At 52.7% G+C, this 142,920-nt stretch overlaps 1 protein-coding gene across 2 annotated transcripts; it reads right to left on the bottom strand.

The window, feature by feature from the left end:
- Positions 1-52,462: 52,462 nt before the first annotated feature.
- On the bottom strand, positions 52,463-141,080 carry BMP7 (bone morphogenetic protein 7). 2 transcript variants are annotated; one of them, XM_059039176.2, is made up of 7 exons: positions 140,464-141,080; positions 108,635-108,827; positions 80,817-80,965; positions 62,687-62,884; positions 57,832-57,908; positions 56,302-56,412; positions 52,463-52,827 (listed from the first exon to the last, which is right to left on the bottom strand). In XM_059039176.2, the coding sequence occupies exons 1-7, from the start codon at positions 140,879-140,881 to the stop codon at positions 52,678-52,680; spliced, it is 1,296 nt and encodes a 431-aa protein (XP_058895159.1). In that variant the 5' UTR covers positions 140,882-141,080; the 3' UTR covers positions 52,463-52,677. The 2 variants fall into 2 exon arrangements, with proteins under 2 accessions (XP_058895159.1, XP_066868639.1); XM_067012538.1 differs by lacking the exon at positions 56,302-56,412.
- Between the last annotated feature and the right edge of the window lie 1,840 nt (positions 141,081-142,920).

Genomic DNA, 142,920 nt, shown 5'->3' with positions numbered 1-142,920 from the left:
GAGCCCGGGTGGCTGTCACTTGTTTGACCCTCACAGTGACCCCGGGCGGCGCGGACTCTCATAATCCTCCTCCCACAGGAGGGACCCCAAGGTGCGGGGAGCCCACGGGCGTGGCCCGGGCTGCTGGGCGGCAGAGCTCCGCCCAAGCGGTGACTCCGGAGTCTGAGTCTGTCTGCACACACGTCCCCCCGCCCCCGCCCCCCTGACACCAACAGCAGAGCCGCACGAAAGGGCTGTGGTCCCCGGCGTCCGTGTCCCCACCAGCCTGTGAGCTCCCTGCGGTAACTCGGCGCAGACTCGGCGCCTTAGCAGCGTCCAGACGGATCATCCGCGGTCCCGCCGCGCCGCTTCTTCCTTTCTCGTGTTCTCGTGTTCTCCTTGAAGCTTGGCCTCACCGTGCAGCTCTGTGTCTGGCCCTCTGCCTCCGTCTCCCTCTCCATCTCTTTGTCTCCCTCTGTGTGTCTGGGCGTCTCCGTCTCTCCGTGCGTATTTCTCCGTGTCCCTCTGTCTCTTTCTATTCCTCCATGCCCGGCACCGTGTCCACCTGTCTGTGTGTCTCTCCAGCACTGTGTCTGTCTGTCCTGGGTCATCTGCCCACTCAGCCTCCATCTCTGGTCTCCACGCACGTTTCCGCGTGTCTCTCTCCACCCCGGCCCCGGCCTGCCTCGTCCCGCGGAGGGAACAGGCGGCCAGGGCCCTGCACCGAGTCCGCGGACGTCTTTTGAAGCTCCCTGTGCAAGTGCAGTGGCCGCGGTCCTCTCGGGTCCCCTTCAATATGCACCAAGTCCAGGGCCTTGGTGGAGAACCAGGGGGTCCAGGGAGGCCCCGAGGACACTGGCTGGAGTCTCCCGACCCGAGACTCTGCTGAAGGGCCCAGCCCACCCGCTTCCAGCTTCCCTGCTCCCTGCCCGGCTTCTCAGGCGGCCACCTCCACCATCGCCTCTGTGACCCCCCCCGCCCCCCCGTGGAAGCCCCGTCCTTCCTTTCAGACCATGGGGAGTAAGGGGCAGAAGGAGACTTCGCATCAAAGATCATAAAATCCTGCCCTGGAATTTGCTGGAAGCAGAAAAGCCCCCCATAAAAGTCTTCCAATCCCTCCTATTGGGTTTCACGAGCCAGTCGTCTGGGTAATTGCCGTGAGCGGCCCGGCATCAAAGCAGCAGCCCCCAGGGCCCCGCCCCAGCCTGGAGGGTGGTCAGCAGGGGGACCGCCAGGGCGGAGGGCGAGTTTCCTCTGCCTGTGGACGCCAGGCACTGAGCGACAACGTGCCGTCCACCACTTCTATGGGCGGGACGGTGGCCCTCCCTGCCGGGTGCCCGTGAGTGACCTGGGACACAGGGGGGCAGAGACTGAGGACCTCTGCTAACTGTGACCCTCCACCACAGACCCCCAAGGCCCTCGTCAAGCTCGGTCAGCAGCCTGCTCTGGGCTGCACCCCTCACTCCCCCCGCAACGCATCCCTCCCATTCTAGGTCCTCTCACCAGAATAAAAGTCCGTTCTGCTCAAACGAAGTGGCAGCTCCTGACGGGTGAGGGCGCGATGGGCCGGCAGACCCAATTTTGCCCCCAAGACCCAACTTTCACCGTCATGCCCTGCGAGAGGCGGCCCCTTGCTGCTCCCCGTGCGGTCCGGGACGGGCAGCGTCAGCTGACTTGTGAGAATCGTGCCACGCGTGGCGTCAGACTCCGCAGTGCGACAGGATCCGTGGTGCGCGTGCGCATCGCAGCTTGGGAGACACGCCGGCTGCACCATTTCGCTTGCTCATCTTTGGACCCCGGTCCCCCGACTCAGAGCCTGCCACGGGGACGCTCAATAGACGTGTGTTTTCTCTCTCACTTATCTCCCCCCACCTCCTCTGCCTCCCTCAACCCCGGCTTCTCTAACAAAGGAACGGCTGGAGAGGGCGAGGCCAGAGGCCCAGAGGTACGCGGCATCTTCAGCCTGCAGAGGCTGCCCTCAGGCTGGGATCACAAACACGTCCGCACGAGAAACGGGCACCCGGTCCTTTCCGCGTGCAAATTATGGGCACCTATTTTTTCCTTAGAACCAGTTTTACAGAAAAGGCAAACCTTGGTCTCTCTCCTTTTCTTCGCTCTTCATCCTACAGCATGGATGAACCTTGAAAACATTATGTTAAGTGAAAGAAGCCAGATCCGACCCCAGCTGCTATGCTCCTTCCTGTCCCGTGCAGGGGATGGACACAGGGCTGGCCAATAAGATGCAGGGTGCACAGTCACATTTGAATTTCAAATAAGTGACAGATACTTCTTTAGGATAAGGATGTCCCACATATTGCACGGGATATACTAAAAAGTATTCATCGTTTAGCTGGAAATCAAATGTAACTGGGAGTCCTGTATTATTATCTGTTATATCTGGCAAGCCTATGTGGACAGGATTGAGTACGTAATTAATTAATAAGAATTTCAAGGTGGCGGCAGGAAGTTTTAAACCGAGCGTGGAGACCCTGTGAGCAGGGGGCCCTGCGTGACTGACCGAGTTGCCCGCCCACAAATAGGCTACACTGAGCTGTGACCATTTCCTTCCTGTCATGTGGAGGTAATGTCCTGACCGCTCCCACTCTCTGCCACGCAGGACAGGGGATACGGTGCCTCGATGGGTGACAGAATTTAGGTGACCTCTTAAGAATCCAGGAAAAGAAAGGTGAGCTCAGCAAGTTTATCACCTGCTCCGAACCCCCCTGAAGTCGAAGAGATTCAAGTCAGCATTTAATCGTACCTGTGTTTTCTCTTACGAGCAGTCTCAAATCCCTCAGGAAAGCAGCTTTAAATAACAATAATTCCTAAAGGAGCCGTGGTCATGGGATTAAGGAGGGGAAATGGAGCTTCCACCGCTTCTGTAAAGATTGAGTACTTTTTAAAACAAAGCTGGATGTCCGGAACACAGGTAACATGTGTTTAGATAACATTAGTATCTAAAGTTTTACCAAAAAAAGACAAAGAGGTGTGAGCCACATTCTGGCTCTAATAAGTGTCCTGCCATGCAGCCTGGAGTGACTTGAACCTACGTCTTTACATCCCACCTGGATGACCTTCCAACCGCAGGAGCAGGCATTCGTGTTTTCCCTAATCAGTTCTAAACGTTAACATTGGTTAACCAACTTTAAAAGCTAACCAATGAATACAGAACTCACATCCAGAATATGCAAAGAACTTGCACAACTCGACAACCAAAAGACCAACAACCCCGTTTAAAAATGAGCAAAGGACTTGACATTTCTCCAGAGAAGATGTACAAATGGTCAACGGGCACGTGAAAACGTGCTCAATGTCACTAGTCGTTAGGGAAATGCAAATCTGAACCACAAATTCACACCCGCTAGCAGAGCTATGATTTTTAAATATGGAAAATAACAAGTATTGGTGAGGATGTGGAGAAATTAGACCCTCTGTACATTGCTGGTAGGAATATGAAATGGTGCACCCGCCGTGGAAAAAGTCTTGTGGTTCCTCAAAAAGTTAAACAAAGAATTACCAGGTGACCTAGCAATTCCACTGCAGAGTCTATACCCCAAAGAATTGAAAACACGTATTCAAACAAATAAATGTACATGCATGTTCATAGCAGCACCATTCACAATAACTGAAAGGTAGAAACAGCCAAACGTCCACCAGCTGATGAATGGATAAAAAAGTGTGGTATATAAACACATATGTGGAATATTACTCAGTCATAAAAAGGAATGAAACACTGACGTAGGCTACAACATAGACGAACCTTGAAAGCATTATGTTAAAGAAAAGATGCCAGACACAAAAGGCCACATATTGTATGATCCCATTTGTATGAGATATCCAGAATAAGTAAATCCATAGAGACAGAAAGCAGATTGGGGGTTTCCAGGGGCTGGAGGGAGGGGAGAACAGGGAGAAACTGTTTAATGGGGACGGTGTTTCCTTCTGAGGTGATGAAAAAGGTTTTGGAACTAGATAGAGGTGGTTGTTTGCACACCATGAATACACAAATACCACTGGATTGTTCCTTTGAAAATGGTTAATTTTATGTTACGTGAATTTCACCTCAATAAAATTATAGTAACGTTGCTTAGTGAAAATCATGGAAATGTATTTAAAATTGAACTGAACTGCCACACCCCAGATTCTGTTGAGCTCCATGTGTCTGCTCAGCAGGGAATTATGCATGTGGCGTATAATTCTTTGGTGACATTTGCCAGCCAGGGACCAGAGCTAAGGAGTAATGGGGTTTTAAAGCTTTCAAATGGTGCTGCTACTACACCCCAAAGCAGAGAAATGAAACAAGTGTTTGCTTCAGCTACCTAGAGTTTACCTGGGTTTCCTTCAATCTTCTTACCATGTGAAAAACATCTGTTCAGAGAAGAGTAGAACAAAACACATTTTCCTATTTAAGAATTCCTTTGGCTCTCTCTTTGGGTCCCCTAGGACTACTCATTGGTTTTGTTTATTGAATTTGTTGACAGGGTATTTTTTGAGCAGTTTGCTTTGTTCCTACCATTCTATCTTTGAGTTGATACCTTGGATTTTGGACAATTCTTTGGACTCTGAAAGTTAGTTTCTGAGCGATGATAAAATTATGACGAAATGAGTCCTAAATAAATTGAAGTGGTAAAAACAGTCACGTGGCCTCCCCCGAGCCCGTGCCTGTATGAAGAGAAACAAGAAGCAAGGCCAGGTGAGGCCTGGGACACCTGCCCACACCTGACCTGGGGAGGAGGGTGTTAAGGGGTTTGGGGACAAGCTCACCGGGGCAATTTCTCAGAGGAAAAATGGGGCACTTTCACAAGAAAAAAACAGGGAAATGAACACTGGCACATAAAAAGAGTAGACGTCTGACTCCACCAACTGTAAAGTAGGCAAAAGCGGGCTGTAACACCAAGCAAGATGACATTTCTTAATTGAGACATAATTCACACACCATAACGTGCATCATTTTAAAGTATACAATTCCGTGGTTTTTAGCACGTTGACAAGGCTGTGCAACTCTCACCACTATCCAGTTCCAGAACTTTCATCACCCCCAGAATAATCCCTACACCTACTAGCAGTCCCTCCCCATTTTCCCTCCACCCCCCCAAGTTCCCGGTGCAGCTTAATGTTCTAAATCGTGGTAAATGTCACTGCGGATTGTGTGAGATTCCCACTGTGCTTTTGAAGGACTGTCCATCGTTTAAGGGACCTGCCATCAACACCGGATAGACACACTGTCCCTTCCTGATGGAAACAGCCCCGACCCAGGTGATTTCTGGGTCAGTGCCAGCCATATGAACCTGGCAGTGTGGGTGTTATAAAGCCAGTCCCTTAGGAGCCCGCGGTTTAGAACAAAAAGCCAAGCCGATCACAGTTCTGTTCAGGTCAGACGTCGTGGTTGACCAGATGTCTGCACAGACAGGCCAGAAAGAAACCATGCCTTGAGCGCTGTTCCGATCTAAGAAGCCAGGAGCCCGGGGCTGAAAGCCAAACAAGAGGCTCCCGGGGGAGTAGAGAGAGAGTGCTAGGTGACGGGGGGGCTCTGAGGTCAGGTCGACGTGGATTCAAATCCCACCGCTTGCCTGTGTACAACCTTCATTTCTCTGGGCCTTAGTTTCCTCCTCTGTAAAGTGGAAATGATCGTATCACCATCCCAAGGGATCAGTGTTGTAGGAGCAGATGAGCTCATGCACGGGCCTCGCTCTGTCAAGCCCTCACTTCCTGTTTATCCCCACCTCTGTAGACTGCACTCTTTTGTGTCCATTTTACAGATGGGAAAACTGAGGCTCAGCCAGGGGAGGAAGTCATCAAAGAGCACCCGCCTATACCATGAGGGCTGTTCAAAGACACCCCAGCTCTCTCTTTCTGAGGGCACTTCCCTGCCTTCTTGGAGTTGGGTGTGGCCATGCGATTTGCTTTGACCGCCTTTTTTTTTTTTGCCTCTGGTCTGGCTGCTGGTCACATCTGACAGGGTGGCTGCTCTGTCTGCCTGGGTCCCTGGGTGACCAGGTGAGCACCGTCCCTCCTCCATCCTGCAATGGGCACGTGCTATGGATGAGAAGTACAGTACATCTTTGTCGTTTTAAGCTATTGAGAAGCTGGGACTGTTCGTTACCACAGCATAACCCAACCCACCTTGACTGACACAGTCACATGAGCGAGAGCTAAGATTCATACCCTAGTCCATCTGACTCCCAGGCCTCAGCCCCCAGCTCCCTGCCTTGTTGGAGAGTCTGGGGCTTCCTCAGGCCCACAGCCGGCACTTCCGAGGCCTGGTATCGGCAAGTGGCTCTGAAAGCCCACTAAGGGCCACGAAGAAAGATTCAGCAGGTGGAATTCTATGATGACCCCTCAGCATAATCCTCTGCATCCGGAGCGGGGCCTGTAGACAGTTATGTTACGGGGCACAGCTGACCTTAAGAAAGGAGCCAGCCCTCAGTGTGCCTGACCCAACCAGGTGAGCCCTGGAAAGAGGTGAGGCCTTTCCTGGACAACGCATACAAGAGATTTAATGTGCGGGAGAGTCTCTGTTGCTGCCTTTGAAAGCGGAAGGGGCCACAGGATGTGTGTCCTTCCGCCGCGAGGGACAGAGCTTGCTACAACCTCGTGTGCTGGGAACAGACATTAGAGCTTCTGAGGAGAGGACCAGCCAGCCGACACCTCGATTTCAGCCTGGGGGGGGTCCTTGAGAGGGGAACCTGGTCACACTGTGAGCTCCTGTCCCACGGAAAAGAGAGCAAATAGAGGGTGCTGTCTCAAGCCGCTGTTTGTGGCCATTTGTTATGCAGCACTGAAAGCTGATACAAAAGCGGATCCACGGGGCTGGGAGGAAGCTCAGTGAAGCCCCAGCTTCTCCCACTGTCCTCGGGGTCCCTTCGCCCAGCACATCCCAAGACCCCTCCACCCTCCCCTGCTTTTCTTCCTGCCACTGTTTTAATTCCCCTGTTACCCCCTTCAGTACCTGCTGGACAAATGTGTCATGTGACTTGGGGCTCTCCTCGCAAGGGGTGAAAAAAAAAAACCTTAAGCTCTCAAATGCAGGCTCCCGGTCAGAGCTGGACATACCAGGCCGACTTGGCACAAGGAATGCCAGCTCCTTGCCAACGTAGTTGAAAGAGGTTTTTTAGTCTCGAACAAAGCTCTCCCTTTGAGGATTAACTGCCAACAGGGAGTTCTTTGTTTTGAGTAGAATTTAAGATGATTGCTGAGATAGGAAAGGAGAGAAAGGTGACACTGCCAAGATTGCACCGTGTAAATCCTGGATTATACAAAACATCATTTTTTTTTAACTTGTTGGCAAATATGGACGCATATCACGCCGACACTCTGAAACATCCATTTGATTTGGGGCCCTGTCCCTGGTCTCACGTTTCATGGCAGGTGATCCCTTCAAAGATATGCACGGACATATGTGGGTCCTCGCAGAGAGGAAAGGCCTCTTCTCACTTGTCAGCTTTTTATGTTGTTAGAAAAAAAGGAAAGCCATCCTCAAGATACAGCTCCGGTGTTGTTTCCCAAGGTGGAAAACTTTGCAGATGGGAAGGAGGGATGGGTAACTCTGACACGGGGCTAAAAGCCTTTGTTTAGAAACAATCCCTGGCCTGGTGTTCACGGCCGTTTATAACACGCTGCCCTGCGCCTCCTGCTCTCTGAATGGAGCCTGCTGGGGTGAAGGGCCCTGCCTCGGCACGGCGCTCTCACACCTCAAGGCTTGACCCCCATCTTGCTCTGAATAAACTTCAACGTGCTACTCTGGGGCCAATGTCCTCATGACCTGGCTTTCCTGCTGCATCTCTGACCCATCTTCCCGGCTCTCTGCTCCACCCAGCCAGCCGTCGCTGTGCCTGGAACACTGCCAGCACATTCCTGCCCCAGGGCCTTTGCACAGCTGCTCACTCCACCTGGGCTTTTGTTTTCCAAAATATCTACCTGCCTGACTCCATTTCTTCTAGTTTGTGCTCAAGAATGTCATCTCCCTGGAGAGGCCTCCCTGGTGCCCCCATCCCTCTTCTCTACTCACTGGCTTCAGATCACAGGTTTCATTTTTGATTCTCTCTCCACCCCCTCCAGAGCGTGAGCTCCACGCTTTGATTCACACACGCCTGGCCTCATCGTAGGATTGGGGCCAGCAGAGGGACAATTACAATACACGGTGGACACAGCCGGCGTCCCTGTCCTCCTGGGGCTCCTGCTCTGGGACACGTCCTGGACACTGGGTTTTGGGAGAGGGTGTGAGTGTCACAGGCGAGGATGGGGAGCTGGCCGTTTTCCCCACCTCCAGCCTGCATTTGCCAAGAGCCCCAGACCCTGCTGACACACCCCTCTGTTAATGATTTGGGGCCCGCTCCATTTGTCAGCTGTGCGCTTCGAAGCTTGCGGGCATGGGCTCCAAGCTGTGGTCGCTCCTCCGTGATCTCAGCTCAGGGAAGAGAGTCAGGACACAGATAATCCGAAACAGCTGAAAACCCCAGCGGTGACGCTGGTAACACTGGCTCGCGCAGGCGACTGTGCCGGGTCCCACCACGGGGCTCTGTCCCAGCCTGGGCGGCTGCGGGCAGAGCATTGGACACCTGCTCTATCCTCATTTCTAAACGAATTTTTTGTTTTAATGAATCCGTCTTCCATTGTATGTAAAGCTTTTCTCCTCTGCTTGCAAAATAAGCCTAACTACTAGAGTGGGAAGAAAAGATGTTCTCAATTTTTTTTCTTTATGAAATTGCATATCGTTTATTTACTAAGCTAGAATTTACATTTAGTAAATGTGGTTCTGTGAGTTCTGACAAACACCTACAGCCGTGTAACCACTCCCACAATTAAGATGCAGAGTTCCACCCCCACGAAAACGCCTCTGTTGTGTGTCGTCTTCGTTTAATCCTACATCAACCCTGAGAGGCCGCCGGGCTGTAAGGACAGGGCAGGGGTTCTGCCCTCTTGCACACCCTGAATTCCACTGCTCGGCACAGTGCCTGGCATATAGTAGCTGCTCGATGCACGTTAGTCGAATGACTCAGTGAACGACTTTGGTGTTCCTGTTATGAACAAAAGAGGAAAGGAGGTTTAGAGAGCAAAAGTACCATGACAAATAAGAGACAGATCCGGGATGTAACCACAGGTCGATTGTTATTTACATCTCCAGCCCCAATCAGTGGCTCTCAGAACCAGAATCCCCTCGGGTGGGACTCCAAGGCCCACCTGGGCCAGACCTCTCGGCACAGCCTCATGCGAATCCAGCCTATTACTTTGAAACACTGACTTCTGTCTCCTTTTGCTTCTCAGGTTCATGGGCATTCATGTAAAGAGTGCTTGGGAGTGGGAAGGAGGCCAAGTGACCCTCCTCACCACAGGGAAGAGAAAGGAGTCCTAGACTGGCATTCTGCATCCTCAGGTCCAGCCCTGACTCTGGCACAACTTGCTATGTGACCTTATGCAAGTATCTTGGCCTCTCTGGGCCAGTGACAAAAAACCCTGCTCACGCTGGGTTAGGGAAGGAAAAGGGAAATGTTTCCCTGGCTAATCGAGGTGCCGGGGAGTATACTGATTTAGATGTAGCTTGACCCAGGGGCTCTGACCGTGTCATCCAGACTCAAGACCCCCACCCTTTCCCTGGATGGGTGGCTCGGGTAAGGGGGGTGCCGGGGGCCCCACGTCTCTCATCCTGCAGCTTGGGCTTGTTTACCAGCAGAGGCAGGGGCCCAAGAGCCGAAGTGGAAGTGTGCAAGGCCTCTCATGGCCGAGGGCTGGAACCGCATGCGGACTGCTCCAAAGCAAGTCACAGGCCAGCCCAGATTCCAGGAGGTGGGACAGACCTCACCTGTTAGTGGGAGGTACCACACAGACACAGTGCAAGCAGTGAGGCTACAGGGAGTGACGGGGAATGTGGCCACTTAAAAAATCTACTGCAGGGCTTCCCTGGTGGCGCAGCGGTTGAGGGTCGGCCTGCCGATGCAGGGGACGCGGGTTCGTGCCGCGGTCCGGGAGGATCCCACGTGCCGCGGAGCGGCTGGGCCCGTGAGCCACGGCCGCTGAGCCTGCGCGTCCGGAGCCTGTGCTCCGCAACGGGAGAGGCCACAGCAGTGAGAGGCCCGCGTACCGCAAAAAAAAAAAAAAAATCTACTGCAAGAAGGAGGAATGCGAGAACCCGCGCAGGGATTTCTATTTCTCTCAGCGCCCCCTGAATGCAGGAGAACCTCCAACGCTCACGTGCCAGGTCCAGCTGCAGTGGGAAATTCTCCCTCCGGCGAGCTCGCCGTGCCCCTGCCTCGGCTGCATCCCCTCATCTCTTTGCTGGGCCAACCTGCCTCCGTGCAGCTGAGGGAAGACCCACAGGGGCCCTGGCGGGCTCGTGCAATCCCGGCGCCTGAGGCTTCTGGCCGCGCGCTGACTCACCGGTGGCCAGAGCATCCCTCGGCTTGGCTCTTACTTTCTCAGCCACCAAGCTGAAAAAGCTTCCGTGGCAACGGCCAGGAGAGCCCTCTTGCCCTTTCACAGAGCTGCTGCCTGGGTTGGCCTGGCCAGCGAGGATCCTTCTGGATGTGCAGTAGATTCTGACCTTTGGTTCAACCCAGCTGAACGAGTGTGTGAGGCTGACAAAGGCCTGGCCGGGTCCCCGGAGCTGCCTCGGGGCGAGGCCTCTGGTCGCGCGGCCAGCCCTTCCCCGCGCTCTCAGCGCCCCGCCCACTCCCCACAGAGCGCGGGGCGGGGCGCAGCTGCGGGGCCGCAGTTCGGCGAGGAGACTGCAGCTCTTCTGGAAGTGGGAGTGGAAATGCCGAGAGCTGGGGAGCCCGTGTGAGGTCAGCCAGCGTCTGGGGGTCCTGCGGAGGCCTCGGCGGGGCCGGGCGTCTTGGAGCCGCTCCCGCGGGTGCATGTACACTGCGGCTGTTCAGGGCGCGGCTCGAGGTCACGTGGCTTCCCCACCTGCCCCTCGCCCGTTCTGTGCGCACAGGGGTCATCGGCAGGAAGGGGTTAAGAGCACTCTGTGCCCCGGTCAGTGTGAGGGGGAAGAGAGGCGCGTAGACGCACTCAATAAATATTACATCTCATTGTTCTTGGGGCTTCCACCTTGGGAAGCTGGAGGAAGCACACGCCCAGCCCAGCGATGAGGGAGCTGTGTTCTCGCTCCATTCTGAGGCTGAGAGGCTCCGAAGAGAAGCCTGGAAAAGAGGACTTAGCCCCTCTATCAACAAGGAGAGTGGCCAAATGAAGGCAGGGCCGTGCCCAGGGCCACCCAGCTGGAGGGTGGGGCTCGATCTCACGACACAAACAGCACCCACCGACCGACTGCCCACCCGCCCACCGTTCCAGGACATGGGCTGGAACTTCAGCCGCGTCCTCTCAGCTCATTGTCACCACCCCGTGCCCCTCTCGTAGATGAGGAGATGTGGTCCAGCAAGGCACAGCCCCGACCCGGGTTCTAAAAACCTGTAAGTACGTGACTAGGTGTGGAGCTCTTGCTTAGACGAGGCTGCAGATGGGGGCAGGGCTTTGGGGGTCAAGGCTGCTCTGCTCCTGCAAACGGGCTCTGTCCTCCCTCCACCCACCCCGATCTAGAAAAAGTCTTCAGAAAAGGGCAGCTCCCACTTGGGGGACCCAAGGCGGCTCCTGAAAACAGCTTTCAGCTGACCCCCATTTCATCTTCCATGCCCGTGTAATGATAGTGATAATAATAACAACAGAAACAACAAAAGCAGCTACGATTTGCTGAGACTTGACAGTGTGTGGCAGGCATTAAGTATTCTAGCTGCACCAGCCCAGTTTCTCCCCACCTCAGCCATAGGAATGAGGTACTACCTTTAACTCCCATTTCACAGAAGGGAACACTGAGGCCGAGAGGATAGGTCGCTGGCTCCAGGTCCTCAGCCAGGAAGTAGCAGAGCCGGACTCAGACCCAAACCGCACCCCCGCCACCCCGGCCAAGGCCCTCCCACCCCTCCCACTGCGAGGAGGTGCTGATGAGAACGCTTTCCAAGGTGCAGTGCTGCAGTTCCCTTGGCTCCTGTCTCGGAGCTGGAGATGTAGCTGTAGAGAATCCCGGTGGGCTCTAAGGTGGGGTGCTGCCGTGGCTGGGAGCACAGGTTCTGGAGCCAGGCTGCCTGGGTTCCCATCAGCTGCACTCAGGAGCCACTCTGGTCCTCCGTTTTCCGAAACAGGCAACAGAGATGATGGAGACGTTCCGGGGATTTGACGAGATGGTAAATGTAAAGTGCTTAGAACTGTGCTTGGCACCAGGTAAATGCTCAACAGACGATTATTACCCGATCTGGTCTGGACTCCTCGCACAGGGAGAGTGTGTGGAAAATCCTGGAGGCAAAACAGAACACAACCTCCTCGGGGAAGGACAAGCATCTGGAGATGGGGCAGCCAGATTGCGGACATCCTCAGGCTCTGCCCTGGACACTATCTCGGGGCAAAGATGAGCCCTCGGGGGGGTTGTGCAGGGCCTTGATGGGGGCACCTGGGCATCTTTACAAGTCCATCTGGCAAGGCTGGGGGCAGGGAGAGGAGGGGAGGGAGGGGAGACCGCTGGGTCATCCAGGAGAGAAAGGGTGGTGCAGGACCAGCCTGATACTGAGGACTTGGAGATGGGTGGCCAAGATGTATGTTAGACGGGGAGTCAAGAGCCCTCGTTGATCCTACTTTGCTCATTGTTTAATAACCTGCATTTTCGCTATATTAGGGTTGACATCTATATAAACACAGATCTACATTTGAACTGCATGATGTCACCAGTATTCAGCTGTTCTGATCTACAAAAACAGGAATGCCATATTGTTTGACCAAACACATCACTGGTTTCCAAGGTCTGGCTAGTGTTCCATTTCATGACTGTGTTTCTTTTTTAATGTCCCCTCTTGCTGGACATCTCTGGTATTTTCAGTTTGGATCTATTCTGAGCCCCACTACACTGAATGATATTTTTTATACTATCTTTGTGTGCCGATCCTGTTATTTCCAGAGCTTTCTTTACCATGTGTGCTTCGCTGGGCCTGCTGAAAGCCAAGGAACAGCGGAGGGGCACAAGTTGATTCTAGCATTTACCGAGCTGCTTGCTCCTGGCAAGGAGAGTTTGGCGTTTCTGACCCCTTCACTCCCAGCCGGGAACCCCACCCTGCCTGACCCGGGGGCTCCAGGAAGCTGAATGCTCATCCCTGCCTGGGAAGGGACCGTCCCACATGGGAAGGGGAAAGGCAGGCGCCGGCAGCCCTGAAGGTTAAATTCCAAGTCTCCCGGGTTGATGGCTCCCTCCCAGGCCTCCTCCCTTTGCTGAGTGTAAATTCGGGCTCTCTTCAGGCAGAACCTCCTCGACCTCTGCCCTTAGGCTGCCCGCTCCCTGCTTTGCTTCCCTGAACCCCCAGCACCTGCAGTCACGGTGTAGATGTGATCTGGCCTGGAGGAGGGGCCCGAGGGTGCAGCGAGGCACAGCTGTCAGGCGGGAGGATGCTGGGGGAAAGGTGGCCCAGCAGCCCTCGGTCCCTGCCTCGGGTCCAGCTGGGCTCCATCACCGCCTGGGGGCGAGAGGTTCCCACACACATACACGTCTTTCACCCTGAGTTATGGGGAACTGGGAGGGCAATTTGGTTGGGAACTAAACAAAAGGGGGCGGACGCAGGGCAGCCAGCGGAGCAGCGGGTGGTCGCTAAGCACCTGCTCTGTGGGAGGCTCCGCTTGCTGCCTCCTGCCTCGGGGGAAGTCTTTATAATTCCAGCGGCTGCTGAGAGGGGACTCCTGTTAAATGGAGGGCTTTCGGTTCTGAGTGCCTTTGGGGCTTCGGGTGAGAGATTATAGGGACCCGAGCTGGGGAGAGCCCTGCAGAATTTAGGGAGAAGAATTTGGAGCTGTGAGTTGGGGGGGGGTGGTGACAGGGCAGGAATGGGGAGGCTGAGAAGGGAGGGGACGGGGGAGAGGAGGAGCTGACAGTCAAACTGCAGTACCTGACATCCTCTGCAGCTGAAGCCCAAAGGTGGGCCAGACCCTGCAATTGCTGGGCAGTACCTGGAGTGGGGCATCCTGGGAATCCCAAATGGGCTTTTATTAGAGACATGTGTATATATTCAAAGTGAATGAAATTGACATTCTCATAGAAACTCATGCACACCTCTTAACCGTCCTGGACAAGCCCCACCCTGAGTCAGGCACAAACGTCATAGCCCAGAAGGAAGTGCCGTGCTCCTTTTCCAAGGAAGGAAGCAATTTACTCTCCGTCGGTCCAGGGGCTCCCCGTCCACCCTGGGTGCTCCCGTCGAGGTCAAGCCTGCAATTCTGGAGGCCCCGCACGCTGCAGTGTTGGAGACGGGGGCAAGTGGGTTGCTGGTCATCGTCTCTGCAGGTCGGTATCTGCTTACCTCACAGGACCCTACCTGCCTCAAAATAAGAAACAAGAGGCTACATCATCGCTAGAGGCCCTCTCAGTGCAGAACTGGAAACACTCCTAAGAAAAGAACTGCTTTTTCCGAGATTCAGAGACGATTCGGGTGCCTATCACCTGCCAGGGAATACTGCTTTCCAGCAAAGGTGCCTGTAATTTCAGCCTTTAAAGAATGTCTCCTGATAAGCAGGAGACAAAAACAGTGACCATGACAAAGAGCTAAAATATTTATGCCCAAACCATCCCATACGTCTACCCAATAGGGAAACGATCCTCTCGGAACCTGCTTCTGAAATGATTGTCTCCCGTGTATCACAGCTATACTAAAAACTACCTGAAAAGAGCAACAGCTTCCCCTTTCAAAGGGATGCCGGAGGAGTTCCCTGGTGGCGCAGTGGTTTAGAATCCACCTGCCAATGCAGGGGACACGGGTTCGAGCCGCGGTCCGGGAAGATCCCACGTGCCGCGGAGCCACGAAGCCCGTGCGACACAACTACGGAGCCTGAGAAAGCCACCGCAATGAGAAGCTCGCGCACCGCTACGAAGAGTAGCCCCCACTGGCCGCCACTAGAGAAAGCCCGTGAGCAGCAACAAAGACCCAACGCAGCCATAAATAAATAAATACTTTGAAAAACAAAGGGATGCCAGAATATGGTCAGGATTTGGGGGAGGGTTTTTTGTTGTTGTTGTGTTGCTTGCTTGTTTGGGGTTCCATGGTGCGGTGTCGCCAAGGAGAGAAAGAAAGATGGGGTACTTAAAGGCTTAACAGGCAGGGCAGAAGAATCACCTGCAAATTCATAATCCCAGGGGTTTTGTTTGTTTCTAAGAGACGCGTAGAGTGGGGTGGACTTTAGGGTTTGGCACACCTGGGTACAATGCAGTTGTTCTCTGCAAATCAGGGATTTGGCAAGAGGACTAAATGGAAAATACTTAGGTCAGTGCCTGACACATAGTATTTGCTCAAGAAATGATTTTTTTTTTTTAATCATCACTGTGATGAGAGTAAGATTTATTGCTTTGGAAATGTTTCTGCCCCAGCTGCACCCTGACCTCCCCAAATTAATTCAAAGTGATATATTTGCCAGATGTTTTAGAATGAAAAATTGAAGAATGGAGCAAAAGACAGGATCAAAAGGTGGGACAAAAGTGGCTATAATCTACCTAGAAAAGCCATCAATTTATATAATGAAGAGCCACCAAAGAGGAAGGTGGGGGAGATGCTTGAGCCTGGCGTGTTTGGAAGCGGGGAGGTGAGAGGCCCCGGAGCAGCTGACCGGGGGGCCGGCAGGGTGGGAGGGGCGAAACAGGAGTTTGAGAAATGAGGCTGAGGGCGCTGTGAGCCAGAGCCTCATGGATGTACTTTTTGAGATGCCGACAAATGTCAGTTCCTTTTTAATAACTTCTGGTCCCTGGACTGTGCTTCTTTGTAAGAGACTCTGTTCTGAGACTGGGCCATGGCGGGGGCCCAGCTGTTATGAGGGCTACATGGCTGATTCCTTTTAGGGTACAGAGGTCACCCCAGATGATAGGGGTCTGTTTTCTGGGTACTCACGGAAGTGAGAAGGGAAGAGAACAGTCTTAAGAGCCCAGTATCACAGAGTAAGAAGCTTATTCAGGATTCCAGATAACTCCAGGGTCCTAGTTCTACTGGTTCCTACATAGAAATGGGCTTGTTGTGTCCTTACCCTAAGGCGTCACCATTGTGAGTCAGACACAGACTCCTCTTTTGAAGGCTGCTTGTTTGAACTTCCTGAAATGACCTGGTTTTCTGGCCATCACCAACAGCACTGCGTGTCCCTGGAGGGCGTAGCTGTCCTGCCACCTACAGCTTCTGTTGAGATCATTGTCTAGGCCTGTAGTGGATGCCAGGATGTGCCACTGACAGCCTCCCTTTAGGGCTGTTGGGGGTATCGGTGGCTGATTATTCTCAGCTGAGTCCCAATCCAGGAACTGCCTTCAGCCTCTGACAGCCACAGACCCCCAAGGTCAGGCCCCTTCTTGGGTCGCCTGCATCCAATGACTGGCCAAAGAGGAAGGATGAAAGTCCAGACACATTGCCCATGTCCGTGACCATCTTATAGGGCACATCCCAACGCCAGAGCTCCCCGGGGGGTCAGTGGGGCCTTTGTTGTGACCGCACCACAACCGAACTTCTCCCACACAAGTGTCCATCCCCAAAGCTCCCCCGGCGAACTGCCTGCACGTGAATGCTGTTTCAGGGTCTGCTTCTTAGGACCCCGATCTGTAACAATCCCTACTCTGGCTACTGAGAGAGGAGTGGGCTCTAGGGTTGCCAGATTTAGTAAATAAAAATTCAGGATTCCATTTAAATGTGAATTTCAGATCAACAGCGAATCATGTTTTAGTATAAATATGTCCCATGTGACATTTGGGATGTTATTTGTTGTTGATCTGAAGTTCAAATCTAACTGGGAGTTCTGCATTTTATCTGGCAACAACCCTAGCTGGATCATGGAGTATAGGATATGGTCAAGGTCCAAATGGGTTGGGGGCCACGGCACATTCAGAGCATCACGCACTCACATCCTACATGCAGATCAGCTTGGGTTTCTCTTGTAAGAAATGTAACAGCTCATATGTGACCCTGTTTTTGCTTAAAAGAATAATAAGAGTAGTAACTACCATATATTGAGGGCTAACTTTGTCCTGGACCATGTAATATGCATTTTTAAAGCTGTTAACCCATCTCTTAACCTATTTAATTTCCCAAACAACCTTTTGAGGTAAATGTATTTGTTAAGATCAAGTCCAATATAAGTGACAGAAGATCCAAACTATCAGTGGTTTGAAGAAAATTCAAAAATTCAGAAGTACGCAAGGCAAGGCTGGGATTGGTGGACCCCTCACCCCTTCCCTCTTGTTCTACCTTGTGTGACCTCCATTCCTCAGGTCACCCCCCACCATGGTCCAAGATGGCTGCTGGAGATCCAGCCATTACATAAAATTCCAGCCAGCAAAGAGGAAGAAGCAACAAAGAAGGGCACATTCCCTCCGTAAGGACACTTTCTAGAAGTTGTACAAACATATCAGTTTATGCCCCTTTTAGCCTAACTCAGTCACGTGACTTTGGTGTAAGAAAAGATGCAATAGATAGTTTTTATTCCAGCTGTTTACAGGACCAGGTAATCATCAGGGTTTTTCTTGCTAAGGGAGAAGGGGAGAAGCATAGTGAGAAATAATTAGAAGATTTTGCCACGAATAAGTACTATTAATATCCTCAGTTTGGGATGAAATTGAGGCTCAGGAAGATTAAGTAACTTACCCAAGGTCACTCAACTTACAGCCTGCCCCTGAGCCTGTGTCTGTGATAACCACTATCATGTAATTCAACTTAATTAGACTTCATAAATGCCAAATTATGTAAGTAGGATCTGATGATTGTCAAACCCTGCTTTTTAAAAATATAACATTCAGACAAATCACGGACATTCAAATATCAGCACTTCATAAAACACTCTAATGATTATAGCAAATACAGAAAAACTTAGGCAAAACAAAAAAAATGTTTAAATGACACACACAGAGATATGAAAGAGAAAAGACCAGTTTTCACACAGATCAGCAGTCCTGCCAGGGAAGAGAAGCCCATCCCATGTCCCAGAAGTCAGCTTAACTGGTATCATCCAAAAGAAGAAACAAATGTATAAAGCCGTAAAGTGTCTGTGGGGGAGGGGAGGGAATGCTTGAAATCAGCGAGAATACAAGTTTGAGCACGTGGGTGTGAATGAATATGCAGTGGGCTCTGTGGGTTTAAGAAATGCAGCTGAACAACACCCTGCAATGTCTTTGAACTCCTGGAGCCCAGCAAAATGGCCATGGGAATGAGAAAATTCTCCAAGAGAAATATTATTTGTATTCCATGGTTGAAAAGTGAATAGCCCTCCCCCACCCGAAACCAGAGGAAGGGAAATTTGAAACATGAAATTGAGAAGCTGGGCTGCGAGCTTGGGGCCTGTCTCCCAGGTAAAGTTGCCTGGGGCCTTCTTCAGGCGGGTCTAGAGGCTGAGCCGCTCTAACTGTTGGGAGAAACTTTCTGCTATTTCACAGCTTGGTTGACCTCCTTCTTGCTAAGATCAGTTCCTCTCAAAATCATGGTTTCATAGAAAGCAAAAAATAAAAAAGAGCTTCAAGGCCATGTAGGCCTCTGAATTCAGCTGGGTCTCACCTTGGGGTCCTATATGGCTGCCTGGAGTGCTGTTCTGAGCAAGTGTGTGAGCTGAACTGAATTCAATGAGATGGAGTGCTTTGCTGTGATTGATTGGTTATGTCTGCTGTAGGCACAGAAGGGTACAGGGGAAGTCCGTGTGCCATGTTTTCTGACTCTGAACTTGGGGAAGCCCTTCATCTTACAGAGGAGGTAAATGAGGCTCTGAGGGAAAGTAAATTGCTCTGAGCCTTTTGGTAGCTGAGTGGGAATAGGAGGTCAGTTCCCCTGAATTTTAGTCCTGTGTTCCTTTTACCATTAACATCTGAGGTTGGCAACTGGAATTTTCTCCAGAGCAATTCCTAATGGGCATTCTCATTCCACTCAAAGAGGAATCTCTGTCCTTCCAAGGAAATCCATTTCACTTTTCCTTGATTTGCATTCAGGTCTAAGCATGGCACAATTGGAAGATGGAGATGTTTGATGTTGGTAGTCAGCCTTCCCTCCTGGGCAATAGTGAGAGGAACCCTGTGTGCTGCTGTAACAAACAATCCCTAAACCACGGTGGTTTAACAAAGGGTGGCAGGCTGAATGAGGGGCCCTCAAAGACCACCATATGCCCTAATTTCCAGAACCTGTGAGTAAAGATACTCTACATGGCAAAAGGGATCTTATAGATGTGATTAAATTAAAGATCTGGAGATGGGGAGATTACCCTAGATTATCTGGGTGGGTCCAAGGGTCCTCATAAGAGGGAGGCAGCAGGGTCAGAGTCAATAAAGAGATGTGACGATGAAAGACATGAGAGAGATTTGAAGATGCTACGTTCCTGGCTTTGCAAACGGAGGAAGGAGCCAAGCAATCCAGGCACCTCTAGAAGCTGGCAAGAGAAGGAAAAAGATTCTCCTCTCGAACCTCTAGGAGGCATGCAGACCAAAAAAAACAGCGTGCTATTCAGACTTCTGACCTCCAGAACTGTAGCATAGTCAATTTGTGTTAACTGGGGCCCTTGAGTTTTGGGTAGTTTGTTGCTGCAGCCATCGGAATCTAATACACACAGGGAAAGTTTACTTCTTATTCTTATCTCAGTCTATGAGGGGAGGCTTTCCTCCAAGTCGTGATCAGGACTTTCCTATCGTGAGGCTCCGTGGCCCCTGGGTCTCCAGCCGGCCATGCACCGGCCAAGAGAGAGGGTGAGGGCAGGCGTCCTACAGGAGGTCAAGGCTTCCCATCACCTGGCTTTTGCCCACCGTTTGGCCTCATTTCTTGTCATGCTTCTCCTTGCCCACAATCTTACAGCCTCACTGGTCTTCTCAGCCCTCAGGTAGATGCTGCGCGCACCCAGCGCCTGAAGAGCATTGAGCGCGTGATCCCCTAGCTTCTGGCAGGAAGGCTCCCTCCCCAACGAACCACCCCCCTAAGATTAAACCTGTCCCCCTCCCGGTTACTCCTGCCGCCAACGCTCTATTTACTTGCCGCAAGGCCCTTCCGACCCTGCAAAAGTCCCTTCTGTGCTTGTTCGCTTATTCTGTTCATTCTCTGTCTCGTCACCCGGAGCGTCACCACCACGACGCAGAGTTTGTCTCTGCTTCACTCGGAGCCCCCAGCTTGCCAGAGGTCAGCACACAGGAGGTACTCAGTCAATAACAGTCTGCGGAGCCAGCAGGACAACTTCTGCACTGGACCTGGGAGGCCCAAGACTACCGGTGAACTTGACATCACAGAAGTTCAAGACTAACGAAAGGAAGGAAGGATCTGCCGGCTGGACGCCATTGGTAACAAGAGCTCATGTAGATAATCTTCTGGGGGGCTCATCCTCTGCAGCTGTAAGCGGAGCCGGCTCCTCTGAGCTGTGCAGAGGGCTGGGTAGAGGGAAGGCGGGGAGACAGAGGGAGGACCAGGATTTTGCACAGGGAGGTTCAAGCTGGAGAACATGCAGGATGTGTTTTCGCAGCGAGATGTCAGCTCCACCTCCACACCCCCCGCCCCTGTCAAAGGCCTCTTGATTCCATGGCCAAAAACAAGGCTCCTGCTAGCCTGTGACCCCAGAGGCGTTTATACTTCCCTCAAACACTCTCTTTTGATCATCCCCCTAGGGTCACAGGTCTTCCAAGGCCTGAAGATAAACTGTTAGTTTTATGGGGTCAATTTTACTCCCACCAGAAAACAAAACAAATGCATGACATTGTGCTTTGGGAAATCTGCTAGCGTTTCTCATGGATGTGCCTCCCTTCTGCCTGGAGCTGAGGCACCCCGTGAGGATCTGCCCGCGCCACTTGCTCGCGGAGCAGAGGCTTCCACTCCCGCCCGCGTGAGCTGCCTGAGCCTGAGCCGCCTTGTTCGCCGCCGCTGCACCGCTTCTCCTCCAGGATGCACTCGGCAGCCCGAAGCAGCAGGGCGGGATGTGTGCGCGCGCACCCTCACCCGCGCGCGCAGGGCAGAGAACGCTGCTTTTTGAGCTGACGAGCAACTTTCAGAAATCTGTAAGACGCGGCTCTCGAAAAAGCTATTATTGGGAGTCTCCTCATCACAGAGAGAAAACGGAGTCAGTCAGATGTTGAACGGCGTGGGACTGCAGCCTTCCTGAGGCCGCTCTCTGCAGCCCTGAAACGGATGTTAACTATATTCACTGACCTGGAAAGACATTTGTTTCGTGTCCATAGGGAGGTGGTAGAGGGATTAATGACGACCCTCGCAAATGCTGCCGGGGCCCCGCCCATATGCCCCTGGCTTTCACGCTTGCTGGGCAGGTGACCCCTACAGCTTCTGACTCCAGCACCTGCAGCACTCCCCAGATGTGCCAGGGTGACACCCCGGGGGCGACCCCTCGGGCGACGATCGAGGGGAGCAGCTGGGTGAGGGGTTGGGCTCCCTCTCTGGAGAACCCCAAGGCATGTCTGACGTTGTCTCCTGGGGGCGCCCAGCGGGAAGGACCCCCCATGTGCTCACCGCAAGAACCTGCCCACTGCCGTCTACCCAGCTACTCTGGCCTGGGGTCGACCCCCAAGTCAGTCCCGTGCCCGGCCGGGCCCACAGCGGTGGGAGGAAGCAGGGTTTGCAGCTGAAAGCTCTCCCCCACTGGCACGGGGGGAGAGCCCACAGGGGCAGCGGAACACGTGCCTGTCTGCTGTGGGCACATGTCGGAAGGCAGGACCCTGTGCCCGTGAATCTGAATTTCAGAGCTGCATCCCTGCCTCCGGGGGATTCAGAGCTCAGCTGGGGTGGAGCCCCCGCCTGCCAAGGCCGCAGGGCTCGGCTGCAGTCGGCCCCAGAGTCTGGGGAGACACAGCCCCACCCGGAGAGTCGGACCGGCAGGTGTGCGGTGGGCCCAGAAGCGAGCCCATCGCACGATCATCCCAAGCGGTTCCGAGTTAAGGGTGCAGAGACCACATCCTGAAAAATGCTGGGCTGCAGAGCCGACAGAGCCACTGGACAGAGGCCACCTTCTAAAGAGAACGTGAGCTGGGTCCCTCCTCGCAGCGGCCACGGGTCACACCTGTACTCCCCCCTTGGCCGCCCTGCACGTGGGAGGGAGAAATGCCATCAGTATTCTTTTGCTACGGCTCCCCAAACAAATTCACACGAACTGAACGGCTACAGCAACAAGCTGCCTCTCCTCCAGCAAGTCTCAAAAGGCTGAAATCCAGGTGTCAGATGGGCCGGGCTGAGCTCCGTCCTAGAGGCTCTGGGGAAGCACCTGCGTCCAGCCCATCAGGCTGTGGCCCGGATTCAGCTTCTGGTGGCCGTCAGGCTGAGGTCCCCCGTTTCCTCGTGGCTGACGGTGGGGGGCAGGTGTCTGCTCCTCGAGGCTGCCCACGTTCCTTCTCTTGCTTTCCCGGCGGCCCCTCCAGCAACGGTGGGTCAAGTTCCTCTCCTGCTTCAAATCTCTGTCTTCCCACCTGCCCCGCCTCTGACTCCAGCCAGAGAAAGTTCTCTGTTTTTAAGGGCTCATATGAGATTAGAGTGAGCCTGCCAGAGAAGCCAGTATAATCCCTCTGTCTTAATGTCTGTAACCTTAATCAGGCCTGCAAAGTGCCGTTTGCCATGGAGCATACCGACTCACAGGTTCTGGGGACTGGGTGTTGGCATCAACAATGCTATGTGACAAACAAAAGCTGATGCAATTCCTGGTCTCCTTTCTCATCTCAAATGATTCTCTACTCAGAGTCTCTGTAATTGCAGACCTGAGACAAAGGCATCAGGAGGCAGGGGAGTCGGGACTGCATGGAATTGAGAGCAAAGGTTTTCCTCCCTGACAAGAGCAAGGTGTGAGGGAGAAGAGCTTGCCGTGTTCTCCTGCTTGGAGTGCCATCCTGTAAGGATACTTGACTCAGGAGCTTGGCAGCCATCTTGCCACCACGAGACAGCACCGGTCACAGGGATGGCAGGCCCAGGCGGAGGCTACTGCTAATGTTAAGGCGTCAAACCGATCCTGGAAACTTCTATCTCCAGACGATTGGTGGGATTATTAAACCTATTATTTAAGCCACGTTGAGATGGGTTCTGTTCTTTGCTGGTGAAAACATTTCTAACGGATACGTATGATGGTTGTGATCATTTGGTTTATTGTTCAGCGTCAATCACTCCCCTCTCCTTCACACTATGGGCAGAGCATCCCTCCCCCCCACCCAGCTGACTGTGGACTTCACCAGTGAACATTAGTGGATACGTCACAAGCAACAGCCTTCAAAGCGCGTGCATGCTTTGGCTTGGCTCTTATGCCCCCGTGACCCACCAGAAGACTATCCCCAGGATCGGCTGCCGCCCCTTCAGTCTGGGCCCCAGAGCAAACACACGTGGAGCTGAGTGAGCCCGGCCTGAGTCCTGTAACCCAGCCCAGCAGACGCCAGCCGAGGTCAGCTGAGCCGCATTCAACCAGCTATGAGCCACTGAGTTTAGGGATGGTGTGTTATGTGGTGTCATTGTGTCAACAGCTGACTGACACGAAGACGAGTGTGTCACACACAGGTCTGCACTCTCCCCTTCCCCAGGACTCCCAAAGTTAGGTCGAGGTGAGCGATAGAACCTTCTGTTACTTTGAGGATCCAAGAGCGCAGGAAACCTCTGCCACCCATCTGTAGAAGAGGATCCAGGGAACGGGCCAGCTTCTGGCGTTCTCCTGAGACACACAAAGGGGCAGCTGCACGGGCAACCTCTGTTGGTGCGCTTGGCAGCCTCACAGAGTTTCCTCAGCTCCGAAGCTCACAGCACCCGAAGAAAGCTTGCTGTGGGCCCTCGGGCCGCTCTGCTAGATGTGGCCCAGGGACCCAGGACCCCTGGAGAGGCTTCACTCTCAAGATGCAGAGGGCACAGGTGCAGCTGTTGAGAACTGAGGAAGGGGGCTGGCTCAGCAGGTGCCCAGGGCACTTGGGACAGCCCGGGCCAGATACCACTCACTCACCTGGGGCTAGACGGGCCCCGTAAGCTATGCTGCAGGGAAAGGAGGGCCCCATATCCCTCGAATTAAGTTTCTGGCCCCCGGCACAAGGGACTTGAAAGAGAAGTTAAGTTAGAGCTACAGTCCTTGCACATCATAGACAGTAGACTCAAATTCACGTTCGTTATAGACAGAGAATTTATTTAGTCTCTGGGTGAAGCCGTCAGCTTGCTTCAATTTTATGCATCTCAGTTCCCATTGGGCTAAATCACGGTTGACAGACTGGGGCTTGTGGGCCAAATCCAACCCACCACCTGCTTTTGTAAATAAAGTTTTATTGGAACAGCCTTACCCATTTGTTTACATATTTTCCAGGGCTGCAAACGCAGGTTGAGTAGATGCAAGAGGGTCTGGCCTGCAAAGCTGAAAATGTTTATTATCTGGCCTTTTGCAGAAAAAGCTTGTCAACCCCTGCACCAAACTGTCACTGACTTTCTTACCAGCTCCAAATTCTAAATCCCCACCTACTGAACTCTGCTTCCATTAAAGTAATTCAACAAACACTTGAGAACAGTGCATTAACAGGAATAAAATTGGCTTTATAAAAGGAAACCAAACCCTTGAGTGGGCCAGGGAGCTATTTCCCACATACCACAAAATTCTTCAGACTTCCCCCTCCAATTAGCCAACGGGATGTGTCAGGGACCCGCCTGGACCACACGACTTTGGTACCCACTCCTGTCCAAGAAAAATGACTTTTGCTCTTAGAGTTCGCATCCCCTGCTGCCCAGCACTTCTTACGATCCTTCCTCAGCCCTGGGGTTTGCAGGAGAGGCAGCAATGAGAAGGGAAATCTGCTCCGGCCAGACTCCACCCAGCACCGCGGATGCCAGCAGAAATCCGATGTTTGTGTCTATTAATCACAGGCGGAATCTGCAACTCGAGCCCATGTACCAGAAATGAATGGAAAAAGTGCAACCTGACCACAAAAGTATTATTTTATAAATAAGACCCTTCAATAGTGGTTAATTGGATACACATTTTGCAAGATTTGGGGAACATTAAAACTATCATACTCAAATTGACAGGCTAGGTTCGTGTTACAGCAGTGGCCATTTTCTAGACCTTGTCAGGCCCCAGGTTGCAAATCCTAGCTCCGAGACTTTATTTTTCCCTGAAAGATGTCACTTCTCCACCTCTACCCTTCAGCAAAAGATCAAGATTAATTTAGTGTAGGTTTAACAGCTCCATAAATCACTCAACATACTCGAATCTCATCAAAATTCTGCCAGAAATGATTTTCACTAAAGCAGATGGCCTGATCGGGAAACCAATTTGGCATATGCTTTATTTGCCACCACATCTCAGTGAGTTCCTACTGTGTGTCGGCCCTCACCGAGCGTTGCAAGCAACCAAGGCAAGTTGTGTCTAATACCTGACTCTACAGCCAAGAGAAAGAGAAAGTTGCAGGAGCCGGAAGTAGGAGAGGCTGTTCAGGACTACGGGAAACCTGTTACGAAGAGCGTGAGATGCAGTCGTGCCCCTGTCTGTTCTGAGGCGGTTTAAAGTTCACAAACTTCTCATGGAGACAGAAGATCAAATCCAAGATAAGCTTCGAGTACCGTCTCCTGCTCCGCTTGTCCTCTGTGGCTGCTGTGAGGACAGTGAAGGGACTCAGCCCCGCCTAGAGGGACAGCCAGGAGGTAGGTGACAGCTTGGGAGGCCAGAAACTTCATATGCTTTACTGCTGATTCCTCAAAGTGACCCCAAAAGGCAGGTCCAGTTATTAGACCCAGTCCTCAGGTGAGCAAACCGAGCTTCTTGAGTTTCTCTATGTTTCCATCAAAATGCCCCTGACAGTAGAAGAAAATAGCATGTCAGGTGGGCACTTGAGGGGCTTCCCAAATCTACCTGCCGCAAAAGCAAAATTTCTTTGACTTTCTGGTTTTTAATGTTGAGTTGTTTTTTATATTCTACTCTATAACATGTCTCAGTCTGTTTTCATTGAAAAATAATGTTCCTAATTGTCTCTCAGTAATTCCACAAATCGTCCCCCCAACCCCCCAAAAAAACTTCTAATAAAATTCAGTTTCCCAGAGGATGTACCTCATTGCTCTGGGGGCTTTTCCAAATCCTTCACCACTGACCTGTACCTGGAGAGCAAACACGCTCACGCCTGAGAAGTTCGGCCAGAGAGTGAGCAAGGCTTGTAAACTGGTGGCCTTTGGCCCTCTGGTTTTGTTTGGCCCGTGTAGTATTTTTAAGTTTTCACACACACACACGCAACTCCAGATTTCCAGGTTCTCTTAAAAAACGGTCTCAAGATAGCCCTTGTGTGTCTCTGAGTAGTAGCAGCCCCTTCAGGCTGGGCGTGGGCTCTGCACTCTTCCCCAGTCCCTACCACTCCCTAGTGTCTTACACCTAGACAATGTCACTGACTTATATACTCATTTGGACTCTGGGGGCATTGGGTATGGGTTCTTGTCTTGAAACTGTTGGTATTTGGAGTTCAAAGTGCTGAAAAGCCACGGGTCCTCCTTGGGAACACAGAGGGCCACAAGAGAAAGAAAGAAAAGTCCGTTCACAAAAGAGCCCTGCAGGGCCTTGTCAACATGGAGGGGGGAAAAAAAAGCCTCAATGATGCTCAAAGAAGCTGTTTTATTTTCCACTCTACCTCTGATGCTACTCAGGGTGATGGATTAAAGAAGCTCATTTCCTTTGGTTGGAAAAGCCAAAAAAAACCCCAACAAAACAAATAAACAGAATGCAAAAGAAAAAGCCAGTGTTCAATAAAATGTGAAGGAATGGCGCAGTGGTGCTTGGAAGCCGCGGAATGGAGCTGTTAATTGCTTCCTTCCCCGGGGCCAGGACGCTGGTTCGCGCTCTCTTGTGGACTGGGATGTGTTTGTCAAAGAAAGTATCGACCTCCCATAACTCTCTGAAATGATACAATACATCACTTGAAAGTAAGCTAGGATCAACACGTTGTTAACCGTTTGATCTCACAAGTCAGAATTAATGATAGGTATTTTGCACAAAGAGAAAAAAATGAATGTTAAAAGCCTATTTACGTTAACGAAAGACATCCCTGCAGCATCAGGGTTGAGTTGGAGGCGATTTCCTGCGGCACAGCTGTTCCACGTTTGTTAGTCTGCGGGTGGGTGGCAGCAACCGGTAATCAGAGCCAGACAGAGGGTGCGGGAGCTGGAATGATGGGGGGACACGAATCTTCGAATGGAAAATCCCAGGGACTCCCTGGAAAAAGGGGGTCCTGGGTTAGAGCTCAGAGCAAACTCCTTCAGAGCTTTGGGGAGAGTCAGGAAGCAGTTTCTTCATCCGAACAATGGACTCCATTCGTTCCTTCTGAAACCACTCAGAGAGGCTGGGCTGGGCACAGGGGATACAGTGGGGAACAGACCAGGTCCCTGCCTTTGTGGATCTTACATTCTGGACAAATCTACTTTAACCAATAAGGAAACAAGTAGATTTAGAAATAATAATAATAAAACCTCTAGGGGCGGGAAGGATACATTGGGTGATTGGGATTGACATATACACACTATTATATATAAAATACATAACTAGTGATGCAAGAGGGAAGAGATATGGGAACATATGTATATGTATAACTGATTCAGTTTGTTGTAAAGGAAAAACTAACACACTATTGTAAAACAATTATACTCCAATAAAGATGTTAAAAAAATAAATAAATAAAATAAAATACATAACTAATAAGAACCTACAGTAGAGCACAGGGAACTCTACTCGATACTCTGTAATGGCCTATATGGGAATAGAATCTAAAAAGAGTGGATGTATGTACATGTATAACTGATACACTTTGCTGTTCAGACGAAACGAACACAACACTGTAAATCAACTCTACGCCAATAAAAATTAATTATTTAAAACAACCCTCTGAGTCATGATGATGCTAAGGAGAGAACAAGCAGGCTGAGGTGAGCCCTAAGGGGATCAAGATTGATGGGCAGGGAAGGCCGCTCTGAGGAGCTGATACTGGAGCTGAGCCCTGAACCATGTGAGGATGGAATGAGCCAGGCAAACACTCAGGGGCAGAATGGTCCAGCAGAGGCCGAAGCCCGTGCAAAGGCCCTGAGGCAGGACTAGGCTTGGGGGGTGTTCAAGCTACAGCAAGACGCTGGAAGGTGCTGGAAGCGAGCGAGGGAGCAGAGTGGTGGAAGAAGAGGCTGGAGAAACAAGGACAGCAATGTGGAAGGCTCTGGAGGCCAAGAGCCCGGCTGCTGTTCTGAGTGTGGAGGCTCCATTAGAGGAGTCTAAATGGAGAGTAGTGAGATTTGATTTTCGTTTCGGAAAGCTCTCCGGCTCTGGTTGGAGACGAGACTGTGGGCCCCGGGGGCGAGGGGGCAGTGGAATCGGGGAGACCAGGTCCAGGCCATTGGAGGGGCACTCCCCATGTCTGCTTTGTACAACAGCATTCCCTGCTTCTGGGGAGTTGGAGGTTAGGATTTAGGGAAGGCTGGGGAAGTTTAGAAAAAGCCATAGCTGCAGGGTGGAGGGGGATGCAGAAGAGGCTCTGAGCACGCACGGAGCTGCTTTCTTGGACAAGCAAGCCCGCTTCTTGTGCTCCTTCCTCCCGCCGACCACGAGGGAGCTTGCTTGGAGCCCCTTTAATTTCTCGGATGCATCAATTTGCTGTCCTCGTCCAGACAAATGAGAGGTTTTCTGGAAAGGATCAGGGACCGTCAGACAGGGTTTCAGAGCTGGCTCAGCTCCCCTGTGTGGGGTGAGTCTCTTGTCCACCGGATAGCTTCTGGGGTGTGAAGCCTGGGAAAGGTGGGTCACAGACACCCTATCAGAGCTCCACGTGCTGGTGGGAGCTAGGAATGGCCGCAACGCAGAACAGGAAGCAACCGGTCTCATTTCAAATGTTCCAAGTCAATTCTGTTAGCAAATATTGGTTTGAATTAAGTCACATCTTCCACTTAAAATAGTATTTTTATTATTTTTATTTATTTTTAAAAGTCTTTATTGAATTTGTAACAATGTCGCTTCTGTTTTATGTTTTGGTTTTTGGGCCAGGAGGCAGGTGGGATCTTAGCTCCCTGACCAGGGATCGAACCCGTACCCCCCTGCACTGGAAGGCGAAGTCTTAACCACTGGACGGCCAGGGAAGTCCCATAAAATAATATTTTTATATTGCAAAGAATTTTCACCTGTACAAGTTTATGTCCAGGTTTCACAAAGGCTGTTCTGAACACCCCTGGTGATGAGACGGTTTTAGGTAGGACACAGACTTTTAACATTTTACATATTTGCTTTTAACTGTATTGGCAAAAATATAACAAGTACATCAAATACATGAATTGCTTAAGTCAAGACTAAAGTGGGTACTTAAATGATAAAAATAAAAGAGAGGGTGCAGTTGATTTATATAAAATGCTGAATAATAATTTGGTTATTTTATGGGTACAGGTAAAAATCGTGAAGTGACTGAGTTTGGAGAACACTTGCTCACGGATGGCTACAAATCCAGAGAAAGCACTTGACATGTGCTCTTGTCTCCAGGTGACAGGTGACGAAACAGAGGGAGGGCGGTGAGACACACACATCTCAAGTCACACATCTGGGGATGAGGAGCCAGGACCCAGATGCTGGATTTTTTAACTCTCGGTTCAACAGTCTGTCACCCGCGCTGGGCTAAGAAGTCTCTATCGCTAAAATGTGATTTTTGCAAACTTGCCCCAATGGAGCACTTCTCAAGACTTCTCTAGAAGCAGAGAAAACATGATAAGATGTGATAATCATCACTTTGTTCTTATTTTTCCTTCTATAGCAGCGGTTCTCAACCAGGGTGACATGGCCCCCAGGGGACGTGTGACAACGTCTGGAGACATTTTGGGAGTCACGGATGGGGGTGGGGGGGGTGGGCGTGCAGGGGGTGGAGGCCAGGGGTGCTGCTTAGCATCCTCCCAGGCACGGTCAGCCCCACAGCAAAGAAGGATTCAGCCCCAAATGTCAATAGTGCCCGGGCTGAGAACCTGCTCCATCCTAGTGTTGCCCCACTTCACGCCACGAAATCAAATCTCAGACCGAAGGATTGGAAAACTATCTCTCTCTTGTATTCCTGGAGATTCCCCAGAAATGAACACTTTGTCGGCTAAAGCATGGGGACTGTTTTCTCATGAATAGCCATCCTATCATAATATCGTTCATAAGAACAAACGTTTGCAGAGCCGTCCTGTTGTGCCAGACAGGGGCCCGACGGCTCCGCATGTACTCCTCACCGCCGTCTGATCAGGTAGGCACAGAAGAGGACTCTGAGGCACAGAGACGTTAAGCCACTCGCCTGAGGCTTCACAGCCTCCGCCTTGGAGGCGGGATCTGACCGCAGGCACTCTGGTTCTGGAGCCTGTGCTCTTGACTACAGTGTTAATCAAAGCAGTCAATAGCCCCAGTTGCCGGAGTTTATATCTTCTATGGGACACGGTTTAACGGTGTTTATTATTAGATGGGGGAAGATGCCACGCACAAGACTTTTACTTTCCCTGAGCCGGCCTTCTTGAAGAAGGAGGACGCACCACTGTTCCAGGTTGTCCGCCTTTACTGCAGTGACTTCCCCTGCCGTTGCCCTGTTTGGCCTTAGCTTCCTTTTAGTCCTCGGGTGCCATGTGAACTGGATTGGAGGGGTTCATGGAGTGGGCTTTTGTTCGGCTTCCCAGGACAGATCGTTGGCTTGTCTGAGCAGGATCTTCAGGCTGGGTGGTGAGAATGGAAGGTTCTAGAACTGTATGAATCTTAGCATTTACTTCCAGCGAGCTAAGTTCAGCTAGCTCTGGTTATATGGCAGGCACTGTGCTATTTCATGCCGGTTTCAGCCCTTTGGGGGTAGATATTGTTTGTTTTTGTTTTTTACTGAGGCAAAGTTCATTTAACCAAATTCAGCACTTCAACCATTTTAAAATGTGCAATTCAGTGGCTTTTCAGGCATTCACGATCTTGTGCAACCCTCACCACTATCTAATGCCAGACATCTTCACCTCTCCAAAAAGAGACCTCATACACATTAAAAAGTTACTCCTCATTTCCGCCCCCCAGCCCCTGACAATCACTAATCTACTTGCTGCCTCTACGCATTCGCCGGGTTTGGACGCAGTTCCTATAAATGGGATCCTACAATATGTGGCCTTTTGTGTCTGGCTTCTTTCACTTAGCATCTTAGCTTCAAGGCTCATCCACGGTGTAGCAGGTGTCAATACTTCCCTCATTTTTTTTTTTTTTTTTTTTTTCGGGTGCTATGCGGGCCTCTCCCGTTGCGGAGCACAGGCTCTGGACGCACAGGCTCAGCGGCCATGGCTCACGGGCCCAGCCGCTCCGCGGCATGTGGTATCTTCCCAGACCGGGGCACGAACCCATGTCCCCTGCATCGGCAGGCGGATTCTCAACCACTGCGCCACCAGGGAAGCCCCCTTCCCTCATTTTTACAACTGAATAATATTCCATTGTACGGATAGACCACATTTAGTTTATCCATTCTTCAGTTGATGGGTGCTTGGTTTTTTTCCCTTTTGGGCTCTTGTGAATAATGCTGCTATGAACACTCATGTACATGCTCTTGTTTGCACATCTGCTTTCAATTCCCTTGGTTATATTATCTAGGAGTGGAATTTCTGGGTCGTATGGTAACACTATGTTAGATACAGTTGTTGTTTTTTTTTAAAAAAATAAATTTACTTATTTTATTTATTTATTTTTGGCTGCATTGGGTCTTTGTTGCTGCGCACGGGCTTTCTCTAGTTGCGGCGAGTGGGGGCTACTCCTTGTTGGGGCACGCGGGCTTCTCATTGTGGTGGCTTCTCTCGTTGTGGAGCACGGGCTCTAGGCACGCGGGCTTCAGTAGTTGCAGCTCGTGGGCTCAGTAGTTGTGGCTCGCGGGCTCTAGAGCGCAGGCTCAGTAGTTGTGGCGCACGGGCTTAGCTGCTCCGCGGCATGTGGGATCTTCCCGGACCAGGGCTCAAACCTGCGTCCCCTGCATTGACAGGCGGATTCTTAATCACTGCGCCACCAGGGAAGTCCTGTTAGATACCGTTTTAAGCTTACTTGACAAATGAGAAATCTGAGTCACGGTGTAAGCTTGCCCAAGATCACTCAGTAGTAAGCGTTAGGGCTGGGATTTGAATCCAGGCCACGAGGCCATAACCACTGGTGTCCCCTGCCGGTCATAAAGGAGGCTTGGGAGAAATTGCAGACAGATCATATGACACTAACCCTCATTAATTTATGTTAACTTATATATTCTCTTCGTTTAATTTTATTTCATTATAAAAAGTAATGTGTGTTCTTTGTGACATGTCAAATGACTTTTAAAAGCAAGTATATTTTTAAAAACCCTCACGATGAATGGTTCACATGCTTTAAGCAGCTCTTACTTTCCAGGTTATTTTTAACATCAGTGAACACAGTGATGGCATGACACCCCAACAGAGCAGCGCTGAGCTTTAATCCGTTTAACCTTGGGGGCAGGGGCGGAGCCTCGGCAGCCGGGGGCTGTGCTGTCCCAGGGACCGGAGTGGCGGGGACTCCGAGGGCCTCGGCTGAGCCATGCTGGGAAGCTTCCATGCCCTCCGCAGCCCCTGAGGTGTGGCCGACAGTGACCATGACCGTCAGCCGACAGCATCAGATACCCGGTTAGCACAGCGTCACCTGACCTGCGTGTGATTCTCAGGAAAATCGTTGTTTTCCCTCGCGATTTTTAGGTAAGGGAACTGAGGCTTGGACAGGTGGGCTGACTTGGTAAGTAGCAAGGAAGAGGCTGGTCTGGGAGCCAATCCAGCTCTTGGGGACCTGAAAGCCAGAGAGGTTTATTTACTCTCTGTCTTTATATCCATTACTGCATTTGATTCACAGGTTCATAGGTTTATGAGTAGATACTTTCATGATTTCCATTTCGTAGAGAGGGAGGCTGAGGCTCAGAGAAAGGGCATGATTTTTTTTTTTTTTAGTTTTATTGAAGGGCATGATTCAACTGAGATCATTTGGCTAAAGGCAGAGCCAGGCTTGAACTCAGATGCCAAGTCTGACCTTCTTTCTAGAACAAGAAACCATTTTCTTGCAATTCAGGTGTCTGTGCAGTGCGTTTGGCTCTTCTTCCCAATGTTAAAAGCTTCTAGGGCTTCCCTGGTGGTGCAGTGGTTGAGAGTCCGCCTGCCGATGCAGGGGACACGGGTTCGTGCCCCGGTCTGGGAAGATCCCACATGCTGCGGAGCGGCTGGGCCCGTGAGCCATGGCCGCTGAGCCTGAGCGTCTGGAGCCTGTGCTCCACAACGGGAGAGGCCACAACAGTGAGGCCCGCATACCACACACACACACACAAAAAAAGCTTCTAGGCTTCCACCTTGATTAGCTAGATGGGCTTTGGTGTCATACAGACAGGTCTTGGTTTCAATCCCAGCTCTGGGCAAGTTGCTTAATGAGAAGTCGAACTAAATACATGAAAGGCATATCTATTCCATGGAGACATAATTTTAAAAAATCCAACTGGTCCAAAGAGCTGATTTCATGCCAGACACTGGACAAAGCGTTTCCTAAGTATTAATTTAATTCTCACAACAATCCTTTGATCTGGGTAGTGTTTTTATTCCCTCCCATTTCAATAAAATGCATAGATGTGGAAACTGAGGCACAGAGAGGTTAAGTGACTTGTCCAAGGTCACCCAGCTCCCATCTGCCAAGGCTGGAATTTGCAATCACACAGCTTGGTCGCAAAGCCTGTGCTCTCAGCCACCACGGCTTAAAATCGTGCTGTGGAACTACACCCACTAGCATGGAAAACTCCATGAGTTCAGTTTACAAAGTAGGTTACAAATCAGCACAGATGCCCCTATTTATTTGAAGTTCATATGTAACGCTACAGTTTTTGAGTGCTGACTATATGCTGGGCGCTACTAGAGTATACCGTTTAACTTAATCTTTCAAGAGGCCCTGCTAGGAGAGCGCTACCATGAACCGATTTAGATGCATAACTGAAGACTCAGAGGGGTTCTGTCACTGGCTATGGTCACAGAGTCCTGAGAGTAGGAACTGGATTCAAACCCAGACGCTCAGCCCCAGAATGCATCCACATGGAGGCCACCACTGACTGATGGCCACAGAGCTCCGAGCTCCTTCACCATGGCCCGTGGCTTGTGGCTGTGGCCTGTGGGTGCACGGTGTGGCTCTGTATTGTCCCTAGAGACTCACGCCCTCCCCCAACCCTGCTCCCACTTTTGCAAAGTGCTATTCAAAATATTTACCAACACACACGATAGGAAGATGTTGCTGGCCGCCCCCCTGGGCTGATGCTGCCACTTTAGATGCCGGGCTGGGGGCAGTGAGGGAGGATCTGGGGAAACGGAAGGTATGTTCGGAGGGTTCAAAGCAATGCTCTTTGCCCACCTGCAGCTTTTCACTGCAGCCGTAGTTCTTCTCCCCCGAAAGCAAGCAGGTGCCAGGGTTTCCTGTATCTCCTCAGGAGCTGCCTGCAAGCTCTGATTCCCAAGCCCCTCCAGATGCAAAGCCCCAGGTGGGAAGACAGAATCTGGAAGATGCTGGGATCACGAACAGCTTCGGAGAAGCAGCAAGAGGGGACATGGGCTGGGGGGCGTGGGCCGGCTCAGATGCCTGGCCCTCCATGTGCAGGCCAGATGCAGGACGGGAAATAGGAACCACATCAAAGTGGCAGGAGCCCCAGCCAGAGTGGGAGGGGGCCAAGGAAGTGTACAGCACGGCGATAAAAACCCAGGCCCTACAGAGCCACCACCGTCTGTGGGCACGGAGCCCAGGCCAGCAACACGGACAGCAGTGATGTTGGCAGGTCTAGGACGGCACTGAGAACCCGGGCTCGTTGGTCAGCGGGTTCACCACTGCAGCAGAGGGGCCTGAGGGGCCATGCCCTGCAGAGGTTAGGAGCACCGGCTCTGGACCCGGAGGGCCTGGATGCAAATCACAGGTTGACCAGTCTCCAGGATTGTGGTGATGGTTGCACAACTCTGTGACTATATCAATACTAAAAATATTAATTAAATTGTGTACTTTAAGTGGGTGACTTGTACGGATGTTATATTTAAAAGCTGCTTCGTAAATTCCAAAGGGCTGGACCGTGGCTATTATGATGGCTCTCACAGCACAGAGCTCACATGCACACACACTCACACCCACACGGACACAGGGGTCCTGGCTGCCTGCGTGCCAGACCGGCGCTACTGCCCTGCTGGATTCTCCCTGTTTATTCTTCACCTTTGGGAAAACACATCTGCTGCCGGGTCCTCCAGGGAGAGGTCCCGAAAAAACACACCAGCCAGGAGGAACCCCTCCTTCCCACTGAGGCTCCGGTGGGCCACGTGATGTGGACTCTCTGGACCCTCCCCAGGGCAGGGACGGCTTTCTGACCTCATCGGGAGGTGAACAGCTTTCTCGCCTTGGTTCAGGCTGCAGATGACAGAGGGCTGAGGACAGTGGTGCCCAGATGGGGGGCTCCCCAGAGCAGTCAACATTCAAATAACGTTGTGGTGACTTAGGGGGGGGCATCTCCTCCTCCTCTCTCTCCTTCTCCCTCTCTCTTCCCCAGTTTGTGTGTATGTCCATCTCTGACCCTTTGATTCTCTCCCTATCTCTCCCCGGTTCTCCCTTCATTAGCATGTTGATCACCTCATAGCTGTAAGATGGCAGCTGTGCATCCAGACATCACATCCACGTTCCAGGAAGGAAGGAAAGGCGGAAGGAATGTTAAGCAATGCCTCAAAAGGTTTTCCAGGTATTTGCGACAGAGACAAATCAATAAATATCTGAGTGCTCCTTCTTTTACCAAAGAATCCCAGAACCACCACAACTAAAGAGGATTATATATTTCGCTTGCTCAATTTTCTCCTTTTTTCCCCTGCTCTAAATGGAGCCCATCCTGTTCCTGGGCTTCTGTGAGATAGAAGTGGGAGAATAGATAGAGGTAGAGGGGCTGGCGAGGCAGGAGGCACAGGAAGGGGAGACGGAGGGACTAAATCAGCTTGGGAAGTCTTGGCGGTTGTGACAGTCCCGGTCCTTCAGTCCTGTGTTTCCACCAAACCTGCACTTATGCCACCCACAACTGGCGTTCTAGTTCATTCATTCATTCATTCTCTCACTCCCCCATTGATTCCCTCCCTCATTTCAGCAAGAACTAAGGGGCTTCTCCGATGGTGATGTGACTACCTTGGACTTGTCAGCCTCCCTGTGAGACTGTGGGCTCTTTGAGTTTCTTTAAGACTGGGGTGTCCAGGGGACTTCCCTGGCGGTCCGGTGGTTAAGAATCCGTGCTTCCAATGCAGGGGGCACGGGTTCGATCCCCGGTCAGGAAACTAGGATCCCACGTGCCGCACGGTGTGGCCTAAAAAAAAAACAAAATTGGGAGTCTAGCGTGCTGCCTGTTCGTTAGACAAATGAAAGAATGCAGGGATGTGCCATGATGCTTTCCAGAGAAGCATCCTGGGTGACAAAAGCTCAAATAATCAGAAATCTCTGGGCCAGAGGTGATGGAGATAATGAACATTGCTTTCTCCGTGACCCCTTGATGTTGGAATCTTGCTGTGATACCCTGGTCTGGTTCTCCTCCACGGTCAGGACCCATGAAGCCTGACTGGACCTCCCCATAGCACCTGTGCTGTTACAGAGCCTGGAGCATCACCTTGAGTGATGGAGGCTGGTGGACATGCTTCCACATTGGCTGGGCTCCACCCTCCCCCAGCATCTGCTGAGCAAGCCCTTGCTTGCTCCCCTTTTGTTAATTCCCACCTTCAGAGTCAGGTGGGTCCCTCGAGAATGGCAAATTAAGCCTGATAATTACAATAACAGCAATAATAACACCAGTCATCGTGCACTTATCATGTTCCATACTATCATAACATGCTAAGCACATGGTATTTATTTTTCTTCTTAATCTTCACACCAGTGCTATGCAGTACATGCTATAATTATACCCATTTTGCAGATAAGGAAACCGAGGCTCAAGGAGGCCAGATAGTACAGTCAATAAGTGGATAGCACTGGGACTTAGCCACAGTGGTATCCACCATCAAGACACACACCTTGGTCCGCACTCTCCACCAGCCACCCTCCTGCCTGCCCTCTAGCGTCTGCCTTGTGCGGGACTTCCCTCCCTCTTCGTGTAAATTAACTTACTCTAACGTGTGGATGACTGCTAAGCTCAACTCATCATAAAACTATTTGCCTTTTCATTTTAAATGCTAGTTCATCCAAATGCATGCTTAGTTGGTGGAGTATAGCGTAGCACCGACCAAACAAAAAGGCACCTCCCGTCTGCCTGTTCCCAAGGGACAGTCTGGGGGTGCTGAGGAAGCTCTGCGACTCCTCTTCCATCTACAACCCCTGTTGCTGTAGAGACGGTGAGAACATCACCTCCAGCCCTGCCCTGTGTTGTGAGTAAGCCCTTCCAGGCTGTTCCATGGAGACTGTTCCTCTCCAGCCCTAACGACCAGCCTGCTCTCTGCATTTCCAGGTCTTGTTTGGACTGGAACAATTTAAAATGCTCTCTCATAATTACAGAGGTTGCGCAGGCGGGGGCTGCACCTCCGGGCGGCCACCAGACCTGCACGTCTCCGCTGCAGCCGGCAATTTCAGTAATGATAGTCATGCCTGCCGTTTATCTTTGGGGTTTCCAGAAATACAGGGACTTTTCCAGACGCTCGTGAGTGTCTGTAACATGAGTGATTCGGTCCGCGTCATTCTCTGAGGCGGTGAGGGCCACCCCCTGGAGGAGCCAGGGCACTTTCAGTGGCTGTTCACGGAGCACCAAACTCAGATGGGTTCAGACAATCGATGGAGTAAAGGAGACTCGGGAGCTTCAGCTGGAGAAATTAGTTTTCCCAGGACTCAGGAATTTCCTGAGATGCAGGACTTTCCGTTTTATTTATTGATTGATTTTTAAATTTTATTTATTTTAAAAATTTTATTATTGAAGTATAGTTGATTTACAATTTTGATTTACAATCTCTGCTGTACAGCAAGGTGACTCAGTAGGACTTTCAGTTTAAAAACCAAGAAATTCCTGGACAAACCAGGATAAGTTGGTTACCCTATACCTGGTGAACCCAGGGAATTGAAGATGTGTGTTTGTCTTTGCTCCATCCAGAGACCATGCTAAAAAGGTTAACAAATGAAGTTTTTTGGTGTTTTTTCTTTTAGAAAAATATTTCTTTATTTTTGGCTGCATTGGGTCTCCGTTAATGCACGTGGGCTTTCTCTAGTTGTAGTGAACGGGGGCTACTCTTCATTGCGGTGCGCAGGCTTCTCTTGTTCCGGAGCAAGGGCTCTAGGCACGCGGGCTTCAGTAGCTGTGGCTCGCGGGCTCTAGAGCGCAGGCTCAGTAGTTGTGGCACGTGGGATCTCCCTGGACCAGGGCTTGAACCCCTGTCCCCTGCATTGGCAGGCGGTTTCTTAACCACTGCGCCACCAGGGAAGCCCACAGGTGAGGTTTGAAATAAAGGTATACACCTAAAGAACAATATGAATAGACGAGAGGACAAGAGCGGTTGAAGGACACCCACAAAATATTTGAAAATGGAAGTCAAATGGATGGGGACGACCCACGTAGGCCAGCAGAAAAGCTGAACTCCAAGAAGCACGGCCCAGGAAATTAGGCTCCCTAATTCTAGCCCCTCTCTGGAAGGAGATGGGAGGTCAACCCTGCAGAGATTAAACCTGAGACTCCAAAGCCAGGGATGCCAGCACAGAGAATGACGGGCAACCATGTTGTGGAAACGGTACACTTACGTGCAAGTCAGCGTGGGAAATGGTGAGCCTCAGCTCCTCCCATCACGGGACCACCTCCCCACCAAAACCAGAATCTGAAACACACGAGCAGAAAACAACAGAACATAAGGAAACAAAGACAATGCAGAGAGGAGAAACATGCCTAAGCAAAAACAAAAAACATGGCTAATAGTATCACCGAGATAAAAGATTGAATGGGTGAAACAAGAAGAAAGTGCTATCTAAAATTTTTTTTTCAGAGAAGCAAGAATGCACTCTTGTAAAGCTGTAAAAAGAGCGTCAATAGAATAATTGAGAAATAAAGGTGAAGAAATACCCCCAAACCTTGGCATAAATATATGGAGATGGAAAACTAGAAGTAAGAGATAAGAAAATTAGAAGTGCCATCCTGGGACCCAAATTCCAACTATACTTCAATAAAAAGAAATGATCATAGCATTAAAATTTTTCAGAAAATTGGAGATTCAAAAAGACACTTCAAGTTTTCAAAGAGAAAGAAGGGGGAAAATGTCATATACAAATGAACAGGAATCAGAACGTCCGGGAAGATGTTCCCGGACGGGAAGATCCCACGTGCCGCGGAGCGGCTGGGCCCGTGAGCCACGGCCGCTGAGCCTGCGCGTCCGGAGCCTGTGCTCCGCAACGGGAGAGGCCGCAGCAGTGAGAGGCCCGCGCACCGCGATGAGGAGTGGCCCCCGCTCGCCGCAACTAGAGAAAGCCCTCGCTCAGAAACGAAGACCCAACGCAGCCAAAATTAAATAAATAAATAAATAAAATTTAAAAAAAAACAAAAAACAACCCTCTTACTCCAATTTTATTTTAAATCTTCCTATTTTTTCACGTGTTTAAGTTTTTTGTTAAGCATCCCACAAAACCTTTTTGGGAAGCAGTGCATCTATAAACCCTAAACAGACAAATACATCACTCTCCTTCCCACAGCTGTCCTGGCGAGAGCAGCTTTCCCGTTAGAGCTGCCAAGTCTTCCCGAAGGGTCAGGACCGATGGAGCAAGTGAGTTCTTTAGCCTGAATGATCGGGTTTGTCCCTTCTAGACTGGTCGGTGAGCAGGACATTGCCAAGTCCCTTCTTCCTGCTGTGCCTGGTAAATGACCAAGGAGGTCACTTGTTTTGGTTTTAATTCACCCACATACAGGTTTGGGCAATAAGCTGTCTCCCCGGATTCTGGTTCAAGTTCTCACACGGTGGCCCCCACATCTGTGATGTTCAAGGCTTGGGGCAGAGGCCAAAAGGGACAAGAAACAATCTTTGGTCTGCGGGAGTAGCATCACCGTGGTCTCCCCTTACTTGGGCAGGGAGAGCGCCTTCACGGGGGGAATGCTGCCGGCAATGGGAGCAGGGCTCGGAGCAGGACGAGCCTGAGTTCAAATCTCCGCCCTTAGCTGTGTGACAGTGGCAAGTCGCTTAGTGTCTCTGGGCCAAAATCCTTTCCTCTGGTCCCCAAAGTGCAGGGGCCGTCACAGCACCTCCCTTACGGCATGAACTGGAACAGTGGGTGCAGTCGCCCGGACCAGCTCCTGGCTCACAGGAGGTTTGCAATGCACGAAGCAGCAGCTAGCAGAGACCTTTTCTCTTTTCCATCCCTGGTCCCGCCCCTGCCCTTAAATACTTTTGAGTGACTGTGAATCCCCCTCAAAAAATTAATTCAAACTAGCAAATTCAAAATTCAATTGAATAGCTCACCAGCATCTGTAAAGTGAAAACAAACAAACAAACAAACAAAAACCCCAGATATATCAAATGTAGGCAAGGATGGGGACTTCCCTGGTGGCGCAGGGGTTAAGAATTCACCTGCCAATGCAGGGGACACGGGCTCGAGTCCTGGTCCAGGAAGATCCCACATGCCACAGAGCAACTAAGCCCACGAGCCACAACTACTGAGCCCTCGTGCCACAACTCCTGAAGCCCACGCACCTAGAGCCCATGCTCCGCAACAAGAGAAGCCACCGCAATGAGAAGCCTGAACACCGCAATGAAGAGTAGCCCCCGCTCGCCGCAGCTAGAGAAAGCCTGTGCGCAGCAACAAAGACCCCACGCGGCCAAAAAAAGAAAAAAAAAATGTTGGCGAGGATGTATAGCAAATGGGACTCTCACCTGCTGGTGGTGAGGCTGTAGCTTCAATCACCCTGGAAAGCAGTCTGGCAGAATCAGCTAGAACAGACATTTCACAGATCCTGTGACCCAGCTCCGCTAGTCCATTCCTAGGAGGAGACCCAGCAGAGACTTGCATGGACATATGCAAGAGTGTTCACAGCAGCATTTTCTTATTAGACAGAAACCACCAAACACCCATTTGCTGGGTTCACATCATGGAATATTATACAGCAACAAAAAGGAAACAAACTACAATTAAACACAGCAAGATGGGTAAGTCATGACACTGAGGAAAAGAGGCCAGATGCAGTGGAACAAGTATTATACTGTTTTGTTTGTATAACTTGCTAAAATGGGCAAAACCAACCTACAGAGTGAGAGTTGCACGCCGTGGTTACTCTGGGGGTGATGGCTAGAAGGGCAACTCTGGGGACCACGAGGCTATTTTTTGATTTATTCCAGGTGCAGAAACTCTCACTCTGTGTTCACGTTTTGCACATCCTGCATGGATATCATACTTCAGTAGAAAACTGAAAGTAACTACAATCACATAATCTTGATCGTGTTCCCCTCATCCAAGGGCTGTGGGGACCAGGCTGACAGTGGTTCCCCAGCATCCTGTCTCAGCTGAAATGTCGCCTTCTCAGAGGGGCCTCCTCTGAAAACCTGTCCCAAAGCGGCCACTGGCACCACCACAGCCCCGTGAATTCTCTACTGACCCCGTCACTGTCTCTCTCAGGGCTGCTTTCTCCGGCTGGTGGATTGTCACTTGCCAGTCTGGTGCCGACGGTTGATTGTGTCGTGCCTGCCTCGCCTCCCAGCCTGTGAGCGCAGGATCCTGTCCATCTTCCTCCTGCTCTATGTCGTTTCCGTGACAGCGGCTGGCACAGAGGCAGAGCCGAGGAGCCTTTGTGAGTGCCAGGTGTTGAACGGACTAGTCAGATATCCGTCCACAGAACAGAGGAGTTGAAACGTGCGTCATGTTTACATCCAGTGAGGGGGAGAACATTGGATTGACGGGTCATTTGTTACCTTTTCCCGTGTGCTGTCCTTTATTTCCAAATCTCTGATCGGGAATGAACAATGCTAGCCAAAGGGGCATTCTGAGGATGAGCCGTAGGCGGCCAGAGAAAGGCTGAAGGAAGGATACTGAAGGCAAGCACCCCGAAGCCGATGGCGGGGACGGGAGGTCACGGCTGGGCAAAGACTGGGAAGAACTGCCGCCCAGATGGGTCTGGCCCGCACCCCCGCTGCTCGCAGGCCCCGCCCGGCTGAGGACACACGGGCGGGAGCAGTGCAGGTCTGTGTACCTGTGACTCCCGGCGGGTGTCACGAACCAGGCGTGCCAGGCTCTGCTGCCGCCGTCACGCCCGCACACACAGGCCTCCAGCCTGCCGGACTATTTATACCCGAGGAATGTCACCAGGCCGCCAGGAAGCAAAGACCCTTGTAATGCATCAAGGCCACGGCCGCCGCCCGGTCTCAGCCCAGGGCATCCGAGCAGCCCCACTTGGTGTTATCAGCAGACCCCTCTGAAGATAAGGAGCCTCCGCTTGGCTCACTAATGGTGTTATTTTAGGGACCGCTCAGAAGGACAGGATGAGATGGAGGCCCAGGTCATCTGTCATCCTTCCTTTCATCAACACTCGAAACGAGAATGGAACAAAGACCAGTGCTTGTTTGGAGGGCTGGAGAGGCCACCGAGCCAGAAAATCATCCTCCCCCGAGACACCCGGGAAGGAATTTGCTCAGAGAGACTCTCCGTCCCCCTCATGGCACTTCTGGGCGACCCACCCACCCCCAGGCCAAGTGGGTTGCCAGGTGGAGGCGCAAAGCCGGTGCTCCCCAACTCTGGGCTGGGCAAAAAGGGTGTGATGATTTCTGCTAAGACGTCCTGAAATGGAGAGATCTGGATCTGGATTTGGTTAGGAAGGGTCAGAGCTCAGATATGCAGTTTCTCTGTTGGCTTTAGCAACTGAAACCATTTTTATTCAGCATTTCTAGGACATGATTAAGTTCTGTGTGCACCTTCAAGGGTCAAGGGTGAGGATATGGGCCTCTGAGCAAATGGTGGCCACGTCTCCACGCCCTGCCCTGCCCTCCAGACCTCCACCTTCACGGCCGCCGCCCCAGACCCCCAGCCCAGCGCACGCGCACAAACTTTTCTCGGGAATTACTTAGTCTGTTGCTCAGCGGCTTGTTTGTGCCGTTAAATAATGACATGAGTTTGGGAGAACGTGGATCTCAGGCCAGAGTCGTCCTTCCTAAACTCCCCCAGCCCCTTCCTTTCCTAGAGCAGGAAAAGCGGAAAAGACCACAGGGTTTGGGATGAAACTCAGAGGGTCACTTCGCCGCTCCATTAAAGCACACTCCTGGGTACACCTGAGAAAACGTCTCACAGATGATCCCGAAATGCAGCCCAGATGCCAGAGGGGCCGATGAGGTGGAGCCGGCAGACACCCCCTATCTAACCTTGATCTGCAAGGGCGAGGCCCAGGGGGCCAGGGTTAAAGCCCTCTCCAAGGCCCTTCAGCTACCAGGAGCAGAGCCCAGGTCTCCTGATTCCGGGCTTGTTAATAGCAATACAGGCATTTATTCATCAAACCGTGTCAAGGAAGCCCTGCTGTGCCCCAAGACTTGGGTTGGGCATGGGGACACCACAGCAATCAAAACAGACAAAATCCCTCGTCCTCTGGAGATCAAGATGGACAACAGCCACATAAATAAGTAAAAACATTCAGTTTGTCAGGTGGCAATGAGCTTTACGGAGGGAAAGCAAGCAAGGAAGAGGACAGGGAGGGTGGGGGTGTGGAGTCACCAGCAGGCAGCTGAGAAAGGATGAGGCGATTTGGGGAAAAGATCTGAAGGAGCTTAGGGAACAGCCTGCAGCTGTCTGGAGGAACTGCATTCCTGGCTTTGGGGGCGGGGCGCGCAGCAAGTGCAAAGGCCCTGAGGCAGGAGCGCGCACCTGGGATGTGGAGACCAGCAAGGGGGAGCTGCAGCCAGAGCAGAGTGTGTGAGGGGAGGGGCGGTAGAGTGGGGGTGGCGGAGGCTGATGATGGCCCCCCAAAGGTGGCCACGTCCTAATCCCTGGAACCTGCAATTGTTACCTTACTGAAGGTGACGTACATCGGTCTGTATCAACCATTTTCACTCACAACACTTCTAACACCAAATGTTGGTTGGTGGGGGGGTTTCTTCCCACACCAACCAGTTCTCCAAATCTCTGGATACCAACTGGGTATCCTACAATTCAATTCAATTCTGACACTATCTCCCTGCAGTTAGCACAGACCCTGAGTTTAAGGGCTCAGGCACCAATTGCAAATCCCAGGTTGTCACCTGCACTTTTGACCCACTGGCTATAAATCAGGGGTTTCCACACACCCCTCCTTAGGTTTGATAATTTGCTACAACAGCTTACAGAACTCAAGAAGGCGCTTTACTTACTATTACCCATTTATTATAAAGGATACAACTCAGGATCGGCCACGTGAGAGAGATGCTCAGGGAGAAGTGCAGTGGGAGACGGAGCACGCAGGCCCCCAGGCCTTCCCCCTGCCACCGTCCCTCACCTCCATGCGGTCACCAACCTGGAAGCTCTCCAAACCCTCCTTCAGGTCAGGGGTGGGGCTGAAGGTTTCAAGCCTCCAATCACAGAGTCTCTTTGCTCAGTCAAGTGTCACCTCATTAGCATAAACTCAGGTAGGGTTGAAAGGAGCTAGTTATGAAAACTAGACAGTCCTAAAACTCCTGTTCTTCCCAGCACTCAGGAAATTCCAAGGCGTCTAGAAGCTCTGTGCCAGGAATCAGAGACTAAAGACCAAAGATTTATTTTTTATTATGTCCCGCCTTGCAAAAGGGACTTTGCAGATGTGACTGAGGATGTTGAGGTGGGGAGATTTTCCTGGGTTGTGTGGGTGAACCCGATGTAACCACAGGGTTCTTGGAATACAGAAGGAGGGCTGGACAGAGAGATGTGAAGAGACCTAAAGATGCTAGCTATCCTGCGGGCCTTGGAGATGGTGAAGGGGCCAGCCCTCTTGAGACTTCAGACCTCTAGAACTACAAATTTGTGTTGCTTTAAGGCACTAAGTTTGTGGTACACTCAGCCCTCTGTATCCATGGGTTCAACCAACCACGGATCAAAAATAGTCAGAAAAAAATCCCAGAAAGTTCCAAAAAGCAAAACTTGAACTTGCTGCATGCAGAGAGCATGTACATTGTATTAGGTACTTTAAGTAATCTAGAGATGATTTAAAGTGTACGGAGGATGTGTGTAGGTTATACGCAAATACAGAGAGGGGTCCTGGAACCAATCCCCCGTAGAAAATGAGGCACGACTGTAGTTTGTTACTGCGGTCACTGGTAACGGGAAACTTGGTCGGGGGCGAGGGTCAGATCCTGTCGGTTCTTTTTGGTTCTTTTACTCTGAGCAGGGCGGGAGCCCGTGGGGGGCTTTGAGCAGAGAACTCTTGTTTAACAGTCTCATTCTGGCTGCCAAGATGTGCTCTACTTACGTCATCTTGCTTAATGCTCCCGACAACGCTAGAGGTTATTGTTGTGCCCACTTTACAGAAGAGAAAACCGAGGCTTGAGGAGCTACGCGCTGCGCCCAAGGTCACTCAGCTCATAAGAGGCTCCAAGTTCCCCCTTTAATGGGGCATAGAAGGTCCTTTGTTTAGTGGCCCCCTCGCTGTAGGAGCTTCCCCTCAGCTGTCCCTAAAATAAACGCCCAGCTCTCTACTCTGCCCCGTCACTGTCTCCTGCAGATGCCCTTCCCAAGAGGCAGACAACACCAGAGAGCAGAGCCCTGAACGCCAATCCAGGGGCTGGACGTCCCTGGGGAGGGGGCTCTCTAGGAGGCCGGATGGGGGTGCTCCGACCCCTTTTCCTTCCCTTCCTCAGCTGTGAGTTCTTAAGTAAGTGGACCCCACCCCTCAAAATCTCCCCATAGCTCCCAGGCTGCTGGTGGCTTGATTTCAGTTTCCGTAATTCGGTGGTTCTCAACTGGGAGCGACTGTGCCTCCCAGGGGACATTGGACAATATCTGGGGACATCAGTGGTTGTCACCACAGGGGGGTGCTACTGGTGGCTAGCGGGTGGCGGCCTACAATGCACAGGACTGCCCAGCAGCAGAGAATGCCCGGCCCCCAAACGCCGGAGGTGCCGAGGCTGAGAATCCCCACTTAACCTCTTCCCATCACAGGTCTCCCGCTGGCCTTGGCTTTCTCCCCTGGTCCCTGACCTCAGCTCCGTGGGCTCAGGGCCTTCTACCTGGGGTTTCTGCACACTTGGGCCGCACACCTGGCTAACATCCCTTCAGCTGGTGCTAATCCTTCCCCCAACGCTGGCCATTGTCTGGCCTCTCCCTTGACCATTCATTTGCTCGCCTGCTCTCTCTGCCATTGCATGCACCATCCAAGAGAGGGGGGCCTCATTCCCCCCACCCCCGTTCACGGCGTATCCTCAGTGCCCAGAACACTGTCCGCAGCCCGTGTATGTCCCAGATGTCCTTGCTGAACAGTGAATGTGGCAGAGGACATATTGGACCCTGGGCCTGACACCCAAGTTCTTGTTCTGTCCACTGGGCACAGGACTGGCTACGGAAGCTTCAGGACCTGGAGCAAGGTGGGGACGCAGGGCCTTCTGGAGCACAGAGCCCCGGGTGACTGCCCAGGCCACACGCCCTCGTGGGGAGGGGGGGGCGGGTAGCTGGCACCATTTTACAGCGCTGGCTGCTGATGCTGGGACATGACTTGTGGCCACACTGCAGTGCTAACAGCACTAAAGTAGGGCCAGCCCAGGGCCTGCGTTCCACAGAGTGGGGGGCATGAGACCCTGCCCCACTCGGCCACCTCCTCCGTCACCACAGAGCCGTGGCTGGGAGAGGGCGGGTGGGAAGGACTGAGTGCCAGGGGAGGCGGCGCTGTTCTCCCGGGCCAGGTGCACTTTGTCTTTGTCCCAACAGCTGCCGCAAATCTAGAGACTTTGGAGAGTTCTGTGTTTTTCCTCTTCTATTTTTATTTCCTCAAATCTAAGACCAAGAGAGGCCGGGGCCAGAGTCTTGAAGGGGTCTGAGCCAGGAGGACCCGATCCACAGGCAGAGGGGAAGCACATCTAGGTCACGGTCAGTATCCCTAGAAGGGGTGGACGGGCTCCAACCTGAGCGCAGGGCTGGGGCCCCGAGAAGGACTGGGTCCTGGGAGAGAGGGTAGGAAGTTGCCCGAGGCCCCACAGCTCACAGGATAAGTTAGTTAGGTTTGAGCTGGCGCTGACCCCAGGTCCCTGTGCCCGGCATGCACTCCCTCTGTGGCACAAGGATTCACCTCCATCGCAAGTAAATATGTGTTAAGAAGGCAGCAGAGGTCCTCTCCCAGGGGAAGCGAGCGCACCCTCAGCTGCCTCCGTGTGCGACCTTGACCGGGTACCACTTCCCACATCCCAAACACCAGGGAGAGGGGTTTGAGTGCTCACCCCACCTCCAGCCTCTGCAGATGGGAGACGGCAAAGGCTCGACTGGGGCAGGAGAGATTAAAATGCCACGTCCTCCTTGAAGCCCTCCCTTATTTCCTTACCCACCCCCCAGCTCTTCCTATCAAGTCCTCTCCTGCTCTTAGCACGTCCTATGACCCTACTGCAAAGTCCCTCCGGGGCCCTCAAAGCCTCTGCCTCGCTGACTTCATTCCTGCCTGACTCACGCTGCCCCGGCCACAAGTGCGGGCTTCCTTGCTGTCCCTCCAACCTGGCAAGCAGGTCCCACCTCAGGGCCTTTGCACGTGCAAATCCTTCAGGCAGAAATGCTCTTCCCCACGGGGACCCCTATCGCTCCCCACTCGGAGTCCTTCCCTGACCACGCTTTCCAAGAGCCTCTCTGCTGACACCACCCACCCTTCCCTGGCTCACTCTTTCTTCCCAGGACTCATCACTAAATGGGTCACCCCTAGCCGGCTTGTCAATCGGGCACAGCAGACGCCGTGCGCGGGAACCATGGTAATTTTTGGAGCCCACAAAAAAATGTTTTAATATCTTTTGAAATGAGAAGATTAAAACAATGATGCAGCCTGGTTAATATTCATCTCTATACCAACTCAATCATGAAGGAAAATCTGTATTATTTTATATGGAGGAAGAAGCCCATGCAGCCGTGGTGCGGCACCAGATACTATTTGTTTCCTGTGCCCTCGAACATGTGCTCCCCGGAGCGGACGCTTTGCTCCTGTATCTCCAGTGCCCGCAGCCTGGCACACAGAGGACGCACAAGGAGCTAGTGAATGAGCGAATGAATGAATGAAGGCTTCTGGCCAAAGAGGAAGCCAGTGCAGCCCTCGGAGACACCTTTGCACCTGTGAAGGGCATTGTGGCTCAGCCATCCTTGCTTATGGCCCGCCCACTCCTCCAGAGCTGACACGGCCCGGCACCCTGCGCTGCACCCGGCTGTAGCATGACCGCGTGAAGGCGCAGAATTGGGGGCAAGCTGGGCTGGGCTCCCAAGCCCCTTTCTAGTCGTGGGATGAGACGAGGGGCTGCAGTGCCCATGCAGCAGCACGGACGGCAGCCAGGAGCATTGGGAGGGGACCACAATGCTCTACGAAGCCCCAAAACTCTGCAGCAGGAAAGCGGGGGCAAGGCCTCGGCAGCGGGACATGTAGCTTCGTGACAGTGGGCTGAATGGTGGTACCCCCAAAGATATGTCCACATCCTAATCCCTAGGACCTGGGAATGTGACCTTATTTGGAGAAGAGGTCTTTGCAGATGTAATTAAGGATCTCAAGGCGAGGAGATCATCCTGGATTATCTGGGCGAACCCGAAATCCAGTGACAAGTGTCCTTTTAAGAGACATGCAGAGGAAGGGCATAGAAAAATGGAGAAGCCATGTGAAGACAGTGGCAGAGACTGGAGAGATGCAGCCACAAGCCAAGGATGCCGGCAGCCACCAAAGGATGGAAGAGACGCGGAAGGTTCCTCCCCTGAAGCATCTGTAGGGTATATGGCCCCAATGACACCTTGAGTTTGGACTTACAGCCTCCAGAACTGTGAGGTACGTTTCTACTTTTTTAAAGCACTAGCTTGTACTTCGTGACGGCAGCCTCAGGAAATTAATACACTCGGCTTCTCCAAAAGATCTGGACAGAGGGAAGGACTCAAAACGTCCATGTGAGAATTTTCTAAGCAGATGGCCCCAGTGACCACTGCCGACCCTCCCAGGCTCCCAGCAAGGTCCACACACTCCCAGGCAGTGAAGCAGAAATCAGAGGTCAGGCAAAGCTATACTGACAGCAGGCAGGGCTGGCAGGCCCAGCCAGGGAGGGGAGCTAGAAGTTCGGTAACACGCTCACAGATGAAGGCCCTCGAGCTGCTTGGAAGAAGGAGGGAGACCCAAAGCCTGAGCCTCTGGCCCAGAAAGTAGGCATGTATTCAGGGATGGCCCTAGGGAACTGGTCAAGGTCGTTTGGAGAGCAAGGGCCGGGGGCCGGGAATCCCCACATTTTGTGAGCAGACCCAGGAGACTCTAACTCAGGTGAGCGTGCGATCGAGCCCAGGCTTTGGGTCCCAATTCCAGTTCCAGCCATTATGAGCCAGTGACATTGAGTAAACTCCTTCACTTCTTCAGGCCCTCTCAGCACGGCCAGCGACGATGTCAGGCCAAGTGGTGGGAGCCATGGCCCCTGACAGAGGTGCTCTGTGAGCGGGACCGGGAGAAGAGGCACCAACGCAAAATGCTCCAAGGTAACGATGGAGCAACAGAGGTGGGAACCAGGAGAGGGCGAGGTGAGGGCCAAAGGTGAGGCCACCCTGCGGTGCTGCAGCCACAGCCACGCCTGCTACAGGGGTCCAGCTGGAAAGGGGAAAGAGAGCCAGAAATGAACAAAAGGCTTCTTCTCCTCTTCCCCCGAAGTGCGTGGCTCTTTCAGTCCGGCCTCCTACTTGCTCTTAATAGAGACATGGGTACACATCAATAAATGCCTACAATTTTTAAAACAGCAACTGACATTCGCACCTTCATGAGATAGACAACAGGGAGCAGTGGAGACTGTGGCAACAACGGCTCTTTGGCTCCAGCCGGGAGCTGCCACGCAGGAACGGGGCCCAGGGTGGCCAGATCTGCAGACCGCTCAAGGGAAGGCAGAATCTGAGGGTTTTTTTCACCCCAATCTTCTGAGTTTCAAAAATGTGTTGGCAACGAATTCGACCGTGCAGGAGGAATAAGATACGTCTGCAGGCTGCATCTGGCCCTCTGGTTTGCAGCTCTGGTCTTCAGCCTGGAAACAGAACAAAAGCTAGATCACGCATCAGGACAATGACAGGAGGGTTTGGAAATCACAGGGGCTGGAACTTGTTAGGAGCGGCTGCTTCACTTGAGGCAACAGGGCGAGAGCGAGCAGCCGGCCAGGGAACGGGCCCAGATCCTAACAACCATCAGGTGACCTCAGCGCGCACTTCACAGCGGGAAGGGACCCAGGACGCTGCTCCGTGCTGCGCGGCTGCAGGCTGCTGCATGCACGGCGGGCCCCTGGCGACCTTCACCAGGCCCGCTGGGGGCCATCTATGGCTCAAGCCGGGAGCCAGCAGCAGCCCCCAAGCCGCTGAAATAAATTGCACTGGACAGTGCTGGCTCCGGGGTCTGCGCTGCTTTAAAGTTTTGGGTGTACACTCCCCCTACCCCCACTACTATTTCTTTTTCTTTCTTGTGCCTCTATTTTATTGGGATGACTAAATCTTTCAACTATGTTAGCAGTAAACACAGCTAATTTACCCCCTGCCTCTTTGAAACAGCTGCTGACAGCTGCACTGTAATTCAATCAAGGATCTTTGTAGTTGAGCCTACCAAATTCACATTTGTTGTTTGGTTCCATCTCTCCTGCCCGGAGCCCCACACAGCTGCATCAAATATTGACGAGCGTCCCTCTCTCCCCAGGGCCTGAATGATAAACAGCGTGTTAATGGTGGAGGCCAAGGCAAAGAGTTCTCAGCACACCAAGAGAACTCCAACATCCAGGCGCTGAGAGAAAAAAACAACACAGACATACACAGGCCCAGAACCAGAACCCTTTTTATTTTGTCTATTTATACAGCATTTTCTCCGAGGACTGCTCTACGCAACGGCTGAAGGTACATTGGTCTGACCATTAATAAATAGTCTTAAATAAGAAAATAAACAGGTTGGAGGGAAGCGAGTAAGCTCATCGTCCTGAACAAGGGATCGGAGAGGGTCTAAAGTGAGCTTCAGACGGACATAAATAATTTCTTTGTTTAGTAACAACTATTTACATGCTTCAGTGTACAAATGATGCTAGCCAGATGTCGGCTGGGGTATACGTGGTGACAAAACTTGCACCAAGAGGGAATCACAGCAAAACCCCCAGATCTGTCAACAGACAAAACAAAATGTAACAAAAACACTGACTCTTCCCCATTGACCAGGCAGACTGAAGGCTGCAGCCCAAGCTACTGAAGAAGAAAACATAAAAGAAAATGAAAACAGGGTCCCTGTGTTTCCAGGGACCAACTTAATCAACATGGAGAAGCAGTTTCCCACTAGACCAGATCTCAGGGGCCACAGGCCTCACCGGTATAACCCTGTTCTTTGTTCACAGAGAGTCTGGTCGTCTCCAAGGCTGTACTGCAGCTGGAGGCTGGGTGCACACCATTTAGGGGACCCACCGGCTAAGGCAAGGGAGGCTCATGCCAAGAGCCACGTCAGAGATGGCACCTTCGAGTCAGGACACTCTCACGACAGCTTCTGGAGCCTTCTGCCTGAGATTCACATCTGCACACCCTGCATCCAGCAGACCTCCCACCGTGTCACCTTTCCCTTACTTCAAGGGGCCGATTCTTGCGCAGAGTCCTCAAAAAGGGGTCTGCAGACGAAAAGAGGTGACCACGGAGGCCCTCATCAGAGCCCAGACTCCAGGATGCTGCTATCGATGACCCACGGAGGAGGTGGCTTGGGGACTGACGGTCTCCCTCCCCACCCACCCTTGTTGAAGGCTAGCGTGCTTCTGAAAATAGGGCTATGGTGGCCGGAACTCAGGATCAAGCTGCAAGTCCTGTCCTGAGCTGTCCTCCTCCATGTGCCAACCCTCACTGACTTCCTACCACGGGGAGTGTTGGAAAACCGATCCCATGCGTCTGCCGGTGCTTCACATGCGCCTATTTTAGTTTTTGCCACCACGCACTCGGCTGAATGATGGAACCTATTTGTTCTTCAAGGCCAACTCCAAGCAGAAAATTTCCCTCTCCCCTGCAGGCCAAATCTTGGCTTTCGGGTGAATTTACGGAAACGGTGGGCCTCGGCAAGCCTCAGAATGAAACCGGAATGGCACGGAGAGAGGGGCCTCCCCTCCCTCCGCCGGCTACAGTGGCTTCTGTTTATGAAATCGGAGTAAACCAAGAAATGGGGATAAATTGTTTAGGAAAATATATCTCTAGCATCCTAACCATTTTCATTCATTCGTTTTATTGTGACATTTATTACAGGGACTTCCGCGTTAGTCTTCCTCTCGCACAGAGACGAACGTGCCCGCCCCTGGCCGCGCCCCCTTCCTCCCCCTGCTGGTGGCCGGGCTGCAGGGTGTCATCATTACCCCTGGGAACGAGTCGGTGCACAGCTGAGACTTCACAGCCAGCGACTGGGGCCCGGCAACTTTTCCTGATATAAGTTTTCCCTGTTAGGTTTTGCCCGCAGCAGCTTGTAGGATCTTGTCTGTAGGATGCCAACGAAAAGCGGATCAAAAAATCTCAAATTCCTTAACACTCCTACAGCGCTGCAGTTGGGGAGGGGGACGGCAGGGCCTCGCGACAGGCAGTCGGGTCTGCGGGCTCCTCGCCGAGGCGGTGGGAGACGCTGGGCGGTGAGAGGCCCAGGATCTGGAAGAACGCGGCCCCGAAGAGTCTGACTTCCAGGAGGGGCTAGTGGCAACCACAGGCCCGGACAACCATGTTTCTGTATTTCTTCAGGATGACGTTGGAACTGTCATCGAAGTAGAGCACGGAAATGGCATTGAGCTGAGTTGGGGCGCAGCAGGGCTTGGGTACCGTTTCCGGGTTGATGAAGTGCACCTGGAACACACACCAAAACGGTGGCAGTGGTGAGACCCGGTGAGTCACTCCTCCCCGGCCTCAGTAGTTCTAAAAGGAACAGGTACTGTGTGGACGAAAGTCCCTGCAGGTGACACTTACCGGTCACTCCCAGTTCTAAGCACTTGATGGGTAACTAACTCAGTTCTGGGGTTATTCTTGATTCACAGATGAGAGAACCAAAGCATAGAGGGCCGCAAAGCACACGGCTAGGAGGATACTTGGGGCCAGGACGTGGGGCTGTCCTGTGCACGGTAGGATGTTTGACATCCTTGGGCTACACCCACTACAAGTCGGGGGCACTCCACCCCACCCCCGCACCGTGACAACTAAAAATGTCTCCAGACATTGTCGAATATCTCCTGGGAGGCAAAACTGCCCCAAGCGGAGAACCACTGGCCTCGACGAGGGTCGGCCTGCAGGCCGATCCCTGCTCCACCAGCTGTTCTTACGAATAAAGTTTTATTGGCACACGGCCACGCCCATTCATCTACACAGCATCTGTGGTGAAAAGGTGCAGCACAGACTTTCAATGCTCGAGGTTGAAAATATTTACTGTCTGGCCCCTTCCAGAAAAAGGTCGCTGACCTCTGGGCCAGACGTGTCCTGTCCAAGAAAAATATCATGCAAACCACATGTGTAATTTAAAATGTTCTAGTAGCTACATTTTAAAAGGTGAAAAAGAAAGAGGTGAGATTAATTTAAACAGTATATTTACTCTAACCTCAGATTTCAAAAAATTATTTCAACATATACTTAGCATAAGAAATCATTAATGAGATATTTTATATTTTTTCTCCTAAGTCTTCAAAACCCAATGTGTATTTTGCGGTTGCAAAACATCTACATTCAGACTGGCCACGTTTCAAGTACTCAAGAGCCACCACACAAAAGTGGTTACCGTATTGGATGGTGTGAGTCTAGACTATATTAGACTATTCTGCATCTTGAGCAGTAAAAATGAGAGGAAAAGAGCTTCCCTGGTGGCGCAGTGGTTGAGAGTCTGCCTGCCAATGCCGGGGACACGGGTTCGAGCCCCGGTCTGGGAAGATCCCACATGCTGCGGAGCTGCTAGGCCTGTGAGCCACAACTACTGAGCCTGCGCTCGGCAACAAGAGAGGCCGTGATAGTAGAGAGGCCCGCGCACGGCGATGAAGAGTGGCCCCCGCTCGCCGCAACTAGAGAAAGCCCTCGCGCAGAAACGAGGACCCAACACAGCAAAAATAAATTAATTAATTAATAAACTCCTACCCCCAACATTAAAAAAAAAGAGAGAGAGAGAGAGAGGAAAAGAATTTGGGCAAACACTTGGGTGGACATCAACAAGAAAGGAGAAGGTCCAGAAGGTAAGAGAATGAAGGAAAATGTCAGCCAGTTGTCCAGCTTTACTGTTCGTTCTGGCTCGTGGGCTCCTACGCACCTTACAGGTGGACAAACCAATTCAAACCAATTCAAACGTCGGCAGGGGCCACGCAAGTGCCACGGATGACCAAACTGGGCCGGGAGTCAGACCACAGGGGACAGTGAGGACTGGGGCAAACCAAAGGGAGACGGACACAAGCTGCCCAGAGCCAGTGTGACCAGATGTGCCAGGTGCTCAGGACAGGCCAGCTTATGAGGACAGTTCCTCATAAAAACAAAACAGTCCCGTTTTGTTTTTATGAGGAACTTCCGGGTTTCCAACACACCACGTGGGCCAACCGGAAACCGTGTGGATGACCCTCTACGGGTCGTAGCCCCAGTCTACGACCTCCCACGCAGGTCAGCGCGCTTTTTCAACTGTTTTTTATGTTTAATCTCAAACCTTACCAATCGAAACCTTCCCCCATCTCCTCCACCCTTGAACAATGTTAAAGCAAATCCCAGATGTTGGCTCACTTCCTCTGTATTTCACTAGGACTCTCTCTCTAGAAAGCAAGGATTCACCTCCTTTTCAAACATGACCTTCGCCTCAGAATAATCAAAGGACTCATTTCCAATCCGAGAGCTTTCTGGTGAATTGCAGATTGAGAGGGTGTCACGGGGCGGCTGGGCTTCTGCTCCGTGGGCCATGAAGGCAGGGCGCAAAGAAGGGTGGAGGTGTGCTCCTGGCAGCCTGGGAGACACACCCGTCAGTCTGGTCCTCGGAGCAGGACAGAACAGGGGGACACTGGCACGGGGGACAAGTTCAGGCCAAGGAACAGGCTGGGGGGACTATTCATTTCCAGCTTGAAGACTTTCAGTCCTGAATAGGGCTTCAGAGTTTACTGCTGTGGGAGCGGGGGTCCTGGCAAAGCAATGCTTAAAAAAAAGAGGCCTTCCCTGAAAGGGCAGAGCCTGATCCAAATAAACGGAACAGGGGAGCGAGAAGTAACACACGGGGCAGGGACAGGGAAGAGGGAGGCAGGTTACTAAGAAAAGAAGCACAAAGCTCTGCAACAAACAGACCCGCGGTACAGAGGAGATGGGCCTGGGTAGTGAGCTCTCTGTCACCAGAAGCATTCAAGCCAGAGAGGATGACCAGTTGTCAGGGAAGGCCCAGATAATGTTCACAGCAAGGAGGAAGATAACCAACGTCTCTGAACCTCAGATTCTCAGCTAAAGAACAAAGTCTCTAACTCTTATCACTCTTGTCATTGGTAAAGTAGTAAAAATAACATCTATTGAGTGTCCTCTGCGCTGGATACCACATTAAGAGCTTTAATTGCATCATCACACTGAATCCTCCAATGACCCTGTGGAAGTTCAAAGAGCTCCACGGCTACCCCCCATCTCTCTATCCTATTATCCTGTTTGCCATCTTCCTGGCGTTCCCCTCTCCCTGAATTTCCCCGCATTTGTTTACTTGACTGTAAAATGAGGCCTTGCCTGGAAAATGAGGCTCTGAGTTGCAGGGACCACGTCTGTGATATTCCCTGTATGCTGTTCCCTGCCGCGTCCCCAGCTGCCAGCACAGGGTCAACATGTAGTAGATGCTCAATAAACACCCTCGAATGGCTGAACCACAAAGTTCAAGGCTAGGAGGCAAAGCCACGAGCTCTGGGGAGGGGATGAGCCCTCAAGCCTCCCCAACCTGGAGGAAGCCCAGACGTTGCAGGGCCTGTGGATGTGGATGCTGAAAACCAGGAACAACGGTCGCCTGACAGAGGCGGGGCCAGGGCGGCTGCCATCAGGCACAGTGACCTTTACCCACGATACCTTCAGAAGCCTGTGAAACTGCTCTAACGGCTTGTAAAATTAGGAGAAGTAAATGCACCCTAGGGTTGAAGACATACACGAAGATTATAATGCATGTTATTAAATATAATTTTGAATCTTGTTTTCCGGAGGTAGGGCCCACGAAAGCAAAAGTGCCCTGGGCTCCTGCAAGCCACGCCGTGGTCTTGGCCAGAGACCGGCCGCGGGCCCAGCTCGGAGGAGCACGAGGCAGGATCTGGTGGCCCTGCCCACGGCCCGGCTGGCACGCAGGCCACTCACCAGCGTCTGCACGATGGCATGGTTGGTGGCGTTCATGTAGGAGTTCAGAGGGAAGGCGCACTCCCCCTCGCAGTAGTAGGCGGCATAGCCTTCGGGCGCTATGATCCAGTCCTGCGGGAGAGAGCGGAGGACGGGGCGGGGGGCGGGTTCAGAACCACGCGGAAAGTGGGAGCCGCAGGGTCCTGCCCTCTAGGCCGAAACATTCCTCCTGTGGGCCAGACTCCGAAGCTCCCAGAGGTCAAAGGCACGGCCCACCTCCTCCTGTGCAGCTGGGGCTCCTACAGAGGCAGCCTTTCGTGGTCCCAACAGACTGCAGGGTGAGGGAAAGACCACCCGGGGCCGGGCTGAGCCCAGAACGAACACTTGCTCTTCATCGGAAGGTGGCACAGAGAGGGGTGATTAGGGTGGTATCAACCTTACCCCTACTGGGTGGTAACCCGTGGGCGGTTTGCTTTAAACAAAGCCTCCAGGCCTCACTTCACCCCCCCCCAGGAGAGAGATGACAGCACAGCCGACCCAGCACAGTGCCTGGTACACGTGTGCGACTCAGTAAGGGACGCACGTGGTCGGGTTAGCACAGAAGTGTTGTGCTAGCGATACATATACCCCTCAGGGACTCAAGTGCATTTGGGGGCTCTGTTCCAGCACTAGAACGTGAGCACGGCCTGGCACCTCTTAGACCATGGATGTTGTCCTAAGAGTGAGGAAAAAAAATCACAGGAGGACTCCAAGCCAGCTTGGGGTGTGCACGAGTGCCCTGGGGGTGCATCTGAGGACATGATGCCCTGGGAAGCATCTGGACCCTCCCACTGACCTACAAGCTCCCTGAAGGGAGAACAACAAACCCAGTGGCCCTGATGATCTTATGACAACACCCTGTCCGGGGATATTTGGGCTCCATGAGGGCAGGCACATGGCTATGCCCAGGGCTGCACCTCTAGTACCTAGAAAAGGGCCCAGAATGCCATAGATACTCGTAAATAGTTGAGATACTCTTTTTCTAGGATTCATCCCCTTCCCTTTGCCCTGCTCCAGTCCAATGATTCCAGAGGGGCAGCCACAGTCCTAGGACATGATCCCGGCCCCAAAACAGCTGATTGGTTCAGGAACAAGCACCTGACCCAAGCTGGGCCAATCAGCACCTTCTCTGGGAATTGCAATCACAGACGGGGGAAGGAAGAGCAGACAGGGCCGAGGAGGGAAGCCTGTCCTCCAGGCAGCCGGATTCCAGCACACAGACTCGGCCACGTCTGAGAGGAGCAGCCAGTGCAGGATGGAAATGGGGTTCATGTGGAGAATGAGGTTCAGAGTCCACCTAGTTTGGGTTTCTGGTTCTAGCTTGAGTCTCAACCATGTTTCTGCTCTTGGGTTTCATGGGGCATCCCTGGAGCCTCTAGTTAGGACGCAATACCGGAGTCTCAAGAGATGAGAAACACGGCTCACTGCACATGTGGGACCCAGCCCCACCAGAGGGGGAGCACGGGGGAGCCCACACACATCCGGGGCCCATCCAGCCACCGCCGCCCTTACCTGCCAGCCCAGGTCCCGGAAGCTGACGTACAGCTCGTGCTTCTTACAGGCCTGCCTCTGGTCGCTGCTGCTGTTTTCTGTGGAGCAGCACCGGGGAGAGGAAAAGGAAATACACACAGATGAGAGTTTCCTCAGTCTAAGACAGTGGTGTGATCCCAAGCGAACTCTGAAAGCTGGAGGGTGACCTTCCTGACACAGAAGCCGTTCAAGCACCTGTAGCCTCAAAACTCATTTCCACCCCCAGCAAACGGCCTCTGTAAGGGAGGTACCAGTGCCCCCGTCTCTCTGACGCAGTCTTAGCTCACAGCTCTCTCTGCATCCTTCTGTGGACACTGTCTTCTCTGTTTGGATGCTGACATCTGCGTGGATTTCGTGTGGGAGTCCATCTCCATCCACATCCCACACACTGGCTGCACGAGGCTGCTCGGAGGGGTTGCTTCCACCCAACCTCACGTTGTGCGCCCGCCTCACGATGCTCAGCCTCGTGGAGCGGGCCGGAGGAGACGCGGACAGGGCCTGGGACAAGGCCCCACCGTCGAGAAGAAGTGAGAGGGCAAAAAGCCAAGTCCCACCGACCTTCCAGAAAAACACAATACTGAGGTTTCTCTGAGGAACGAAAATGATGCACTGGGGTTTTCCAGAAGTATGTAAAGTTTGTAGGAACTCTGCGTAGGAATTGAGCCCTTCTAAACACGTAGAAATCTGTTTCTCGATCTCTCTCTTTGTGTCTATGTCTCTCTCTGACACACACACACACACACACACACACACACACACACACACACACACACAGAGCTACCACTGCACAACCTTCCCTGAACCCAGGAGCTAGAGGGATTCATTTTTTTTTCTTAACCACGACCTGTCTCTCCTCCACCTAAAACTTCCCAGGGGCTTCCTATCAGCTTTTTTGAATATCCCCAATTGTACACGTATCTTTATATCTAGAGTTTAGAAAAGCAATTTTTAAAAATGTACAAACCAATGAGGAAAGGACACAATTGATTATGACAGAATTGCATGTGTCTTTCTAGGAGGGATCCTGGCTCCTAGGAGACACTCAGAACCAGTGAGAGGATCTCAGTGAGGGGGGCATAGACTGGGGGGGACGGAGCACCCACCTTCGGGTATCTCGGGCCCTCATTACCTTGGTGCCTGGTATGTCATTCATTCATTCATTCATTCATTCATACAAATTGTTAATGTCTACAGGTTTGCAGATGCTGTTTTGGGCAGTGGAGCTACAAGTGTGAACAAAACAAAGCGCTGCCCCGGCGGGGCTTACCTTCCAGCGAGAGAGGCAGATAATAACCAAATGAGGAAGCACCAATTACATTCCATCTAGATGAGCGCCGTGGAGGAACTAAGGGAGGAGAGGAGGACAGGAAGGGCGGGCTGAGGGGTCTGTGCCATGGGCGCTAACCAAGGCCTTCGGAGGAAGTGATGTTCGAGTAAGAACCAAAGGAAGTGAGAGGGCGGGCCAGGGAGGAATCCACGGGAGGAGATTCCAGGATGAGGACGGAGAGGGATGGAGAGGAGGGTTAGGAAGTCAGAAAGAACCAGGGCAGGAGCAGCGGCTGGCGGAGTGTCGGGCAGCAGGCACTAGTGCCTCCCAGGAATGAGGAGGGGTCAGCGGGCCCGCAGCGTGGACGGGGGAGGTCTGCTTCGCTGGATTGAGCTCCATGGCTAGGGGGTGGGGAGGTTAGGGAGGATGGAGCAGGAATGGGGAGTCCTGGGCCCCGCTTCCCCACTTTGGGACCTAGCCTGAGGGCCTTGAGATAGAGAAAACCAGCTGCAGGGGTAGTAGGGCTGCCGGAGGGCCAGGTGGTCATTGATATACAAAGGTCAAGGTCAAGGGAACCATCAGAGGCGAGCCCAGGAACCTCCTGGACCATTCACTGTGCCACATGGAAGGCACAGACACTGAGCGGAAATCCAGGAAGGCCTCCATTGCTGTGGCCTTGCCTGTGGCCCCAGGCGGCAACCCCACAAGCCTTCTTCCCCTCCTTCCCTGTAGGAAGGCAGAAGGTAGAGGGGAGAAGGGGGGAGCAGCCTCAGCCCAGTGATGTTGTGTGAAGCAACCTGAACAAGACAAAGGTCTGAGCACGTTAGCCTAGGCCAGGGATGTGGCAAAGAAGCTGTGCGTGGAGGGCCAACACTGCTGGCTGTTTGTTGCCTTGAGTAAAGAAGGATCTGAAGCTTTGCGTGGGCTCAGTGAGAAGACTGTGCCAGGATTGATTAGCCATGTCTGCCACGAGCAGAGGAAGGGCGAGTAGGGACCTTACTGCCACTTTTCCCAACCCTGTCTGAAAACAAAGCAATGATATGTGGCTTAATGTTGAAGCCCAAGGCCCAACAGACCAAGCACAAGAGCAGCTCATGAAGCTAGCCATGGGCATATCAGTATGGGGCGGGCCCTGGCCCTGCCATCAGGGACCTCAGACGCCTGGGTCCTTCAGGCCTCCTTGGAACGTGGCTGCTCCAGGAAGAAGTGGTTGGAACTCCTATTTCACTCTGACCTCTTATTAGCAGAAAGACGAGGAAAGGGAAGAAGAGAGATGCTCAAGAAGTAGAATCCTCGTTCCCCTGTCCCTCCTGCCCTGCCCACCCACCCCAGGCCGCAGCAGGCAGGCAAGCAGGAGTGGAGAGGCTGCTGCTCACCCACCTCCGCAAGCCCGGCCAGAGCTTGTTACAACCGGTGCTGGGACTCAGCTCCCACCCCATGGGTCATCTGGTGAAAATGGCTAATGACTAGGGAGTTGGGTCCAGTCGTGGGCGAGAAGCAAGTGGAAGGGAGGCGAGGGACCCAGTTTCTCACCCCAAACCACACGGTCCGAAGAGCAGTTGAAGGCCTTTGCGGGGTGGGGCTGGCCTGCAGGACGTGTCTCTCCAGCACACAAGGGCTGCCATGGGAGAGAGGATTCTACTCGTGTGGCCCTGCAGCAGGATTCCCAGCTCATCACAGGAGGCAAAGCACTTCAACCGGGCATGCGTGCACAAACACACACTCTGAGATTCTGGTTTACTAAGCCTGCAGTGGGGCCCAGGCTTCGGTATTCTTTTAAAATTAAACTTCCAGGCAGGGTTTAGGTGAACTTCAAACAGGGCCAGGAAGTAGAAATCCAGAGCAAGGAAGTAGATCCCAGGCAAGGTAGAACAGCTGCCACGCGAGATAGTGAGAGCTCCGTCCTGTGGGGTTATGTAAGAGGAGACTTGATGGGGGTCTGGTGAGGATGCAGCGGGGGAAGCTGAGTGTCCAAATTTAAGATTTTGAGACCAGTCCCTCCCCTTTCATTACCTCAGTTAGACCGTTACACCTGACAGACCTCTGAGCCACGGGAGTCTCTGCGGGGATGACGTTTGCTAGCCCTTCCTGCCTGATTGATATAGAAAAGCCTCTCACAAATCTTTCTATTCCAACCCTCCCTGAGTGCCCCGCCCTGACCCCCACCATTCTCAGAGCAGCCAGAATGAGCTTCTTATCAACCCCACCCCGAATCATAGCTGGAAACTCTGCAAAGGCTTCCAAATTTGCTTTGGATGAAATTCAAACTCGAGATGTGGCTCCCGAGAGGACACTTGACCGTTCTCACTCCCCAGCCCAGCCCCATGACCTGCCCCCCTCCACCCTCCCTCCCAGAGCTGCCACGAAAACTCCCAACACCTACAGGTCCCTGCCTGCAGCGCTGGCCTCCAGCCCACCCGGCCTGGCCCCTGGGGCACCAGCTTGCCTCGGAGCTCTCAGCTGGCAAGTCTTCTGTGAACCACCCCCTCAAGAGTCCCTCGTCACCACGTTCCAACTCCCGGGCCTGGTGTCCGTGTGGCTGTGAATGATGGCAGCCTCCTGCCCATCCTGAATCATCTCTGCACCACGGCTGGCCTTTCACTGTTGAATCCCAGCCCCCAAGAGCCCAGCGCAGAGGAAGCTCCTAATACAAATGAAGAGCTTCAGTCGGGTTTTAATTTGGGGGATCACAGATTCCCTCTGAGCAGCCTAAAAAAGAATGGATGCACCCGCCAGAAAAGAATCTAAAGATTCTTTTAGATTCAAAATCTCCGCACACAAACTCTGAAGCCACACGTACCCACTAGAATCCACCCAGCAGGATGCCCTGCTCTTGAAAACGTCACCAACCACAGTAACTGTAATTTTCTTTTTTCCTCGAAAAGGAAAATGAACAGAAATTTCAAAATTGTCCAGGTAAGGCAGAAGAAGCCATCGACAATATAAGTGAATTTGAGGGTGGCGGCCCCTTTCCCACCTCACCATCACCCTTCTAAACACCCCCCACGTCTCCCTTCCACGCTTCCTCCGACCAGCCCCAGGCCTCTCCCAGCTCACAAGGAACCCAGAGCCGGGACGGCTCCACAGGAAAATCGTACCAGCCATATTCAACAAGGGTTAAAATTTGCCATGCGTTTCAAATGTTTTTCACTTGAAGAAATAAAACTAAAGATACAGCAAACTCCCGCCTTTTCCTCCTCCCCACTCCCCGGGCAGCAGCCTCCCTCCCTCCGGAGGCTGGTGTGAAGACTTCCCTCCATTTATTTGTAGCTATTGTTTTGTCCGCTTAGAAATTTATATGATTGGCATCTTGTTATACTCATGTTTTGCTACTTGCATTTCGAAATGAATTTATGACACAATTTATACCCTGAAGATGGTGAGCTCTGGGGTGGAAGGGATTCTGTGGGTTGTGCTTCCTGCTGCATTGGTTCCAGAACCATCTGTCAAGCACATGCGTGGATTTTGAGTCCCACCCCAGCTGGGGTCCCACAGGGGGCCCCCTGTGGGCTCCTCAGTGCGGGGGGGAGGAGGGTGTCCATGTGTTAACCCTCCCGCCCCCAGGCGTACCTGCGACGTTGGCCACCCGCAGGGCTTCCTGGTTCTTGGGTGTCTTGGAGCGGTTCTGGCTGCGCTGCTTGCCCCCCGTGGAACGGGTGCTGCGGAGGTGGACCTCGGTGGCCTTGAAGAAGGCCACCATGAAGGGCTGCTTGTTCTGGGGCCCCTGCCGCCCGATCAGGCCTGCCAGCTTGGGGTTGATGCTCTGCCCTAGACAGGAAGGAGTCCAATGCACAGAGGAGCGGTTACAGGAGAGGCGGCTAGTGGGAGGGGCTGCACAGACGCCATTTCATCCGGGCCTCACGGTCCATCCGCGCGCCCACCACTCATCCATCGCAAGTGTGGCCTCAGCTCTGACCCTACGCCAGGTTGCTTTAGGAGCTTGGCACACGGTGGGAACCACAGAGAGAAAACTCCCTGGCCCCTGGGTGCGCCCACTGGTGGGGAAGGCAGCCAGGAAACACGCAGGGCAGGGAGCCCGTGGTGATACGTGTGTGGAGACAAATGGGGCAGGGGAGGGGGAGGACGCTGACGTTTGCAGGAGGACTCCAGCTGGTGGAAGTTCCACTCGCATCTCATTGGCCAAATCAGGTCATGTGATCCACCTAGATTCAAAGGGTGGGGTCAGTCCCGCTTGGTGCCCAGGGGGCTGGGAACAGTCACAAGCAGCCCCAGTGGCTGCCACCTTCTGCGCGGAGGGACCTCTTGAGCAGAGAGCTGGGTAACAGCGAGGGAGGGAGCCGCGTGGATGTCAGGGAAGGGGGCACTGCAAAGGCAAAGGCCCGGAGGTGGCGGCGGGCAGTGAGGAAACTGGCCTCCTCTTGGAGCAGAGACGAAGGGTGAGAGGGCTGGAGGAGTTCAGGGGAAAGGTGGTGGGCACAGCAGGGCGCAGAAGCAACGCAGGGTCCTGGGGGCATCAGCAAGCCCTTTACCTTCATTCCGTTTATGCCTGCAAGTTCGTGTCCACCCAGAACCTCAGGATGTGACCTTATTTGAAAATAGCATCTTTGTAGATGTTAATTAGTTAAGATCATACTGGATTAGGGTGGGTCCTAATCCAATGACTGGTGTCCTTAGAAGAAGGTCACGTGAAGACACGGAGATGCGCGCGCGCGCGCACACACACACACACACACACACACACACACACACGCGGCAGCCGTGTGAAGACAGAGCCTAAGGAACACCGACGGCCACCAGAAGCTGGAAGAGGCCAGGAAGGACTCTTCCCTGGCGCCTTTGGAAGGAGTGTGGCCTAGGACACCTTGGTTTTGGACTCGCAGCCTCCCGACTGTGACAGAATAAAGCTCTGCTGCTTTAAGTCCCAGGACACACACCCGTCTGCATGAAGTGGAAACCACGGGGTGTTCGACTGGAGACTGAACTGCAGGGGGCGAGGCTGGAAGTGCGAGTCCAGGCAGAGGCGACAGAATAGCGCAGGAAGACGTGACAGGGACTGGACGGGGGCAGTGAGGGCAGAGGCGGCCAGAAACCCCCAGATCCTCGATGGTTCATTCTTTTTTTTTGCGGTACGCGGGCCTCTCACTGTCGTGGCCTCTCCCGTTGCGGAGCACAGGCTCCGGACGCGCAGGCTCAGCGGCCACGGCTCACGGGCCCAGCAGCTCCGCGGCACGTGGGATCTTCCCGGACCGGGGCACGAACCCGCGTCCCCTGCATCGGCAGGCGGACTCTCAACCACTGCACCACCAGGGAAGCCCTCGATGGTTCATTTTTAAGTCCATCTTTAGAATTTATTTTATTTTCAATGTCTTGTTTTGGAATAATTACAGATTCACAGGAAATTGTGATAAAAATGTACAGGGAGGCCCCATGTACCCTTCAGGAGGTGGGGAAAGCAAGGCGGGGGGTAGGGGTGGGGAGAAGACCTGGGAAGTGGAGGGCAGAGGACAAAACAGTGTGCCTGAGCGGCTCCTGTCTGAAATCCCCACCTGACACATGAGGAAAAGGGCCGGGGACAGCAGAACGTCCCAGCCCGGGCCTGGCTCCTGACCCAGGGGGACAGACAGCCTTGGAGCCAAGACGCACTCTGGCCCAGGGCCCGCCTTCCTGGGTTCATGTCCCACCTCTGCCGCTAAGCACACCGATGCTCCTCCCAGCAGAGCTCTGCACACCAGACGTGCTCAGTAACCACCAGCTAAGGGCAGCGGTCCAGACCGGAGTGGAGACTGGACACATGCACCCCGGGGAGACTGTGTAGCTGGACAAGAAACGTTGAGGACTGAGCCCAGATGCCCTGTCTCCACCTGAGAGGTGCGGGAATGCAGCAGAGGCTGTGCACGCGTGCCCGGCGGGGAAGGACCTGGAAGAAGCTTGAACAGGAGGAAGGGGGATGCCAAGAGGATACGGGGCTCTGGATCGTGGGGGAGAAGGTGGAGGAAGCAGTCATAGTGTCCTGTGCTCTGCGGGTGGGTCGAGTGTGACGGGGGCCTAGAACAGGCTGCCAGCTCCGGCAACGATGAGACCATTGGCCAGAGGATATACTTAACATCACGTCTGGTGGTGATGAGTCCAAAGGAAGGTCAAGCAAGAGGACAAAGAAAGCCCATCTCACTGATGACAAAACAGCTCAGAGAGGCTGAATAACTTGCCCAAGGACACCCAGCTTGGAAGCAAGGAAGCTGAATCTGAACCCAGGTGAGGCTGCTTAACCACAACAAATATGGCGCCTGCAAGCTGGGTGAGAAGAGTCAGAGGTCAGCGAAAGCAGTGCTTCTGAAGACCCTGGGCCCATCCACATCTGGAATCAGCTTCACCTGGAGCCCTCCAGACGGGCCAGATGTCCCGAAACCCAGACTCCCAAGGACCAGATCAGCATCAGGGGGTTCACTCTGGCTGTTTAACAACAAATGTTTAAAAGAGCGAGCTCTTCCACTCACCACTACTTTACCTTAGTCCCTTTTTTTTTTTTTTTTTTTTTTTTTTGCGGTACGTGGGCCTCTCACTGTTGTGGCCTCTCCCTTTGTGGAGCACAGGCTCCGGATGCACAGGCTCTGTGGCCATGGCTCACGGGCCCAGCCGCTCCGTGGCATGTGGGATCTTCCCAGACCGGGACACGAACCCGTGTCCCCTGCATCGGCAGGCGGATTCTCAACCACTGCGCCACCAGGGAAGCCCTACCTTAGTCCCTTTTAACGCCGGCTTTCCTGCATTCTTTAGCGGGGTTTCCTCGAGTTCACCCATCTATAATTTGAATGATTCTATCAAAGAAACCATTAAAGCCAAGCCCTTAGGAATTGGGTCCCCCTTGGAAGGCCTTTAGGGCAAAATAAAAATGCCTCTCTGAAAACCTGATGCTGTTCCAGATCCAGTAAATCCAAGCACCGCGGGCAGTCGCGGTGCATCTGAGGGAGGATGTCTGGCTCGCTCGGGCCGCTGTCAGGACATCCACGTCCAGGGACTCACAGCCTCAGCTGAGAAATGGGCAGACAGAAAGGAAAGAAGAGGGTCTCCAGGGGGTTGAAACCCACATCTGCCGCTGACCAGCCTGTGTGGGCTGAGAGAGGGGAAGTCACGTGCTGGGGCCTCCATGTCCTCATCTGTGAAATAGGGGTGATGTCATTTGTCTCACCCATGCCCTCTTTTTCTTCCTACCCAACCCAATTTTTATTTAGGCAGCTGTGCCTTAGAGGGACTCCTCCCTGGCCATAGAGGGCAGGACCTGCGGTCTTATACGCGGCAACCAACCCTCCAGCTACAGCGACTGGTTCAGGAATGGGTACATGACCCAATTTAGTCAATGAATGCAGCACAGGTATGCTGAAAGTTTCCAAGTCCAGAGCAGCCCTCTCTTTCCCTGGACAGGATTGAGGGAGGAGGGATGGAGAGAGTCCCGGAAACAGCTACCATCTGGCAACCACGAGTAGACCACATTTCCAAATGGGGCTGACCTGGTGGAAGGAAGAGCAGAGAGACAAACGACACGTGCTCCCTGGTGGTATCACCGAGCCACTGGATCACACCATTCCTGAAGCTGGATTCTTGCCCCAGCCAGCCAAACAAATAAACCCCTTTGACTGTTCAGTCCGAGTTGCCATTTTAGGGTGGTCCTTGCCCCTTTTTTAGAGGCTGGAACAGGGTAGCAAGCCATCTTGGGCCTGGTAGAGAGCAGGCACTCACGGGGCAAGTATGGATCATTCCCCTTCTACCGCCAAGTATGAGAAAAGATGAAAGCTTTCAAGGTAAAACCGACTGTCACCACAACAGACATTCACCTTCAACAAAAAAACAGGGATATGGAAAACTACAGTGAAATATCACTTCGCTCCCACTAAAATGGCTAAAATAAAGGCAGACAAAAGACAAGTACTGGTGAGGATGTGGAGAGAGTGCAAGCCTCTTACACTGCTGATGGGGTTATAAAAATGCCGCAGATATTTTGGAAAGCGGTTTGGCAATTCCTCAAAGAGTTAAACGGAGAGCTCTCATTCGATCCAGCAACTCCATCCCTAAGTACATACCCAAGAGAACTAAAAACATAGGTTCACAAGTGTTCACAGCAGCGTTATTCATAATAGCCAGAACGTGGAAAACAACCCAAGTGTCCATTAGCTAATGAGTGGATAAACAAAACATGGTGTATCCATACAATGGAATATTATTCTCCATAAAAAGAAATGAAGTACGGATCCATGTTTACAACATGTATGAACTTTGAAAACATTACGCTACGTGAAAGAAAGCGGTCACAAAACATCCCATGTTGTATGATTTCCAGAATAGGTAAATCCACAGAAACAGAAAGTAGATTAGTGGTTGCCGGGGCCCAGGAGAAGGAAGGGAATGGGGTGAGTGCTAATGGGTAGGAAGTCTCTTCTGGTGATGACGGAAGTATTCTGGCATTGGACAGCGGGATGGCTGCACAACAAGGCAAATGTACTAAAAAGCACTAGACGGTACACTTTAAGATGGTGAATTCCATGTATGTGAATTATATCTTAACTTTTGAAGTACATCAATTGCAAATAAAACAGGAGTAGGAGTGACCCGTCAACCAAACCCCGGGGGATAGTTTTTGTTAATTAACAGTATAAGGATGTCCGTCATAGTGCCTGGTACTCGTGGGCTCCTGATGACCGTTTACTAAATGAACAAAAACGTCTCCTGTGTGCCGACAGTGGACCGAGAGCTCACAGCCCAGCCAACCCTCTCCACGGTCCCATGGGGCAGACATCGTGACGTCACTTTTCAAAGAGGAACAAGCCTCCCGCGATAAAGGCCTTGCAGCGGGTCAGTGGTGGAGCCAGTATTCGAACCCTGTTCTGCTGGAAGCCAAAGTCGGAGTTCTCAGCCTCACACCAGTGTGTCCTGGGCCGCCCCATGTGCTAAAAAGGGCTCAAGGGTTCCCCAACACAGGGTGGGAGCTGCGTGTGAGCTCGGAGGCTCCCCTGGCCCAGGACCACATCTCAAAGAGCCACCTGGAGGTGGAGAGGAGACAGCTTTCTCCCAGGCTGGTCTCCACCTCCCTGGTATTCCTTGAAATGTCAACCATGCGACCACGGTCATTTGGAAGAATGTGGGATGAAGGACCCTGAACTGAGTTCATCCCCCTGGCTTCCTCTTGGGGTGGGAGGGTTACAAAAACTCTGCCTGGTGTCTGCAACCAGAGCAAAGTGCAGAGAAGAAAGTGGGTCCTCCTGCCTACAGCCCATCTGGGGTTTCAGAAGATGGACTGATCTCCCAGCCATCCCCGGGCACCAGGCCTGGCTGCAGAATCTGCGGGTCCCAGTGCAAAGTGGAAATGCAGGACCTCTTGACCTAATGTTATTAAAAAGCGCAAGACGGAGACAGCAGAGCATCAAACCAAGCACGGGGTCCTGGTACAGGGTCCCGTGCGGGTCACACACCCGTGAAGCCATTCCCGTCATGCACGTGTAGACACACGGAAACACGTGTGTGCAGTTCCTCGTAACTGGGATGTGGGTCCCCGCTGAGTCACATAAAGCTGGGTTGGGGGCATCTTTCCTCGTCAGTGAAACACATGTTGATCTCGTCTCTCGCGGCTGCCGAGGGGCCTCGCATCTGGAAATCCCTTTGCCTCATCCTCTTCCGTCCCAGGCTTGAACAAACGACTTGTTTATTCATTTAGCGGTTCAGTCAACAACGATTCATGAAGCCCCCTCTGTGTGCCAGGCACCGTGCCAGGTGCGGGTACAGCAGCGAACAGGGTGACAGCCCCCAGGAGCTGACCAGAGAGGGAGATGCGCTCAGGGACAAGGGGGGACCGGTCAGGGGCCGGGTCATGCGGGGCCTCGGATCATGTTCTGGGTCTGGCAGGGGGACGCGGCCAGAGTTCTGTGACGGGAGGCCCCCTGGGGCTGGTGTGTGGTGAACAGATAGGGTGGGGAGAGAGGAAGCCGCGTGGAGGTCCAGAAACCAGCCCCCTCCCACCACGCCCTCCCCTGGACCCCCGTAACGCTCAGGGCGGCCTCTCGGGGCCCTGCACACATGTCGTCTTCCTCCAAAAGCTCAGCAGCTCAGGGCAGGGATGGTCCCCTTCACCCACCGTCCCTGCACAGGTGAGAGCCCTTAGGATGGGGCCCAAAGCACGTTCACCAAGCAGGCGATCGCAAACACAGCCGGCCTCTCCACCCGGCACCGGGCGTTTGTGCTGATGATCCTCTGGGGTGCCGTGGTGGGCACTGTAGGATGTGAAGCAGCGTCCCTGGCTGCTCCCCAAAATGTTTCCCGACCTCGCCAAGTGTTCCTGGGAGGCAAAACGTCCCAGGTCGAGAGAGCCGGGTTGTTACATATACCCTTCCTAAAGTAAGCCAGGCAGCACAGACACGCGAAGATAAGTTACTGTGGTCAACTCTTTGGCTGAAAAACCCACAGACAATGTGGTGCTTTACTAAGCCAGGATAATTAAATGAGGGGGTACGGGCATGAAGTACCAACCAGCCACCTAAACAGTCCACTCATCTATTTACAAACATTCCTGGCCCATGTGCCCCGAGCCCAGCAAAGCTCTGTGCCCTGGGGGTTACCACGGGGACAAGACAGGTCCAGGCTCTCGTGGGACCCACAAAAGGAAGCGCTGCCGAGTGAGGGACAGAACACGATACAGTGTGATTCCTCATGGGAGAAAAGAGATTCGAAGCATATACCGACATATGTGGGTATGTATATACATACAGTTTGTTTCTGTTTTCATACTCCCACAAAGGGCAGAGAGAGGTTACACTGGGGGAGAGGAGCTGTGGGTTAGCTGAGAGAGGAATTCCTCTTCGTTTTATGCTGTTACAGTGTAAAGGCTTCACTTAGCACTTGCAAGTATTTGTTTTGATTATTTGTATTTAAAGCTCCAGAGCAAGCCACACTGAAGAGGGAGCCAGGCCAAACGTATTAGGCAGAGGAACTGAGGTGGGTGAATTCATTAATCTAGGCAGGAAGAAAAGATACACGTAATATATATTTTTTTAACATCTTTATTGGAGTATAATTGTTTTACAATAGTGTGTTAGTTTTTCCTTTGCACGTAATATTTTAACATAGGCCTGTATCTTCGAAAAAGATTTATATTCTAGACAAGGATTAATAGGTTAAAAAAACCCTGAAGATTTGCCCAAGGATGGGATTATCCGATTTTGCAAATAAAATACAGGATGCCCAGTTAAGTTTGAATTTCAGATGAATGAAAAACATTTGCAATACGTGGGACAAACTTATATTAAGCAATTATTTGTTGTTTATCTGAAATTCAAATTTAAGCGTGCATCTGTATTTTATCTGCCAAGAGGTGCTCCTTTTCTTTTATTTTAAAAATTTTTTTATTTTTTTGTGGTACGCGGGCCTCTCACTGCTGTGGCCTTTCCCGTTGCGGAGCACAGGCTCCGGATGCACAGGCTCAGCGGCCATGGCTCACGGGCCCAGCCACTCTGCGACATGTGGGATCTTCCCAGACCGGGACACGAACCTGCGTCCCCTGCATCGGCAGGCGGACTCTCAACCACTGTGCCACCAGGGAAGCCCGAAGAGGTGCTCCTTAAGTCAGGACAGAAAGCCTTTTCTGGCCTGTGATGGTAACTGACCCTGCTACACTGTAGCAACCATGACGGGGTCTCCGGCCCAGCCGACAAGCAGGTAACAACTCCGCTGATTTCTTCATCCTTAGGATTCATGGCTTGCCTCCAGCAGAGTGAGTGTTTTGATTCTGTTCCTGTTTTTTGGCTTTTCTTAAATTTTAGTTTTCAAATTAACATCTAGTAAAATTGACTTCTATTTGGTAGCCAGATCTCTCAGTTTCAATGCGCGTGTGTATAGGTTCACGTTAGCACCACGTCTCTCAGGATACAGAGCAGCTCCTGCATCCCAAAGAACTCCCGCGGGCTGCTTTACCTCAGTGCATCCAACCAAGGGTGAGCCCGCCCCCCACCCCGCCAGGGGACATTGGCAACGTCTGGAGACATTTTTGGTTTTCGCAGCTTGGGGCAGGGGTGTTACTGGCATAAAGCGGCAAGTGGAGGCCAGAGACACTGCTAAACATCCTACAGTGCACAGGACGCACCCCGTCCCAACGCACACACAGAGCACGCCGACAGTGCCGAGGGGGAGAAACCCTCCTTTCTCAGTCACCCCTCCCCGACTCCCAGACTCTCAACGACTGACCTGTTCTAATCCCTACAGCTTTGCATTTTCTAGACGTTTCATATACATGGACGCACCGTCTTTTTCGTCGGCTTATTTCAACGCGCGTGTCTCTGAGATTCACTCGCGGTGCTGCGTGTCGCACGGTCCACAGTGTGGATGCACGACGTTTGGTGAGCCGGTCCCCCGCTGAAGGACACCCGGGCTGCTTCCAGTGTGTGTAAGCATGAACATCGTGACAGACGTTCCCGTACAGGTTTCTGTGTGGACCTACCCTTTCATTGCTGTGACGTGAAGCGGAGGTGAACTCCTCGGTGTGGCCTATTCCCCAGTCTTCGCACACTCGAGGTGTCCGTCGGTGCTGGAATCAACCCGCCTGCCATCTGGAGAGACCGGGGAGGCCGCAGAGCTGAGCCGAGAAGGTCCGATCCCAGGAGCGTGCCCGCCCCCGCGCCCAGCCCCCCCCCCCCCCCCCCCCCCGCCTGGCCCTCCTCCACTGAAGGAGGCTGCAAAGGAGACCCTTCGCAGCCTCGTGTGCTGCTCCTTCTAGGATGGGTGCTGCAGGCTCCTCCGAAAGAGGCAGAGCACAGCCTTCATCCGGGCCCTGCTCCCCTTCTCCAGGATTGGGCACGTAGAGACAGCCACCTGCCAGCGGCGCTAAGGTGAGTCTCAGGACACGCAGCCGACACACGCGAGACGGAGGCCGGGGGAGAAGCCCTGACTGCCGTTCCTACTCTAAGCAGGGGGTGGTAACAACAGCCCGTGGGCCAAAGCCAGCCCACCGTCTGCTTTTGCAAATAAAGTTTTATGGGACATTTCTCTTTCTCTCCAGAGAAAGCGAAATATGCGGAATCAAAAGAGAAAAAGGAGGAGATACAAATGAACTTATTTACAGAACAGAAATAGACTCACAGACTTAGAGAATGAACTTACAGTTATGGGGTGGGGCAGGGGAGGGATAGGTAGGGAGTTTGGGATTGACATGTACACACTGTTATATTCAAAACAGATCACCAACAAGGACCTACTGCGTAACCCGGGGAACTCTGCTCAATATTATGTAACAACCTAAATGGGAAAAGAATTTGAAAAAGAATAGACACATGTATGTGTATAACTGAATCACTGTGCCGTATAACTGAATTACTCTGCTGTACACCTGAAACAGACACAACATTGTTAATCAACTATACTCCGATATAAAATAAAAAGTTAAAAAAGAAGCTTTACTGCAACAGAGCTTTGAACACCCGGGCACATATTTACTGTCTGCTTTAACGCACGTATGTACGTACTGCCACTATGACGGTCGAGTTGAGGAACCTGGACAGAGAGTGTCTGCCCTGCGAAGCTAAAACGTTTACTATCTGGCACTTTAGAGAAAGAGTTTGCTGACCTCTGCTCTAACCAACCCCAGATCCACTTAATTCTAGACTTGTAAAGAAAACCGTAAAATGTCCCAATGAGATAAGATGCCTTTACTGTCTGTTACTTGCCAAGAAAAGTATTCCTTGCAGAGAGGGTTCTGCCCGTTGTTGGTTCACAGTGAAGTCGATTGAGTGTGTGCTCTGTACCAGGCACTGTGCAGAGCCCACCCCCTGCGCTGCTCTCGGGCAGGACTGCTGACCCCACATTTACAGACGGGGGCGGGGGGGGGAAGCTGCCTCGAGGCTACGAACTTGACCACCAAACCTTTGCCGAGGGAAGGAGGATGGAAATGCAGAAGAAAGGAGAGATTGCCCAGGCATGGATGTGGGCAGGCTACGGGGGGGCCTCCAGGGGTAGGAAGGATCCTTCCCAGAGGCGAACCAGGTGGGCAGGGGTGTGGATACAGGACTCTGGGAAGTTGAGTTGAGGACAGGGACGAGCCAGTGCCTCAGGCCACCACTGGCAGGCCTGGGTGGCCTGGGCAGAAAGAGTATGCCCAGTCCAGAAGAGCCCGGAGCAGGCAGGGGGCACAAATGGCGCCTCTTAGGGAAGGAGGGGATGTAACTCGCCCACAGAGAGAGGGTGGCATCTTGGTTCTCTTGTGGTCTCTCTGTTTTCCAGGGCTAGAGCCATCGGGTGCCCCGAGGAGGCCCAGAGCATAAGAATGTTCCTCCTAAATTGTGCAAAACGCATTAATTCCGGCCACTTCTCCCGATGGACCAAGGCCTGAGTGACAAGTGAGAACGCAGTTAATACTCGTGACATCCGCCTGGCCCAGCTACCCAAGGCCACCGCAGCCGCCACTGCCCACTGGCCCTGGAAGGTCCCATCCCAGCCTCTGGGTCACCAAGGCCTCTCCTTTGCTCTCTTGCTTCAGCTTCTGGACAAACAGGATGTGAAGCAATCGCAAGGGCGGAGGCACCTGGGAGCCAGCTGTGGCGCGGGAGGGATGGCTCGCCAACCTCGGCTTTATGGGGCTTAGTCTCCGCAGCCTCCGCGGGCGAGGGCTCGCTCCCGGGTCCCGTTTTCAGCTGCCGCGGCCGGCATCACACTTGCACGGCATACGCCCTCAATCCTTTAAATGCCTCACAATCCCATCTGGGATGACGAAGAACAGGGCTACGTGCTCTCACGGGCCCCGGAGAGAAGCCCGAGGCCCTCTTTGCATGCAGACGTCCAGGATGTGCCTGCGCCTGCCCTTCTGGAGGGAGGAGAAGGGGCCCTCCTGGTCTTGGAGCTCCGGGGAGGTCAAGCAGCAGCTGGAGGCCCCCAGCGAGGGAGTGTGAGGGCGGAAATGAGGCCCCCAGGTCGTCTTCTTGCATCAGAGAGCCAGGGCTGATCGACACCACGGGCCTCCTGAGCCGTCAAGTGATTTCTTCTGTGGACAAGGGAGGAGGACCCTGTCAGCGAGGACGAGATGTTGGAGTCCTCGCCTTGGGAGCAAAGGACTAGGCGCTTCTGCATCTGCAAAGACGAGGGAGTCTCCGGCCCAAAGCAGTCTTCACCTCCCCGCCGCTTTGGGGCGGACAGCGGCACGCGGAACGCCGTGCGCAGGAAGCCCTCCGGAGCCCTCCTGGGGGCCTCGGAACTTGTCTTCACGGCCTCATCCCTGACCTTCGGCGTAGGGTCCCTTCACCGTCTGCCTCTTCCTATGAGAATGTGAGCAAAAGCCTTGTCCTATCCAAGCCGTAGCCCCGGTGCCTGCAACAGTCCCGGGTCCATCATAGCTCCACACAAATGTCTGTTGAGTGAATAAATGTGCTTTCAACATGGGCAAAAGGGTCTTGACTGTAGGAAGCCAGTTCCGACCACCAGGTGCTGGGGCTGGGAGGGTTCAGCTCTGCTCTGCAGGCTGGGATCCGTCAGGCACCGCGGCCAGACCCACAGCACTTTTAGGGGCCTGGGAAAACGTCATAACGTCTCTTAAAATCAGAAGAAAAAACATGGACTTTTTAGTGTTGGAGAAAATGTTTTCATTTGTAATCCAGCCAGGATTATATTCATTGTTATACCAGGATGGTCATAAACCAAGTTTTAACATGTTCGAATGCGGGGAGGACGTCCTGGCCACTTCTGTGACGCTGGCTCCTCCCGTTAGCCCTGTGGGAAGCCCGCTGTCCTCCGGGTCCTTTCTCAAACTCTCTTCCCAGGAAAGGGGATGTGGAGAGAAGAGCCAGGCAGAAACCAGGATGCTATAGGGTCCCAAGCTCTCTGTCTGGGTGGCCCAGCCGTGCACCCAGCAGGGGCCTGTTAATTACACACTGCCCCTGAAGGTGTGGCCACTGGTGCCCACATTCCTCGAAAGGCTGTCCAGCGATGCACAAGTCTGGAGTCAGAATCTGCAGCAAAGCCCAGGTCCACCCTGGGAACAGAGGAACTTCAGTCAAGTTGCTTGGCCTTCTCGGCCTCCGTCTCCTCATCTGTTAGATGCTGGCCGTAACAAACGTGCTACCCGGGCAGGGTCATCGTGAGAATTAAATACATCGATAACAGCAATAATAATATCTAACACTCACAAGCGTGGACAGGGTGCCGGCCCAGGGCTCAGCGTTTTTACATGAATTCACTCTTTTCTTCCTCCCAGCCACATTTATGCCCGAGGAACAGATGAAGGGACAAGGCATCAGGAGGCCGGACCAGCCGTCCCAGATCACACGAGGCCGCCCCGCGGAGCATCAGGCCATCGGGCACCGGAGTCGGCGCAGGAGCCGCCAGAATGTCCCCGCTCTGGTCCCATACCGGAACTGAGCACGGCGCCTGGCCGGCAGCGAGGGCGCAGCTCTCACCAGCACCGCCTAGACAGCCCCCTTGCCAGCTGGCGAGCCCTCCATGCCGGTGTCAGGTCCCCTCTGTTCAGGGTGTCTCTCCTCCCCTCTCCCACTGCCATGGCGGTTCAGGGGGGCGCAGCCTGTGTGGCTTGGGAGGTGGAGGGGCTGCGTCTCCTCTTGTCCTCTGTACAAGGAAAGACAGCGGACGCCAGCCCTCCCTTCCATGGCGTCCCGTCCTCAGAGATGAGACGAGGCGCTCTACCGGGCTCCTGATGAGCCCCAGGTGCCCGGGGAGTTTATGGGCTTCCCCCCACACAGGCTCGCTGGCCGGCGGAGGCCTCGGCTATGCGGCTCCGCTCCACTCCGAGGGGTGACTAACCGGAGGGCCGCAGCTGGAGGAAGAGGGAACAGACACACTGTGCTTCCTGGGTGGTCTCAGGCAGCATCTGGAGACCCGGTGAGCCGGGGCTCACCTCACGTCGCACCAAACATCAGGAAAGAGGGTCTGTGACGTCTGCGCCTCACTAAGCAAGCTGGTCCGAATTACTATCATCAACATGCCCATTGTATGGGTGGGGAAACTGAGGCCCCGGAGGTGACCTGGCTGCATATTCTGGCAGGTGCCCAGTGGCTGCAAGATGCTGTACCCCGACTCAGTGCCCCATCTCCTCCCCCCCCCAAACGGGGCACTAGGAGCTGGGCATGGGTGCCACGCCCCGAAACCCCATCTTCTCCAGGTGCTGTAGGAGTTTACATTAACGCTGGTAGGTGGTCCCGGGGTAGGGGCCAGGCTGTCCCTACAGGCAACGCGGGGCTGGCACATAGTATGTGTGCGTCGGCCTGCCCGTCGGATGCACCCCAGAACCCACGGACTCCCCATCAGGCCCTGCTGGTCTTTCACCTGTGTAGGCATCCGGCGTGAAAAGGTTCTGACCCAGGTTTAGACCCGAATGGAGCTGGCCAGCCCAGGCGCCATCTTATAAACAGCGTACCCCCAAACAGGGGGCAGAGTGTTATCCCTGAGCCAGACCCCAAGTCAGAAGGAGCCCGAGAGAAAAGGCAGATTCTTGGGCCCGTCCCTGGGGAATCGACATTGGTGGGTCTCGGGGTGGAGCCCGGGAATCCGTATGCTCAACCTGCCGCCCCGGGGGTGGGGGGGGCTGTGACGGACAACACGGGGGAGGAGCACCACGGAGGGAAACGATTTCCCAGCCAGGAGCCTGTGTTCTCAGAAACGCTGGGCTCACTTGCTTCTTATCTCATCCCCCCAAAGATGCAAAAACTCACACTCCCAGTCGGCCACTGAATACTTTGCTCCTCCCTGACGGTCTGGGTGGGTGGTCCGTCCCTGACCCAGGCAACCAGACTAAACTTGCTGCGTTGGCGTGCACAGCACCTGGACAAGCCGGGTCTCAGGGAGGCGGCATCCATGCCCAGCCCCCAGGGCCCCGCTTAGGAGGGGAGGAGATGGGGCATCAAGTCAGGGCCATGGCGTCTAATCCTTACCCTGGCTCCGGGCAGCATCTTGCGGCCAACTAGGCTACGCTCCCCCTGGATGGAGAGGGGTCCCCAGGACTCGGCACCTCTGAGGGGCCCCAGTTTCATCACCTGTCCCTCGGGGATGTTAATGATGGCGTCTCCCCTCCTGGTAATGGTGACGATCGCAGGAGGCAATGGCGGAAAGCACTCACTTTGTGCTTAGCAGCTACCACATGTTGAGCAATTAAGCCCTTCACTTGCATGAGCTCATCTAATCCTTTGCAACCACCCTGGGAGGTGGAAACTACTATTAACCCCATTTTCCAGATGAGAGACATTAAGTGACTCACCCTGGGTCACGTGGCTAGAAACAGCAGAGCTGGGACTTGAACCTGGGGAGTCTGGCCAGCTCCTGAGCCCAAGCCCATGTAACCATCAGGCTGTGCCACGTGAATAAACACTGAGCCTCAGCCACAGGTTGCGGGGAGCAGACGCTAGAGGCAAAAGGGGGACAAAGACCGTGACTGTGGGGGAGCAAGGGGATAGCAGGCCTGCGTTGAGTGTCACTGAAGAGAAAAACCAAACCTGTGCCACCCTGAGCCAGAAGGGCAGGCAGGATAAAGGAGCACATGACCCATTGGATCAAGTTGGCAGGTCAAGCCGATACCCACAAGTTCAGGGAAATGGTCACTCTGAAGAGGTCAATCAAGTCTCCCTTAGCCTCATTTGTGCCTCATCTCCACTTTGTTCCACAGGGGCTTTTAAGGACAAAGAAGAGTTGAATGATTCTATTGCCAAATAAGTTTGGAATTCTTCTATGCTGCATACCCTGTCAGGAGATTCACAATGGACATCAGCAAAATAAAGGCTCTGATAAGTCCTGCAGTGAAACCTGTTTAGTTTATCCAACCTAGCATTTCTCGCACTTGACTGATCACGACTCGTCACGGAACACAGTTTGAGAAATTCTGGTGTAGAACAGGGGTTGCAAACTCCTTCTGTAAATAGTATTTCTGAAAAATAATATTTTCAGCTTTGTGGGCCATAGCGTCTCTGTTACAACTACTCAACTCTGCTGCTGCAGCATAAAAGCAGGACCAGGTGATACATAAACCGGTAGGTGTGACTGTGTACTAATAAAACTTTACTTATGGACACCAAAATGTGAATTTCCTATAATACTATGTGTCACAAAATATTCTTCTTTTTAAAACTTTTCGTAGCCATTTAAAATTCTGCAAACTATCCTTAGCTCACAGGCACCCAAAAACAGTCTGGAGGCTGAATTTGGTCCACCGTGCATAGTTTGCCAACCCAGTATAGAGCAACGGGAAACTCCAGCATCTTCTAGGACCCCACTATAAAGTGTCAGGGGCAGGAAAAGGGGAAGGTTTGGGGTGGGTGGGGAGCCTGGGGGAGACCATCAGTAGAAAGAAGACAAGTGTGGTCCTAAACTCTGTGGCCCCCTCCCACACAGCACGTGACCTTAGGCGGATAATTGTGGGGAAAAAAATTATAAAATTTATTTACATTTTCCAAACCCACTTGGCCAAACCCAGCATTAACCACAGTAAAAAGAAGAACTAAAAGCTGGAACGATATTTGCAGCTCAAATCACAAAGGGCAAAATGCCCCTAAAATATAAAGCAGAAAAAGACCGACACCCTATGCGAGCAATGGGCAGAGGAGACAGAGGTTCGCAGGGAGGAACCTGCAAACGGCGTATTCGAGAAAGGGCTCAGCCTCGCACAGAGGAGAGAAAAGCAAAGCAAAACTACAAGATCCCACGCATCATCTATCGGATTAGCAAAGACAGGTACATCTGGGAGGTTGTCCCCACAAAGAAGGGGACATGGGCGCCCGCGTGCATTGCCGGTGGGGGCGCAAATGGAAAGACCTCTCCGGAGGGTAAGTTGGCAATACCGATGAAAACTGCAAACAGGGACTTCCCTGGGGGTCCAGTGGGTAAGACTCTGTGCTCCGAAAGCGGGGGGGGGGGCCCGGGTTCGATCCCTGGTCGGGGAACTAGATCCCCACACACGTGCCACAACAAAGAGCCTGCATGCCGCAGCTAAAAGATCCTGTGTGCCGCCTAAACAAATAAATAAAATATTAAAAAAAAAAAAAACTACAGACATGCCACTTTCAGGAATTGTTCCTAGACTTACACCTACTCAAGTGTCCAGGGACACGTGCGCTGAGGTTCTCCACTGCAGCCCTGTTTATAGGAGCGGAAGATGGAAAAACCCTAGACGTCCATCCCGGGTGGACTGGATGAGTTACTCTTGGTGGTAGTAAAAGAACAAAAACAACGGCAACAACTCCTCCTCTCATTTAGGGCATGCGTATCATGAGCCGGGTCCTGTTCTCAGCCCTCACTACTCAAAGCGCTATCCAGGGACCAGCAGCCTCTGCAGCACATGGAGGCTGTTTGGACCACAGCCTCCCATCCGTCCCAGACCTGCTGAAACAGAATCTGCATTTTCACAAGAGCCCCAGGGAATTCCTTTGTACCTTAGGGCATTATTTTAAAAACTCTTCCTGTATCAACTCACTCATTCTCAGAACAACCCAATAACCCAGGCTCTCTTATTACCCAAGGGTTGGAGATGAGGACCGAGGCTCTGGGACGTTAGCGAAGTTGTCCAAAAAGTCACACAGTGAGTGAGCAGCAGAGCTGCATCCACTGCACATGTACGCAAAACCACAACAGCCTCTAAAGACTAAGGAAGCTCTTTAACAGCAGAAAAAAGACCAGCCTCTGAGATACGATGTCCGGTGAAAAAAGCAAAGCGAAGAACACTGCATATACTATGATAGTATTTGTTGGGAGGAAAAAAAAAGGAAAGCAGAATCTATATGTAATTGCTTAGATACCCAGAAGGCATCTCTGAACAGAAAGACACCCAATAACGTGGAGATGGCTGCCGCTGGGAGGCGGAACTCAGCAGCTGGAGGAAGGAAGTCAGAGGGAAACTACTCACTGTTGCACACGGCTGTAACTTTTGAATTTTGAGCCAGGCACATGTATTACCTATTCTAAAATAATTCTTTTGTAAACTGGTGTAAGGAAGAAGTTACCCACCCTAAAGGCATCCCCACTTAATAAGAAATACGCTTTGGGGAAGGAGAAATCGGCACAGCCGGGCCCACCCTAGACCCGCACGTGCTCTCCTGTCTGCCCTTCTCAGAAAAGATGGGCGTGGGGTGCGGGGGAGGGGCTGGGGGAGGGCGGGCGGACTGCGCATTCTCCAAGTACCTGGATCCCAGCGCCACATTCAGTCTCTTGGAAGAGGGTTAATGCCTTGTATCAGTGCGGTGGTCCGTAACTGGGGCAACTGTGCCCCGCATGGGACACTAGGCAACGTCTGGAGACATTTTTTGGGTGTCACAAGTGGAAGAGGCTATCTATCCATCTAGTGGGTGGAGGCCGGGGATACTGTTAAACATCCGACAATGCCCAGGACACCCCAGAATGTCCTGTGTCCTGAGTTTGAGAAGCCTGCATCAGCACGTTCTATGTTCGGGCATCACGGGAGGCTCAGCTAAAGTGCAGGTTCTGATGCAGCAGGCCTGGGACGGGCCAGAGAGTCTGCATTTTGAACAGCGGGAGGCCACCCATGCTGCTGTGAGCAACGAGGCCTCACCCAACCCAGCTCTGGCCAACTGTGTAATCATCTTATGCGAAAGGGGTAGGGACTGCTTTCATTTTGGATCAAAAAGCTGGACGGTGAGTACTGATGGGGGAGGGGGCAGGGGAAGCCCGGTCCTGATGCTGACAAGCACGAGGACTGCCGAGATCCTCCTCGAGTCCACGGCTGCGGGCCGCACCGGCACGAGCTGGGGTGGTGGCGGGGACTTACCGTCCAGAGTCTCCACTGAGAGCTGCAGGCCCAGGTTGTGCCGTGGGTTGACCACCCAGTGGTTGCTGGTGGCCGTGATGTCGAACACCAGCCAGCCCTCCTCCGAGGCCCAGAGGGTGCGGCTGTCGAGCAGAAACAGGTCCGACTCCCTGCAAGAGAGGAGAGAGCCGCAGGCTCTGGGTCAGCAGGTCATGGTTCGGTCCCGCCCGTCGGCCGGCCAGCCACTGATGGACAGGAGGACCCTGTGAGGCAGGGGAGCTGGCAGGAGGTCTGCCAGTCCCCCCACAGGGGGTTCATCAGACCAAGATCCAGCCATGGAGATCCCAGGTAGCAGCGGTGGTGGGGAGACAGAATGCAGAAGAGGGGTGAAGAGATACATGCAGGAGACGGGGAGCTGCTACGAGACAGATGCGCCCTTCAGATTCATTAGCGGGGATGCCGATGAGACAGAGTACAGGAAGGCAGCAATTACACGGCCTCCACGACACCGGAAGTTTCAGGAAACATAAGTCCCCTTTCGTTGGCTTATTCACCACTTGCCAGGTGCTGTCCCCAGTGCGGTACGCACCTTCTCATTCAGTTCTCACAACCCTAAGTTGTGGGAGTACTATCATCTCCGATGAATCCATGGTAAAACCATGACACGCCCAGGGTCACTTAGCCAGGAAGTTGCTAGCCTGGGGGTTTGAGCCCAGGCAGCTGAGCACCAGGGCAGACGCTCCTCATTTCCACACTACGCAACTTCTGCATGAGCCCACCAAGTGTTAGGAGGTGGACCCCCATGCAGACTGACATCATCAATAGAGGGAGTCCTTTCATTCTCTCTTCCTTAGATTTGTAGTAGCAAAATGGGTAAAACCACCATTGACCTTGTAGTGGATGGAGGATGGATGGATGGATGGGTGGATGGATGGATGGATGGATGGATGGGTGGATGGATGGATGGATGGATGGGTGGATGGATGGATGGATGGGTGGATGGGTGGATGGATGGATGGGTGGATGGATGGGTGGATGGATGGATGGGTGGGTGGATGGGTGGATGGATGGATGGGTGGATGGATGGATGGATGGGTGGATGGGTGGATGGGTGGATGGATGGATGGATGGATGGATGGATGGATGGATGGATTGGATGGGTGGGTGAATGGATGGATGGATGGAAGATGGATGGATGGATTGGATGGGTGGATGGATGGATGGATGGATGGGTGGATGGGTGGATGCATGGGTGGATGGATGGGTGGATGGATGGATGGGTGAGATGGATGGGGGGATGGATGGGTGGATGGATGGGTGGATGGGTGGATGCATGGGTGGATGGATGGGTGGATGGATGGATGGGTGAGATGGATGGATGGATGGATGGGTGGATGGATGGGTGGATGGATGGATGGGTGGATGGATGGATTTTTACATTCCTAGGTAGTAGAATTCTAGTATGTAAGGTATCTTAATGTCTCTTTTGCACTTTTAATTATAAGGATTCAAAGCTTAAATATTTTGAGTCCTTCGATAGTCAATTAGGATATTTGAGCTCCTACGTTGTACCAGGCTGTGGGTACAATGGTGAACAGCACCCAGCCAGCTCCTGCCCCAGGGTACCAACAGTGTCTATCGTACCTGGAGGGATCTAACTTTCCTGGGAATTAAGGCGAATATTCTCTGCTCACACCTTATCAGAGGTACCAAATGTACCAAATGTACCAAATCTGATGTATCAGATTGAGCACCTACCACCTGCCAAGCCCTGGGTTGAACTGCCTGCCCAGATCACGTCACTGAGTTCCTCCAGTCACTCTCTGAGGTGGGTAATATTAACTGTACCGCCGTGCAGGTCTCAGCACTGAGGCTCAGAAAGGCAAGGCTGTTTGCACAGGGTTACAGTGCTAGCACACAGCTGAGGCAGGACTGGAACCCACCCGGGCCCCCGGCGAGGCCTGCAACCATATGAGAAGAGAAGGTCTTCTGGACGCTGCTGCCTTTGCTCAGGTGGAGATGTCATCATTTCAGAGCCTTTGGCGAATTAAACCCATTGTACATAACTCACTAAGCCCCTGGCCGAAGCGAGCAGCAGATACCCCCTCCTTGAGATGAGGCACAATCTCCCTATTGACCCCATCCCCCACTCTCTCTCCTAAAACTCGTGCTGACTACCCTCTTCTTCTTTCCTGTGTGGTCTGGAGACCCCCAAGTTTGTGAGGCCTTTGTTGCATAATAACACATTAGACATTTACGAAGCATAGGAAAATGTATAAGACTAAGAGAAGGCATGCATGCAGAAAACAAATTGGTAATGTTACCCAGTGTCTCAAATTTACTTCCACTCGGAACCCAGTGGAAATGTACTGGGAGATTAACAGGTCACTGAGAGAAGTCTACACAGGTTGGAGAACCAGGCTCAGAAGCCGACAGGAGCCAAGACAGGTGTGGTGTGAGGGTGCAGGGCTGTCTCAGCCAGGCACAGTTTTTGGGAGTGAGGGAATGAATTTGAGCTGTATTTCCCTCTTTGACTCTCTCCATCCAAAAGTCTAAGGGCAGAGGATCTAGTTGGCCTCGTCAAGTCCCTGCCCCACCCTTGGCCACGGGAGGGCTGGGCACTCCACGGTGATGGACAACGTCACCAGGACCACAAGATAGAAACAAGGGTTATCCCCACCTCACGCCACCCGAAATCCCACTTTTTAATTTTTTTTTGTTTGTTTTTTATTTCTGGCTGCGTTGGGTCTTCGTTGCAGCCCACGGGCTTCTCATTGCGGTGGCTTGTTGCAGAGCATGGGCCCTAGGCGCGTGGCCTTCAGTAGATGTGGCGCACAGGGCCTAGCCGCTACGCGGCATGTGGGATCTTCCCGGACCGGGGCTCGAACCCGTGTTCCCTGAGTTGGCAGGTGGACTCCTAACCACTGTGCCCCCAGGGAAGCCCCCCAAATCCCACTTTTTAAGTGATAATCGCTGGAACCCAATTCAGAAAATGCTGAATTACATTATGCCACGCATGTGAACGAGATACGACTTCTGATCTTACGGCCAGCAGAATGGAGCCACGCTACAAGACAGTGCATTGTCTCTTGACCAGCCAAACCGCAGTCCCTTGAGACTGTAGGACACTTGCTGCCTCTGTAACACAGAGAGATCAGAGGGGCAAGGACGTCTTTTTAGAGCCACAGAATATTTTGAGGACACTGTTTGACTTTCACGGCCAAACTGAATTAAAATAATGAGCCAATCTTTCATGATCCGTTTACTTCTTCTTCTTCCCAGTGCCTTTTCAGAGGCAGTTTCAGAACTGACTTGGGGGGACGTCCACACAGATTTTAAACTTCCAAACAAGAATTTCCACTGTCTTCATCTCCAATCTGCCTTGATGGCTTTCCTGGCTATGGAGATAACCAAGACTGTCAACGAACCAGTTCGCTGCTCTCGATAATTAACAGATGAGGGAAGAAGCGCCCCTCCGAATGAAAACAATTCCCTCACTCGCTCAGGCTCCTAGGGGCCCGGTAGGAAGCCTCTACACCACAGCACAGAAGTCACAGACCTGGGTGGCAACTCCGCTGGAAAATTATTTGCTGGAAAATGTGACCAGATATCTGGAGAGGCCCTGATGCACAGTAAAACAATGAATAGCAACTTAGGGAATGGAATTGGGCCTTTGAACAGTGAACGCCTTGCCAAACGGTACTAAACGTTCTCTTATTACAGCCGGAACACCGAGGGCCAGATGTTACAGGCGAGCGTTGACTCATCGTGAATCAACACGCGTGCGTGTGCGGACTCCCTCTCCTGAGCCCTCGTTCGCAGTTCGTTCCCGGCTTGCTGGGAAGAGCCGAACCTCCGTGGAAGGCATCGGGACAGGAAAGCCCTGTCGCGGCGGGAGGAGTGAGATGCTAACACAGACTCTGAGACAGAAAGCCCAGCCCCAGGTTGGCCGCGTGAACGGGACGAGGGAGCAATTACCCAGCGGCCGCGTCCAGACTGACGGCTGGGAAAGTGGGAGTGTCTCGCTGCCACCTCCAGCATCTTATTCGAACACAATGGTTCTCTACAAGTGGGAGGAACCAACAAGCCCTTTGTGACGTTTTTATTTACCACGAACGGACTGGCCTCCCTGACGAGCCCAGGTGACAGCAGAGGCAGAACGGCTCAGGCTGGGAGCCCCCGGGGAGGAACCTAAATGCACTCCTTGCCCTCTCCCACTGCTAAGAATCCAGGTACTTTCCATGCACCAGCTCCCTGAGCTCCAACAGTCAGGTTACAGTTCCCATTTCATAGATGAGGGAAGTGAGGTTCAGAGAGGGGAGGCCCACTGCCCACATCGATAAACCTTCTAAGAGACAGAACCAGGATACCGCGCCGGAGGTGTGACCTGAGTGTGACCTTGGTACTGAAGCCCCATCACCCCCTTAACTCACCCCCTGGCCAAGGGACAAGGGACCCACGAGGTTGTTCAATGCTGCACGATGCGTGTTATTGTCACAACATTGTGTGCAGCAGAGAAAATACTGGAGGGGGGATGACGTCCAGGTAGCAGGGAATAGAGAAGAAGGCAAGTAGGGCAAGCTAGCTCATTCCAGAGCCTCACTTTCCTCCTCTGTAAAATGGGGAGCACGCCCTCTTCTTCAGCAGCTGGGGAAGCCGACTGAAGACCAGCCTAGTGACAAACTCCCAAGGCTCCCGGAGCCTTGCTGTAGTTACTACAAGTCATGTAAGTGCTGGTGTCCACTCCCTGTTGGACGGTGGGAAATTCTGGGATGGGAACTTTATCTATCTCGGTCCCGGTCATTACATGACTGCCCAAGATCCATGAAACACCAGACCACATATCCATTCAAACAACGTTCGCCTTGGACTCCAACACTCATCAGACAAGTGTCTCCGGGTGTCCGCAGTCGGGAGATTTTCTGCAAATATGGCCATCCACAATTCCTCCTCTCCCTCCCCACACGCAGCTCTCTCATAAATCGGGGAGGTCTGCTCCCACCTCTGACGTCTGCGCTGACCACCTGACTTGTTGTGGACTCAGTGACAGGGATGCCCTGCCACGTCCAGGAGGAAGACGGGAGAGGCTTAGCAGATCTGCTTCTGCTGCCCACTGCACTGGCGACTCTGACTCTTCTGCGGGAGAGACGACATGGAAGGGGAAGGGGCAGAGGCTGCGGAGGAGGGGGGTCTATGAGGGGAGAGAGAGACAAGCCAAGCCAGCCCTCAGCAGACATGCCATCTAGGGCGTTCCAGCCCCAGCCAAGCTCTCAGCTTCATCAGGGACTGCAGCAGTCGCTACCAAGAGTAGAAAAATTGCTCAGCTGAGCCCTGCCCCAATTCCTGAGCAATTAAATGATTGTTGTTTTAGCCACTGTGTTGTAGGTGGTTTGTTCACCAGAGATAGAACCCAAACAACAGTCACACTATTTAGAACAAAAAAAACGAAAACGAACCATCTACTGAGAGGGAAGGGTAAAAACAGAGGGTGTATCCAAGCGCTACACAGTTGTGTCAAAGGATCATATAAATCCATACTTCTTGACAAGAGGGAAACACGGTATTAAGTAAAAAGGTGTCATAAAACAGGATGTGTAGTATGCAAATTTCTGGGAAAATGCAATATGCTAAGATTGGTTAAGAAAAAAGGAAATAGAAAATTTGAGTCACCCAATATGCACTAACAAATTGAAATAAAAGGCCTTTCCCCACACCCAGATGGTTTTATACTGTATTTTTACCATATTATCAAGAGATAATTCCTTCTGGACTTCCCTGGTGGAGCAGTGGTTAAGAATCCACCTGCCAACGCAGGGGACATGGGTTCGAGCCCTGGTCCGGGAAGATCCCACATGCTGCCGAGCAACTAAGCCCATGAGCCATGGCGGCTGAGCCTGTGCATCTGGAGCCCTCGAGCCACAACTACTGAGTCTGTGTGCCACAACTACTGAAGCCCGTGCACCTAGAGCCCGTGCTCCACAACAAGAGAAGCCACCACAGTGAGAAGCCCGTGCACCACATCGAAGAGTAGCCCCCGCTCGCCGCAACTAGAGAATGCCAGCGCGCAGCAATGAAGACCCAACGCAGCCCAAAATAAAATATATACATACACAAATAAATATTTTTAGAAAGAGATAATTCCTTCTTATACAAATTGGTCAAGAAAATAGAAGAGGGCAAAGTAAGAACCTGTATTGTAACGCTAGCATGTTATTGATTCCAAAGATGGACAAGGCCAATTTGAACAGACATTTCTTTAAAGATATATGAATGACCAGTGAACATATGAACAGAGGGTCAACATGATTAGCCATTAGGGAAATGCAAATCAGAACTACAATAAGTTAGTATTTCACAGCCAGCAGGATAGCTAAAACCAGAAACAGACAATAGCAAGTGTCGGCCAGGATGTGGAGGAATTGGAGCCTTCAGACACTGCTGGTGGGAATGTGAAATGGTGCAGTGAATCTGGAAAATAGAACGGCATTTTTTTAAGAGGTAAAACATAGAGTTACCATATGACCCAATAATTTTACTACCCAAGAGAAATGAAAATCCTATACATGAATGTTCATAGCAGCATTACTCATAAGAGTCCAAAAAAAATGGAAACAACTCATATATCCATCACATGATGAACAGATAAACAAAACATGGTAAGCCCATACCATGGAATACCATTTGGCAGTATAAAGGAATTAAGCACTGACACATGCTACGACATGGGTGAACTTTGAAATCATTATGTTAAGTAAAAGAAGTCAGACACAAAGGACCACATATTGTATGATTCCACTTATATGAAATGTCCAGAAGAGGCAAATCCAGGGAGACTGAAGAGATTAGTTGTTGCCAATAGCTGAGGAGGGGGAAAAATGAGGGGAGGCTGGCTGCTAATGCGTATGGAGTTTCCTTTGGGGTGGTGAATATCATCTAAGATTAAATAGGGTAACCTTCAAGAGCACAGCTCTGAATATACTAAAAACCAACGAATAACACACTTTACAAGATTGAAATGGATGGTATGTGAAATATATCCCAATAAAGCTATATTTTAAAGAGTGAATAAGCCCAAAATGTAGAGCACGGTGTCATAATGCTAACAATTTTTTTTAAAGGTTAACACACCTATGCGTGGAAAGCCTAGATGCATATACTCTGGGGTTGCAGCAACAACCCCCCCGCGAGGCTGCTTCTCGCCTCTACACGCACACACATCAATGTTGTCGCAAGTCAGCAAGCACAATCTATTTCTGAGAGAAGTGAGATAGTATCAGGTCCACATGTTTCCCTGTTCTACTGGGGACAGGTCTGCCCGTTCCTCCAGGCTCACACAGGCGGCCGGGCTGGGGAACAAACCTGGTCTCTTCCACCTACTCATGCTGCTCCCCATGAAAGAAGCAGCAGGAGACCCAGAAGGCAGACTTCACCCCTCCTGAAACCCAGCCTCCCCCAAAGCCCTGCTCTCCCCGAGGCGTGAACCGCCAGTGACCCCAACTCCGTGGCAGAAGTGGTGTTAATATTTAACCACCGGCCTGGGGACACAGTGCTGCTGGGGCTTGCGGGCTCCTCCTCCCAGGGACACCATGAGAGCGGCCGAAATCTAACCCGTGGGGGAAGCAGGAGGAAGCCCACACCATCACCTGACCTAGTTTCCAGCATCTCAGCCCACCTTCCCATGGAAAGTCCGACCACAACGGAAAAGTGGGTATTTTTAAATCTCCAACGTGGGAAGGTGGAAAGTCCTTTTTTTTTTTTTTTTTTTTGCCCTCTGGCTCCTTAGAGACTATTTAGAGACTGTGATCTCAAGGGCCTTCGCCCACGAGCCTCTGCCGGAGTAGTAAGAGCCCCACGCAGGATGCAAGATGCCACCGGCTCCGACCAGGGCCTCAGAGACATTGTTAATGCTTTGCATACACTCAGCTCCCAGGGAAACAGCCCTGGGACTGAGCTTGGAAGCCTGCGGATTCCTCTGGTCCCCGGGGTTTTCCAGGCAGGAGCAGGACCCATGGGAAACGGATTCCAACGGGGGGTCACCCAGTGCCCATTGCCTGGTCACCTGGGACCGCCCCTGTCCAGTCTCAGGACCCAGTTTCACTCTCCTTCCCCCCGACCCTATAGCGCTGTAGGAGGGATACCGCCTTCCACCTGCCAGTGGGGCCCAGCAGTGCAGGGTCCTCACAGCCAAAAAGGACCTTGGAAATCTACTCCAGATGCTTTAATTTTCAGCCCGGAAGACCAGAGTCTGATGCACAGGCCGCTCTGGTGGCTGCATGGGAATTAGAACCCAGTCCTGGGCCTCAGTCTAGGCCAGTGTGATGGAGGCCGAGACCCAGCTTGACTCCCCCTCTGGGATCCCTCAGACACAGCCCATCACCGACAGGGTGCAGACGCAGGCTGGGGTTTGGAAGGGCCACATTCGGAGTCACCCAGGGTCTCTCCAGGAGGCCTCGCTGGTGGCAGGGGGCATCAGCACCCCAGCTCCACATCCTGGGCACCCACTGTGCGCCAAGCTCTGGAGTGACATTCTCTCACCTGATCATTCCTCTTCGAACCAGGTAGACATAATTACAGCCCCTACTTCATAGATGAGCCAACTGGGCTGCAGGGGAGTTACGACAGCATCCTCAGCTGGTGACCAGCCGGCCACTGGAAGGGGTGCAGGTACTTGGTGAGCACAGAGGTGTGCGGTGGCATGGAGCTGCAGGGCGGCCTGGCCACGGGAAGTTTCAGAAGCTGGGAGAACTGGGAGGCTGGCAAGAGTTTTAACCAGGGAGTGGAAATAACTGGCTTTGGGCAAACGCTCCCTCACCCCGGCTCTGACCCTCCCCCTGTGGCTCTTTGGGAAACTGCATGGCTGGACATTTTATTTGAAAACCCTGCATGTTGTAAACCGCTTCTGGGCCTCGAGAACGTTCCTCAGAAGGCAGCGAGTGATGGAGAAGCCAGAGCTTTTCCCAGGCTAACATGATGTCACGGAGCGGGGCAGTCATGGCGTTGCTAAGGCTGAGTCGGGCTGGGAAGCCAGCAGCCCGCTGTGCACCTGGAGACAGCCCAGCCTGCAAACACCAGCCCTGCAGGGAAGCCGGGAAGGAGATCAAAGGAGCCGGCCTAGGAAGTGGGGCGTGGCTGTCATGAGGCTCCCGGGTCAGGGAGGACCCAGCCCAGGTCCCGGCACCCCACCTGGGGCTTCAGGGAATGCCCTACCTTATTCCAAGTCACCCAGACAGTCCCTGGTGTCCCCGGGGCAGGAAGATGAAGTCAGAGAGGTCCAAGGCTTTTTTTAAACCCTTTTTCTTTTTAAGGCTGTGCCTATCCAGGAAGACTAAAATTAAATCATTTGGGGAGAAAGGTGGAAAAATACACAAAGAAGCACAATATTCTCCTCCCGCAGCCAGAGCACGAGTCACCAGCCCACAGCTTCCCTGCCCCAGGACGATCTGTCTGTCTGTCTGTCTGTCTGTCTCTCTCTCCTCTCTTCCCTTCCCCATCCTCCACCTGGGCATTCGCAGAAGGGTCAAGAACATCCCTGTCCAGGGTCCAAGAGGCCCGTGTCACTGGAGTCAGGGAGCAAATCAGCAGCCGTTATGGTCTGCGTCTCAATCTGTCCGTCTGCAAGAGGAAGGATTTGGAGTTTATCAAGTTCTCAAAAACTGCTTCCCGGGCTTCCCTGGTGGTGCAGTGGTTAAGAATCTGCCTGCCAATGCAGGGGACACGGGTTCGAGCCCTAGTCCGGGGAGATGCCACATGCCTCAGAGCAAAGAAGCCCATGCGCCACAACTACTGAGCCTACAGTCTAGAACGCGCAAGACCCAACTGCTGAGCCCGCATGCCACAACTACTGAGCCCACACAGCACAACTACAGAAGCCCGTGCGCCTAGAGCCCGTGCTCCGCAACAAGAGAAGCCACCGCAATGAGAAGCCCGTGCATCGCAACGAAGAGTAGCCCCCGCTCGTCGCAACTAGAGAAAGCCCGCGTGCAGCAACGGAGACCCAACACAGGTAAAAATAAATAAATAAATAAACTGATTAATTAATTAAAAAAAAAACCTGCCTCCCATGAATAAGATGTCCAAGGGGAGAAAATGACAAGGCTGAAAATCACAAAGGCTCTGTATTCAAGTAAGATCAGGAAGCACCACGAGATCACTGCTTCTTAAGAGATTTCATAATGCACATTCACTCTTTAAAGGTTCTGAGAAATCCTGCTGCGAAGAAATGTCTCCTCGAGTCATGGAGTGTGCTTGCAGAGGCTCTCAAACTTGTGTGTGAGAGCAGATCATGGGGGCAGGAGGGGAAAGGGATGAAGTCTGGACCTAAGCAGCTACCAGCAGGAGGAAACAATCAGGAGGTCTCAGTGGAGCCCAGGATCTTCTTTGCGATGAAGTCACCAGGGTGGTCCTTGGGTCACACTTTGGGGGGTCAGGGTTGTATGCATTACGACACAAGGCTTTGGGTCCTAGGAAAGCTGAAATCAAATCCCTGTGGCGTGACCCAGGGCAAGCCAACCTCTGTCCTTCAGGTTCTTTTGTTTGTAACGTGGGGGTAACAACGAGGGCTGTTCTAAGGGCACATCAGCTGGGATGGTACAGTCGAGCTGCCCGCACAGAGCTGAGGACCCCAGGCTGCAGGCTCCGGGGTGCAGCAGATTCACTCACAACCACATCGTTCTGACTCTCATTCGAGATGCAGTGATCACAGAACAGGTCTGGCATGGAGACGGCCCACCGAACCCTACGATACCTGAGAGGCAGGCAGGTGCTGTTGTCGCCTTGCACAGGTGGGAGACTGAGGCTCAGGGAAGCTTACAGATGCTCGCGGGGTGGAGGGAGAGCGGCCAGAGCCTTCCTTCCACCCTCCTCCCCCCCAACTCTGTCTGTCCCCAGCAGACGGCTAGGCTGTCGGAACCCTGATTCTGAACAGCTAACTGCCCAGCCCTGAACCCTTCATTAGGTCTTAGGATAAAAAAGCCAAAATTCGCTAATGTGTTCCACGCTAAGGGAGATGCTGTAACTGCCAGTCCAAACTGGGAAACTCTGGGGAGAGGAAGGAGGCAGTACTCATCGCAGGTGGGCACATGGGGTCATTTAGTCACCCTCCCTATAGGCTCTGGGTGGTCTGGCCCCCCTCCCACCCCAATACCTCCTCTCACTCCACTGTCCTTCCACCTGCCCCCCAGGGCCAGCCACTCCAGCCTCCTTCTAGGCTGCCATCTGTACCAGACTCTGGCCCACTCCAGGCCTTGGTACATGCTGTCCCCACTGCCTGGAAGACTGTTCCCTATCCTTTAGACTCTGTCCTACCTGGGCACCCTGCAGCTCCTCAGGGCGGCTCCCACTGACGCCCTGATGGGTACGTCCTCATTATACAGCCTCGCAGCCTCTCCTTTCCAGCACTCAGGCTAGAGTTTAGATGTGTTCATATGGTTCTTTGGGTTTTCCTCTTTCCCCAACACATTTTAAGCTCCTTATCGGCCAGAACCAGTCCTACTTTGCTCACCTCCGTCGGTGCCCCAGCACCTACCAAACAACATAGTACATAGAAGGTCTCAAATAGAAGCCCTCTGAATGAATGTGCTGGTATCTTTGGAGTTTCTATCAGCCAAGGAGGTTTTCTGATGTCACTTTCTGTAGTTTGTGTTATTAAAAAGGAAGAGGGAAAGTTGTTTCTAATGACTCAGGTGCTTCCAGAGATGGATTTGCCTCCAGTGCCCTGGGCCTCAGTCCACCATCCACCCTGTACCCAGCGGGAGCCCCCGCCCAGGTCCCGGGCACTAGGCTGCCTGGCCACACACACTGGTCCATCCCCAGGCACCTCCACGCTCCCCACCTTCCACAGGCCCTGGCTAGGTAATCACAGCGTGGCCAAACCTCCCCCAGCCAACCCCCAGCTGGAGGCTGCCTGGCTGCCTGGGCTTCACCTCCTCCATTTCTGTGCCCTCAGCACTCTGTCAAGGTCAGCTCCTTGGTCTGCATCTGTCAGGAGAAACCAAGACGACACAGACAGGCAGGGGGCTGCGGCTGGGAAGAAAGGCAATCTCAAATTTACTTTGGGACCCAACTGTTTCTCCTCCTTACTTAAGATCCCAAGGTTTGGGCCCCAGAATTTCCAGAACACTAGAGACCTGGCATTCCGTTCACCCTGGGTGGGATCCATACAGAAACCAAACGATGAGAAGTGAGGTGCGCTGGGGACTTCAGTGCCTGGAGGTGAAACATAAAGTCCCCCGGGGTTGCCCCAGAACAACCAGGCCTTGTGGGGAGCGCCACGGAGGTCTGAGATGGGAAATCCCACGTAGCTGGGCAGCTGCCTGCATCTGGCATCGTGGAGGTGGGCGGGCGAGATGCCGAGGATGGGAGACTCATTTTTCGAGACTTTCCCCGGTTGCCCCATTTCCTCCAGCCTCCAGCTCCGGACCGAAATAGCACAAGGTAAATGCAGCCTCTTTCACGCACACTCAAGGAATAAACACACCAACACAAACCCAGCTTTTGTGCTGTGTCATCTTTCCCACCTTTTTTTTTTAAAAAAAAACAACCACAGGCTGTTTTAAGATTCCAAACCCAGACGAAGAAAAGTTAAGTGAACCAGGCAGACAAGGGAGAAAGGAAATGAACTCAGCAGCGGAGTCTGCAGACAGAAGCAAGTGTCGTGAACACCACAGTTAAGGTTTTCGAAAACAAAGGCCAGATCCGAAACTCGATGCAGAGGAAGGAGGGGGCGTCTGCGACTGTGGCGGCAGGAAGAGGCGAGGCTGAGGACACACCCGCTGTGTCAGGTGCCACAGGGGCCCTTACGTCGCTGAACCCCCGACAGCCTGCCAGGTGCACGTTCTCTCGTCCTCTGTCATATTCTGGGGCCCCCCAGGAGCAGATCCTGAGTCAAGGACTTGGGTGTAAGCGGTTCGTCTGAGAAGTGACCCCAGGAACCACCTGGAGCGGGGCAGGAAGTGAGGCAGGGATGGAAAGAGGCCAAGACACGGAGCTGTGGGCATCTGGAGCTCACACCCGCTGGGCCCCCGGGGCGCTGCGTGAACACAGCTCAGCGTGGTGCTTCCTGGGTGCGCGGAGGCTGGGGTATATATCCACCTGCGATGGAAGGTGAGGGGCTCTGACTCTGCGGTGAGCTGCACACACTCCCGGGGCAGAGAATGCCCTGGGCAGGAGAGGCCGGTGCTGAGTGGAAGCATCTCGCGTGCAGCGCCAGTCAGCCACTGCAGTGAGGAAGGACGGACGCCCTGTCCCAGGTCACAGCTGGAGAGGCCAACACGGCGGGAGCTGCCCGCCTTGGAGTCCAGACACGGGCTGCAGGAGAAACGGCAGGAACCACTCTCCCACGATTGCCGGTAGGGGTGGGACCTGGGAGAGAAGAGCCAGCGCCGAAGGGGAAGCCGGTGGCTGGTCCCTCTTCCAGCCCAGGAATCAAGACGATGGGCCTCACAGATCCTTCTCCTAGGAATTCAGGGTCACGGGGATGCACCCCAATCCGCTGCACGTGTAATGCCCGACAAAGCAGGGCTCGGACGGAAAGCGCTGTCCGAGGAGAATCCCATTTCCTTCCCTTTGACAACGACCGACTCCCTTGCAGGCTGCTCGTTCTAACTCTTAGTCCGGCACGAAAATCTGGCTCACAGACCAGCGCTCCTCCACTTCCCCAGCCTACAGGCCCAACCCTGGAGCCAAAGGTTGAGCCCAATTCCCTAACCTCACGGCATCCAGGGGAAATAAGAAGTCTGTGTTTGGACCCAAGTGTCATCTTTAAAGAGTCCCGGGCTTCCCTGGTGGTGCAGTGGTTGAGTCCGCCTGCCGATTCAGGGGACACAAGTTCGTGCCCCGGTCCGGGAAGATCCCACGTGCTGTGGAGCGGCTGGGCCCGTGAGCCATGGCCGCTGCGCCTGCGCGTCCGGAGCCTGTGCTCCGCAACGGGAGAGGCCACAGCAGTGAGAGGCCCGCGTATCACACACACAAAAAAAATTAAAAAAAAAAATTAAGAGTCCCTAACTAGGTTCTGAGGAAGAGCCGAAAACATTTAAAATCCTACCCCCTAAAAGGCTCTCATAATCTAGTTTCCATTCAAGAAGCGAAACCACAGACTTCGTGACACGCACCAGAAGGGCGTGGTGTGCAATGGTCGAAAGCCCCAGAGGCCACAGGGCGCTCCAGGCTGAGGACCTAGCGATCCTGACCACCTGCGTCCAGGTTCAGAGGATGCGGGATTCGAGTTGGAGTTTGAAAGAGGTAAGGTTGAGACAGACGAAGCAACAGCAGGAGGGGATTATGTACAAACACTCTGTCAAAAGCTGGTTGAGGGGCTTCCCTGGTGGTGCAGTGGTTAAGAATCTGCCTGCCGATCCAGGGGACACGGGTTCGAGCCCTGGTCCGGGAGGATCCCACATGCCGCGGAGCAACTAAGCCCGTGCGCCACAACTACTGAAGCCCGAGAGCCACGACTACTGAAGCCTGTGCGCCTAGAGCCCGTGCTCTGCAACAAGAGAAGCCACTGCAGCGAGAAGCCCCCGCACCGCAACGAAGAGTAGCCCCCGCTCGCCGCAACTAGAGAAAGCCCGCGTGCAGCAACGAAGACCCAACGCAGCCAAAAAGAAATTTATTTTTTTTTAAAAAAAGCTGGTTGACTGTCAAGGTCATCAGAAACAAGCTGAGCCTAGGAAACCCACAGTCAAGACATGCCCAAGGAGACGTGATGACTAAATGTCATGTGATGTCCTGGATGGGGTCCTGGAGGAGAAGAAAGACACTGGGTAAAAACCAAGAAAATCTGGGTCAATTATTGACTTCAGTTCATAATAATAATGCATCAACATGGGCTCCTTAACTATAGCAAATGCACCAGACTCATGTAAGAGGTTAACAGGGGAGCCCGGGTACAGCGCGTATGGGAGCTCTGGGTGCCATCTAGTCAATGTTTCTGTGAATCTAAACCCACTCTAAAAAGTAAGATCTAGTAATAAAAAGTAAATTATATTTTTCTAAACTCTGGTTTCCAGGCGGGTGGAGGGATTAAACTAGAGTGAGAGGACTGAAGAGACAGGGAGGGGAGACCAGCTGGGGGAAAGCAGAGGCCAGAAAACAAGGTATCTCTGGAGAAAAGGGGGGGGTGTGCGAGAGCCAAGCTGGCTGGACCACAGGTCGTGTGTGTGTGTGTGTGTGTGTGTGTGTGTGTGTATCTGTGTGTGTTGCGTTCCTGTGTGTCTCTGTGTGTTGTGTGCCTATGTGTCTCTGTGTGTGTATACGTCTGTATGTGTATCTGTGTGTGTTGTGTGCCTGTGTCTCTCTGTGTGTATATGTCTCTATATGTGTATCTGTGTGTGTTGCATGCCTGTGTATCTCTGTGTGTGTTGTGTGTCTCTGTGTGTGTATACGTCTGTATGTGTATCTGTGTGTCTCTGTGTGTGTGTGTATACAGGTGGCAGCTGGAGGTGAGGCTGGAGCTGGACTGTGGAAGGTGTGCACCCCTGGACTAAAGCACTGGACTTTCAAGGTACAGATGAGAAGCATTCATATGTGTATAGACAACAACGGATATCTATACCCAGGTCGCTTGCAGGGCCAGCCTCATGGGCATGTGACCTGGGCAATCACCCAGGGTCCCACACATACGAGGGCTCCGTGCTTGGTTGAAAGCTCTGCAGTCACTGCCTTGAAATCCTTAATGCATTTTTTTTTTTGGCCGCGCTGCATGGCATGTGGGATCTTACCCTGACCAGGGATCAAACCCCGTGGCCCCTGCAGTGGAAGCGCAGAGTCTTAACCACTGGACCACCAGGGAAGTCCCCTTTAATGCATTTTTAACAAGTAGTCCCACGTTTCCGTTTTGCACTGGGTCTCAGAAAGTATGTGACCAGTCCTGGGAGCTTCTTTTTAACACTTAATAATAGTAATTACATACTGTATGATTCTAACTGTATGACACTCTGCAAAAAGCAAATTGATGGAGACGGTAAGAAGATCAGTGGTTGCCAGGAGTTGAGGGGAGGGGAAGGATGGACAGGGAGAGCACAGAGGATTTTTAGGGCAGTGAAAATACTCGACATAAAGATACTGTGAGGATGGATACGTGTCATACACATTTGTCCAAAGTCACAAAATGTACACCAAGGTCAATCCTGACGTAAAATAGGGACCCTGGGTGATAATGATGTGTCGATGGAGGTTCCTCAGTTGTAACAAATGTACCATCTCGTGTGGGATGTGGATAATGGCGAGGCTGTGCACGTATGGGGATGGGGGCTATAGGAGAAGTCTCTGTACCTTCCCTTCAATTTTGCCGTGAACTTGAAACTGCTCTAAAAAAAATCTTCTTAAAAAAGATTTTAAAAAAGAATACTAACAAAGACTTCTGGTCCCTACACCAGATTGGCTGGGGTTAAACACACGAATCTATATTTTTCTCTTTAAACGTGGTCCCAGGGGTCCTGACAACAGCTCAGCTTGGGCCCTCCCATCCCAGACCATGGGGCCGATGGATGCGTGTGAGCAGGTACGTGGCTGGAGCTTAGTGGGGCTTTAAGGGGAGGGTAGCAGTGAGCAAGATGAATGGGAGGCAGGAAGGGGACAGGGTGGGGAGGGACTCCCCACTCAAGCCTGGGTCAGGGCCAGCAGCACCCCCTCCGGCTTATCCACAAGCGCAACATCTCAGATGCTTCTGCCTGGGCTCCCGGGGGCTTTCCCTCCCAGGCGCCAGCAGCCGTTCACCTGTGAACATCCAGGGTGGAAGTGCCCCTCCCCCGACCCAGGGGTCCCGCAGGGGACATGTGACAACGCCTGGAGACATTTTGGGTGGTCGCCCCCTGGCAGTGCCATCTCACGAGCGGAGGCCAGGGAGGACGCTAAACACCCTGTAGTGCACAGGGCAGCCCCAAATGTCCGTGATGCCAGGTTGAGAAACCTGCCTCAAACAGCACTGGCGGATGAGGAGGTAGAAGCTCTTCAGCTCCTTGACCCGTGAGTTGGGGGAGGGGTATGACTCACCTCCAGAAGTCCCTACAGGACGAGGGAGCCAAAGTCACCTTCCGTGGGACTCTGCCCGGCACCACCCCCTTGCCTGGCTGCCTGTCTTTCCAGGCCCACTTCCCCATGCACCTGCTTTTTCTGGAAACGTTTTCTAATCGTGCACTTTCACACAGCCTTCATCTCAGGGTCTGACTTCAGGGAAGCCTGACCTGAGACTGGTGGCCAGCAGGCTTCACTGGATGGCAGCTTCACTCAACTAGCAGCAGCTGCCTCCTCTAGCGGAGCTGTACTGAGGATTCAGGCCAAGGCCCAGGTAGGCAGGAAGGAGCTCTGTGATCCATTAGCGATGCCTGCCCTGGGTCCCTGAGGGGGTGTAGTGGCATACTCGCTGGACTGCAGGCCAGGTGTCGGCTTTCCTTCCTCCATTTTTGGAGTGACAAAAGGCAAAGCCTTGGGACATTGTGGAGAAAAGAAGAAAATGGTGCTGCTGGGGGCTGGCAATAGGAAGACAAAGGAAGGACCAGTGTCTGGAAGAACCTTGAGCATTTACCCAGATGCTGACCTCCAGCCTGAACTTGAAATAACCAAGGGCTTCCTTAACCATGGTTGACTCCTTTAAAACGTCCCTTTCTCGGTGAGCCTGTGTTTCCCATCCTTACTGAGTTCACAACTGAGCAGGCACTTTTCTTCCCAGCTACAGATGACCCACTGCTTACAACCAAACTGAAAAATATTAATTCTCTCTGTCTCCTGCCAAAAAGGCTAAAGCAATTACAGGCCCTGATATGAAACACAGATGTTAATACATTTGGAAAAATAGACTCCTATGGACGAGCAGAAGTCCAAGTATGAAGTGCTTTTGGAATTAAAGCGCCAGGATCAAGTTATACAGCCAGCCCCCAATACTGAAGCCCATTCTTCCAAAATTCATTCCAGTGTAGGGAATCCGGGGCCATGGCACACACGCTGACATGTCCCCTACTTGCAGATGAGAACCAATCCACCCTTGGGTACCCACTGGCACACAAGCTCAAAATAATATAATTATAATCGTCACAGGGAAACTTCCCTGGGATTGAAAAGTATTATAATTATGGGCAATTTTCACTTTTTGGAAATTGGGCTCAGATGCTGAGGAAAGGTTGCGAACGAGGCGTTCTCGGGTTTCAGCTCTGGAGAAGAGAACGCATTGGAAGGCTTGCTGGGACTGACAGGCCCAAGGTGGGAGGTGTGGGAAGTGTGAGAGGAGGGCCGGCGCTCCCCCCGCCAGCAGGGACATGTTTCACACAGCCTCGTACCAGCCCCCGTGCTTGGTGCTGAAACTCCTCTGTGCAAGACGCAGCCACAGTCTGTCAAGTCAGGAAGCCCATGGCTAGAAGGGCAGCTCCTTCATGGACACGTGTTTTGCTGAGCACCTACTATATGCCAGGTTCCAGGTACTAAGGATACAACAGTGAGCAAAACACACCGATGCCTGCCCTCATGGCGAGTTCGTCTCTGGCCCTGCTGCTGGGCCACCATCACGGTCACCACGGCTTCTACTCAGATCTTTGCGGAAAAGTCCAGTGAGGCTCACGGGGGGCCACGGCCCACCCAAGTTGACGCAGCTTCCAAGTGGTGGAGTGGGAGACAAATCCAATGGCCTCCAAAGCCCCTGGTCTTTACCCGCTGTCCACACAGCATCAGTGGGGCAAGCGGTGCAGGTCTTCTATCTTCTCAGCCTCAGTTTCCTTGTGCAGAAGATACGTTTCCCTCCTATTACCCGATTCCTAGGACTGCCATGAAGGGAAAAGGAAATGTGTATCCACCAGCCAAGGAGGAAAACCAGGTGTGACTGGGGACAGATGCAAACTTCCTTTCCTTAACCCTAACCTGCTATTGTGCCTCAGTTTCCTTGTCTGTAAAATGGGGTGGGTGACGGTACATCCCTCAGGGGGTTGTGATGGGAAGGACAGAGTGCTGACTACTGAGTGCTCTGAACAATCAGCTTTGTCATCGTCACCGTCAGCAAAGGCAGCCAACTCTTCTCTCAGCTCAGAGAACTGTTATCCAAATGGGAGCGTGTATATTACATCGTGAATTCGAAGGCATCTGCCAAATGGACGAGAGGTAAAGGAGCGACCCTTCCTACAAAGCGGGTCTGCAAGGGGACTGACTCACGGGACATTCGGTCTCCTTGACCTTCACGGTCATCAAGCATTAAATCCATATGGAATGGTGGGAACAGGGCAGACACAGAAGAAGCTCCTCATAAAGGCTCTTCAGCGCCATCATCTGTAACCTCCTCTCCCAAAGAGGCATCTAGGCTGCCATCCGCTCACGTTGTGGAATCCCACGCTGGCACTCGCCAGCATCTTCCACATCTCGTGCACGCCCAGGAGGGGACGCAGGGCAGGATTCTCCACCCGCGCTGAATGGCTGACGTGACTCCTCCAAGGTCCCGCAGATCCTCAAAGGAGCAGGAAAGGACAGGGATCAAGTCCACTCTGGGAACTTAAGAAAAAACCCAGTGTTGGGCTTCCCTGGTGGCGCAGTGGTTGGGAATCCGCCTGCCAATGCAGGAGACACAGGTTCGAGCCCTGGTCTGGGAGGATCCCACATGTCGCGGAGCAACTAGGCCCGTGAGCCACAACTACTGAGCCTGCGCGTCTGGAGCCTGTGCTCCGCAACAAGAGAGGCTGCGACAGTGAGAGGCCCACGTACCGCGATGAAGAGTGGCCCACGCTTGCCACAACTAGAGAGAGCCCTCGCACAGAAACGAAGACCCAACACAGCAAAAATAAATTAATTAATTAAAGTTGTATTCAAAAAAAAAAAAAAAAAAAACACCCCAGTGTCAAGGCAATACCAGGACCCGTTACATCAGAATTCTGGGGATGGGGCCCCAGAACCAGAAACTTTACTTAGTGCCTGGTTTTGAATTGCAGGGAGGGTGGGACCTTGGGAGGGTCATTTGACCTCTCTGTGCCCCAGTGACCACATCCACAGAATGGGAGAATATAGACATCTCGAGGGCGTCGTGAGGACTTAGCGTGCGTGCAACTTGCAAGCCCTTGATGCACAGAGTTTGTCACCACCGACTCCCTGACCACCACTCGTATCTCCCCTGCGAAGCCAGTTTGGGGATGAATTACGGAAGGAAACAAAAGGCACCAAGGTTTTAAAAAGCAACAAGGCCCACGATGGCCTTAGCCCGCAGGACAGGAAACCAACGGACATGTGGACATTTGGTTCCGGGCTGCCGAGCAGGGCAGCCCAACTGCAATTTGACTGGCGTGACGTGGGCTGGACACAGCAGCTTGCCATCTGCTCAGCAGTGCAGGGGGGGGGGGGGGGCGCTGGATGCAGGCTTTTTCCAGAGTGAGCCCGTTGGACACCTGAGTGCATCCCAAGGGGCCCTGTGTCCTGCTGAAGCCGCTCTGTGCTGGGATTTGGAGGGGGCCTGAGGGAAGGCAGCCAGAAGTGCCTGGGTGCCCTGGACCAAGCTGCTCTCCCTGGACCTTCCAGAACATGCCGGCCGTGCCTGGGAAGCCAGTGCTCCCTCCTTGCCCTCCGTGGAGCTGAACCAGAAAAGCCCAAGAAAGCAGCTCAAAACCAGAGCTCACGCCCTGGGGCGGAGGTGTAGTGATGCAAGGTGAAAGCCAGGAGACGTGGAACCGGGCACGTAGGCCTTCCGTGGCAGCAGGAAGGCTCCAGGAGATTCCGGAAGCCTTCAGAACCTGAGCCCGCAGGACCTCCACCCTCAGCCTGCCCCTTCCCTGCGCCACTGAGACTGTCATTCAGGGCCTGGACCACACTTGGGGCTCAGTCCAATGGGAGAGAGACAGTGTTCTTGGAGAGACCAAGGCAAGAGGAACTTGGGGGCCTGGGCTACAAGAAATCTCTCCCCTTCTCTCTCCTGGGCACGTAAGACGGCCCACAGGGGAGGGAGAAGAGAGAGCCCAGCCACCTGTTCTCAGACCTGGCTACATAGAGAATCACTTGGGAGTGCAGAAAATACTGAGGCCCAGCCACACCCCAGACCCTGACGTAGCCAGAGTCGGAAAAGCCCCCCCAGGTGATTCTAATGCACAGCCAAGGGTGAGGACCACAGCTGGGGACTCACAGTCACCCCGTTTGAGCCTGTTTTCTCCAGGGAAGGAAATCCGTACAAGCAAGAAGCACCAAGCTGCTGCCGTGGCCAGGAACACGAGTCCTGGAGTCTAAGAGACCTGAGGCTAAGTCCTGCCTCTGTCCCATTTGAGCTGTGGGATCTCAGGTAAGTTACTTCCCCTCTGAGCCGATCTCTGCACCTGTAAAATGGGGATATCAAGCCTTTGCAGGATCATTTCCAAGGTCCTCAAGGAAGGTGAAGTGCCCTGCGGTGCGACCACGTCCCTCTGTCCAGACATGCTCACGGTGACTGAAGTCAGATAAAAAGCAGTCTCACGGGCTTCCCTGGTGGTGCAGTGGTTAGGAATCCGTCTGCCAATGCAGGGGACACGGGTTCGAGCCCGGGTCCGGGAAGATCCCACATGCCGCGGAGCAACTAAGCCCGTGCGCCACAGCTACTGAGCCTGCGCTCTAGAGCCCACTAGCCACAACTACTGAGCCCGCGTGCCTAGAACCCGTGCTCTGCGACTAGAGAAGCCTGCGCACCGCAACAAGGAGCAGCCCCCGCTCGCCACAGCTAGAGAGAGCCTGCGCGTAGCAACGAAGACCCGACGCAGCCAAAAATAAATAAATAAATTTATTTAAAAAAAAAAAAAAAAAAAAAGCAGTCTTGTTACCAAGTCCTTCACCTTTATCTGATGCGACAAAGACTTGGGAAGGGTCCGATGACCCGCCGCCCTGAGGCCGCTGTGGGGCACAGGGACCACGATGTCCCCACCGTGGGAGGCCCTGTCCACCCGGCGCCTTCTCAGCCGTTTCTGTGCATCGCATCCCCTGCGAGCTTGTCGGAAACACAGAAGCTCAGGCTGCACCCCAGCCACCTGACTTGGAACCTGCGTTTGCGCCTGATGCCGGAGGAGCCTTGTCACTGAGCTGAGCTTTTAGAGGGCGAGGATGGCCCCGGGCTTGGGTCAGCGAAGCTCTGGATGAAGCTTCCTTCTCGAGGGAAGGCAGGAGCTGCAGCAGGCGTGCGAGCTCCTGGAGGGTGGGGACACTGGCTGAGAAGACCCGTGGCACCTCCTCCGTGCGGGGAGCTGGGAGCCCTGGGGCGGGGCTGCTGGCGGGGCTGCAGGTTACAAGGTCCCCACGTGGGCAGCACGGGCACAGCGCTGGCCTCCACCCTCCTCAATGCCCGCGGCTGCCTTGGGGTGAAGGGAGCTGGTGAGCAGCCCCTCGGCCCCCCTCCCCCTCCGGCCCGTCACGGGGACAGTTCCCTCTTCCTCGGAGTGACTCAGGCTATGGCTGATCCAATCTTGGCCCCAGAGACCACTCTGAGGTCACCCTCCTGGCAGCCAAGGTCCCTGAGACAGACCGAGGGACAGTTTTTATCCAGCTGTCAACTTCATCTCGACCCTGGCAGTGACTGACTCTCTGCAAGTGGGTTCTGCTGGCCCACGGGCCCCAGGGTGTCTCACTGACCAGCTGGACCCCCTACCTGTGGTCCACTGCGGGGAGAAAGCGTGGAGCTGTGAGGAGAGGGCCGGGGCGGGGTACGGCTGGAAAATGCCCAGCCCGAGTTCCACGGCTGAAGCCTGTTAGCTTGCAGGACGCCCACCTCAAACAGCCTCATCTTGAGCTGGAACCAGACTTAGAGCCAAGGGGGACAGAGTGGGACCAGCTCCTGGAAGCCGAGCCTCGACTGGCCAGCCCCTGACCCAGGGTTCCGAAAAGGAGGGCAAGGCTCCAAGCCCTTCGCCGCCCCCCACCCTCCCCAGCAAGGCCACTGGAGCCAAGGCCACCATCCCCAGACCTGCCTCTCAGCCCCCGCTCAACCAACAGCCGGCCAAGGGCGGCCTCTCCAGCTGCAAGTGGAGCCCAAAGGCCGTGGAAGGCCTCCAGCTCGGCTCATTATCGGAATTTAATCTGGATTCCAAGAGATCAAGAGGAGTCTGTGGAAAGTGGCTGCCACAGGGGGAGTGATGCTGAGGCCTACCCAAAGCCAGCTAAGCCCCGGCACGCCCAGGGCTTTCCTGGAGCTCAGGCAGAGGCTCGCCAGATGTCCCAGCTCCGAGCTCTGCGCAGCTGGGCGGTCGGTGTCAGGGAGGCCACGGCTCCCTTAGCGGAGGGAGCAGGGGGCCACACAGCAGGGCGGCGGGGGCGGGATCCGGACTCCTCTCGGGGTCAGATGAGCCAAAGGCCTTCTGCTTGAAGAGGATGCGTGGCCCAGGCCGTGGAAATGCAAACAAGCACTCCACCTCCAAGCAAGCTTAGGCCTCCATCTCCATCGGAAACCGCGAATTAAGGGATTTCGCAGAGAGGGCAAAGGCAGTACCACCACCCAGACCTGGAGCCCTTGGTTTTCCTAAGCAGGTCTCTGCATTCCCAGGGATGGTGGTGGTGATGGTGAGGGTGGTGGTGATGATTCTAATAGCTGGTAAACCTTTACTGAGAGCTTACTGTGTTCTAAGTAAGTATGTTCATTCCCTTTATCCTCACCACAGCCCTGGGAGATAGATTCAGTTATTATCCCCATTGTATAGAAGAGGAAACTGAGACTCTGAGGGGTTACTGCTTCCCAAGGTCACACTGGTACGTAATGTCGGGATGAGAATCTACAATCTTAAAAGCTGGGTTATCCCACCTGGGGAATAACATAATAGGATCATTTTGCTTCTGGATTCAAACACAGAACCTACCCAGAAAAAAAATCAGTAATTTTTTGGAAAAAATGTTAACCTTTTAACTCTTGGAGAATGAGGGCCTTGTTTCCTTCTTTCAAGTATAGATAGGGGACTTCCCTGGTGGCGCAGTGGTTAAGAATCCGCCTGCCAAGGCAGGGGACACGGGTTCGGGCCCCGGTCCGGGAAGATCCCACATGCTGCGGAGCAACGAAGCCCGTGCACCACAACTACCGAGCCTGCGCTCTAGAGCCCGCGAGACACAACTACCGAAGCCTGTGAGCCTAGAGCCTGTGCTCCGCAAGAGAAGCCGCCACAACGAGAAGCCCGCGCACCGCAACAAAGAGTAGCCCCCGCTCGCCGCAACTAGAGAAAGCCCTGGCGCAGCAACGAAGACCCAGCGCAGCCAAAAATAAATAAATTAAAAATAAATAATTTTTTTAAAAAAAGTATAGATAGGAAGTTTAGAAATCTAAAGCAAGCAGCCCCTTCCTGCCCTCCTGCTGCTTCCTGGTCCGCTCTCTGCTCTGCTTTATACTTTGCACCTGCCATGTCCTCCTGCATCTCCTCCTCTGTTTGAATGTGACCTCCTCGAGGGCTCGGACTGGGGTCTGGTCACGTCCACCATCGCCCAGCACAGCGGGTACTCAAACATTTGCTGAGGGGAGGACTCAGTCTCCCAGCAAAGCCCAAAGCCCCCCGAGGCAGGAATTCCCAACGCTGGCCTGAGCGTCCCCAGAGATGGCCAGGGGCCAAGCTGCTCTTCAGGGCAACCTGCCATGCCGGCCACAGAGACACTGACAGCTGTCCTGCCCCGCCTGTCCCTCTTCCAACCACAGTGACTCAGGCCTTCTCCCCTCCCAGGGCGTCTGGATCCACCCCATGGAGCTAAGGCAGGGCCGAGCAGGCAGCCACTGCAAACTGTTACGGGGCCAGTGCCCACGAAGTCGGCAGGCTGACATCGGCAGGAGGATGGGGCGCTGCCGGTAGGCGCTAGGGAAGCCGAAGGCTTGGGTTTCTTCCAAGTGAGGGCCCAGTGGCTCACACCCACCCCAGAGTCATCACCTCCGCTCTGTCCTTCTAACAAACATGCTTGTCTCCCCCTTAGGACGGTGGCCCTTGCGGTTCCCCTGAGATCCTCTCCCCGCACCCCATTTCAGAGGCTTCTAGTCCTTCAAATATCCCCAGCTCAACAGGCCTTCAAGGACCACCAGTCACCTTATCTGGCCAGGGGGCCTATTTACTCGCTTATTTGTTGACTGCCCGTCTTCACCCCCTGTTATGGTTGGAAGCGTATCTCCTAAAAAGATGCGCTCAAGTCCCACCACTGGTGTCTCTGAATGTGACCTTATTTGGAATTAGGGTCTTTATGACTGTAATTAGTTACGTAATGAAAAGTCGTGCTGGGGCAGGGCGGCCCCTAAGCCAGGATGACTGGTCTCTCCTTATCAGAAGAGCAAAGAGGCACACGGAGAGGATGCCAGAGCCGTGTCACAACGGAGGTGGAGATGGGAGCGGTGCAGCTGAGGGCCAGGAACGCAGTCGCCGGCCAGCACCAGAAGCCGGAAGAGGCAGGAAGAAGCCTCCCCTGCAAATTTCAGAAGGAGCACAGCCCTGCTGACACCCTGATTTCAGGCCTCCGGCCCCAGCACTGAGAGAGAGCACATTTCTATTGTTTCAAGCCACCTGGTGTGTGGTGCTTCGTGAGGGCAGGAAACCGGTACACCCCTCACACAGAGGTGAGACGAGGTCCCTGCCCCCCCGTGAGCCGGGCTGCTTTATCTCAGCCGTTTAGCAGCAGCGGTTGAATAAGCAAATGGCTGGGCTCCCACGGGTCTCTCCAAATGCAGCGGCTTCTGCGCAGCCCACCCGCACCGCGAGGGAGGTGCTTGCACGCCAGGCCCGTCTCGCCCGTTGCTGGGTCTCCGCGGCTCTTCCCGGCGCGTGGAGCGGAGCGGGCGCGCACGGCAGGCGTGGGGTCGAGGGGTGGGGTGCCCGGGGCGTCAAGGGCGGGGCCTGAGGATGCTCCAGTCACGAAGCAAGCTCCCGCGCGCGTGAGGGAGGGGCCCACATCAGCAGCATCCCCGCTGACCCCAGAGACCACCGGCCAGGCAGGGCGAATGCCTTCCTGCGTGGAGGACTTGGGGGAAGAGCTGCACAGGTGACACCAGCCAACCCTTCCTGCCCTGCTCAGCCAAAGCCCATCGGGACAGCTACATTCCTGAGGTTAAACCTCTGGGTGGAGGTTTCTGAGGCAAGTTTGGGGAGCCTGCCAGGAGGCCCTGGGGTGTGAACAGGGCTTGGCTTTCGCACAAGTGGACCGATCGAGTGCTACTGACAAATAGCCTCTGGGTACCCGCCTCGCCCCCAGTTAGTCAGACTCCGCGAGAAAAAAGTCAGACATGTGCTCTTGTTCAAGAGTCCCGGGGGATCTGTCAGTCAGAGTACAGAGCAAACCTATGTTACCCTGGGGGACTGAACTCAATGCTTCTTATTGAAATTGGGTCTGGGGGCCAGGGTCCAGCCCACCAGGGTGAAGTGGGGCACCTGAGTGCCTTTAGTAAGATTCGGAGGTGATTGCCAAGGCTGTCTGCTGCCCGCCCCCCCTTCCGAGCCACACCCACATTCCAGAAAGGTATCATCCCCTCAGGGAGGGTCTGCCATCCAAATTTAACCCACACTGAGATGCCATGTGTCACCCAACAGACAGACTAAGACCAAAACAGTCCAATAAGAGCCCATGCTGGGGAGCATATGGGGCCACAGGCCCCCTCTAAGTGGCTGGCAGAAGTATAAATTGACATAACCGCCAAAGGGAGCAGTGCAGCAAAATCTATCAGTCACCAATGTATGTGCCCCCGGACCCCACAATTCTATTTCTAGAACTATATCCGACTGATAGACTAGCACATGTGCTATACGCCCCACCCACACCGTCTAGAATTCGGAAAAATCGAGAATCCACCTTGTGCACGCAGGAAACTGGCTAAATACCTTAGAGCACAACCCACACGACTGGAGACGTGTGGTGATGAAAAGAACCAGGACGCCCCCTGGGAAGGGACATGGAAGGATGGTCAAGGTTTAGTGATGGAAGTAGGTGCAGGAGAGACTCTATGACGAGATACCCTTTGTGAAAAGACTTAAATGCACACATATTTGCTGATTTGAGACAACGCAAGAAACTGGGGGCAGAGGCAGTTAACGAAGGCAAAACACTGGAAACACTCAAGAAAAGCTTGGTTTTCTTAGTATTTCAGAGGACCTTCCAAATGACAGTGCTTGCCAAGCCAGGTGCTGAGAGCCGCTATGTCCCCAAATGTGCTACGAGGTCCCCTTTCCCGCTGAAGGCGCTAGGACAGCCCAGCAGAAGGGGGCGTCCACGCCACCTTTCTTCCGTTACGAGGAGTGGCAGGCAGTGCCAGTGGGAGCAGAAGTCCAACAGCCCGCCACGTCCACAACTCCAGCCACCAGGCAGCACCACCTCGGGACTGCAGGGTGTCCCTGTTAGAAGTTCCAGCCCATGCTCTCAGCCTTCCCACCTCTCAGAGGACTTTGAAACGAAACGGAAGGGTCTCAAGAAATTAAAGTCCTTCAACACAAGCTTTTGGTTCCTGACCTCAAGACTCCTGGAAGGCTGAGAGTTCTCTGCCTGTTTATTTTTGATTTGGGGATTTTTCTCCCCTAGCATTTCATTACAAATGGCCACTTTCATCGGTGGCCTGACATCACCTGCTGGGTTTCAGTGATGAATGGGAGAGAGGCAGACCGTCAAAAACGCTTCTTCCTCTTCCCCGTCCCCTTAAACACAGGCTGACCCAGACTACCCATGATTACCCACGGGGGCCACCCGATCCCAGGCTCACCTGGCTGTCCCCTATTCCTAACTCGATCTGCTGACGGTGATAGTTTTAAGAGGTGGAGACATACACCATACACCATCTCTAAAAAAAAAGATACTCTGTACAGGGCCTGGCACGTGGCCGGTGCTCCACGGCGGGGAGGAGTCACAACCAGTCTGGTCACACCCTCTAGCCACCAGCTCCTCTGTACCTGAAGAAGCTCAGGACCTCTCCCAGGCACCAGTACAGCACCCACCTGCCCAAGTGCTCCTGCAGCACCTGGTAAACGCTGATCCGGAATGTCTCGTTACTGAAGTGTTCCCGGATGTGGTCCTTGTAGATCCGGAATTCGGCTGCAGTCACCGCTTCCCCTTCTGGGATCTTGGAAAGATCAAACCGGAACTCCCGGTGGTGGTAGCGTGGGTGGAAGAACTCTTTGTCGTGTTCCACTGGAAAGGGGAGAAAACACACATCGGCACCAACAGCTCATTAGTGACTGGGTTTCACTCTCCCAGCTCAAGAGTCCAAGCATCTTGCCTAAGCTGGACAGAGACTTGCCCAGAGCCGGTGACCCCTGGTGATGACTGCCCGTTCCAGGCTGATCTGCAGCAGACTACAGGTCACAGGCTCAGACCCCGTGGTCACCGTGGACAATAAGAACAATGAACTCTGCATCAACTTGCTGGGGAGAGTGGGGTACCGACCAAGTCATCCCAGAGGCCCTGGACAGGCTTGGGTTCCGGGGACTCAGGCCTGGGCTCAAATCCACACTCAGCCACTACCTAGCTGGGTGGGCTTGGCCAATGCCAGGTAAGCTATCCAGGCCTCAGTTGCCTTATCTGAAAAATGGGAATAATACTCTTCCTTCGCGGGTTGTGAGAGTTAAGTGATCTAATTCACATAAATAGTTTAACCACTGGAAGGGCTGGATAGCTGTGAGCTAGAGTGTAAACATCACCCTTACTACGCCTATCGTGGGTTACCTTAGGCCAGTGGTACTCAGCCCTGGCTGCGTGTGAGAGCCCAGCGGGGGCGGGTAAATGTCTAATAACTGGCTCTCTAGGACCCGATCTGCGGTGTTTGCCAATTTTCATCTTGGAAGATTTCAAGCTACCAAAGTGAAGTCACTGGGGGGCAGACTGGCACAAAGTGGGCTCCAGCAGCCCCTGCCCCTCTCAGAGCCAAATGAATCATTATCTTTGGGGAGGGGGCCCAGAAACCTGTACTTTTTAAAGCACCCCAGGTGTCTCTAATAGCAGCCAGGGTTTACAAGCACAGCCTTAGACAAAAAGCAGAAAAAGAGGTGAATGGCAGGGTCTTGGCAGGGAGAGCGGGGAGTTTGGAAAAGGACTTCAGGACAAAACAAGGTAAAGGGACCAAGCCCTTCTCCCTTATACTGGCCGTGATACTAGACTAAGCCATTACGTCCACTTCACAGACGCGAACACCAAGATGGATATTAAGCCATTACGTCCACTTCACAGATGCGAACACCAAGATGGATATAAGTCCAAGAACAATGCTTCTGGGAGTGGGCCCCTGGTTCCCAAGGATCACGCATCCTTCGGACTAACAAGGTGAGCGCCTTCGGTGTCGCGAAGATGCAGGGAGGCCAAGCCCAGGTGGGCCTGCAGCATCTGCAGTTACCCTTCATTTCCTGGGAGATGCAGCCCAGTCTCCACTTCCTGCCTCGGGGGTGGGGAACCGGAGAGACAGGGAGGGAGAGCACAGCCAGCTTGGCCAGAAGGGAGGAGGAACATGACCAGCGAGCTTTGAGCTCCGCCTCCGCCTCCGCTTTCGGAGCTTGAAAGCCCTCAGGCCGGGTGGGTTAGGGCTGCCACAGGTACGAGCAGGACGGGAATGCACGAATGCCTTTGAGGAAGGAGGTTCACAGCACCGGCAGCCCAAAGGCCCTTTAAAGACCAAACATCTGTTTTAAACCTTAATATGACCGGCCCAGGGCATTTCCACTTTGATTTATGGAGAAGATGAGGGTGCAGGGTCTACTGTGGCACAGCCTCTACAAAGTGCCACCCACTGGGGATCAAGTGAGCCTCGGGAGGGGACCCCAGGGTAAGGGGGCCTCCATCACTAGGGAAACGCCCCGGGCCAGTCTTGGTCACCCTTCTGGCTCATTCAGCCCTCACGGCACCCTAGGAGGTGAGCACAGTGCCACGGCGGTAGGGGCAGGGGTGCACCTGAGACCCGAGAGGCGTGGTGCGGCCTCCCAGGGTCGGGGGGCTGGGACTCAAACCGAGGTCCCACCCAACCCGAGGCCTTAACCACACATCTCAGTGGCAGTGCTGACAGTTCAGCAAGGCGAGTTCCTTTGCTTGTCTGTCAGAACGTCGTCACCGCATTACAACATACGTGGTGTACGTGCACAACCGTAGGGGTGCAGTTCAGTGAACTGTCACCGTGAACCCACCATGGACCCTTCTCCCAGATCAAGAAACAGAACATCCCCCGTGCCCCCTTCCTCTCCCCCCAACTGCTCAAACCAGAGGTTAGTTTTGATAGTTTCTGAACGTTATAAACAGGGAATAATACAGTATCTATTCTTCTGTGCCGGGCTTCCTTCACTCAACAGCGCTTGTGCGATTCATCTGGGCTGCTGTGGACGTTCATTCCTCCTCGCTGCTGTATAATATTCCACAGTTCGATTACAGCCCTGTTCACGGATCCATCCTACAGGACGCGGGCATTCGGGTAGCTTCCGGTTTGGGGCTCCGAGAGCAGTGCTGCTGTGCACATCCGGGCACCCGTGTTTCCGGGGGGCGGGCACACCCAGCAGTGGAGCTGTGCGTGTTCGCTATCGCGCCCGAGCACTTTTCTGTGCAGGGGGGGCGGGGGGGATGGAAGAAGACAAGTCTGTCCTGCCAAAGACGTGGGCGCTGTCTGGGGAAGACTCCCGTTCTCCTCGGGTGCTTTTCTGCAGGGGACTCTGGGTGGGGGGCCGAGGGGAGGCGACAACTCCTGAGGAGAATCCCTGCGCCCCAGCGGGCAGCCGGAGGGTGCACCCCGCCCCCCTCCCCCGGGCCCGCTCTCAGTGAACTCAGCCGCGTCGCCCCCAGCCCCAGCACCTCACCCAAGCCAAGGTCACCAGAGACCACCCACAACCAAATGGAAAGGACACCCTATGGTCACCGTTTTGCTGGACCCCCAGGTAGCAGCAGCCAACACGTGGCTCCTCCGGCCTTCCTGCAGAGCCCTTTCGCTGTGAACACTTAGCTGTCTCCCGCCCACCCCACCCCCATCCTTCTGGCCGCTCCTTGAAACATCCCCTTAGATAGTTCCATTTACAGGAGTTGACGTGCAGCTAAGGAACATCAGGAGTGCCCCCCCCCATGCTGACAGACTACACAGATACAGTCTCCATTTCCAACCATCTTCCCTTCTCCCCCAGCGGAGCCAAACCCCCAAAGGCCACAAAGAACCCCTGAGGTGTGCGACGCTTCAATATTCAGCGAGCAAGCCTGCTTCGTGCAGGAGCCTCGGGCACAGTGCCCGGGCCTGAGCGAGACCCCGACAGACCCCGGTCCCCCTGCTCCCAGCACGGGGACGGACCACGCCTCACCACAGCTCCTACTGGCAAACACAGCCATCAACCCGAGCAGGGAATGGGACAGTGGACCCCCAATTTACAAATGAAGATGGCTGAAGAACCCAGAAGTGCACAAAGGCACGTGCTCCGTGACGGTTCTCGCATTGAGCACCGTCAGCCGCCACATGATGGATGCAGGCGAGGCAGGATTGAGCCCCATTGGACAGATGAGGAAACTGACGCTCGGGGAGGAAAGGTAACCTGCCCAAGGCCACAAGTTAGGTGAGGGCCTGAGCTCTGAAACCCCACTCTTGACCTTTACACTCCCTGGAGCCGGGTGGCCTGAGTTCAGATCTCAGCTGTGCAGCGCTTGTGGTCTTGGCCCAGTTACTCAACCTCTGTGCGTGTCCCCTTCCTCCAGGGATATAACACTGGTCTTTTCTCATAGGGAAGATGACAGGAGGCGGCACTTACAACAGTGCCTGGCAAATGGGAAGTAATTTGTATTGGTCATTTTTACAGGGCCTCTGCAACAATGAGCTGTAAGAGTGACAATCAGTACAGAAAAAATAATATGTGCATGTGGGTATTTACATAGTTCAGCTATGATAACTTTATTTGAAAAAAATGTCAATAGATCAAACAGAAATGTTTGGATAAGCGTGACATTAACACAGGTACAATCACTAAAGTCACAGGCAATGAAGAAAGGAAACACTGATATATAATCACAAATATGGTTTGTTGCAGCAGGTGTATATGTAACTTTTTTAACGTGTTAGATAAAACGTATCTTAACTGCTAAGACAGTTAAGATATCAGGGTTATAAGGTTTCTTTTTTTTTTAAAAAAGATAAATGGCTGAAGTGTCCAACTAAATTTCTTGCAAACATTTACAGGCTCTTTGGCATGGCTTCCTAAGTGAATTTCTTTCATTAATCATTTTAAGACAAAGAGGGGCATGAACCTTGTCATTATTCTGTTCTTCCTGAAACCTACATAATCTTGTGATTTATCAAAGAAAAAACAGGCATTTTTTAAAAGAAGAGCAGGGACTAATTCAAAGTTCAAAGCAAATCCCAAATCTCCTCTTCCCAAGGTTTCCATTTTATATGGAAACCGCTCCACCGTGTGGAATCTACACCATGTCATTCTCAGGAATCAAGATGGCTTAACAGTCACCACTAAAGCAGATGGAAACATGCATGTATTTTAGGGAGAAAACTGTCTTCACACTTTGTTGTTAAATGACTGTAGTTGATTTACCCAAGACTCGAGTTTTGAAATAAATGTCTAGAGTTGATATCTCCCTGAGCCCATTAAGAAAAGCAACCTAAGGAAACCCAGAACCTAGGAAACCAGCTTTTTCTCCCACTGTCCTTTATATTCTAGAACACCACTGACTGAGAGGATTCACAGGAATGAACACAGGACTTTCATCTTCAAAAGATTTAAAAAGTCCAAACCCCTGAGACCAAAAGCTAAGTCCAAAGAAAAGAGATTCCAGAAAAACCATCCTGACAGCAACCAGCTTCACGACTGTCCCCAAGGCCGATGCTGGTGTCCTTCTTTTACAAAAGCCTGAAATAATAACCCCAAAGCTGGGCCTGGGAGGGCAAATTTTGGGCTGGAGGGTGCCAGTAAAGGGTAGAGGCAGGTGGAACAGGAGGCCACTGACCTGGGTATCCCCTCTCATGACCCTCTGACATGTCAGGCAAGACCTCTGCCCCACATACAGGTCAAGCCTGATCTCCAAGCATCGCCCAAGAGCGTTTGCCCTCCTCTCAGCACCTTGGATTTCTCTTCCCATTTACAGTCACACGATACGTACAAGTGTGCCCCTCCCTAAGTTAGGGTCCTCTGCACAAGTGGATTACGATAACCAAAGGCAGCTTGCCATGCAGACTTGCAGAGGGCAGCAGGCATTTAAAGGGTACCTAAGCGGGGCTTCCCTGGTGGCACAGTGGTTAAGAATCCTCCTGCCAGTGCAGGGGACACGGGTTCGAGCCCTGGTCCGGGGAGACCCCACATGCCACGGAGCAACTAAGCCCGTGAGCCACAACTGCTGAGCCTGTGCTCTAGAGCCCGTGAGCCACAACTACTGAGCCCACGTGCTGCAACTACTGAAGCCCGCGCACCTAGAGCCTGTGCTCTGCAACAAGAGAAGCCACCGCAATGAGAAGCCCACAACGAAGAGAAGCCGCAACGAAGAGTAGCCCCTGCTCTCCACAACCAGAGAAAGCCCGCGAGCGGCAACGGAGACCCAACGCAGCCAAAACTAAATAAAATTTTAAAATAAATAAATAAAGGGTACCTAGGTGGAGGTTTCCATAGCCATGTTTTATAGAACTGTATTTAACACCCTAAAAATTAGGGGTGTGCCCCCCCGATATACACATACTGATGTGCATACATAATAATACACAAAGATAAATGAATACAATAAATTCTTATACACATGAGAAAAGAGATATAGAAGATGCAATATTTCTCCTGCTCCCTCAGGGTTCATTTCGTGCTGAGGCACAGCTCACTGTGATGTCACCAGTAGGTGCCACGTTCATCTCTTTCTCTTGGAGAGCTTCATCGTGGCTCTTGCAGTCAAGCCAAATGGTCCCAAGGGAGCCGCCATCTTGTTCCATGACCTACTTCTCCAGAGTTGAGGGATGGGAGGGAATGAGCCCCAAGCTGGGCCAAACACAAGATGTCTTTCATTTTTACAGGCACCTGGTGGGAAAGAGCCCCGCTTGTCTCTGCCTTAAACCCTAAGGATGTAATGTGGCACTCTGGGAAGCCACACCCCCCCGCCGTGCAGAAGAAAGCTGGCCAGTGAGGAAGAAGATTCCAGGCAAGGAGGACAGAGCTCAGAATTAAGGGGGAAGCCTTCCAGGCTCGATCCCCTGGCCTGGTGGTCCCCATCCTTCCTGAAGTTTGAGGTTTCATTTCTTCTAATTTGTGAGTCACGTGGAGACCCTTCAGACAAGTCCTGTGTAAGCTGATTAGAGTCAGGTTGCTGTCCTTTGCAACCGAGGCAGTTCTGAGCAAAACAATCGAGCCCGATTACATACACACCCAGAAACGGACGGTCAGGAACACCCAGGTAATAGTGGGGATGCCCAGGTGACCGTTTGCCGTGAAAGCTGCTTTCTTCAGACGCGGATAACTTCCAAGTATAAGATGACCCCCTGACCAAGACGTGGATAATTTCCAAGTATAAGATGACCCCCTGACCGAGCTCTGGGAACAGGGGCAACGACGTCTTGGTCATGAGCCTCCAGTGCCCCGCACAGCCTGATGCTTAGTCGGGCTCCATTAGGCTATTGGATTCAATATATTACTTCGTGAAATCCTCTTCTGGTCTTTAAGTCAACTATTTTATTGATAACATACATGCAGGAAAGCACACAGATCCTACGTGTTCATGAAGTTTGGTGAAATTTCTCAATGCAGACGCACCCAGGGCAGGACACAGCACATGTGTTACTAGCATCAAAGACACCCCCCCGGGCCCCTCCCAAACACCAGCCCCTTGCTCACCCCCAAAGGTTACCACCATCCGAACACTCAACCCCACAGACTCAGTCTGCCTGCCCGGGCCTTCGCCTTCTGGCTCTGCTTCCTTCACTTAACCGTGTCCGCGCGCACCCTCTGTGGCCACGCGGAGTGGTAATTCACTCACTTGTACTGCTGTATTGGACCCCACGGTATGAACAGGCCACAGGCCACTGCTGATTCTCCTATGGGCATCTGGGGAGTTTCCAGTTTGGGACGATTACAAATCGGGCTACAGTGAACATCCTTCCTTTTGGTGAACACAATTCTATTGTGTGAACACCTTGAAGCAGGACTGGGAATGGACAGACGTCAAAGATGGGTCAAGGGCAAGCATATGGAAGCGAGGGAAATCTAGAAGGGCTACCCAGTGCTGGCTAGGAATGCCTCGTGGGCAGGAATGCCAGTGGTGGATATAAGCACGGGAGGAAGAACTCCAGAGGTGAAGTAGCAGGAGAGAAAACACGTGTAGATGCAGAAAGCTAAACTTGAGGTGACCTGTGGGAAAGCCAAGTGGGAAATTTGACTGGACAATTGAATGTCCAGTTGGGGGCTGCTGAATTGCACTCATGCATCTAGTTTTGTGGGAAAAATGCACATCCAGTGGGAAAGATGAGCTTCGCCTCGGACCACTACTGGGGGGCTGTGTGGGAGATGGAAAACACGGCCACCGCAAGACCTCGGTCCAGGGAAAGGATCAGGACCAGAGACAGGCCAGATAAGGTGACCAGACGGTAGCCAGGGTCAGATAACAGGGATATAGGGAGACCACGCACGGGATTGGATCGTCGGCTGCTTAGAGACCCCAGGAAGTGGTAATGGTGGAGACAGCCGTGCAGAAAAGGCAAAGAGAGCAAGACCACGGCCAGCTGCAGAGGACAGACATTTGCATCGTGGAGGGGGGACTGTCAGCCCGTACAAAGCTGCCTTCATTCCCTCCTTGAGCCGGTCTCCCGGTCAGGGCTAGGAAGACCTGATAAACAGTAGTAAGCAAGTCAATGGCCCAGCTGTTCCTTCCAAAATTTCACGGTTTTTAGAAAAAGCTTAGTTAACTTTCCAGACCATGTGGTCCTCTCACTGTCCCCAAAAGATGCCGCCAAACTCTGAGAGAGGACTAAATATTTTATAAGCAAAGTGACACTTTCCAAGTAAAAGCTTCAAGTCCAGCATTAGAAGTCTGCTCTTTACTCAGCGTCCGGTTTCCCTGAGCTCAGACTGCACCATGAGCTCCAGTTATGGGCTGGGGGCAGACCCCCGAATGCCTTTCACGAGGCTCTGAGAACCAATCGAAGTCCAAAATATAACCAGAAACTGGAGCTGGGTTTTCAAAGACCCTTGACTTCTTAGGATCCTGTGGCCCAGCTTCCCCCCACCCTGATTTCACTCTGAAACTTTCACCCCAGGCTCCTTCCTGTCCTACGGGGATACAATTCATCCAGAAGGTTCTGGCACACGCCAGAATTCACTGGACCTGATGTGACCAAGGTTGCTGTCACTCGGCGATTTATGGCTCTGCGGCTTCAGGGATGTGAAATTTGATGACGGCTCTTCATTCATTCCAAGGTTTACATGGCAAGATTAAGGAGCTTGAAAAAGCTGCCAGAGGCATGCCATAAATTGGGAGTCCTAGAGAACTGAAGAGACATACCAACGACCCCAACAGGAAAATGTTCTCTTAATAACATGAGCGTTGATACACCGTGCTGCTCTTACAGAAGAAGGGAGACGGTCCTAAACATAGAGAAGAGCAAAGATGCATCGAAGTCTAACATGATAAACACTGCCAAGAAAATATTGCGGTGTCTCCTCACCTCTATTGCATTCATTCTACAAGTATTTCTTGACCGCCCGCTCTGGGGGAAAGAGCCCTCTGTTGACCTGCTAGAGGTGAGAGATGGATACAAGCTCACTTGGATTGCAGCTCTGTCACCTACCCAACCCCTGAGCTAGGTAACAGCCACCGTTTTAAAATTTTTATTTTTAACTGTGGTAAAAATACACACATAACATAAAATCTGCCATCTTAACCATTTTAAAGCGTACAGTTCAGTCGCGTTAAGTCCACTCACATGGATGTGCAGGCAATACGCAGAACTCCGTCACTCTTGCAAAGCTGAAACGCTGGCCCCGTTACACACCTCCCCATTGTGCACCCACCCCATCCCCTGGCAACCACCAGTCTCCTTTCGGTCTCTAGGACTTTGACAGCTCTCTGTAGCTTGTACAGTGGAGTCCCAGATTATTTATCCTTTTGCGGCTGGCTTATTTCACTGTGCCCAATGTCTTTCAGGTTCCTCTGTGTTGTAGCATGCTTCAGAATTTGTTTCGTTTTCAAGGCTGAATAATATTCCACTGTGTGGATACCTTACGTTTTGTTTATCCAGTCATCTGTCAGGGAACACTTGGCTTGCTTCCACCTTTTGGCTCTTGTGAATAATGCAGCTACAGATATGGGTGTGCAAATCTCTCCTTGAAACCCTGCTTTCCATCCTTTTGGCTATATGCCCAGAAATGGAATTCCTGGATCATATGGTACATCTACTTTTAATTTTTTGAGGACTTATCATACTGTTTTCCATAGGGGCTGTACCATTTTACATTCCCACCAACAGCACACAGAAGTTCCAATTGGTCCACATTCTCTCACCCCAACACTTGTTATTTTCTGACGATCTGTTTTGTTTTGATGGCAGCCATCCTAACGGTATGAGGAGGACGGGGACCATTATCAAAGCCCTCCCACTGGCCTGGATACCACATCACATGTGTCACACACACATCATTTCCTCGAATCCTTATAAAACCCCCACTCGGAAGTAAGCACGTGCATCGTGTCCATTCTACAGATGAGGGCACTGAGGCTCAGAGAGGTAAAGTCACTCGCCCACGGCCACACAGCTGGTCTGAACGCTTCACCACTTGGCCACAGTCTCTCCCTCCTGCCGGGAGCCACCGCCAACCTCTTAGCCATGGAGACGATTAAATAAAGACATCCCTGAAGTACACACCAAGCTCTCAGCACGCACGACGCAGTCACAACATTAATCTCCTTGAAAGCTAAACTCAGAGAGAGGGGACTCTGCATCCCACCCAGGTCCCTCTCTGGTTTGTAAATGTTGCTCCTGCTGGTGCTAGAGTCACCCCGAGGGAGGCCGACCGACCGCTTGAAGGTGGGTTGCAGCCTTGACGCGTCTCCCCATCCTCCCTCCCCAGCCCCCCAAATCAGGGGGCGGGGCCCCGCCCGGCAGAGGGCAGCACACAAGCGGCATTGTCTCCCCTGAACTGCCGCTTCAACTCTCGAACTTTCCACCAAATGCTTTGGCTGCCAGCGAGACCACCTGGAGCCCCAGCGCCGGGCGCTCCGAGAGAGGGTCTTCGGAGACACTGCCTCCTTGTCAGACGCGGGGGGCCGCGTCCCGAGCCGCGGGTGCGGAGGCGAGCCCGCTGGCGGCCAGGCGCTCTGTCATAAGCGTGGCAGCCTCGCAGATGTGGAGGGGGTGGGGCAGAGAATCGCTGCCCCGCGAGATGAAACACCCCTGCACAATGTTATCATTGTGAATTGAATGGACCAAAGGGTTTAGGGGATGGGGCGGGGAGGCGGAGAAAAGATGGGTTTAATTATCTCTAGGGCCAAAGCCAGTTGTTTGCCTAAAAAGCCCCAGACGCTGGTAGAGCTGAAAAGAAAAACAGGCTGTGTGAGCTTACATCAACCTTTCCGCCATAAATCGAGGCAGGCGTCCTTCACCCAGGGACACCCCATCTCCCCGGAGCGGGGGGGACCTAGCCCTCAGGGAACTCTGGGTCCCCACCCCGTCCTTAGCCAGTTGAAAATGAGGGGAAAGAATGGAAACTAGTTACTATTTCAGCTAAACTAGTGACTCTTAGCCAGGGGCAATTTTGTCCTCCCCTCCCCTCCCCAGGGGCTCTTGGGCAATGCCTGCATTCCTTTTTGTTTGTCACAGCTTAGGGAGCCTGTGCTACTGGCGTCTGGTGGGTAATGGCCAGGACACAGCTAAACATCCTACAGTGCACAGGACACCCCCCGACTACAGGGGGTGGGTCCAGCCTCAGCTGTCAACCACGCTGAGCTGAGAATCTGGGAGCTAACAGACACACAAGCCTCATGAGAGCCAGGCGGTTTCGGTCCCACCTGGGCTCTCAGTCGGCTGGGTGGGACCCCGAGCTCCGTGGGCCTCAGTTCCTCCCTCAGTAACAAAGGAATGGATTTAACTGGTCTGAAGTCTCCTTTCGCTTCTGTTAGGTTGTACCATAAAAAGTTGTGAAATTTCCACCAGTTTTGACCTATATGTAGTTCAACCTAAACTTGAATTCTACATCTGCACGGTCCAGTACGGCAGCCACTAACTGCATGTGTCTACTGAGCACTTGAAATGTGGCCGGTGTGGCAGTGTTTACATTTATTTCAGTGTCATCAGTTTAAATGTGCCCAGGGGCGCCTGTACTGGACGGCAGATACAGAACATTTCCATCACCGGGGAACGTGCTATTGGACAGCGCTACTCTGTAGCATCAGCGCACTGGTTTCTGATAGCAGCATGACGACATGAAGAGCTTATCACAAACCAGGGTCCAAATACGTGTTCTCAGAGAGACGGCGAGGTGCTTCCTCAAAAACAGGTTCCCAGTGTGAGAAATTCCATGGAAGTAGGGAGAACTTAATCCCGGAGCCGTGGGAGAGGCCTGGGACGGACGCTGGTGGCCCCTGGGCTCTCGGTTCCATCTGTAAAACGGGAATGACGACCCCTGCCCCGGTCACAGGGCCACCTGGGAGTTTGTCACTTGCTGAGTGACGTCAGGCTGGGTAATCATCAGACCCAACAAGGTCAGGGGCTCTGCTTCAGGCCCACCCGGTGCCAAGACCCCTTCCCCTCAGCTGAGCTGGGCCGTTCACTCCCTCCCAGCCGCCCCTCCCCGTTCATTTCCTTCCTAGGGCTTAAGGAAGTGATTGATTGGCCCGTTGACCTGTTTATTAACCATCTTCTTTTCTAGGTTTTAACTCCCAGAATATGACCTGAGAGAAGGCACAGGTACAGAACGTAAGAGGCTTGAACGTGGAGCCAGGCTGTGGGGGGGGGGGGGGGGGAGTCCTGGCCCTGCCACTCACGGGGCGCTTGCGCAAGTTACTCCTCATCTGTCAACTGCGAGAATGATGAGAGTAACACTCGCTTCACTGGGTCGGTGTAGGATTAAAACAGACCAGGGATCCTCAAGCTTCAGCATGTTCCAGAATCACCCAGGAGCCTGTTAAAACACAGACCACTGCGGACTTCCCTGGTGGCGCAGTGGTTAAGAATCTGCCTGCTAATGTAGGGGACACGGGTTCGAGCCCTGGTCCGGGAGGATCCCACATGCCGCGGAGCAACTAAGCCCGTGCGCCACAACTACTGAGCCTGCTCTCTAGAGCCCGTGTGCCACAACGACTGAGCCCACGTGCCTCAACTACTGAAGCCTGCATGCCTAGAGCCCGTGCTCTGCAAGGAGAGGAGCCACCGCAGTGAGAGGCCCGCGCACCGCAACGAAGAGTGGCCCCCGCTCGCCGCAACCAGAGAAAGCCCGCGCGCAGGAACAGAGACCCAACGCAGCCAAAAATAAATAAATAAACAGATTTTTTAAAAGCCACACAGACCACTGGACCAACTCCCAGTATTTGTAACATGGGAGATCTCGGGTGGGGCCCAAGAACTTGCACTTCTAACAGGTTGTCAGGAGATTACCGATTCCGCCGGTCCAGGGAGCCCACTTTGAGAACCGCCAGAATGGAGCCCGTCCGTGGAGTCCCTGGTGCGCAGAAAAGTCTTGAACGATGTCAGCTCTGATTATGTTGTTGTTCTCCACTGTTCCATCCACCATACTCACTTGCCTGGCAAATGGCAGGTTCTCAAGTATCTCAGTGAACCATCTTTAGAAACTTTCCCCCCGGGTTCCCTTAGGAGGTCAGAAAAGCCCCTCTCGGTCTCACTCAGCTCTAGAAGCAGCAGAGAATTGGGGTTGAGATGGGGCCCTATGGCCTGGGTTCAGACTCGGACTCTGCCAATCACCAGCAGTGACTCAGGACAAGTTAACCCATCTCTGGGAGGCTTAGCTTCCCCTTCAATAAAATGGGGACATGAAGAGTTCCCCGGTTATGGGACCGCCATGAGAATTCAAGAAGACAGAGGCCAGCGATCGTGGGACATGACAAGGACAAGCGCCAGACCAGAGCAGGCCCCGGGAGCGGCCGGGGGTGGGAGAGGGAGTGCGGCGGCCCACACACCCCTCCCCAGGACGGGAGGGTGCCTGCTCAGACCTTCCCCCAAAGCAGCCAGAGACTCCTGGGTCAGCTGGGCAGGCACAGCTGGTTTAAGGTATTTTAGAAGCAAATCAAATCGAATGAGAATTTATAATCCTTCCTGAGGTCTGCGTTCCATCAACCTAAACTCATTAGGCCAGAGCAGTGCAGGTGCAGCTAAGGAAGAGATTGTTGTGCGTTTCCTTCATGCTGGACTCCCATCCCCCTTTCACAATAAGAGTCTTCTCTAAACCCCATACTCGGAGCAAAACACTCATCACAGAGGCATCAGCGTCCACTTCTGCAAGTAGGACCGTAAAGAGATGTGCAGAAGCCGCCCCGGGGGACTTGCAGGGGGGGAGTTTGGTGGAAGCCAGCAAACTTCAAGACCCTCATTCATTTCACACTCACATTGCAACAAACTGAACTTGACTTCCCAAGCTGAACTATCAAAACACCCTTAAAACTGCATTTTTGTCCCTTGAACCTATTTCTGGTAAGTGAAGGAGAATCCGAGGTCAAACCAAACAATGGTTCTGAAATTACAGCTTGGATTCTCTGTTGAATGTAACCGGCCGAGCGGCAAACAGATTTCCAAAGTGAGTCTCCCCTGGTTTACGTGAAACAGGTCTAAGTGGGGTCATCTTTCCAAATAATTGGAAATGGTTGGTAGTGAGTTAAGGAACACTTGTACAATTAAATGGATACGGTTTTAAAACAGGCAACACTAGTCTATGGCGTTAGAAGACAGGATGGCAGTCGCCCTTGGGTGAGGCTGTGAGGGGGCTTCTGGCAGCTGGTCACGTTCTGTTTCTTGATCTGGGCACTGGTACCTGGGTGTGTTCACTTTGTGGAAATTCCTAACTGTTCTAGATTCGGGCACTGTTTTGTACACAAGTTAAACTTCAATAAACAGTTTTATTAGCAATACATATGGGCTGGCTTTATCCATCTCCAGTTGTACTCAAGAAGTATCTGTCACCTTAGTCCCCCTATGGTAAGAGGTACAATTTCATACCAGCTGTTTGGGGGAAAAGATACTAACACCTTTATCAATTTTAAGATATCTTGGTTTCAGAAGCATCAATAATCAAAGAAATGGGATATTATGCCTAAAGCACCTGATTGGGAAACGTGTATGTGGCATCCTACTGCCCTGACCTATGACCCTCCCGTTAGCAAGGCTGTTTATTCACCTGCTCCAAACCCATCCTTCAAGCCTGAGGAGCAGCTCGGGATCAAGTTTAAGAGGGAGGGCTCAGTAACTGGACCTCCAAATTCAAATACACTTTCTGGGCCAGCTACTTATTTCTCTGTGGTCAGTTTTCCCATCTCTAAAATAAGGAGGATAGTAATAGCTCCCACCTGAAACAGCTGTTATGAGAATTAAATTAGTAATACAGGTACAGAGGATAAAGGGTACGTAGCACATAGTAAGCCCTTCACAAATGTTAGCTACAAAGATCATTATTATTTTTATGGCTAACTTAGCAATAATTAGATTGTATACACACCCCCGACTCCCCAACCCAGCCACAAGGGGCCAAAGGCTGACTCTCAGAAACCTTATTTATGTAGCATGATCTACCTTCTAGACCCAGCCAATTCATGAATGAACATGTAATTCAAGCTAAGAGTCCCTCCCGAGGAATTTTATTTGGGTGCAGTAGCTCAACCAAGTCATCAAGAACTCAAGTTTCTTCCGTCTTTTTGCTCTGCCATCGCCTGCACATTGATGTTCAGTCCTTAACTTGTTGCCTAATGGTCACAAGATGGCTGCCATGGCTCCAAACATCACATCTTCACAGAACCACATTCAAGGTAAGAAGAGGGAGAAAAGGATAGACTGTTCTGTTTGTTCATCTTTCACTCATCAGGAAGCAAAATATTTTTCAGAACCATCTCCCACCCCTTTCTACTCCCAGCAGATTTCCTCTGGTGCCTCACTGGTTAGAACACCATCCCCTGTCCATTCCATCCTGCTAGGGAAGCTGGTAAGGCAAGTATGTGGCTAGCCAGAGAGCTGTGACTACAAGTTGCTGTGGGTGGCCATCTTTCTCCCAATAGGCAGGGTAGCAGAGGAATCCAGTGGGGCAGAGGTCAGAGGGAAGCTATTCAGTGAGGGACATGGAGAGAATAACCCCTAGACTCTAAGGACATTCTAGTTGCTGTTATGTCCTTTCCCAGGTCTTGGGGATGCATCGATTTCCTATTTATTCTCCTTCAACTAGTTTGAATATATTTTCTTGCCTGCAACCAAAAAATTCTGTTACATATAATTTTGTTCACACCAAACCCACACTGCACAGAAACAACACCTGAAAACACCTTCTACCTCCTTTTCCACTGATCATCTCTTCCAACCAGTGGGCCCAGGGATATACCCAGACCCTCTCACATTGGTCTCTCTTGGAAACAAGCAGAAGTAACCCATGTGCCCAGAACCCACTTGCTGGAAAAAGTTCTTACAGGCTTTCAGGGTACCAACAAGGTTCTACCAGGATAGCAGGGCTTCCGTCCAAGTAGCTCTCCACCCTCGGCTCACCAACAATGACACAGATTCTTAACATGCCTTGAGTATCTTGATCTGTTCATCCTCTACCCAGATGGAAACAGGAGCCACCCGTCCCACAAGCAGAACTCAGACCAAGCCCCACCTGGCCTCTGTTTTCTTCCATGGGACAATGATTCTGACCTTTTCAGATCATTTCCAAAAAGTTTTGCCACTTGTCTAAGGAGATGGTGATAAAATAAAGATAGTTTTCAGCAGGCAACTGGCTGTTGGCCAGAATCCCACGCAGTCTTCAAAGTCAGGGCGAGAGGTATACCTACTCACAGGTTCGAGTTTAAAGAGAAACTGAAGTCTCTCCATGGGCTGCAGAGGGTCTGGTTGAATTAATGCCAACATGCAACCCAACTTCTGCATATATTCACTGTGGCACGCTATTATTTGGAGACTTTGGAAACTAGCTTAGGGTCCCCATTTATCTGGGCATAGTGAAGAGTTGAGTCAAATCACACGCGCAGATAACTTCTGTAAATCCACCTATACACCACATAGGCAACAACGACAAAGAGGGAGAGAGAAACAACTTAGATTATTTGAATGTGGCTACACAATGAACACTTCCAATGCACTTTCCTTCCCCACGCTTTCCCTCCTAATGTGTGGGCCAGAAGCCAGTTTCATTCCTTTCCATCCTTCCTTGTAGCAAGATCTGGCCTTGTGAACCAGTTTGGGCCAGGGGACTTACAGAGAAGTCTTCTAGGGAATGTCTAGGAAGCCAGGAGACAGATAAGCAAGGAGAGCTCTTTGGACCCTTTCCCTTTCTCTTGCCTTGAACATGAGATTATATGAAGATGTGATATCTGGGGCTGTAGCAGCCGTCCTGTAACCGTGAGGTAACAGACATAAGGCATTTGAGGATGGTGAAGGCAAGGGGGAAAGCTCATGGATACCTGGATGACATTACTGAGCTGCTACCCCAAACTTGGAATCACTTTGCAGAAGACTTGCTGTTATGGGAGATATTGACATGTTTTTAAATGCTGAAGCCACTGTTAGGCAGGTTTACTGTGACTTAGAACAAGTCCTAAATGAGACATCATTCCTCTCCACAGAAACAAGGAGCAGGCTTTGGGAGGTATATATATATATATCTTACAGCACTTCCTATTCATGAGAGTGGTGCTAGTGTTTAAAAATAAGTATTTTCGGGGACGTCCCTGGCAGTCCAGTGGTTAAGAATCCGCCTCCACTACAGGGGACACAGGTTCGATCCCTGGTCGGGGAACTAAGAGCCCGCACGCCTCGGGGCAACTAAGCCCGCGAGCCACAACTAGAGAGAAGCCCGCGAGCCCCAGCGAAAGATCCCGTGTGCTGCAACCAAGACTCGATGCAGCCAAAAAATAAATAAATAAATATTTTTTTAAAAAGGTATTTTGGTATCATATAGCACGAAACTTAAGCCAGCTGTTTCATCTCATGGGCCACGGAAGAAGTGGCAAGCTACCGCAATGCTGGAAGAAAAACCAGCAGCGGAGACTTATACAGAGTGTGTCTACCTCCAACATGGCAGCCTCCTAAGGGATTCCAAGGGTAATTTTCACTCTGCCCAATTTCTGTCTGACCCACTGCCCCCACAAAGGTGCAAATGCAGCATCACACTGTTCTTAAAATGTCCAGGCCTCGTCAAAATCTATAATGGGAGTTGAATAAATAATATAAATACGATTTTTCAAACGTGAAGCTGCTTAGGAAAATGCAGGGTCTTAAATGTGAGGATCCAAGTTGGACCTGGAGAGGAACTTAGAGGCGTCCCCAGTGAGGATGAATCAGGACATCAGGCCATAGCCATGTTTACAGAAGGACCTAAAAGAGATTCTGCAGCCAGACTGGGCTCCAAAGGCAGTACCAGGAGCAGCCCCTGTTTACTGAGAGATGGCTGCCATCATCCCATTTAATCCCAGCTGCCCTGGGCCCTAAGCCACACCATATGAGGGGGGAACTGCTATGAACTAAATTGGGTCCCCCAAATTCATGTATTGAACCCTAACCTCCAACAGGATGGTATTAGGAGGTGGGGTCTTTGGGAGGTGATCAGGTGTAGATGAGGTCATGAAGGGATGGGATTATTGCCCTTATAAAAAGAGGAAGAGACTTGAGCCCTCTCCCCATCATGTGAGGACACAGCAAGGGGGCAGCTGTCTGCAAGCCAGAGAGAATAGAACCCAGCCATGCACGCACCTTGATCTCGGACTTCCAGCCTCCAAAACTACGAGAAATAAACGTCTGATGTTTCAGCTACTCAGGAGATGGTATTTCGTTATGGGAGCCCAAGCTGACTAAGACAGAAGCTGGGTCCCAGAGCACTTGAATGTGCATGAGGTCACACACCAGTGACCTGGGACTCAAAGCCAGACAGACCTGCTGTCCCCAGAGCTGGGCAAATGACTTGTCACCCCTGAATCCCAGTTTCCTCACACATAGAATAAATGTGGAAATCGTGCTCTTTGAAGAATGACCGGCATGGGTGGGTCCTCACTTCAGGTGGAGTCAGTTGCCCATATCAAAAAATGTCGGGCACAGGAAATGCTACTAAGTCTGACATAAACAGAGTTCAGGAAAAAAAAAAAAAAAAGAGAGAGAGAGAGAGAGAAAAGGGTACAATTTTACTATGAAATTTTTATTATTTATTTTTTTAAAGAGTAGGCCAGCCCATAGACAAGTGTCTAAATCCGAGGCGTTGTCTGTACCCTAAGCTGGCGGACATACGGAGGGCTAGTCCTGATGATCTGGTGTTTCCTTAAACCTCTGCATGGATAAACACAGATTATAATCAGCAAGAGGTAACTTTCTAGTATAAAAGGACTCATAATAACAAAACCAGCTTCCTGGTTTGCCTCGTGCCCAGTCAACAGAGGCCAGCTTCCAGCTTCATCACGGGACATCCCGGCTAAGGGAGGACCACCCCGACCCAAATCCCACAGCGCTCAGTTGGCGGGACACGTGCCCACGCCGCTCGCATCCCCAGAAGGTGCCAGGCAGTGCATCGCACCCTGCCCTACACGCCGGGGGGAGCTGCACGGAGGACCTGCACAGGCAGGCCACCCCCAGAGTGGTCTGAGTTTGGGGCAGGCAAGTGACAGCATCGCTGCCGGCCACTAACGTTATGTACGGGGCACCAGCTGCCACGTGGGCACCATGCTCAGCTCTCCTCCCGCCACCGCGGAGGGGACGGGTCCTGACAGCAGCCCAGGTGGCAGGTGCCAACACGAATCCAGAGGAGGAAATGGGGACCCAGAGTTTCATAACCTGCCCAAGGACCTAACAAGTAGCAGAGGTGGGATTTAGACTCAGGCCCTACCCCAGAGCCAGGCTTAACGACCCACTGGAGACGTTTTAGAACAATTTTTTTTAAAAGACAACATGGGACGGGGCTGCTGAGATGAAGCGAATGTAGGAAAAGCTGTGCAGTCTACCTGATCACTTTGGTGGGAATGTGTGATGCGTGACCCACATGAAAGATGCCAGGAAGTCTTCAGAAGAGCCATCTGTTTTGTTTGGTTTTTTTTTTTTTTGCGGTACGCGGGCCTCTCACTGTTGTGGCCTGTCCCTTTGCGGAGCACAGGCTCCGGACGCGCAGGCGCAGCGGCCACGGCTCACGGGCCCAGCCGCTCCGCGGCACGTGGGATCCTCCTGGACTGGGCCACGAACCCGTGTCCCCTGCATCGGCAGGCGGACTCTCAACCGCTGCGCCACCAGGGAAGCCCTAGCCATCTGTTTAACTAAGAGTTTGTTCAAACTCAGAGGAGGCCCTCCGACATCCGGGAAGAGACAGGGTTGTCTACGTGTCACTGGACGTCTGCAGAGGACAGAGGGGTCAGATAAAACTCAGACTTTTTTCCTATTTACCCTTCCCCAGGTAGAGGGTATAGGCAGTCTATAGCAGGAGTCATCAAACTTCTATAGCAGGCCAGATAATAAATATTCTAGGCTTTGGAGACCGCACCGTCTCTGTTGCAACCACTCGACTCTGTGGATGGAGCATGAAAGCAGCCACAGACAAGACGCAAACAAAACGAGTTCCGATAAAGCGTTATAGACACTGGAGTCTGAATTTCATCTCATTTTCACATCATGGAATATTCTTCTTTTATCATCCTTTTTGAAAAATGTAAGAGCCATTCTGGCTCACAGTCTGCACAAAAATCAGCGGGTCTCCCTGCGTTATTTATTGTAGCTCTGAGCTGCAGTGAGAAATGGAAAACGCAGCTTCCTTGCTCACCGCCCCTCCCCGCAGCAAGTTACCGGCTGGAGGGGAACAAGGTAAGAGAGAGGTTTGCCCTATTTCCTCCTGAGAAGCTGGCGGAGGGAAATAAAGAGAGATCAGTTCTAAGTGTGTGTTTAATAAGTTTTTAGTATCATCGGGCAAAAGGTGCTGTAAAAATATTTTGGTTCCCGGGAGACGATGCCTGCTCTTGAGAGATTTGACCTCCTTTTCATCTCCAGGCTGTTTCAAATCCAGGCAGAGCTGGGTCCCCAGGAGAGGGCTCACGTTTTGATTGAGCTCTGCCTTCCTTTCAACCGGAAAACGATCCATCCATCCGAAAATGCCGCTTTCCCCGCTCCTGGCCATGGGCCAATGGGTTTGAAGCAAAGGCTCCCAAGTCAATTTCCAAGTTGGAGGAAAGTTGCCCTAAGCCAGTGGTTCTCCCCCGGGGGCCCCTTTGCCCCTCAGGGCACATCCTGGCTATGTCTGGAGACACTGTGGTGGTCAAACTGGAGGCCACTCCTGGCCGCGCATGCGTGGAGCTCAGGGACGCTCCTCAACATTCTACAGCGCACAGGATGCCCCCCAGCAGAGAAGAGTCGGGCTGAGAATGTCAGTGGTGCTGCGGGTGGGAAAGAAAAGGCCACTTCCGAGTTCCTAGGGTGTCTGAGGCACATGAGACCCAGAGATTTCTGGATCTCCTCCCCCATCCCCCCGCCCCCCAGTATATTAAGACAATTAGGAGATCTGGGTTTAAGCAGGTATAAGGCAAGTGGCTTCATTTACTGTTTCCTCCTAAAGGAAATGACCAACGAGTGCCTCCACCCTATAAACGTTTACTAGCCCTGGAAGGTTCTGAGGCCCCGCTGCCATTTTTAAGGGCTTCTCCCTCAACAAATGTTAGGTCAAGTGAGTCAGAAAATGGAACCTGAGAAGGGGGAAGAGGGTGGGGGGACATTTCACAAAGTTCAGGACCAAGAGGAAAACTGAAAGACCTAAAACGACCCCCTACCCGCTCTTTCTTGCTTATAAACGGAGGACCGCGTTACCCGGGGCATCTCGTGAACCGAAGCAGGGAGGGTTTTAAAGGTCTCGGGACGCTGCCACGTGGGGTTTTCGTTTGCTGGCTGAGGCCCCGTCATGTTAATGGGTCTGTGGATTGATGAGTTATTGGCCTTTGGGGCGTGATACCCTGAATACACTCTAAGACGGGCTCCCTGGGGCCACACCACCAAGAGCCACCCCAGGGCTGAGCTTCCGGCCAAGACTCTCTTGTCTCCAGTAGGAGAGATTTCTGATTCATTGGTGCTTGGAAAAATGTAATCACAAAGAAGAATGCAGAGGAAAATGTAACTACCATCCAGGTACCCGCAACTAAGAATTTGCGGGAGTTAATATCACGGTTGCTTCCCGTTTTCCCCATAAACTTTTAATTTTAGAATAACTTTATAGAAAAGTTGCAAAGACAGTATAAAGTTCCCGTGGACCCTCACCCAGCCTCCCCCAAGGTTCACATCTTCCATAACCGTGGGACACTTGTCAAAAATAAGAATTTAATATCGATGTGTTACTATTAACCAGACTCCTGATTTTTTTCAGATTGCACCAGTTTTTCCACTATTGCCCTTGTTCTGTTCCAAGATCCAGTCCAGGATACCACACTGCACTTCCGAATGGTTTCTTACTATTAAAATAAAGGAAACTTGACCAGAACAGTTGGAATTTATTTAAAATTTCTCCCCAATCCCATCCCTTGCCTGCCTTCCCAAAGGCGATTGGTGTGAGTCCTACCGCCATGTTTCCACAGTGTTACCACACATATGTGAGCCCACAAACAATACCCAGTATTATCCGGTGCTCTCGTGTGTGTCTGTTTTGACACAACGACAAACGCTTACACCCTAAACATCCTGCTACAACTGGCTTTCTCCCTCCTGACATTCTGTTTGAGTCTTAAGTTGATACATAAAAAAGAAATTCTTGCATTCCCTTCTGCTTTATTACACGTTTATAAATAAATTTACTACAAATTTATTTCTCCAATCCCCTGCTCATGGACATTTAGGCTGGTGGTGACTTGATGCTATTACAAACAATATCCAATATTTATTCCAGTACATATGACTAAAAACCACTTCCATGATCTTTTCAATACAGCGTCTTGAGGTAGCGCTATTAAAATACCAGTCCCTAGCTGCCACTGGAATTTTCCCATCAAGTGGGTGTGGGGTGCATGCAGGAGCCCCAGTACATGGGCACTCGGGGCCCTTTGCCCTGTCGATAATTCTTAAGCCACAGAGACAGAGCAGAGGGGAGTTTCCACAAGCAGGATGGATAATGAAGGGGAAGGCGTGAGCTGCTTATCTTTATCTTCCTCTTCAGAGCACAGAACCACAAAGTCAAGGTCAAGGGCTTGGAGGCTGTTCTGGTGGTCACATCGCCACTGCCCTCGTGCCCCGTCTCCCCCATTCACACACCTCCACGGGGCCAGGAGGAAGAGTGAATGCGTTTACATTCGGCAAGAGCTGGTTTCAAACGCCAACCCCACCACTTCCTAGCTCTGCAAGTTCGGGGCCCTTCAGTCTCTTCCTCCTTAAAATGGGAATGATACGACTTGCTTTGCAGAACCTGAGAGAATGAAATAAGGAGCCTGATAAGGGAGGCTGTTATAAATCCATTCGTGCTACAGAAAGATCACACCCTCCCACTTTATCACTATGATTTACTTCAACGATGCATTTAGATAATGAAGGAGTCTCTGAATTCAGTTTCTAGGTTCAGCCTTGCAAGATACTGCCTGGACGAGGAAGTGCCTCTGAAGCCCAGGAAGAAAAAGCGAGACTTCATGACAAGACAGTCACCTGCACAGCCGGGACAAACACCGGCTAGGGCAAGAGGAGCCTCTTGAGCTGGGACCAGAGTCAGGCTCCTTAATTCTCTGGGTAGTGAACCCGAGTGCAGCTGAAGCGTGCTTTTGCTGAAAGACAAGTCCTAAAGAGGCGAGTCATTTTACAAGTGGGAATGGAGAGAAGTGGTTATTCTTGTTGAACCACGTGAATGCCTCAGTGATCAGGAAGATTCTAGAAACACTGGTCTCCAAAATGGGGTGCAAGCACTTAGGGGAGGCAGGAGAGATCCACTGGGACGTGGGGTGGGAAATGTTATCATCGCAACTAAGTAAATTTCAAGAACTGACAGACGTCAGGGAAGATGGGAATTTTACGAGCTGAGCTTCAACGAACATCTCTGCATAACTGATGGATGAGATTGAAAAACACAGACCTTGTTTTCAGTAACTCAGCCAACCATTCACCTGTTCTACTTCCATCGTTTTGCCCCGTGAGAGAGGCTTCGCCTACGACAGGGCGGTCGTCACGAGTGCCCCTTCCCAGGCTCTTTCTAATATGCTCCCCTTTCCAAGCTTGGGGTGGGACTGTCATCTCCTGCCACCTTGGGTCAGGTCTGACCACGTGACAGGCTGTGACCAATGAAATGCAGGCAGAAGCGCCCGTGTAGCTTCCTGCTGGAAAGATGAAAAGCCCGTGCACAAGCCACAGTTTGTCTTTCCCTTTGGGACCGTAACGGGTGACATTCAAGAGGGCGGCAGCTCCATGGGCCTGGAGATCTGAACACCTTCCCGCCCAGCCAATGTGCAGAGCCCCCTGCCAACCCACGATGCAGCCGTTAACAAAAGAACAACAAAGCTCTGTGGTTTCAAGCTACCGAGATTGTGGGGTTCTTTGTGACCTCTTGATGTTGACTAGATGAAGGATCAAAATAATCAAAATTTAGGAGCAGACCTTTAGCTCGCTGACCCCAAACTGTTGAACCATGAGCTGTGAAAGATCAAATTCCATCACACTGAAAATCTTAGGGACAGCAGAATGACATTTGTCTTGCTAATGAATTAAACCTGTAATCTTTGCATTAATTACTAATGATGCATGACTTAAAATGTGTATCAATGAACATCAGAATTTGGTATTTTTTTTTATCTTTAGTGCCTCCTTCTTAAACTTCTATTTTAGTCTTTGTTTTATAAAGTGCACACCATCCTAAAACAGGAGTAGTTATACGATCTATTTCTGTCTAGGGTGTGCACTCAAAGATTCCCTAGCGGGGATGCAAGATCAAAAAACACTTGAAGACGCTGCCGTGTGACATCTCACCCCTTTCACGCACGCAAGCTGCCAATGTCTGAGTACCTTCTGTGCCATGAGAATTCTGCAAGGCAGTGCTAGAGCGGGACGGGGAGAATGTCTGAGAAAATAATCAAGAAGAAGTCCTTTATCAAAAGCCCAAACACAAGCCATCGAAACCCCAGAATAACCCTCCTGCCTTTAAGTGCACTGTTACATTGCTGAGCAGACGAGCACGCGGGCCATTCTAGGTGGACGGTCATGCCAACGGCTTGGATTCTTTCTTTTTTCTTCAAACTACATGAAGGCAAGAGAGAGGCTGGCATTACAAGACGGTACAGGCCTAACTCCAATGTTTAAAACCATGCAAGTCCGCAATTTTGGAAACAGTGCAAGTTTTTATTCACAGCCAAATTTAATTAAGCCAGACAACAAAAGGGTGAAACTTGAAAGCTACTCTGGGGAGATAAAGATGTGAAAGAATGACACGTGACCTCAAAGATGTGGGAACCTTAATACTCGCTAAGTCAGAGTTTTCTAATGGTACAGAAAGAGCGGAAGAGAATTTATGGGAAACCTTGTGTGAGAAAGCCCACCCCGAGACTCAGGCCCCGGAGACCTTCACCATCCTCTGGTCTCCAGAGGCTTCTAAAGGCACTGAATCCACTTGGGATTTTGTTATCCCAACCCCAGCTGGGAGAACGGGGGCGGGGGGTGGGGGCAGTCTTACACCTGCTCCTGTAAAAAGTGGGGAAGTTGTGCTGGTCTGTTAATGAATGCTTCGGGCTTGTCACTCCCTTGAAGGAAAAGACAATTTGTACTTTGACCACCTTCCAAGGAAGGGGTGGGAAGAAATATGTCAGTAATGTGAGTTTTTGAAATTAAAAGTTTTCATTTTGGAATAATTTTCTATTCAGAGAAAAGTTGCAGGGATAGTAGAGAGTTCCTGTACACCCCTCATACAAGTTTTAGGTTCCCTAGTAGGAAAGCTTTTAAATAGCCATAGATGCTTAAAATCGAGGGAAAGTCAGCATTAGACTCTACTTATCCTCAGATAAGTCTGGTGTGCTCAGATTTCACTGATCTCTGAAGAGGAGGAAAATGCATGTGTCGGGGGTTGGTGGGGGATACTCATATATACAAAGATATACATCTTGGGGGCCATTTTCTTCACATCTCTAAAACGACATGGGTGGCTTAATCTTGGTACTTTAAGATCAAGTACTTAAAAATGGAAATTTGGACTATTATACCAAAGTGAACAGTGATCTAGCCACCAAAATACAAGCAAGGTTTACCATTTATTATGCACCTACTTGGTGCCCGACTCTACCCACCAGAGATATGATTTTGCCTTCATGAGGGTCTGCGGAGGAGGGGATTCTTAACCAGATTTCCAAAACGAAGAAACAAACTCAGAGACGTTAAGTAACATGCTCAAGGTCACACAGCTAATAGGCAACCAATAGTGGAAACAGACACATGGGTTGAAGCTGTGTCTAAAGAGAATCAGTGTGGATGCCATTCTGTTCTCTCTTGCCAAGTCACACCCTCTGCTGTCACCGAGAACTTCCGTTACACGGCAGTGAAGCCCCCCAACCCCCCACCCCATATATCACCCAGAATTAGCTGCAAAGTGTCAGGAAACTTGGCCAGGCAGCCCCAAGCATCAGCGAGGGCTGGAAGCCTTCACCGTGAAGCCCTTTATAGAAAGCCGCAGTTGGCAGCCCGCGCTCCTGCATGGGAACAAATTAACATTGGCATTCCAAACACAGGAAAGGAAGGAAATTGGAAACACAGTTTATACTTGGCCAGCTCTTTGAAATACTGTACCATGCTACCGACATCAATTAATGAAAAGCAGGGTTGTGCTGAGAGGCCCTGGTTTGCAAATGCATTAACACACGTTAAACATGTTTGTACAGGAACTGGATTGTAAGCACCCTGGCTCCAAAACAATAAAGCCATTTACCCTAAAACTGGTGATCTTGGAGTTGTCATTAATTCAATCCACTCCACGCGGATCAGCAAAGGCTTTTCTCGGCTCCCAGCAATGCCTCCCGACACAAATGTTGAAAGGACGGCATAGCACACGCTACTCTGAGTCTCACATAAGTAAGTGTCAAGCTTCATGCGCTGCTAATATGCCCCCAAATCATAAACACTCCACCTTGGAGAGCGGGGGAATCACACAGCGGCAGCCCTGGTATTCATCGGCACTGCCATTTCACATCGGGTTAGAGCAATTTTTCCCCGCAGAAGGTTAACTGGGAAATATCTGTTCCATATTAAGAAATACCAAGTCACATTTTTTGTCAAATATTATTTGTCAAATGCCATTTGCTGCAAAACCCAGATTTCAAGTGCAGCTGAACACACAGCTAATACCGAACGGTTCACATAATAGCTGTGGTTGTACATGGGATCATTTGCAGTGAAAGCACCCCCCTTCCTCTATAAACTGTTTCAGGAATTGGAAAGGAAAGCATCTGAATCTCTGGAATAAATAAAGTACTGTGCCTTGAGCTGCCCAGTACAAAGGACCCAGCATGCTGGGAGAACAGACGCAGAACAACCAAAAAGGCAACTGCCGCTTCGCTTCACAATTTTGTAAGAATGCTTAAAACATTTTACATCACGGGGGTGAATCGCAACCTATCTGGCTCGCAAAGACAGAGTCGGCAGGTTTCTTGAAAGACCAGCCTCTTCACGCACCGCACCCACCGGTACAGGCACCTGCGACCGACCACATTCTGGGTCCAGACGACCAACATCGCTGATGTGGCCGCCCCGCTCCCTCGAGACCCAGGTGACATCACCCCACGACTCCACATCGACCCGGGATCCATCAAGTCGGAGCACTTCGGGTGTGCAAAGCTAAATGTGTTATCATTTTTACCTCAAATTAACAGTTTCTATGTAAATATTGGTATCTCCTCACCCCACGAAGGCGAGAGGAGGCAAAATGGCACCGGCGCGTTTGACTTAAACTAATTAAAAGCAGAGGGTCATGCAATTCAACGTATTGATTTTACCAGTGGGACTTGAATCTTTTACAACAAGCGTACACAGCTGCAGCGCTCTCCCACCGCCACGTTTTACAGGCTAATCCGTGCATTCCTTCTGACAATAACGTGACAGGTCCCACTCATCCCTGCCTCTGCCCTAACCCCGGTGACACTGCCAGAGTGCATTAAGGCAGAGGCCGGCCAAAAAGCAGCCGTGCCGACAGCCCCCAGCTAGGTCTGAAGAGTGATCGCCAAAGAATGAACGTGGCCAGCCACTTGGTGCAAAGGGCTCTCCATTCAAAAGAGTCAGCTGGTGAAATGCATGGGCAAGCTGGGGAAGGGTGGAGACTGGGGGAGTGTTAGGACACTCTGGTTCTTGCAACAGGCCAAATATGACCTTACCCAACAGGGAAAAAAAAAAGATATTAAAGCGATAGGGGTGATCAATCAACTTAGATGAGGCTCTCTCTGGAATGAAGTCATCATCGTCTCCCAGCTCGGTGGACATGTGATATTCGCTCACATCGCAGGCACGCTGGTGGTCAGGGGTTCGCGGGCCAGCTGTGTTTATCTCGGCAGAGGCTTGACAGGCTACGAAGCTACGGAAGGCCCCGACCCGAAGGCCGCAGGAGCTGCATCTCAGAAGCTGTTTCCTCTCTCTGTGCGTTCGGAGGAGCGCCCCCCACCTTCGCTTCCCTAGGCCTCCTCCCTAACACCTTCAAGGGCCGCCCCACGACCAAGTGACAACTCTGGAATAAACAGCAAAACTGGCCACGCGAGCTGGCGTCCAGGCTTCGGCCTTAACCTGCTCTGATTCCAGAAGGGAAACACAAAGACCCCCCAGAGTTCAAATCTGGGTCACACAGACCCTTGGGGGGAGGGGGGAGAAGATCTGTGATTTATATGAGCAGGAAAATGAGGTTTAAAAGAAGTGATGTTGAAAGGGTTACTGAAAACACAGCTGTTGGTGCACTCCTATAGCGAAGACACTCTGCAAAAAGAGAGAAAGAAAGAAAGAAGGAGGGAAGGCTGTGTGACATCTATATTAACCTCTGGCTGCTCAGCAGTGAGGGCCGGCACTCCAGTGCTGGAATGTGGGGCAGCCCCTTCCAAATTTTAACACAAGCCAGGTTACAGCTGCGAGCGCCTGTAGCCTGTGCTCCCTCGGCAAAGCACTCCCTGAAGGAAATTTTTAAACTGTAACAGAATCTTTTTCTAATACTCTACAGTGGTAGGGCCTGTTCTGAAGGGGCAAAAGGAGAGATCTTAATGCCAAACACTTGTCAACAAAAAGCATCGCCAGATGGTATAAAATAAAAGTAAAACTGGACGGCCTTCTCCCCGCTCCTCGGCTACGTGAACAAAAGCCACTTTTAGACACTGAGTCCAATAAGGGTAGGTTTCCAACTTCCCCTTTTTTTAATTTAGCTTCAAAGATTAAACAAATTTGGTTCCTTCAGAACCTGGACCAGAGATAAATGTGTATCGCACACCCCCAGTGCCAGGGGCTTCTCTAGAAGATCCCAAAAGGAGATGCTGGATTTCTCCAAAGCAAGAAGGGGCCGGGGGGCGGGGGGGGGGGGGCGGGCAGGGCAGCTATCTTGGGGATTCAGTCTGCAGAACTCACATTGCCTGGGGACAGTTTAAGAGAGGGTAGCCTGTTTTGAATTCCAAACTGAAGTCTGCACAGAGGAGTTGGGGGCTTGTTAATCCAAACCAGTTTACAAATCTCGCCATTGAACTTAAGAGGCCCAGCCTGGGAAGATGTAAGTCTCCCTCCGGCAGCTCAGCTAGCATTACAGGGGCTTTATTGTACAGGCTGGTCTTTGTCACAAGGTGCGGTCTGAGGTCCTCACTCTCAGCACCTGGTTTTGTCATAAATTCTCCTCTAGTTCCCTCTCTAGTTTAGATCCCACTCAGCCTGGCAAAAAGCTTGAATTCTGAGGAGAACGACTTAGAGGAACAAAAACCAGTTTGGCTGCAGACGGAAGAATAAACGCACCAGCTCTGCAAAAGCCTTCAGACTTCAGGCCGAAGTCCCCCAGAGCACTGCAGGACAGCGGCGGTAGGCAATGAGGGAGGAGGGGGCGGTGGAAGGAGGAGGGGGCTTTGAGGGGAGGAGAGGGTGGTGGAGAAAGTCAGCCTCCCTTCAAGGTCTCCCCCAGCTCCCCTGCAAGGTAACAAGCAATAGCTGCATAGGAACAAACGACGTTTTGCTCACTCTTAGTAAAGCGTGAGACTAAACGCATCTTTAGAAAACTTTGTATGTTACAGGTCGGTATGACCTGCAATCCAAGGAAAAAGCGTGTGCTTCTTCTCAGCTTCCAGGCAGGTCTCCTACATGCCCCCTCCAACCCCACTGCTACCCCCCAGCCCCTCCTGTGGCAAAATCCCAGAAGCCCACAAAACGGAAGGGACAGGCGGTTTATTCCCATGCTGCTGCCGAGCAGAAATTAGAGGGCAACCTTAGAAACATCTACAGGAAGCGTCTTGCCCAACTGCGGTCCAGGTCTTCACCAAACTAATTACCGAGAAAGTTTTAGGGACTGAGAAAGAAAGAAAACAAGGTCAGTGCACTCTGTTAAAAGCCACTCTGCCATCTAATTTGGAGTGATGTTCCAGAAAGCAAGACCTGAGAAAGTCAGGACTGTCCCACAAAGCCCAAAGCCAGCCTGACTGATTAAGAGGCTCAGACAAGCCGGTCTTTGTCCTTTCAAGATGAAAGAAATGGGACTAACGGGTTGAAAGGTGTGTGTACAGCCAGAGGAGGAAAACCACCCAGCTGTGGTCTTCCCAAACGAGTCCCAGCTTGCTCCCCCCTACCAAGGGGCAGCAAACAGCCCTGCCCCAAGTTTCCCAGAGGTGCCCAGTTCGCAGCCTGGTCCTTTTCTGGCATGGGAGGAGCCCGTGTCTGGCCACGCGGTTGGTCCGTAAGCAGCGGGGTGCTTTTTGCACTGCGTTTGCAGAGCCCTCCACAGAAGCCAGGGCTTACAAATACCTTTTTAATGACCTCAGCCAGGCTCTGAAGGCCGCCATTGGGACCTACTGGCATTCACTGGGAGTCACAGGTATCCAACAGAACAGAAGAGACCATAAATCCCCAGCCAGAGAAAGGGCCCTGGTTAACCCCTGGCTTCAGGATGGATACAGAGCTCTGCTTTAATTGATTTATTTATATGTACGTTTTGGGGATTTTTCTTTAGCTTCTAGTATAGGTCACAAATACACATTGAAAAAAAAAAATCATACACAAAACTGCAGACAATGAAAAATCAGGCCCCAGCTCCCAAATCCCTAAGGCCCCAGCCCCAGTTCTGCCCTGCCCCCATAAAAATCTATTTCCAATCCAGGGCGTCTTCCTCCAGTGGGAAAGCATGATATACAAGCACGTATGTAACCTCACTGATCTGCACCTTGCTTTTTTCCACCCCATACATCTTGGAGATTGTTCTAAATCAGGACATATGGAGCTGTCTCATTCTAACAGGCTGCCTAGTATAATTTAAACTTTCTTGAAGTCATTTTGGCATCTAAACCTCCCACCCCTTGCTCGCTGAAACTCGTTTCACTATTTGATTTTGGGCTATTATTAAGGACAGACAATGGCGTCCCGGGAACTCCAGGGACCTTATCTGGCGCGGGAAGCATTAAGGGTTGATCCGCGCTTCCCGGCGCCTTCCATCCACGCCCCAGGTGCGCCGCGGGGGGCTTCAGGATCATTATTTCCCTGTTGACACAGCGCCGGTGGGCGTGAGTTTGCTGTCTTGACTTCGTTCGTATTTTCGCAGCAAGTGACACTTGTAGAATGAAAGCGGCTCGGGAAACAGCGCTATCGGGGCGTGTTATCTCAGAAACCAAATATTTGATCCTGAGCCCTATAGCGCGCAGTCGGGGGTTAGTCTGAGCAAGTCTGGTGAATGTGCACAGATGGAGCGAGAGCACCACCCCCGCCGCAGCGCCAGCCTCCGATCCCCGGGGCCGTCGCGGCTCCAGTCGGAAGCCGGCTCCCCTAGCCTCCCCCGGCGGCGTCTGCTGGGAGATCCCTCGCCACCCAATAGCCAGAAGCCGTGGTTTGCGCGCCACACGTGATAAACGCTGAAAATGGATTCTGCCCGTCCGGGACCTATCATTAAATATTTAAAATAGAAAGGTCGCAATGGCAACGTGTTTTCCCCAGCTCCGGCCAGGAGAGCTGAGAGCGAGAGGGGCGCCCAGCGGTCAGGAAAGGGGCCCCGGGGCGCTCGGGGCGCGCAGCACGCTACGGCGGGCGCACCGCGAGGGGACAGGTAGGGCTTGCCAGGGCGGGGAAGGGAGCGCAACGCCCGCGATGCCAGGGCCGGGCAGGGCAGAGAGGGGCTCAGAAGGGGCGGGAAGTCAGCTTCGCGGAGCAGGGCCCTTTAAATCCAGGTAGCGCGGGCCCAGCCGGACGGGCACAGCTCACATGACCGAGCCCCGCGCTTTGAACTGAGCCGCGGCCCGCCCGGCGCCTCCCGCCCCAGAGGTGCAGTCGCCGACTTAACCCAGACAGGGCTTCAGACCGGTCCTTACTTCCCCCGAACTCCCACAGGCCAGATGAGCCCGGCTCGCCCTACCTGGGGAGCGCGCGCGCGCCTTGGGGTCCACTAAGGCACGGGGGTGGGAGACCCTCGGCCAGGCACGGCCGTTTTGAAAACTACCGGGAGTGGAAAGATGGGCGGGCTGGATGTAAGACGCGGCGCCCTCCCTGTCCCAAAGCGACTCCTGACCAAGACGCGCGCCCCTCCCTCCCGCCTTCACTCACCGAGGTTGACGAAGCTCATGACCATGTCGGCGTCGGTGAGAAAGTGGCTGTCTTGCAGGCTGGCCAGAGGGGGGCCCTGGGTACTGAAGACGGCCTTGTAGGGGTAGGAGAAGCCCTGGCCGTCGGGCCCGCCGCCCTCCTCCACCGCCATGGCATTGTACAGGTCCAGCATGAACATGGGCGCCGAGTTGTGCTTGCCCTGGAGGTGGGGGCGCGGGCGATGGGGCAAGCCCAAGATGGAGAGGATCTCGCGCTGCATCTCCCGCCGCTCCTGGCTGCGGAGGCGCCGGTGGATGAAGCTTGAGTGCACCTCGTTGTCCAGGCTGAAGTCGGCCAGGGCGGAGCGCAGCAGGAACAGGGGCGCCCAGAGCGCCACGAAGCTGTGGGGCGCCGCGGCGCGCAGCGAGCGCACGTGCATCGCGCCGGCTCTACGCGCGACCCGGGCTCCGGGCACCCGGCACCGGGGCCCGCGCCGCCCCAGGTGTCGGAGCGGGGCAGGCGGCCGTCCACGCCGCTCGGTCACTTGCTGTAGACGGGCCCCTCGGCGCCCGCGCCGGACATGGCCCCTCCCCGGCCGGCTGAGCTCTGCCCGGACCCCCGCCCCCGGCTCGGCGCTGGCCCCGGGGCCCCTCGCCCCGCACTCGCCCGGGCGCACCGCGGGGCTCGGAAACCGGCTCGAGCGAGCGAGAGCGCGAGCAAAGAGGCGGGCGCGGGTGGGAGGAGCAGCCAGCAAACCTAGGAGCCGGGAGAGCGAGCGCCGGGGTGGCAGCGAGGCGGCGGGCGAGCGGGCGCTCCTTCCTCCGGCTCCTCTCGCGCTCTTGCTCTTGGGCGGCGGGGATCCACCCTCTTCCGAACTCCGGCGCCCAGAAGAGGGGCCCCAGGTCGCTCTCACAGCCCTGCGCGCCCTTGATCGCACGAGAGGCCGCCTCGGGAGCCCCAGAGTGGTACGCGCTGGGGCCTGGGAGGAGGAGGAGGAGGGGGAGGAGGAGGACGGGCTTCCAAGGGCCCCTCCCGCGTCGGCGGCCTCCCACCTGCCCTCGGCCCCGCCCTCCCCCCAGCGGCGCCCAATGGGTTCATTCATTCCTTCTAGTGCGCTCTGCAAATATTTACCAAGTGCCCACAGGGTGCCCAGCGCCGGGCCGGGCGCCGCGGGGATGCGGAGAGAGGAATCCGAGCCGGCCCTGCTTTCTCCGCACTCGTAGTCCGTCCGGACAGGGAAGGAGGCCTGAGCGGGACCCATGGGATTTGCGCTGCGGTAGAACAAGCTGGGGGAGTGTGGAGGAAGCGCTGCGATAAGAGAAGGCTTCCTGGCGGAGGTGGCACCCGAGCCCCTCTCGAGGCCTTTTGCCACCCCCACCCCCTTACTCCAGACACGCGGATCCCTCCCCGAACTTGTTGCCAGCTTGTTCTTGCACTTGCCAGTCCTTCTGCCTGGAACTCTCTCCCCTCCCAGTCTCCCTCCCCACCCCTGCCATCTGGCCAACCCTCCACCTCCAGGTGCCACTTTCTCCCAGACCATCGGAGATAAGGTCCCTTCCCCTCCTCATCCCCACGCACACCTGTTTTATGTTCTTTAACTCCTCCTCCCACCGTCTGGAATTACTGTTTGAGTTATTCGTGCCTTCTTTATTGTCTTGCCTTCCCACTAGAAACAGAGCTCCCTGGGGGCCCGAGGTGGGACTCTCTCAGATGTCCTTGAGCCCAGGGCCTGGTAGCCACTGTGGCTGCACCGTCATTATTTGTTGAATGACTGAAATTGTGTGAGCTGGAGAATTCCTCCCCACCTCCCTTCCTTTGGGGCCCAACCACTCCTCAACCTGAGACCAGATACCCCAGCCCGGCACTGCCTTTTTTTTTTTTTTTTTTAAATATTTATTTATTTTTAAATTTATCTATTTATTTTGGTTGCACCGGGTCTTAGTTGCAGCATGCGGGATCTTTAGTTGTGGCGTGCGGACTTCTTAGTTGCGGCATGCGAACTCTTAGTTGCAGCATGCGGACTCAGTTGCGGTATGCACGCGGATGCGGAATCTAGTTCTCTGACCGGGGGTCAAACCCGGGCTCCCTGCATTGGGAGCGGGGAGTCTTACCCACTGGACCACCAGGGAAGTCCCCTGGGCACTGTCTGACCTTCTCCACCAGCCCCTGCCTGGCCACACCTGAGGAGTGCACAGCTGGCCTTGCATCCAGTTCACCTCCGAGTGTCTGTGCCTGAGACCTCACCAGATGCTCCTGGCCTCCTTTCTTCCCTCCCCTCATTCATTCATCCCACGAATGACACTGAGCTGCCCGCTTGGGGCCCAGCTCACACTGGGCATGGCACACAGGCGCCCCAGACAACTCAGAACCCGCTGTGGGATCTCGAGTAAACTACTGCTCTTCAGAGCCTCAGTTTCATTGTAAAACTGGGAGCAAAATAACACTTGACTCAGAGTGGCAGTGAGGACCATGATCAAG

Source organism: Kogia breviceps, chromosome 14, assembly GCF_026419965.1.
Source record: "Kogia breviceps isolate mKogBre1 chromosome 14, mKogBre1 haplotype 1, whole genome shotgun sequence".
Lineage (NCBI taxonomy): Eukaryota > Metazoa > Chordata > Mammalia > Artiodactyla > Physeteridae > Kogia > Kogia breviceps.
Note: the sequence above shows the minus strand (reverse complement) of the source record. Positions and strands in the feature narration are given on the sequence as shown.

Excerpts from the sequence above, each read along its gene's own strand:
- BMP7 (XM_059039176.2), bottom strand. The coding sequence starts at position 140,881 with ATGCACGTGCGCTCGCTGCGCGCCGCGGCGCCCCACAGCTTCGTGGCG. Across the intron at positions 57,909-62,686 it reads GCGGGTGGCCAACGTCGCAG|AAAACAGCAGCAGCGACCAG; the intron begins GTACGCCTGGGG and ends GCTGCTCCACAG. Across the intron at positions 56,413-57,831 it reads TCCGGGACCTGGGCTGGCAG|GACTGGATCATAGCGCCCGA; the intron begins GTAAGGGCGGCG and ends TCTCTCCCGCAG.